The 144,179-nt window shown below is 42.2% G+C and overlaps 1 protein-coding gene and 1 pseudogene across 3 annotated transcripts; one reads left to right on the top strand and one right to left on the bottom strand.

Moving 5' to 3' along the window:
* The first annotated feature begins 33,469 nt into the window (after positions 1-33,469).
* Positions 33,470-92,513, top strand: LOC147609980 (DNA-directed RNA polymerase 2B, chloroplastic/mitochondrial-like). 3 transcript variants are annotated; one of them, XM_086787360.1, is made up of 20 exons: positions 33,470-34,757; positions 47,702-47,896; positions 47,987-48,126; positions 48,825-48,888; positions 48,984-49,042; positions 49,948-50,065; positions 50,214-50,327; positions 68,172-68,303; positions 68,466-68,882; positions 69,049-69,099; positions 69,266-69,336; positions 69,667-69,751; positions 69,853-70,005; positions 81,005-81,079; positions 81,219-81,308; positions 90,387-90,437; positions 90,705-90,819; positions 90,908-91,011; positions 92,010-92,090; positions 92,223-92,513. In XM_086787360.1, exons 1-20 carry the CDS (start codon positions 33,504-33,506, stop codon positions 92,463-92,465), a joined length of 3,612 nt encoding a protein of 1,203 aa, XP_086643486.1. In that variant the 5' UTR covers positions 33,470-33,503; the 3' UTR covers positions 92,466-92,513. The 3 variants fall into 3 exon arrangements, with proteins under 3 accessions (XP_086643486.1, XP_086643487.1, XP_086643488.1); XM_086787361.1 differs by having other exon boundaries at positions 92,010-92,104; positions 92,223-92,463; XM_086787362.1 differs by lacking the exons at positions 92,010-92,090; positions 92,223-92,513 and adding an exon at positions 91,123-91,239.
* Positions 75,079-76,500, bottom strand: LOC147609981 (uncharacterized; annotated as a pseudogene).
* Positions 92,514-144,179: the final 51,666 nt, after the last annotated feature.

Here is a 144,179-nt window from a genome sequence, read left to right as displayed (position 1 = left end):
TTGGCCACTATTGCTTCAAACAAGAGTAGAACCCTCAATCCCTCAAGCCAAAGGAGAGCTTACAAGCTCCATGTAAGCTAATTGTCTTACTTTGTTTATACAAATTTTAATGAAAAAAATCTATGGTTTTCTTGATTTTTATGTTTTATAAATGATTGAATTAAATTCAAATGCTATGCCTTTGATGAAAAGGCCACCCCCTTCTCTTCTTTACATTCCAACCTTTCTTAATCCTGGAAAGATTAACTAAGTGATTAATTATACTCTTATTATTGTTTACTCTCTTGAATATAAAAAAATGTGTAGATTAGAGTTCTATAATTCTAAATTGGATTAATTAAGTTAAGTGAAGAAAGATAAAAATGAGAAATGGTCAGCCATACAAAGGAGGTTATGGCAAAATTTTCCAGAATTTTGTGAAAAAGAAAGTTTATTTTTATGTTGATCCAAAAGAGTAATTCCCACCCTTTTTGAATCTAAAAAAAATAAATTAAATTTGATTTAGAGTTATTCTTATTAAATTTGATTTCTATGCATAAAAAGATGCATAAAGAAATTTTTTTATATAAAAGTGTTATTCTTATTAAAATTGATTTCTATGCATAGAAAGATGCATAATTGAATTTTTTTTATTACAAAAGTGTTATTCTTATTAAATTTGATTTCTATGCATAGAAAGATTTATAAAGGAAATTATTTTTATTATAAAAGTGTTATTCTTATTAAATTTGATTTCTATGCATAAAAGATGCATAAAGGAATTTTTTTATTATAAAAGTGTTACTCTTATTACATTTGATTTCTTTGCATAGAAAGATGCATAAAGAAAATTTCTTTATTATAAAAGTGTTATTCTTATTAAATTTGATTTCTATGCATAGAAAGAGGCATACAGGAAAATTTTTTATTATAAAAGTGTTATTATTGTTAAATTTTATTTCTATGCATAGAAAGATGCATAAAGGAATTTTTTTATTATAAAAATGTTATTCTTATTAAATTTGATTTCTATGCATAAAAAGATGCATAAAGGAATTTTTTTATTACAAAAGTGTTCTTCTTATTAAATTTGATTTTTATGGATAGAAATATGCATAAAGGTGTTATTCTTATAAAAATTGATTTTTATGCATAAATAGATGTAATTATTTTTATTTTAAAAGTGTTATTCCTATTAAATTTGATTTTATGCATAAATACATGTATAAAAGGATTTTCTTTTATATAAAAGTGTTATTCCCATTGAAGTTGATTTTTATGCATAAATAGATGCATAAAGAATTTTTATATCAAAATTAGAGTTCTCTTAAATTCTACGTTTAAATTCTATGAGTATTTGATAAATGACTAATTAAATACTCTAAGAGAGAAATTTCAATTGTTTTATATTCACACGGATTGTAAAAAGAAAATTCAAGAAATCTATCGAGATCAAAATATTCAGATAAATGATTAATTTATTCCTCATTGGAATTCATAACTAATTTAGAAACCAGTTAAGTGAATATTCAAAGAAAGAAATTCAGTAAAATAGTAACTGATTTATCAAACCTTTTCGAGAAAGATAGTTCAAGAAAAATCTTATCCGACTCAAACCTTGAATCAGACTATGACCAAGACCAAACTCTTTCCTCAGTTTCGAGGAAAGAAGGTGTGACGAGTTTAGAAAAATACACTCAAAATTCTTGCCAAATCTGAAACTAAGTTTGAGACCCTTCGAATTGATATGTGGATCAAGGTTATAGAATTCGAGGAATTCTAGTATAAAATTCAGAATTCCGATTAAGAAGTTTTGGGGATATTGATTCAAGAAATACTCCTTGTATTCAAAAGAAAATCAAACTGAAAACTTGCATAGAAACCCTGTTTTCTTAAAGGACTGTCTTACGCCAGAATGCTGGGAGGGAGCATTTGGTATATGTTTTTCTAAGGAAAGTTTAGTTACAACAGCTGACGGGGAGTGTTCAAATGACGGCTCACGTGGCAAAGCATGCCCAAGTCTTGACCAGCCTCGGTATGGTTGAAAAATGGTGCGCTTCCGCCGGTACGATGGGCGAGGGCCGACGAAGCGGTCCCTGAGTGAAGTGCCAAGACACCTAAGGAGGATCCTGGAGGGTTCTGACCAAGAGATGCACGGGCTCGTGGTGCCTATGACACCCATGCGTATGTCGTGGAAGATATGTATGATGGACGAAATGATTATTGTAATCTGTTACTAGATCTCCTTTTGTTGATGACCAATTGGTCTCAACGGAGAATCCAGAGTGACACTGGTTTTTGAGAAATAAGGGTCTGGATGGAATTTTTGAGTTATGACATCTGTAACCAATAACTGTTTGTCAATGGATTATTTTATATGTTAAAGTTTTAAAGAGGAGTGTGTGCGTATCTGTATTCAAAAGCAAAAGTAAAGAAAGGCATTCAATTATGGGTGGGTGAGTAATTGTCTAGTTCTATCGATTCCAGTGGTTTGGTGGTGGCTAACCCATGGGCCGGATGGGGTTAGGCTGGAATCAGTAGAGTTTTAATAATTAAATTGAAATAATAGAAATACGCTTAGAATTCGCGTAGTTAAATAAAAACTTGAAGAATTTCTCAAATGAGTAGATCAAGGTTGTGCCTGATTTCGATTAGGAAAAAAGGCATTGATTTCTTCAAATTAAGTCAGTGATAGTTTTCCTTCTATTTGATTCAGTCAGGTGAAGGATAGTTTAGTCTCTTGACCCCGTTAGAAAATTCGTTTAAAAAATCAAAAAGGTGGAATCGTCCCCGTTTTCTAGGCAAGGAAAATTTTCCCGGTTTCGGTTTCGGAATGACCACCAGATTAGTCTCGTGTCCGGACATTCAAGGGCGAGGCCCCGAGTGGGAAACCTTGCCCCGTGCAGGAGGAAGCTACTTCCGCCTGCTAGCAACCGGGAATCCGCCGGTGCGTGGAGGGGGCAGAGGGGTCTCACAGCTGGTATTAGAGCGCTATTGTAAACTTACGAAACAGCAGCAGAAATTGCCTAAAAATTTAAAGTAAATCTGGAAAATAATGTTTTCACTTGTTAAGATTATGTTTAAAATGAACTTCATAAATTAAAAACTCATAAATTGAACTGGATTTTTAGATGGATACCCCAAATCTGTCTAGCATTCTTGGACTCTCCCAGAGTCAGGATATGATCACCTTTGCCTTCGAAAATCTCATCAACTCTGCTACATCAACTCTGCTACAACCCGAGAAAGCAGAGTGAGACTCGCTCATCACTTTGAGGATCTATACTTTCCTGATTCAATAGAGCGACGTCAGCATATGTGGTTCTCTGGAGGGTGAAGTATTCGCGTCAATACCAATCAACAACAAAGACTCAGACAGAATATCTCACTAGCCATGATCTTGATAAGGCTAGGAGTTGTTCATTATGTACAACCCTATAATCACTCACCCCGGATTTTTAGAATTTCTTATTGTATTTTTAGATTTCTTAGTCGCTTTATTCGTAGGAGAAGAATTACAGCACCATTATCAGTGATGAATCGTGTATATCATAGCATGTCTCCATCGTAGTATCGCCTTTTTATGCGTACGCAATGAGGTGGTGACTTTTGGAGCCGAGCCGCTCTATGTATATATCAAAAACTTTTGAGAGAATAAATGATGTTTTACAAAAGATTCCAAATTGTTTTTGTAGTTGTGAATATTGGTTAATAAAATTATCAGAGTGAATCTTGTTTTCAAGAATTATGATGGAATATTAATTTATTTAAGAAATAAATCTCAAAAATTAAATTGTCATAAATCTGATGACAAAGTTAAGTTGACAAAAATATCATTTTGTCAGAATCATGAGGCGCGCGGCCCGTAGGTAGGCAGCCGGATCCTACTGATGATGAAGAGTTAGATCCGGCGGATGTTCGTAAAGCCCTGCACCGATCCCAACCTGGTCCCTTCAAGGGTGAAGGGGAACATTTAGGAGAAGTAGTGGAAAAATGGATTGAGGCAATGGAAGAGTATTTTGATGTAGCCGGTTAACAAGAAGAGCAAGATGGCTCTCTCACCATATTGAAAATTATGGAAACGGCTAGGATCGCATGGAGGAACCATTGCGAGACAAACTATCTCGACCAAAATACCCAGACCTGGTCAGATCTTAAAGCTTACCTCAGGAAGAGGTTCTATCCTCCGGGCTTCTTGGAAACCAAAATGAATGAGTTTATGGAATTGAAGCAGGATAGCTGGACGATTGAAGAATACCATCAGGTATTTTCCCTTCTCCTCAAATATTCTCCACTTTTGGATGAAGAGCAGCTGATGGCCAGATTCATTCGAGGGATGAATGAGCCATTGGACACTTTAGTAAAAAATACCAAACCAATCTCAATGGCAGAAGCTGTCAGAATGGCAAAGGACTTTGCCAAAGCATTTGTTGTTAAGGTCCCGCCGAAGCCTACGCACCCTCAAACTTTAAAAGGTTCCAAACCCCGAGAAGTGCTTCAAACTTTCCACCCCCAAAGAGGCAGCAAGGCCCTATTCAGAATCAAGATGCTGGGAAATTCAAAAGTGAAGGAAGACCCTTCCCTTCTTAGAACACTTTCTCAGGAGCCCCACCTCTTTCAAGGATTCAGAGGGATGGGCTTAGAAGTGAGAACAGGTGTTTTGGGTGTCAGGGTTTCGGTCACCAGCTTAAAGACTACCCGACTCCTGCCATGTCAAGAGGACAGGGAAGTCAAGGACCCAGAGTGCAGAGACCAGCCCCTTCGTATCAGCAGTCAAATCAGGGTCCGTCTCGCCAAAATCAGGGCAATCCCAGGAGGACTCCAGCTCAACCATCTGCCTCTGTTCAGAGTAATCTCAGAACTCCCTCCCAGAACTGGGGTAACCAAAGAGAAAGAGTTCCGCCCCAATCTGCAGTAGCCAGAGCAGTTACGATAGCAGAAGTAGTGGAAGAAGAAAGAGGTCAGATTTATGCCGCAATTGAAAACCAAGGGCCAAATCGTCAATTCTCTGTCATCCATGCTCCAGCTGAGTATAAGGGTAAGCAATTTAAGCTTTTGATTGATTCAGGCAGTACTCATTTCCCAAGGATGCTTGCGTAAACTAGTCTTAGAACAGAAATCAGGAAAACCTATGCAAGTTGAATTGGCTAGTGGGAAGATTCTTTTCACTCACCAATCATGAGACACATCGGATTCAGGTGGCTCCACCAAAATCAAGCTGACATTCACTATCACAATAAAACCATTTCCTTCCGTGAACTTCACGGGAACAAAGTTCAAGGAACTGGAATTTTTGGATCCCCAGATCTGCAAATTAGTAAAAGCTTCTAGGTTACTGAAAGGACTTAGAAAGAAGCAGCTCATTTATGTTGTCAAAATGAATCCGGTAGACACAAAGTTAAAGGCTAAAGAACCAGAACGGTTAAGTGAGTATGATGATTTATTCCCAGCAAAGCTAACTGAGATGCCTCCGATTTGGGAAGTAGATCATGAGATAAAATTGACCCCCAAAGCTCAGCCAGTAGCCCAGCGCACGTACAAAATGCCAGTCCCTGAAGCCATTGAACTCAAGGAATAGCTTAGGTAGCTATTAGAACAAGGGTTTGTAAGACCCAGTGTTTCACCTTGGGGAGTGCTAGTTCTCTTTTCAGAAAAAGAAGGATGGAACGTTAAGACTCTGTGTGGATTACAGAGGTTAAATGGAGCCCAGATCTTCACAAAGATAGATCTCAAATCAGGGTATTACCAGATCAAGATATCCTGAAGACAGCCATCAATACTCGCTATGGGCACTATGCGTTTACTGTCATGCTGTTTGGATTAACAAATGTCCTAGCTACATTCAATCGCCTAATGCAGGACATTCTCAGAGAATACTTGGATGATTTTGTTCTTGTTTTCTTTGATGGTATTCTAATTTCTCAAAGAATACAACTCATGTCCGTAAAGTTCTTGAGATTCTAAGGAAGCACCAACTCTTTGCAAAAAAGAGCAAATGCCCTTTCTCTGTCGACCATGTTGAATACTTGGGCTTTCTGGTATCCAAAGACAGAATTTCTCCAAATTTCGCACAAGTCCAAGCAGTCATAGATTGGCCCGAACCAAAGACAGTGAGAAAGAAGTTAGGGGATTCTTGGGATTAACTAGTTAGTATAGAATTTTTATACCTAAGTATGCTCTCATAGCTTCCCCTCTAACTAATCTTCTCAAGAAGAATACCCCGTTTCAATGGTCTGCCAGGTGTCAAAGCGCTTTTGATAAGCTGAAGACCGCCTTGGTAACCAATCCCGTTCTGAATTTGCTAAATTTCTCTCTACCCTTTGAGGTAGTAAAACTGATGCCAGTGGTTTTGCCTTGGTAGGTGCGCTCATGCAGGAAGGTCATGCAGTGGCCTATGAATCTCAAAAACTCAGAACGCATGAGAGAAATTATGATGTCCACGACCGGGAGCTACTTTCAGTAGTTTATGCCCTGAAGTTGTGGAGACATTACCTACTGGTGGGTTAAAGATTTACTCTGATGACAGATCATCAGAGCTTAAAGTGGATCTTCACTCAGAAGGATCTCAACATGCACCAAAGAAGGTGGATGCAGACCCTGCAGGAATTTGATTTTGAAATCAAGTACCGCCCAGGCAAAGAAAATGTGGTAGTAGCAGATGCCCTCAGCAGAAAAGCCTCCTTGCTTGCAATCACAGTGGTAGCAAATCCATTGATTAATGAAGCAAGAGAGAAGATCATGCAGGATAGATTCTTTGGCCCTATTGCTACCCTACTTATGCAGGAAAGCAAAACTCCTCAGGAGTTGAACCGAGTTCAAGAGTACAGCCTGGATAAAGGAATTATGTATTATAATAGCAGGCTATGCATTCCCAATGATGAGGGAACTAAGGGTCAAATTCTGAAAAGCCCATGATAGCCTTATAGCAGGACATCCAGGTTTCATCAAGACCTACATGTCTGTAAAGAAAAGCTTAATTTGGCCTGGACTAAAAAATGATGTACTTAATCATGTACGTCAATGCCTAATATGTCAGAAAGTCAAAGCCGAGAGAGTAAAAATGCCTGGGAAGTTACATCCATTAGACATCCCCCAGATGAAGTGGGAATGTATCAGTATGGATTTTATTATTGGACTACCTTCAGTGCAATCAGATTACAACTCCATCTTCGTGGTATTTGACAGACTAACCAAAGTTGCCCATCTGATTCCAGTAAAAGAAACCTACACTGCAGAGTGGATGTGGCCAAAGTTTTCCTCAAGGAAATCTTCAGATTGCATGGCCTACCCAGGAGAATAGTAAGTGATCGAGATCCCAAATTCATGAAGATTCTGGACTGCATTCTTCGAAGCAGTAGGAACTTTCTTGGATCTCAGCACAGCTTACCACCCCGAGACTGATGGTCAAACAGAAAGGGTGAACCAAGTAATCGAAGATATACTTCGGTCATGCTCTGGTAGGAAACCCAAGAAGTGGCTAAGCTATCTGCACCTAGTCGAATTCACCTACAATGCTTCTTATCACCGAAGTATCGGGATGAGCCCTTTCAAAGTTCTGTATGGACAAGACTGCCTAACACCATTAACTTGGTCCGACCCATTGATTAGGGTCGAGATGTCTAGACACATGCTTGACGACATGGAGCAGCAGATGCAGTCAATCCGCAAGGATATAAAAGCTACCCAGGATAGACAAAAGCAATATGCAGATAAGAAGAGGTCCGGCAAAAAATTCGAAGAAGCAGATATGGTCTTCATTCAAGTACGCCCCAAAAGAAGTTCTCTATCTCTTGGGAAGTAGAAGAAGTTATCTCCCAGATACTGTGGGCCATATCTAATTACAAAGAAAGTAGGTGACTTAGCCTATAAACTTCTTCTGCCTCCTCATCTCAAAGTACATAATGTATTTCATGTCAACCTACTTAAGAGGTATGTACCGAGCCCGAATCATGTGCTTAATGATGAACTCTTAACTTCTTCGACCCAAGGGGGGCAGATGGAACTCCAACCTGAAGAAATCCTTAATGTTCTAGAGAAGGTTCTCAGGAACAGAATTCTAAGAGAATTGTTAGTCAAATGGAAGTTCTATCCTTTTGAAGACGCCACCTGGGAGAGAAAGAAGCCGAACTGATGTGAGATTACTGTGAGGTGAAAAAAGGAAAAAAGACTATGCCTCTATAGCCCTTCACCTCACAAACTTTGATACAACAACACGACAACGGGGCACCAACAACCAAAACAAAACACCACACAGAGATACCTCAAAACTCTGTACTCCACAAGATTCAAATCCCGCACACTTATCCACAATAATGCAAAAAAAATCCCTCTTTCACAATTCAACCGGCTCCACTCGGCTTCCTTCACTCCCTTTATCTGCCCATGGCTCTCCTTTTGCATCCCAGAGGTGGCCCTCCTTTCTAATCACTGCAAGCTTCCATGCTTCAGCGGCTGCAGCCAACCTTCGCTCCTTGACTGTGAGGCCTTCCTCTCTTTTGTACAGACATCCCGTCTCTCTCTCTCTGTCCCCTGTCTCAGCTCTCCCTTCACCCAGTAATCGCCAGCACCACAGCAACACCTTCAAAATCCAAAGCTTCTAAAAGAAAACCTTCAAACTCTCCCCTTCGCTACCAGTTCTAAAAGAACATCTTCGTTGATTGGCATTGGATCGAAGAGGTAGCTCATCTATGTGTGGAGATTAAGGGGGTGCATAGATATCTTCACAAAGACTCTTAGAGACCGAAGAGGTCGCTCATCTATGGGTGTGGACATTGAGGGGGTGCATGGATATCTTCACAAAGACTCTTAGAGAGAGGCTATAAAACATTTTCATTGACTCACCATTGGACTGAAGAGGCAGCTCATCTATGGGTGGAAATGTTGCTGCAAATTAATGCTTCCCTCTCTTGTAGGTATTGGCAGCTAGCTCTAGTTTGTAAGGCCTCCATTATGGGAGAATCCTTGGTTGAGCAGCCCAAACGCTTGTGCTAGTGTGGTGGCTTTTTTCCTTCTCTTTTGCGCTCCAGCCCACAACAAAATCCAACGCAACCTTCCCTTCCTGCCAGCAGCTCTCGCCTCAGCTCTCCTTGCGCCTACGGCTTGTGTTAGTCACACCACCACGACCTTCAACCCGTTTTCACTCAGCGACTGCCTCTTCACGTCCAGCTGCTCTTGCTTGGTGCAGTCGACGCAGCTCCTTCCCTAGCCGTTAGCTCTCCCAGTCGGCGTCAACATCTGCAGCCGGCCCCAGCAAGACACAAGGCCACTCCTCTGGCTCCTCCTTGCTTGCTCCCCCAGGCGGCTCCCTTGCCTAGTCGACGCCAACACCTTCGCTCCCTGAGGTCTTCGACACCAGCATCCCCTTTTCAGTCAGCCACACCGCCAAACAAGCGACTCCCCTCCGTCAGCCTTGCATGCTCACCAAAGAAACATACCTCTTCCACAAGGCGGAAACCCACTTCAAGTCCCCCGACTCACCCCTCACTTCTTCGCTTCTTCTCTGCCTGCGTCCGTGGTTGTGCCAACCACACCAAAAGAAAGACGGCCACTCTCTCTGGTCGCTAACCACCGGCGACCCCGAACAACACAACCCCTGCTCTCTCCAGCCACCGTCTCCCACCAGTGGTGCTAGCTAACCCAAGGCGGCCCTCCTCTTCTCCGCTAGCAGTCGCCACCAGCGCCACAAAACAGCAACCCTCCAAGAAACTCTTTTATCAGAAGCGGCAGAGCCCTTCACTCTCTGCACCACCAGTCATCAGACAGCAAGCAAAACTACCCGTTTTCCCCAAAGCTGGCATCGCAGCAGCCGCTTCTCTTCTACCAACTTCCAGCCTCCAAAAAAACACGAGAACTCACTCGAACAGCCAAACCTCCATGTGCCATCCTTCAACCATGTGCTTACTAATATTAGCCCAAAAATCCTTTTTTATACCAAAGTTATCCACCAAGGGTACCGCATTCCGCGTATATGATCCCTAAAGCATATGAGCACTTTCCAAACATCCCCTTGGCACAATATCATTGTGTATGCTAGTGCCTCTTGCAAGACCTTTGCTTCGGGTACGCCATCCTCCTGCTTTTCCAAATATCCTGCCAAGATTTCACTTATACCACATGCATCCCGGGGAAATCCAGACCATAAATAAGCCCCTGGAGCCATACAGGGCAATGTCCACAAATAGAGCTTCTGGGCATCCTTTCAAAGCAACCTTTGCCAGCTTAAAAAAACAGAGAAATCAACAACTATTTACCCTGTACACATCGGTGGGCAAAAAGCTCGCACTTCATGTGCCAAAGAATCTCCATCCATTCTATGCTAGGAGGGTTTCCTTTTGGCGAAAAATGCCCAACATACTTTGCCAACCACCTTGCCTACAGGACATTCATGTCCTAGCAGTTAGTATCCATAAACTGTCAGCCTCCAAGGTCAAAAGGCCACTGTTGCATGTCTTTTCCAATTATACACACCTGCCCTTCTAGTTCATCTAGGTGATATATCAATTGGGAGTTCCTTTCATTCAAAACTAATGGCATCTCACCATTCTGACTATCCTCTTCATGCACACTCTTAGCATCACCAAAAACTGGGTCTGCATAACCCTCATCCACATCTTCTTCTTCTTGGGTCAATTCCAAACATACTTGGGCCCCACTTGCCCACTGCACAGCCACAGTTAAAAGCATATGCATTAACATTTTGCAACCCAAATCCTTAGGCCTTTGATTACCTGGCTCATAAGCATTCACTATTGTGGAAAAATTTCCGTCTTTTTCTAGCATAGCATTCCCAGACCTCATAACCCCAAATTCAACTAACTCTGGCTCCCACATGCCGGGTTTCTCAAGCATTAGTTCTTCTTCAACCGGTTCAATAAGAAAATTCCCAGAATCCAACACATAAACATTGCTCTCACTCACAGGATCATTCGTGACCAGCTTTCCACTTCCACTATCCTCTTCGGAAGAGAGACTCATTTCCGAAGGTGCTTCAAGCATCTTGTCCTCTATTTCCTCATTGCCAACCACCTTGGGATCTTCTTCAGGCTCAGGATTCTCCCTTGTCTCACCCCTCGTGTCAAATCCTGCTAGATCCTCCATTTGCAATCCATCTCCTTCAATCTCTTCGTCTACTTGCTCTTCCACTCCATCCTCTTCTTGTAGACCATCTTCTGTCTCTCCCCTGTCCACCTTAGGTTCCTGAACTGGCTCTTTAAGCCAAGAGAAGCATCTGTCGACATCTAAATCCCTGCCTATGATTGGCAAAACCTTATTCTCTGCAAGAACTTTAGAAGCATAAATAACATCACTTAACACACCCTGACTAGATCGATAATTCTCATAACCATAAGCTGGCATAACATCCACCGCTATAGACTTCACAGTGCTCTCATTAAACTGCCAAAAATCCTTGGCGACTACCTTAGGATTTACCTGGTACATTCCCTTGCCAATTTGTTGGTACATAGTAGGTGTTTGTTGCACAAAATCAACCTGGACCATAGTCACATCAAGACAACCATTCTTGCCCACTTCATCTTCCTTGATCATCCCATAATCCACCATTTTCTTCAGCTTCCATTCTTTCTCTTTCGCAATCCTCACCGCCTCTTCATAAGTAGAAGGTTGCTTCAAGTCTACTTTTACCAACAAACTTTGCTTCAAACCTGCTATGAATCGCTTCTTCTTCACAAACATGGGGGGAACTTCTGTTTCAAGAGCTAAACACCATCTTGTCCATAGCTGACTGAAAATTGTAACATAACTTGCCACACTCTGGCTTTCACCTTGCTTCAGCTGCTGCTGGAGCTCCTGCCAAACGTCATTGGGATCTTCTCTTCCCTGAAACTCCTTTGTAAGGGCTTCTCTCAGGTTTTCCACCATCATCATTCGAGATGGGCTACCAATCGTTCTTTTTGCTTCAAACCCTCGAAGCCATGTACCCGCTGTGCCCTTCAAAACGATCTGGAAGAGCCTTAAAATTTGATCCGGATTATCCACATGGTTGGTAATACATGCCACCTCCATTTGCTCCAAGAAATCCTCTATATCCTCATTCTTATCACCGTGAAATTCAGGATAAGCCAACGCCATGGCTCTCCTTTTGCATCCCAGAGGTGGCCCTCCTTTCTAATCACTGCAAGCTTTCATGCTTCAGCGGCGGCAGCCAACCTTCGCTCCTTGACTCTGAGGCCTTCCTCTCTTTTGTACCAAACAGCCCGTCTCTCTCTCTCTGTCCCCTGTCTCAGCTCTCCCTTCACCCAGTAATCGCCAGCACCACAGCAACACCTTCAAAATCCAAAGCTTCTAAAAGAAAACCTTCAAACTCTCCCCTTCGCTACCAGCTTCAAGATTTTTTCCTTCTCTTTTACACTCCAGCCCACCATAAAAACCATCGCAACCTTCCCTTCCTGCCAGCAGCTCTCGCCTCAGCTCTCCTTGCGCCTGCGGCTTGTGTCAGTCACCACCATGACCTTCAACCCGTTTTCACTCAGCGGCTACCTCTTCACATCCAGCTGCTCTTGCTTGGTGCAGTCGACGCGGCTCCTTCCCTAGCCGTCAGCTCTCCCAGTCAGCGTCAACATCTACAGCAGCCGGCCCCAGCAAGACACAAGGCCACTCCTCTGACTCCTCCTTGCTTGCTCCCCCAGGCGGCTCCCTTGCCTAGTCGACGCCAACACCTTCGCTCCCTGAGGTCTTCGACACCAGCATCCCCTTTTCAGTTAGCCACACCGCCAAGCGACTCCCCTCCGTCAGCCTCGCATGCTCACCAAAAGAAACATACCTCTTCCACAAGGCGGAAACCCACTTCAAGTCCCCCGACTCACCCCTCACTTCTTCGCTTCTTCTCTGCCTGCGTCCGTGGTTGTGCCAACCACACCAAAAGAAAGACGGCCACTCTCTCTAGTCGCTAAACACTGGTGACCCCGAACAACACGACCCCTGCTCTCTCCAGCCACCGTCTCCCACCAGTGGTGCTAGCTAACCCAAGGCGGCCCTCCTCTTCTCCGCTACTAGCAGTCGCCACCAACGCCACAAAACAGCAACCCTCCAAGAAACTCTTTTATCAGAAGCGGCAGCCCTTCACTCTCTGCACCACCAGTCATCGGACAGCAAGCAAAACTACCCGTTTTCCCCAAAGCTGGCATCGCAGCAGCCGCTTCTCTTCTACCAGCTTCCAGCTTCCAAAAAAACACGAGAACTCACTCGAACAGCCAAACCTCCATGCGCCATCCTTCAACCATGTGCTTACTAATATTAGCCCAAAAATCCTTTTTTATACCAAAGTTATCCACCAAGGGTACCGCATTCCGCGTATATGATCCCTAAAGCATATGAGCACTTTCCAAACATCTCCTTGGCACAATATCATTGTGTATGCTAGCGCCTCTTGCAAGACCTTTGCTCCGGGTACGCCATCCTCCTGCTTTTCCAAATATCCTGCTAAGATTTCACTTATACCACATGCATCCCGGGGAAATCCAGACCATAAATAAGCCCCGGAGCCATACAGGGCAATGTCCACAAATAGAGCTTCTGGGCATCCTTTCAAAGCAACCTTTGCCAGGTAAAAAAAACAGAGAAATCACCAACTATTTACCCTGTACACATCGGTGGGCAAAAAGCTCGCACTTCATGTGCCAAAGAATCTCCATCCATTCTATGCTAGGAGGGTTTCCTTTTGCGAAAAACATCCAACAATTACCCCCAGTTTGTGAGATGAGGACATCTTGTGTTTTTCAAGTGGGAGGGTGTGTAAGATTCCTCCCCAGCCCCTCAAGATGTCCAATTTCTTCCCTTGTAATCAAATCCCCTTTTCAGAATAATAAAAGATCTTGTTTCTACCTGTTTTGGCCTAGAGAGAGAAAATATTTTAGAGAGAGATAATTCAATTTTTAGATATCTTTGGATGAAAAAATATCCCTTTCTTATTAAAATAAATTTTCTTGAAACACAAGTTTAAAAAGAAATTCCTAAGGTACATTAGAAATAAATTATGATGTGCACAAAAAGACCACAGCCTAAGGGTCCCTGTTTTCAGAAAATTTTGGATTAAGGTCCAGACAAAGGTTTGACAGGCCAATGAGACTAATCCAAATGTAGGGAGGAGATAAATTAAATAATAAAAGAAAAACCCCCCAAAAAATGAGTAAATGTTCACATAAGATGAAGAGTGGACTAAGGACCAAGGAAAAGAATTAAAAAACTGAATTTTGACACCTCAGTGTGGAGATCTCCCCTCATGAAGTAGGCACCTTTTTCTCATCATTACTCCCAATTTTTAATCAATGAAATGAGATATTTTCAGAGATATTTTCATCTCTCTCCTGTTTTAAATCTAGATCCACCAAAAAGGAAGCTGAACTAACCCAAAAATGGTCAAAATTTGACCAAACTGATCTGGAAAATTCTAGAATCAGTTTGCTTGGTTAGAGGCTCAATTTTTCCTATAAATAGAAGCCTCTCCCTTTTTAAAAGCTTAATGGTGTTTATGCACTGTTACTCTACTCCTGTCCTGAGCCATCTACATTGAATTTTTTTATAATTCAATTGTTTTTGGCCTAATCCTCTCGAAAGTGAATTGGTGGCCACTATTGTTTCAAACAAGAGTAGAACCCTCAATCCCTCAAGCCAAAGGAGAGCTTACAAGCTCCATGTAAGCTAATTTTCTTACTTTGTTATGAATTTTAATGAAAAAAATCTATGGTTTTCTTGATTTTTATGTTTTGTAAATGATTGAATTAAATTCAAATGCTATGCCTTTGATGAAAAGGCCACCCCCTTCTCTTCTTTACATTCCAACCTTTCTTAATCCTGGAAAGATTAACTAAGTGATTAATTATACTCTTATTATTGTTTACTCTCTTGAATATAGAAAAATGTGTAGATTAGAGTTCTATAATTCTAAATTGGGTTAATTAAGTTAAGTGAAGAAAGATAAAAATGAGAAATGGTCAGCCATACAAAGGAGGTTATGGCAAAATTTTCCAGAATTTTGTGAAAAAGAAAGTTTGTTTTTATGTTATTCGAAAAAAGTAATTCCCACCCTTTTTGCATCTAAAAGAAATATTCTAATTACTCCATGTACATATTCAACTATGAATACGCATGGATATCACTAATATTAATTGTTAAATTTGATTTCTATGCATAGAAAGATGCATAATGGAATTTTTTTATTATAAAAGTGTTATTCTTATTAAATTTGATTTCATGCATAGAAAGATGCATAATGGAAATTTTTTTTATTATAAAAGTGTTATTCTTATTAAATTTGATTTCTATGCATAGAAAGACGCATAAAGGAAATTTTTTTATAAAAGTGTTTTTCTTATTAAAATTTATTTCTATGCATAGAAAGATGCATAATGGAATTTTTTTTATTATAAAAGTGTTATTCTTATTAAATTTGATTTCTATGCATAGAAAGATGCATAAAACAAAAATTTATTATAAAAGTGATATTCTTATTAAATTTGATTTCTATGCATAAAGGATTTTTTTAATTATAAAAGTGTTATTCTTATTAAATTTGATTTCTATGCATAGAAAGATGCATAAAGGAAATTTCTTTATTATAAAAGTGTTATTCTTATTAAACTTGATTTCTATGCATAGAAAGATGCATAAAGGAATTTTTTTTATTACAAAAGTTTTATTCTTATTAAATTTTATTTCTATGCATTGAAAGATGCATAAAGGAATTTTTTTATTACAAAAGTGTTATTCTTATTAAATTCGATTTCTATGCATAGAAAGATGCATAAAGGATTTTTTTTTATTACAAAAGTGTTATTCTTATTAAATTTGATTTCTATGCATAGAAAGATGCATAAAGGAATTTTTTTATTATAAAAGTGTTATTCTTATAAAAATTCATTTTTATGCATAAATAGATGTATAAAGAAATTATTTTTATTTTAAAAGTGTTATTCCTATTAAATTTGATTTTATGCATAAATAGATGCATAAAAAGATTTTCTTTTATATAAAAGTGTTATTCTCGTTGAAGTTGATTTTTATGCATAAATAGATGCATAAAGAATTTTTATATCAAAATTAGAATTCTCTTAAATTCTATGTTTAAATTCTATGAGTATTTGATAAATGAATAATTAAATATTCTAAGAGAGAAATTTCTATCGTTTTATATTCACACAAATTGTAAAAAGAAAATTCAGGGAATCTATCAAGATCGAAATATTTAGATAAGTGATTAATTTATTCCTCATTGAAATTCGTAACTAATTTAGAAACCAGTTAAGTGAATATTCAAAGAAAGAAATTCAATAAAATAGTAACTAAATTATCAAACCTTTTCGAGAAAGATAGTTCAGGAAAAATCTTATCCGACTCGAACCTTGAATCAGACTATGACCAAGACCAAACTCTTTCGTTAGTTTCGAGGAAAGAAGGTGGGACCAGTTTAGAAAAATACCTGCCAAATATGAAACTAAGTTTAAGACCCTTCGAACTGATCTATGGATCAAGGTTATAGAATTCGAGGAATTTTGGTATGAAATTCAGAATTCCAATCAAGAAGTTTTGGGGATATTGATTCAAGAAATACTCCTTGTATTCAAGAAGTTTTGGGGATATTGATTCAAGAAATACTCCTTGTATTCAAAAGAAAATCAAATTGAAAACTTGCATAGAAACCCTGTTTTCTTAAAGGACTGTCTTACGCCAGAATGCTGGAGGGAGCATTTAGTATATGTATTTCTAAGGGAAGTTCGGCCACCAACAACAGGTGGCGGGGAGTGTTCAAAGGACGGCTCACGCGGCAAAGCGTGCCTAGGTCTTGACCAGTCTCGGTATGGTTGAAAAATGGTGCGCTTTCGGTACAATGGGCGAGGGCCGACAAAGCGGTCCCTGAGTGAAGTGCCAAGACACCTAAGGAGGATCCTAGAGGGTTCTGACCAGGAGATGCATGGGCTCGCGGTGCCTATGACACCCATGTGTATGTCGTGGAAGATATGTATGATGGACAAAATAATTTTTGTAATCTTACTGGATCTCGTTGGCTGACCAGTTGGTCTCAAAACGGAGAGTCCAGAGTGATACTGTTTTTTGAGAAACAAGGGACTAGATGGAATTTTTGAGTTATGACATCTGTTGTAACCAATAACTATTTGTCAATGGATTATTTTATATGTTAAAGTTTTAAAGAAGAGTGTGTGCGTATCTGTATTCGAAAGCAAAATTTAAGAAAGGCTTTCAATTATGGGTGGGTGAGTAATTGTCTGGTTCTACCAATTCCAATGGTTGGGTGGTGGCTAACCCATGGGTTGTCGAATGGGGTTAGGCTAGAATCAGTGGAGTTTTAATAATTAAATTGAAATAATAGAAATACGCTTAGAATTCGAGTAGTTAAAAAAACCTGAAGAATTTCTCAAATGAGTAGATCAACGGCTGTGCCTGATTTCGGTTAAGAAAAAAGCGTTGATTTCTTCAAATTATAGTTTTTCTTCTATCTAGTTCAAACAGGTGAAGGATAGTTTAGTCTCTTGACCCCGTTAGAAAATTCGTTAAAAAAATCAAAAAGGTGGAATCGTCCCTATTTTTCGGGCAAGGTAAATTTTTCCGATTTTGGTTTCGGAATGACCACCAGATTAGTCTCGTGTCTGGACATTCAAGGGCGAGGCCCCGAGTGGGAAACCCTGCCCCACGTAAGAGGAAGCTACTTTCGCTGGCAACCGGGAATCCGCCGATGTGCAAAGGGGGCAGAGGGGTCTCACAGGTGGAGTGGAGCAAGCAAACTCTATTCAATTGAGCTAAACCAAATGAAACTATTAGAGACTTTATCCTTCGGATAAAACTCTTGGACTCACGATGTGAGTCATGGGAAAAATTAAATGATTCTCAATTGAAGAGATGTTTCATGATGGGCTTAAAGAAAAACAGCTTACACAAGTTGATCATTGTATCCATTCCAGAAACATTTGATCAATGTTGTAAAGAAGAAATACGTTTAGATGACAACATTATTGAAGACGATCGTGCTACGAGATGTTCCTCAGCTAAACCAAGTGAAGCAATGGCAAAAGAAAGATTGATCTCGGAATTATCATTCACCGAATTCTATGCAGCCTTGCTGCTTTCAATCAACATCTCTAAAGAGAGGATGAGCACCTTCAAAACCAACCATCCTTAATGCCTCTACAAGTGAGGAGTGAAATGCCTTATGTTAAGTGCAATCACTACGACCATCCCAATCCCCATTGTGCATATAAGGCACCTGTCTTTCTGTACTTCATATATTGTAAATCCTTTGGTCATGATACTCCAAAGTGTCCTAATTCATCAACAATTGACTCTCCACCCATCTCCCATGCACCAAACAAAAACAATCCAAAGGGTAGAAATAGCTCTCGAAGTAGTTAAGCAAACACTTTAGTGTTTCTATTGTTGTACACCTCACAAAGTGGCAGAGTTCACATTTTAGAATACTTCCGTGCCCATAGTCACTGACACTTTGCAACCCATGTGTGAATGATGTGGCATTGATCACATGTTCTAAGATTGCCCAAAAGACGAGTCTTGCTCTTGCTAATCCTCTTGTTAATCTCTCTCTAATGCATGCTAGTGAGTGTGTGTGAGTGATGTGAGGTGAGAGGAGGGACGAGTACCCGTAGTGCAACGTGGCGGTGTGATACCGCTCACACGGGAGGCATGATGGAATTGCTTCTCAAGGAGTTGTAGAGCTTGGAGACCTCAAGGGTTATGAGCTCGACCATTGGAAAGATCCTCACAACAATTGCGGTTCACCAGGTAATCTCTTGTTTGATGTGTTTCAAGGGGGGTTAGGGTGAGCCATAACACCATGTCAAATGGGACTCCTATCTTGTATATAGATGTTGTAGGAAGCAGGCTCAAGGTATAGTATCAAAAGCTTTGTGGAAATCCACAAAGCAATAGTAAATCCTTTGATGCCATGCCCTCCTCGTCGAAATCGATGATGGAACGGAGGGTGAAAATGTGGTGAAGGGTAAAGTAGCTCCTCCAAAAGCATGCATGTCTTCAAGCTTTTCATCCCTGTCTCTTCAGAAATAATCTGAGCTCTGCCTCTAGTACGATCCATAGAGTTTTGACAATGTATAGCCAATCATGATCATCCTGTAATTATTAGGATCGAGTGGATCTCTGGCTTTGAGGAGGTGTTATTGGACCAAGATTGTGGAAATCCTTCACAAGGACTCTATTAAACACGTAGACTAGCAAGGGCACCAGGGTATCATCGGCATCTCAGATGTACTCAACAGTGAGTCCCTCGTGATCTTGGGCCCACCCACAATGTAGTCTATGGATGGCCTTGAGGACCATGCCCTTTGTGAAGAAGGTGGTGGTGGTGGGGCGGGGATCTGGTGGTGGAGAGCAAAGGTGGCTGATGGGGGATATAATAAGAGGGAGTGTGCATAGGAGTGCCATGTGTTCGGTCCGATGATAGGTGTGGGGGGGGGCGATGTTCTCAGAGAGAGAAAGAAAGAAAGTTATATTGGACATCTTCAAAAGCAGTAAAAAAGATAGATATTGCAGAGCCGAGTGAAGATCCCCAAACTTGTCTTCATTGTCCCGTGAACTTAACCTCCCAGGAAGAAGCATTGATTACTCTTTTAAAAGAGTTCAAGGATTGCTTTGCTTGGAGCTATAAACACATAAAGGAAGTGCCACCAGAAGTGGTGCAGCACACTATCCCTATCATGGAAGATTTATATATGTCCATTTAATAGATGAAATAATAGATGAAATTATGGTCCTTTTTATAGTGCAAAAATCATCATTTTAATAATTGAGCTATTTCTATTTGGAATCTTAAAATTTTAAGTCCAAATTTGAAATTTGTGCATGATTTTACCATAATATAGGATTTTACATCACTCAAAATGGACACGGGAATAAGCCTCTATGTAAATTTTTAGTTAAATTATACGGTAAACTTCCAACCTTAATAAATGCTTTTCCTTGTGTCCAATTGACGAACGGACTGCACCTTGCAACCAAGAAAACACCCTGGACAATTTCATTGAAAAACATTTTGACAACTGCCCCGGCAGACGCACCGGCATGCATATCGAGACCAGCACCCCAAAAAAGGAGTCCCCACCCCAAAAGATGCCTCCTTGGGAAGCATTCATCAAAGGGCCTTACCTTGGACTAGACTCATACCAAGGCGCCCACACACGGACCCAAAACCGACCGCCCTAGCATACAATCTCTTGGCCGTCGTGTGGACACCCATGTGACCACTGCCTAGGAAGGCCAATGTGTACCCCACCTTTAGCCCGCTTATAAGCACCACCCTTTCTACAGGATCATGCAACCACAAACCGGCATACTTTCATGTACATCGTCCTTTACACCCCTCTTTGCTCTCTTCCTACCCGTACCAAACCCTATACAAACCCCCCAGCCCTAGCACCCCTCTCTATGCCCAACAGCCGGTTCTCTGATGAGTGGAGGCTCTCCCCAATAGTCCTTTGTAGCCAAGCTCCCAGAGCAAGCTCTTTTTCAGCTAAGCTCCCAATAGCATCCCACCCTTGGTTTGTGGAGGGGGCGTCCTCCACCTCTCCCCCCTATGTGTGAATAGACTTAAGGGGAGATCCCGTCTCCTCCCCCCAACCCTCTAGTTCTGTTTCTAGCAAGCCTTGTTCTCAACTTAAGGACACTCTACTTTTTGCCCCCCCCCCTCCCCATTATATAAAGAGACTTAAGCAAACACACTCTAGCTCATAGAGGTGGTTTCCACAGGTGAGTCTTTTGCTCATAAAGTGAGCAAATAGACTCCAAATTATGATCTGGTCTAGATCGTTGAGTTTGTGATTATGCGAGCTACACGAGAGTGGACAATATGGCTCCTCCTCGAAAATGCCAAAATGCAGCCTTGGAAAGTGTGCACGATAATGAAACAAGAGGGAATACTTCGAGTGCGGCCCCAACTCTTCTCTTGGGAGTCCCTCATGGAGACAATGCCCATGTTAGCTTGATAATCATCTAAAAAGAGGTTTCTAGATTAATCGTTTATCTTAGCATTAATTAAGAAAGATAAAGGATGCTACTTTTCCTTGTTTTGAGAATATAAACTTCCATAATTATCTAAACTTAAAATTTCTCGTAGAATTGTTGCTTTATCGAAAAGATAATGTAGTTTTTTGTATCTTATAAGGTTGGATTAATTTATTGTGTTGCTATCTTGCTTAAATTAAAGTACATGTACATCTTCTCCCCGCCTTGATGCTAACCACGTTCCTGTACTTGTGTAGCCGGGCGGTGATGTTAGCGAGGCCCGGAGTCAACCCAAGATATCCCTCATACCATTGGGAAGTTGAGACTCAAGCCCAAGGTATCCGTCATACCATTGGGAAGTTGGGAGTCACTGGTTTGGCGAGTCCCAATGGTATAAGGGATGCTGCCTAGTTCTATGGGCCTAGGCTAGTGCGGTGAATAAGCCCACCTTAGTGCGTGGACATCCCTTCGAGAAGTGGGAGGATTAAGCACCGGAGCCAGAGAGAGCAACATGCCGGCTTGATCCCTCACTGGCTACCAACAATGAGGTGTATGGTCCCGTAGAGATTGCCTAATCTATGGAGACTGGAAAGCCGAATTCTAGATCATCGGCAAAATAAAACATGGAATAAGAGAGCATGGATCTGGCAATAGTTGGATTTGTAACTTTGTAATTATTTTTTTAATTAAGTCCCTTGTTTTCTAATATTGTTGTATCATTGTTTTAAGTTAAGGGGCTGTTTTAATGAACAACGTGTAAGATCCCTAATTAATGAACTTGTTTATATATGTCACACAATAAGGTAAGATTAATTAGAAAACAAAAAATGATCGCGGTGAGTTGGGTGGAAAGTGGGAGGGTGGATTGCCCTAATAAAACGACACCATCCTATGGACGAGTGGACCGGATTAGTCCAAGAGCCTCACATAGGATGCTAGGTAAACAAAACTAATCAATCACACTATGCTAGGTAAACAGATCCCTAGGTTATTCTATTCTAGAGGACTAGGTTAGCGGTCGTGCCTCACATAGATGGAGAAAAAGGCGCTGCTTCTAGGAATCAAGGATAGAGGTTATCCAAGATAGGTTGATCACTCTATGGATGATTTAGTTTTTAGAATCATTTAGGAGACCATGCTCCCCTTGTGAGATAGAGCTAGGTCTTACCTAGTAGTCGTATCCTCATATCTCTACACGGTCAAGGTGTTGATGACTAGGAAATTCTTTCAAAGGCTTAATAAACTATCTTAAGAATTCCCCTTTTTAGGTTGGGGACCTCACAAGATTCAGGGCCAATCAAGCAGCATTCTAACCAAATGAATCCGGATTCCGAAATATTCAACAATTGTAAAGAAGGAAATTGGCAAATTCATTGCTCTACGGATAGTCTATGAGACCAAAAGTGATAAAATAGTGTCCATGTAATCTCATCATGGTACAAAAGAAAACAAAGACTAGAGCTATGAGCTGGGAATGTCAAATCCCAACCATATGATACAAAATGGGACCATCATCATCATATAGCCTATGGAGCTAACCCCCCGTAGGAGGAGGGGGCCATCAAGGATATCAAGCATGGGAGTAGCCTATAGAAGGCTTTGTTTATCCGTTGGGCATGGGAAGGTGGCTTTATGTCTCTCCAAGATCTCCTCAAGCTAGCGCTAATGTCTGTGTTGCTGGTGAGGTCCAAAGAGTCTAGGACGTCGGGGTCGTAGTAATGTCGTGGCCTGATCTAGAGTGTGGGGTATGGCGGGAGGTCAGACACTCGATAATGTATATATATATATATATACATATATAGATATATATATACATACATACATACATACATACATACATACATACATACATACATATATATATATATATATATATATATATATATATATATATGTATGTATATATATGTATATATATATATATATATATATATATATATATATATATATATATATGTATGTATATATATATATATATGTATGTATATATATATATATATATATATATATGTATATATATATGTATATATGTATGTATGTATGTATGTATGTATGTATGTATGTATGTATGTGTGTGTGTATGTATGTGTGCATGAGAGGGTGGATGCTATTAAGAAAAAATAGCAAAGCCCAAAATCGTGTAAAGGAGTGGTCAAGGCTCATGCCCTTTGATTTGGTACACTTAATAGATTGTGTGTCCTTTGATTTGGTACACTTAATAGATTGTGTGTTTTTGTTTTTGTTTTTTGCCTTTGTAAAGGAAAAATCTAAATTAGCCAGTAAAAAAGCTTATATGTCCAGATAAGTGTTGCATTTTTGGTGTGTACATGCATTTTCATCATATGTATAAAATATAGCATTCGCTTGTTGTGTGTGTGACCATGGGCGCTCAAGAAATTATGACAATACTTGTATGAAGACTTTTCCATGACATTATACTCTTAGTGATTATGGATGATGGTATTCGAAGACTTTTTCATTACACTCGAACAAGTGGTATGGTATGAACCCGAACTAATAAAATTTCAATAACACTATACTAAGGTTTTGGGTATAACGTGGAGTAGGCTAGCCAATGTCCGTGTTGTAGTTGTGCGGATATGGTAATATTGATAATGACCATCATACAAGAGATGAGAGAAGAAAGATTATGACACTGGGTAGGCCACATGGCACAATATAGCATGACAACGGTCACAGAACTGCAGGGAGTATGGAACTCCATGCATGATTGATCCACGATAGAAGGCAAGTTGATGGTGTTTAGAAGGAAAGTTGATAAAGGCGACGAGGTGGCTGCTAGCAAAAGTGCTGGGAGAATACATAAAGGAGGAGAAGCACTACTGCAAAGGTTTTTTTAAGAGAACTCACAAGGGAGGAGATGGAGAAGTCGACATACTATTAATTCATCAAGTTGTGCAAGAGAGAGTGAGGGGAGTTGGGGATACTTCTAGTTTAAGAGTAGCACTCATTGTGGAGATTTTATGAAGAAAAAACAGTGATTCTATGAAGACCACTATGGACTTGAAGCTGAAATCTTACTGGAGGGCCATGTTGCAACCAAAAACGAGATTCTTATGGTGTTTCCTCTTCTTAAGATATGAGGGTGAACTCATAATTGGAGAGAGCTTGGCTGTTTTTTTCTTCTTAACTCATCATATTTTGCGCATCCATGATGCTGGATGGATTTCACTTGAACCAGAGTTCGATCTTGAGCTCGAGACTTTGTATGATGCCATCTTGTGATTGCTTTGTTAAGCATAATTCAAACCTTTCATGTGCCTATGACTTGAGCTTGTGAAAATCCCTTGAATACTATTGTGGGTTAGTGTAGGTGTGGGTTTGGTGAGCCCCTTGAGGTTTGAGCTTTACTCCCCTCAAGTTAAGTTGTCGTCAAGTAAACAAGGTGTTAGGTGTGTGTTATTGTGGTGATCTTTGAATTGGTGTGTTGTAACATTCCAAAAGCACTCTTGTGCAAAATTATGGGGTGTTGTAGAGTTATCACTGCCAATTGCATAATCTATCTTCTTACTCCCTCAACTGTGAAGGTGTGGGGGTGTGATTGTGGAAAATGTGAAGACCTATATCATGTACCTCTCTCTTCTATTATAACCCTGGGTGCAACATATAAGGAGTGAAGGATTTCAGATGGACCTAGTAGGTTCATTTCGGACAGAGTTTAAGTGGTTTGTGTTGATCATGCTTCCTTCATAGATGGGAAATGTTACCATTCCCTTGGAGTTACCTAAGGGAATCATAGATGCTCAGTTGTACAATGATGATGAAGTAGATTGAACCATCCATCCAACTTGATGTATTGTATATAAATAAACACTTGCTAATTAGTTCATATACTCAAAGTATCTTTTGCAATTTTAATATATCCTCTTGAAAGCTATTACTTTAGTTAATTTTCCCTATACATGTCTAAAATTTATTGTCCCTCTGGAGGGTGGAAGTGAAAAAGCATTGATTATATATAACTTGTGGGCTGGGAGTTGTGTTATTATCGATATCCCATAGTGTAGGTCAAGTTTGCTATAGAGGGCCTTGGTTTTGTTCTGCTAAACCTAACATTGTGTTTTGGTGCCTCCACTGAGGAGTGAATGCCTTCTAAAGCACAGTGAGGAAGTGGAAATGTAGTAGAAAAGTGTGAAGACTGTCTTTTCAAGTCTAGTAAGAAAACATCATGGCTCAATAATTTCCTGAGTTTATGGGATTACCCAATGAAGATGCTTCCCATTTCTTAGAGAAGTTGAAATTCACAGCCTTGATTAAGGACAACATAGAACCTGATGTTTTGTTAAGGATCTTGGTGTTTTGATTATAGGGGAGTCAAAGACATGGTTGTAAACTTATGTAACTTCTTTTCGTAGAGCTACTACTCCACGACGAGATCCTAAGTATTGAGATGCGAAAGCAGCCTTCCTATTACAATATATAAGGACTAAAAACCCTGAAAAAGCTTGGAGGGAGCTACTAAACTACCAGTAGGAGGAAAATTAGAATGTGGATCATTACCTTACTTTGGAAATATTTGGAGCCAATAGTAAGAGGCTCTGGAGAATGAAATTAATGAAGACCATGAATTTGAACTTGGTAGGTGACGGAAGAGGAAGAAGAAGAGGCTAAGTCAATGGGAGAGGAGCGGTATTAATCCTAGCCAAGGTGGTCCGAGCTGGTGGTATGTAAGAGGAAGAGGAAATGGTGCATATCCCATCAGTGCACACTGTTTCAACTGTGGTGAATGGGGTCACATCAACACTTGTTGTGAGATAAACCTCCTTGTTTGAGCGGGGGACATGTTTCCCTTACCTCAAAACCTCAACAATAAATCCAATGATTATGGAGTAGAAATTTAAGACCCATCAAATCCTGGAAGTAGTGGCCTCACTCTTGAGGAAGAAGGGAAAGCAGTGAGCCTGATTGGGCTTGAAGCAATCCATAATGTTATGCCAATGAGACAAAAGGTCTAGAACTCAGGAGGTAGAAGAAGTAGGCTTAAGTAAAAACAAAGGAAAATGGGTTGTCCAAGAGAACCAGCCGACCATCAAGAAAAAGGCAAAGAGGATTCGAAGGCATTTTCATGCCTCACATTTACCCTTGTTGGGACACAATGAAGAGGATTATAAGATGGCAACTAATTTGACCAATCAAAAAGTGGACATTACTTTTGGGCAATTATTGGCCCTTTGTCCTAAATTGAAGAGAGAATGAAAGAAGTTGGTCAACCCGAAGAAGCTAGAGAAGAGAAGGAACCAAAGCAAGGGAATGTCACAGTCCTTTCACTTGAAGAGCTTTCGAACACCTGTCCAACAATCGAGGCTTGGCATAAAGGGTATAGGATTGGGAAGGCTCACATTGATGGAGATGCTCAAATTTGTGTGCTTACTCAATCTTGTATAGAAAAGTTGGATCTACAACTTGCCGCACATTCTGGGTTTAGAATAAGATTAGCTAATCATACAAAAGTGAAATGTCTGGGGGTAGTTATGGGTATGGAAGTTGATGTATTTAGGGTACATTGTATAGTAGAATGCCATGTTATGCCTGTTGGTTTAGGTGCATTTCCATTGATATGGGGGAGACCATATCAATGGGGTAGTTATGGGTATGGAAGTTGATGTATTTAGGGTACATTGTATAGTAGAATGCCATGTTATGCCTGTTGGTTTAGGTGCATTTCCATTGATATGGGGGAGACCATGGTTAAGGAAAGTAGGGGCAATTCAAAATTGGGGAAGAGGAACTATCACAATGCACAACAGTAATGGGGGATGGAAGAGATATGATATGTCTAGCCGAGAGGAACTCATTACTGGTGAAGATGAGACAAGTGAGGAATAGAGTGATGATGAGAGTGAAGAATAGAGTGAGGAATCTAGTCTTGACGAAGAGGGCACTCACATGTGATGCAGGTTCAAAAGACATATGCAGTCAAAGAAGAGGGCACCGTAGAAACCATGGAAAGTCTAATGCAACCTAAGGCATCTACTACAGTTAAAGAAGAATTGATAAGGGGGATGCTAAGTTCATACTTATTTCCTTTTAAGGCAAAATACCTTAATCTTCTTTCCAAATTCCCAAATCTATTTATCACGTCATATGAGGAGATTAGAGGTTTCACTGGAGAGGCCTTGAGAATTGAATTAAAAAAAGATGCTAAGCCCGTTTTCCAAAGACTAAGAAGGATGGGGAGAGAGAAACTTCGGGTGCTTAAGGAAGAGGTGAATAAATTGTTGAAGACTGGGTTTATTTACCCATTGGAGCACTTAAATTGGGCCAACCTAGTGGTCATAACTTTGAAAAAGGATGGAAGATGGCAAGTGTGCGTGGATTACAAACCCTTGAATGCAACCAAAAGGAACCATTATTCTTTACCCTTGAATGCAACCAAAAGGAACCATTATTCTTTACCCTTCCTTGATGATATTCTAGACTCTATTGTAGGCCATAAGCGGTACAATGTGTGTGATGGCTTCTCAAGATATTTCCAAATTGCCATTGCACCAAAGGACCAAAAGAAGACAACTTTCATAACACCTTGGGGATGTTTTTGCTATAGGGTGATGCCTTTTGGTCTAACAAATGCACCTCCAAAGGGCCAATGACCTATATGCTCCATTTATTATTAATAAGTTTGTTAAGGTTTTGCTTGATGATACCTGCATCCACAGTTCTAGGATGGAGCAGTATGCTCGATTGGAACAAATCTTTTAAAGGCTTAACGAAAGGGGTGGGAAATTGAATCTAAAGAAGTGTTTTTTAGCACAACCTAGAGTTAAACTCCTTGGGCATGCGGTATCTCAAAATGGAATTGAACCTGATCCTGACAAAGTGAAAAACCTCATATTGTTGTATCCTCCTTCTACTACTACGTAGTTACACACTTTTATATAGAAGGTGAAATATATGTCAAGGTTTATTCCTTTAACCTCTCAAATTTTATTTCCTCTGGGCATTTCTACTTCAACAAGGACAAGTCTCATGGTATATGCAACCAATCTATTATGCTAGCAAAGTGAAGACTGAAGTAGAGAGAAGGTATATTGAGGCAGACTTAATTTTTTCTAGCTTGGTGTATGCATGCAGAAGGTTTAGATCTTATTTGCTTCCTAAACCTTTTACTTTATAAAATAGTTACACTTTTCTGCCTCAATTGGTCAACAATGTTAATGTAGCCAAAAGTATGATAAGGTGGATAATTGAACTGCAAGAGTTCAATTTCTCTTTGCTAGTAGAAGAATGTACTCGAGCTTCATTGGCTGATCTTCTCACCTATAAGGAAGGTCCAATATTGGTCAAAGATGTGGAGAAACAGGAGGGTAAGGAGATGGAGCTTGATAATGCATGTACTGTATTTTTTTATGGCTCTTTTAAAAAGAGTCTCAATGAGGCTACAAGAGGATTTATCATCCAACATCCACAAGGACAGATAGTGAAACATAAGAGTCTTCAGTTGAAATCTACAAGTAACAACGAGGCAGAATATAATGCCTTATATCAAGGTTTTCTTGAATGTTTGCGACTAGGAATAAGCAAACTAATGATCAAAGGGGAAGCTTGTGAACTATCAAAAAAGTGCTAGGTGTTTGGCAAACCAAAAATGTCATACTCAAGGCTTTAGTCAATCAAGAAACTTCTGTGTCAAAAAGGTGCTAGGTGTTTGGCAAACCAAAAATGTCAAACTCAAGGCTTTAGTCAATCAAATCAAGAAACGTCCTGGTCACTTTGAAGCACAGAGAATATTTCATATAGAGAGAGCAAAAAACCATCTCGCTCATGAGGTGGCTCAAGAAGCTATCACCAATGCTATGTATGTAATGAAGGTAGAAGGTCCCTTATACCTTGGACAAGAACATCTGGCTTAGGAGGGAAAATTTCTTATGACAAGAACAACTCCTCTAAATCTCCCAAAACCAAAGAACAATTTCTTAGGACAAGAACAATTCCTCCAAAAAGCAAAGAAGTACCGATTTCTAAAGAAAAGCCAACAATACATCCTTCTTAATGATGCTTTGTACATGAAAGGTGCTGACTTGTTATTGAGAAGAGTGCCTTGGCATGAAGAGTTATACCACATATTAGAAGAAAACCATGAAGAAGTTTGTGGAGGGCATTTTGCCTTCAAGATAACTCTTGGAAAATACCACAAGAAGGATATGTGTGGCCCATCGATCCAAAGAGATGTTCAACACTGGTGCAAGTCTTGTCACCATCAATGTCAACGAATGAGCAAAAGAATCCTCATATATGAACCTAGGAACATGATACTTGCACATGATATTTTTGAAAAATGTGGGATCAATGTTGTTGGTCCATTGCCAATCACTATAAGGCAAAAATGCTATATCCTTATAGCCATCGATTATTTGTCACGTTGGGCTGAGTCAAAGGTAGTAAAACAAGTGAATGCCAAAGAAGTACCTAGAGGCCTACTGCACCTTCAAGCTTTGTAGCATTCGACATTGTGGGGGGTTTTGCGGGCCCAATTTTTCCACAAGAGCTGCAAGCAACAACTCAACTTAGGGTTGAAGAAACAACTGAAGATGTTGGGTACACTATAATAGAAACCATATATCATGTAGTGGGAGGCTTTAGATTAGGTCTAGCACACCGAGAGGATCCCACACCCCATAGTATGACCCAGCCTTATATGGCTACCCTTTGTAGTACCTCAACTTGCCTCAAGGGCAAGTGCAATATCCTACATATGCCACACCCCATAGTATTCCAAAGTGAATGTGCGAGAAGCTAAATATTAAACATCGGTATGCTACTCCTTATTATCCTCAGTGTAATGGCCTAAATGAGTGGTTCAATGGAGAATTAATTCTAATGATAAGCAAGATGATGAAGAGTCACAGAAAAACCTGTGAACTAGAGATTCCATGTGCATTGTGGGCCTACAAGATAGCAATGAAGGAGGGCACATGTTTCTCACCCTTTCACTTGCTCTATGATAAAGAAGCTTTGCTTCCGATTGAGGTGGAAATTCTCGCTTTGAAGATGCATATGAAACTTCAAGAAGAACCCTTAAGTTATTATTATCAATATGCATGGTTTAGAGAGAGTGAGTGTGATTGGGGATACTTCTAGTTTGAGAGAAGCACTCATTGTGGAGATTCTTTGAAGAAAAAACAATAATTCTGTGAAGACCACTGTGGACTTTAAGCTGAAATCTTATTGTTGCAGGGCCATGTTGCATCCATGAACGAGACTCTTATAGTATTTTCTCTTCTCAAGATACGAGAGTGAACTCATAATTGGAGAGAGCTTGGTTGTTTTTTCTTCTTCTTAACTCATAATCCATAGTCTTTTGCACATCCATTTGCACATCCATGCTGGATGGATTTCACTTGAACTAGAGTCTAATCTTGAGCCCGTGACTTTGTATGTTGCTTGTGTATGACGCCATCTTGTGATAGCATAATTCAAACCTTTCATGTGCCTAAGACTTGAGCTTGTGAAAATCCCTTGAATACTATTGTGGTTAGTGTATGTGTGGGTTTGGTGATCCCCTTGAGGTTTGAGCTTTACTCCCCTCAAGTTAAGTTGTTGTCAAGTAAACAAGGTGTTGGGTGTGTGGTATTGTGGTGATCTTTGAGTTGGTGTGATACAAGATTCCAAAAGCACTCTTGTGCAAAATTACGGGGTGTTGTAGAGTTATCACTGCCAGTTGCATAATCTCTCTTCTTACTGTCTCAATTGTGAAGGTGAAGGTGTGTGATTGTGGAAAACGTGAAGACCTATATCATGTACCTCTCTCTTGTATTGGAACCCTGGGTGTGACGTATAAGGAGTGAAGGTTTTCAGATGAACGTAGTAGGTTCATTCCAGACAAAGTTTGAGTGGTCTATGATGATCATCATGCTTCCTTCATGGGTGGGAAATGCTATCATTCCCTTGGAGTTACCTAAGGGAATCATAGATGCTAAGTTGTACAATGATGATGAAGTAGATTAAACCATCCATCCATCTTGATGTATTGTATATAAATAAACACTTGCTATTAGTTCATATACTCATAGTGCCTTTTGCAGTTTTAATATATCCTCTTGAAAGCTATTACTTCAGTTAATTTTCCCTATACATGTTTAAAATTTATTGTCCCTCTGGAGGGTGGAAGTGAAAAAGTATTGATTGTATATATCTTGTGGTGGCTAGGAGTTGTGGTATTATCAATATCCCATGGTGTGGTTTGCTATAGAGGCCCCTCGTTTTGTTCTGCTCAACCTAAAAACGTGTGGGTGCATACGTGTGTGTGTGTGTGTGTGTGTGTGTGTGTGTGTGTGTGAGAGAGAGAGAGAGAGAGAGAGAGAGAGAGAGAGAGAGAACAAAACATATGCACATTTCACACTATGAGTGAATTCACACATATAGTCACTCACATTGGAATATAAGCTCACAAGTTGGTACATAGTGCAATTGAAATATTATTTCGAGGTGATTGTTGAGTTTTATTTCTATGCATGGGTCCATGACTTACATGCTCTCTCTTCTACCACATGGCCAGAGGAGAGCACGGCCTAGGGGTACCTATGGTAAGAGAGTGGGAGAGCTACCACATGGAAGCATTGTAGATGGCAGCCGCTCGAGCAACAATTTGGCGAGAAACGAATCCTATATCTACCACGTGGCAGTTCTGGGAGCTCCTCTCTAGCCACGTACCACATGGCAGCAATGTAGTACCAAGAAACGGCTGTGCGCACGCCGCACACAGGTTAAGTGCTAGTAGATTTAGTATACAATTACAAAACTAACAAGAATGCCACATGTTCGCACACTAGGTGACCACTCATCTCAATGCACACAGGTTAAGTGCTAGTAGATTTAGTATACAATTACAAAACTAACAAGAATGCCACATGTTCGCACACTAGGTGACCACTCATCTCAATGCACAAGATATGTACACCATGGAAGGTCACTAATCATCAGAGATGTACATAGAAGGCCAGTTCAACTAAGCAATGAGGTAGCTTACCATGAGATCTGCATGGAAGGCAAGATTAAAGGTTAAAAGGTGGGTTTAAAGGTAAGGAGCCATTAGGCAAGGCCTAATTAGTGTTAAACCATATCAGCTTTTGTAGTCATGTTACAACAGAATATGAGGTCATTTTCTCCTCTGGCACACGCCACACACAGAGAGAGAGAGAGAGAGAGAGAGAGAGAGAGAGAGATGTTAATTTATTTATTTTTTTGGGAGAAATCTGTAAATATATATTAAGGAAAAAATAGGGTACAAAAATGACTTCAACTTAAGTCTACCTCCAAAATGATTGTTTAAGTTTGTGTTTTCCTCAAGTCTTTAAGTTGGGCTTTTTAATAGTTGGAAAATAATGATATTGGAACATATACTTTATCTAGGGTAAAAGTAATTTACTAGGGTCATTCTAAGTTTGTACTTGACAAGGATATTCATGTGTAGTATGAAGTTTCAAGTATTTCTAGCTATTATTTATGGTCTCTATGGTATCTTGATAAGGTTTAATCATATTACTAGGATCAACAACATAGACTTTTCTCTTTCACATTAGTGTGATGGTTTCCCTCTTGCTTGGCAAGAGTGGCACCCGTGTCAACCACCCATGTCACTAAGGGCTCACTAAGGTCATTTCCCCTTATGGATCTCACGTCTCATTGTTGACAGTCTCCCTCTTGCTTTGGCAAGGGTGTCATAGTTTGATTTGATATGTTTTAATGTCTCTAAGAGGAGGCTTAGAACCAAGTGCATTGACATGGCTGCATAGCAAGCTGGAAAGGTGTGCTGTTTTGTTGATAGCCACCTTTGTAGGTGATAGGCCCATAGAGTAGAGTGCAACTTATGACTCTACCATCTTGGTGAGAATGGTACTACACAATGTCTTGTTTGTACTTGGCCCTTTGCTTGTGGGTAGTATGGTGTCAACTTTCTATGCACCGCCTTTGAGCAAGAACTCCACCACTTCATTTATGAAATGTGTACCATAATCGCTCTCACTATCTCTAGCGGGTGGCCAAAAACGAGTAAAACTCCACCACTTCATTTATAAAATGTGTACCGTGATTGCTCATCACTATTTATAGCGGGCAACTGAAAACGAGTAATCACATTTTTATAAGTACCAGATCTCACGTTAGCTTTCACTGTAGCTTTGGCCTTGGCCTACTTGGTGAAGTAGTTGGTGGCGACTATAATAAAGCATGCTAGGGTTCCTTTAACGATTGGCTGATGGGACCCACAAAGTGTAAGCCCTGTTTTTCAACTGGTTGTTCCAATATTATGAGGGTTAGGGACACGATCCTTCTCTTGGACCATGGCAAACCTTTGGCATTCGGATTGCAACATTTGATAAATTTTTTTCAGTCTCCAAAGAGTGTTCTTGACAAAGCCCCACCTATGCCCAGAATGGGCTTGCTCTCAAGATTGGCCACATGATGCCATCTTAATCCTTTTATAAAGCATTCCTTATCAAGATTAATAGGGAAGTTAAGTTAAGGAATACAAGTTACACACAAAGCAAGAGTAACCTTAGTGCGAAATGCAAGTTAATGGCGGTGCTGTTTTCGATTCCAAGGGTTGGCGTCTTCACCCTGTCTATGGAAGAGGCGAGCTACAGGGCCTTTGTGTGCACCTGAAGCCTAAGGTGCAGGAGAACGAGGAAATAAACCTAATCGCCATAGCCAGGTTTTCTTCTGCCTCCAAGGCCATGTGGAGAGCCATAGCTCGCAATTCCAACTGCCGCCACCTTCACTTGCATCGCTGTCGATCATCCTCCTCTCTCGCCCTATCTGCAGCTTCCTCTCCAAGAGACTCTTCTGCTCTTTCACAGGGTGCGTCCTGGTTCTGTGAGCATCTCTTTAATGGCGAACAGACCGTGTCTTCTTACCAGGACAGTGTTTTCACCATCGATTCTGTCCTCTGCAGCTTGCCCGTCCTGACAAACCACATGAAACAGTCCGCCCCTGCTACGTTCCTGTCGCATTCTTCCTCACCAAGCCATCGCGCAGCTTGTTTTCAAGACAGTTTCCGTTTCAGCAAGGCCTTCGGCAGCTCGGCGCAGGCAGTGGAAACCCTAGAAGCAGATACTTCAGCTTCCGAAAACCAAGCAGAAGAAATCCTTGCAAGAAAAGCCTTAACTCTAACTTCCGAAACCTTAATTGCCAAAACTCTGGAACCTGAAGCCCTAGCTTCCAAAAATCTAGCAAAAACCTCGGCAGCAGAAACCCTGACAGTAGAAAATCTAGCAGTACAAAATTTAACAACAGCCCTAGAAGCGGAAGCTCCATCTGCAGACATAGAGGACTTTGTTTTCCGGGAGCCTGTGCAAACCGCAGAAAGCGGCGAGCCTGGAGTGAGCGAGAGAGTCACAGAAGAAGCAGCAGCAGCAAAGGAAGCTGCTGCAGCTCTTCGTAGGTATACCCAGAAGATGAGGAGAAGGCAGAGAAAGATGGAAATGGAGGCCTGTTGGAGGGCTACCCTAGAGTACAAGGATATGGTGGTGCGCATGTGCAAAAAGAAGCTTGCCCCCAGTGTACCCTTTGTGAGGGGTCTTCTGTTAAGCTGGTTCGAGCCATACCGTGATGCTATTCTTGCAGAGCAGAGGGCCATTGTCGACAAGGAACCCTTGGTGGACCGGAATATATATGGCCCATACCTGTTACAGCTCCCTCCTGACATCCTAGCGGTGGTTGTCATGCATAAATTGATGGCAGTGCTCATGAAAGAACAGGAACAGGGTTATGCCCGCCTTTTGACTGTCGCTTCTTCCATTGGGGAGGCTGTCGAGCAGGAGGTGGGTAAGCACTTTACCTGGCATTCAATATTATATGTAGGAAACGGCTGCATTTTGTTGTATATACATTGTAGCTGAGATCATGTAGGAAGACGAGTAAGGCATTTTGTCATCATAAGGGTGCTTACACAACATGCAATTTGCTGAGGAGCTGGACGATAATCTGTTCCACAACATGCGACTGACCAGGGAGCTAAAGATTACCGGTCCATATCTGACGCAAGTGGTCCAAACAGGCTCATGGCCGTCAAGAGTGGTTGTCGCAAGCATATAGTGTGCCATTGGACTGCAGGGCCCCCATATTGGAGTATTTTATCACCCAAGGAGAAAAATATCATGTACAAGCTTTGGGGGAGCACATGCTCCAAATTCATCCACATACAATCATGAATAATTTATATACACAGGCTGTTAGCAAAAAGCCCCATGAAAATACCAAGAATGTGTATATTCCAATAGCTTATCCAAATAGCCCACATAGCTTATCCAATGTCACGTGCACGCTTGTGCCATGGCTAATCCTCTGCATGAACATCATTAACCCTTGATTAAGCATCATTTAAGTCAGTCACATCAGTAAAAGCATAAGTGCCATTAGATAGGTATCATTAGCATTAGCATCTACATCATCATCCTCATCATCAATAGCATCAGGGTCACCATCAGCAGCATAGGCATCCGCATGGAGGCTAGAGCTCCTGTCGATGTCGACTTGCTGTAGACACCTTGTTGGTAGCCAGTAGATTCACTTGCAGCAGGTAGGACAGTAGTCAGGCAAAGGGTTAGCAAGGTGGGGCAACAGAAGAATGAAGCGCAACATTTAATAGCATTTTTGCCCATTTTCCTTGTCCAATAAAACTGGCTGACAACTTCTGCTACTGGCCGAATAGCACTCGAGTCTAATATATAAGCAACGATCATTATTCAGTTAGAAGTCAAGTCATTTCATCAAGTTCAGTCATTCATTCATGAGTCTCATAAGTCAGTTAAGCATATGTAGGGCTAGAGGTCAACCCCTTTGGGGCTGACCAAGGGCCCAAGCCATGTACATTCATCAGTAGGGCTGTGGATCAATACAATGATACATCAATGCTTCCACGCATCGAACATTGGTATTAGAGCATTCAGGGCTAAGGAAGCATTAAATGCTATTTTTGCAACATTTTTGTCCAGCATGGAATGATGGAATCAGCTGATAGCTGGCCGATGTGCTCTAGTATGACATATATAAGCAATCACTTCATTCCCTCATTCATCATTCAATATTCAGAAAAGTAATCAGCATTTTTGTCCAACATGGAATTGGCCGACAGCTTCTATTGGCCGACGTGCTCTAGTACGACATATATAAGCAATCACTTCATTCCTTCATTCCTTCATTCATCATTCAATATTCAAAAAAGTAATCAGCAGTTCAAGCATTAGTTCAGCATCCTACTCTCTCTAGGCAATTACTGAAGCATCTCTTCAGTATTTAGCCAACATATGTGTAGTCCTACAGCTATTTGAACTTGCATAAGTGGCTGAAGAGTCTTTTGCACTGCCTCGGATTGGTGGATACTCAGCCGACGTAGGGTCTTTCTCGTCCTTGCGTTGGGTAATCATATCGCTTGTTCTCAAGCATTGTACATCATTCTCCAAAGAAAGAATATAAGCAAATACTCTTGCTTGCAAGTATTGCCTTTTAGTGGGTAATTGGGACCTAATACTGTGTTGTCTTCTTCACTTGTATTCTCTTCTCTCTCTCTACTTTGTGAATTGGATGCTAAAGATCTCACCACATAAAGGTATAAAGAAGGCCCTGTTGTGCGTTACCACGATCAACCTCACTACATGCAACATAGGTATCAGAGCATTCAGGCTGAGCCCACTAAGCATAGTCCCAAGGAAGGTGCATAGTTTGAGCAGAAGAATGCGGTAGGGTAGTAGATGGAGTGGTCGGCAACAAGCGAAGCCAGAGGAAGCATTTCTGGAGGATATGTGCGTAGAACCAGTACATCATTAAGCTCTCAGATCAGCTCCAAAGGCCTAGCAATAGGCATGATCAGTTCCAATAGGTGATCCACCTGTGTTAAGGGTAAGGGAAAAGAAGGAATGGGGATAGCATTGGAACAGATGTTCAGTTCTTCAGCAAGACATGTGGCAAGAAAGTGGACCAAAGTGAGACAAGTGGCCCGACACTTGTTAGAAAGTGGATCAAAGTGAGACAAGTGGCCTCACACTTGTCACTTTAGTTTTCATGTGGCTTTTCACTTGTTATCATAGTCTTCTCTTTCCATTTTCACTCATGGGAGCCCCAAATCTATAAATTGGAGCCCTCTCCTTCATTAAAAGAGGCTCTGTCGCTACACACTAGCCTCTACCACCGTTATAGGCTGCCCTAATGATGGCTACTCTCTTTCTCTCTCTTGAAGGCTGCCCATGAAGAATACCGGCTGTTGGGGACTTTTGGAGGCTTCCATTGCGAAGAAAAACTGAAGGCAAGAGTATTCAATCATTTTATTATGATTTCTAGCCACTATACTTGTTGTACCAGCCCTTGTACTTGCCATACTTGCTGAACCAACCACTCTACCAGTTGTACCAGCAATTGTACGTGCTGTACCAGTCCTTGTGCTTACTGTACGAGCCTTTGTACTTGTTGTACCAGCCATTGAACTTGTCGTACTTGCGATGCCAGCTCTATTGCATGGAGACCTGTGGTTTTTGGGAAAGAATCAATACCCACACGGAGGAATATGGTTTATATTGTTGGCTCGGCATTTCTACAGGTATGTGCTGGCTGAATTTTATGGTTGCCTCGTACTGGGCTGTGTTCTGGCATTTGTATAATGGATAATCCGGCATCTCCTGTTGGGAGAGTAAGGCCCTCAAAGCTTGTACATGATATTATTCTCTTTGGGTAATAAAATACTCCAAGGGGGGGAGGGGGAGGGGGTGTCGGCCCATTCCGACCTCTATGCGGTGTCATATGTGCAAGCTCCACTTTCAGCATTTGTGGATTTTTTGTCCAGCTTTTATGTTTTATGCAAAGCAATGATGGGTATGTGTTAAGGTTGTGGCCATGTTTAAATGTTTTAATATAGATTGATGGTATCAACAAGTGTGTTAAAGGCCTAAGCCCGTGGTGTTTAGGACTAAAAGAAGACTCTCAGAGCTTCCGTGTGTTACATTGGTATCAGAGCATCAGGCTCAGCAAGGCTAAACACTGATTCAGTCCCATTTGATGGTGTAGAGGTCTAAGGTACAAGAAAGTGCACGGGTACGAAGCCCAAGGCAAGGAACACAAGATCGGGAAGAGCTCCCAGGAGGTTTGTTGGTGGTGTTCCACAAAGCGAGAGGGGATGGCAGTCCTGTGAGCCAGATAGGTTTCCGGGCAACGGTCCCAAGGGAGGATTATCCTCCAAGGAGTGATGTGAGAGTGCCAGACTCATTTCTCAAGAATGAAGACCAAGGCAATGTTCAAAGTCAGGGGAGGAACGGATTGGGAGTGGATGGAACAGATGCATAGATCTTATTTAAAGTCAGAGTGGTTTTGGAGACTGGGCCGGGTTTTCAGTGAAAAGGGTTGCCAGAGATGGATGGATGATAGAGGGACTTCGGGAAAAGAATGGGATGATGACAGACATCCAAGAACAGGTTGGAATCCCGTCATGAAGTTTAGCAGAGGGGGATGTCAGGTGCATGTTTGCCCATGGACATATCCTGATGCTAGTCCAGAAGGGGCAGCCAGAAAAAGATGATAATAACCAGAAGTTGGAGCATAAAGTGCTGTTTTGGCTAGTGTGGACTTGGAGGACTTGGATCCTATCGGCTGCAAGGAGGGTACTGTCGGCTGAACTAGATGAGAGGTGGTTGCAAGCGCATTAAGCGATATGATATTTTGTCCAATCGGCTGGCTGACTGCTGGTCGGCCAGTTCTCCTTTGGTCCAAGAGGCCTATAAATAGGCGTATGTGCTCATTGATAGATTCATTCACTCCACTAGCATTAGGACTATTTTGGGGTGTTTCCACCTTTTCATGAAGGCAGTCCATGGCTGTAGATTTAGGGGTACCTTTTTGTACCATATGAATATACTGAATTTCTAGCTATCTCTCTCTCTCTACTCTCCCTTCTGTCTGCGTTTTTGCATCTGCATGTTCTAAGTGGTGTTTAGGGCTAAAAGAAGACTCTTAGAGCTTCTGCGTGTTACAATGTTCTACATCCGTGTGCACGATCAACCGGTCTTCTATTTCTCGGCCTGGTCTTTGCATGTGTAATTATGGAAGCCAGTGGAGAGTAGCATGTCTTTGACGTGACATTGGGGATTGGGGAACGAGTAACTTCTCCTTGGAGTTGGATTCGACTTGGAGCATGGACAAAGGGATATGATTTGTATCATGGGACTGTTTTGTCTCGCCCATTTATTTTGGGACATGATTATGATATTTGGACTTATGGGACTGTTTTGTCTCGTCCATTTATTTGGGACATGGATTCTTTCAGTCATTTTGGATTTTTGAGACTATCTCGTCTCGCTCACTTGATGGGGCATGATTATATCTTTGATATATGGCCTGAAGCTTAAAGTTGCGGACAACTTTTAAGAAGCTGGGGAGGATGTCACCAACCTGACTTCAGGATGTCTATATATTTGGAAAGTACAAGCTTTGGGAATAGGGGATTATCTTGGAATACAAAGGATCACACTCCTAAAATCTAGGAGGGTTACTATTTTTGGCCTGACTCCGATGGAAATTCTGTTCGCGTCATTACGTCTGGAATTGAGCAAAGCAAATACCAAGAGTTGTGAGAGTACCTATGACAAATGGGCTACCAGTTGGGATATTTTTAGAGATAAAGTTTATGGAAGGACCCATCTCTTAGATTGTGACATGTGGCAAGAAAGTGGACCAAAGTGAGACAAGTGGCCTGACACTTGTTAGAAAGTGGATCAAAGTGAGACAAGTGGCCTCACAGTTGTCACTTCAACTTTTGTGTGGCTCTCCACTTGTCATCATAGCCTTCTATTTCCATTTTCACTCATGGAAGCCCCAAATCTATAAATTGGAGCCCTCTCTCTTCATTAAAAGAGGCTCTCTTGCTGCACACTAGCCGCTACTACCGTTACAGGCTGCCCTAATGATGGCTACTCTCTTTCTCTCTCTCTTGAAGGCTGCCCATGAAGAATACTGGCTGTTGAGGACTGTTTTGGAGGCTTCCATTGTGAAGGAAAACTAAAGGCAAGAGTATTTAATCATTTTATTATGATTTCTAGCCATTGTACTTGTTGTACCAGCCCTTGTACTTGCCGTACCTACTATATCGGTTGTACCAACCATTGTATTTCCTGTACCAGCCCTTGTACTTGCTGTACCAGCCACTATACCAGCTGTCCCAGTCCTTGTACTTGTTGCACCAGCCATTGTACTTGTACTACTAACTGTACGAGCTCTATTGCATGAAGACCCGTGGTTTTTGGGGAAGAATGAGTACCACCCCACGGAGGAATATGGTTTATATTGTTCACCTGTGTCAAAGAAAATCAAGGCATTTTGATCTCTCACTCTGCCCCATGCCCTGCACAACTCAGTCTCTTCACCACCTGGTTGTTCCCCAACAAGATCAAGAACTAACCATGTAGAAGGTTTTGGTTTCTTAGACTTGGGCTCCCCTTTAGTGTCAGAGTCCTTTTGGGACTTACGCTTGGGACAGTTAAAGACATATGTCCCTCCTCTGTACAGTAAAAACATTTCTGAGCATCCATCAAAGCCTGTCTCTCCTTAGGAGTTCTCTTGGGCATTGGTAACTTCTTATACCGCTTCTCTGTAGACCCTTTTGCATCACGCGAAGCATGCCCTGACTTTTCAGATTTCTTGCTTGAGCTTTTACTTCCTTCAAATCCAGATGAGACTCCAGTGAGTAACGCGTTTGCCGTCATAGCATTCTCTATCATCTGCGACATGTTTGTTACTCGAGTCTTTATGCAATGGTCACGCACTTCCTTGGGCAGCCCATAACAATACTTCTCCACCTGCTCAGACAAAGGCACTGCACGATAGGAAGTAACTGGGAGTAAAGCTTCCCAAAACTTCTTATTATAATCCTCAAGATTTTCACACTTTGATGCATCCAACTTGTGCCATGTTGTCATTACATCCACCTCAAAAGTAGATGTGAGCCATACGGAAGACAACACCTGTTTAAACTGTATCCAAGTAGATGGTGCTATGCCTTGTAAAAGAAGAGTGGACCACCACTGCAATGCATTGCCCTTGAGAAAAGTCACAGCTTTTCTCACCTTAGAGGATTTTGTGTAATTTCCACCAGAAAAAGCAGCATCAAACTGTTGTAAAAAGGTAAGTGCCTTTAGCTTATCTTTGGCCCCACTGAACGTGTCAAATTTCACTGCAGCTCCCCCTTCCTTGTAATCCTTCGCCTTACCTATAGGCGTTAGATTATTGTAAGGAAGTGACTTCACAAGATTGCTACCCCCGGCATTCATGCCCATCATAGGGTCAACATCGTCAGTTCCTACACCTGGCATTCCATACATTCCAGCCATGTTTCCAAACATACCACTATGCATACCGGGTTGCATGCCCCCATACATGTGTCCTTGCATTCCGGGCTGCATGCCCCCAAACATGTTTCCTTGCATTCCGGATTGCATACCACCATACATATTCCCTTGCATACCAGGCTGAAAACTAGCTTCGAAATTCCCTGGCATACCCATGCCTCCCTGAGGATAACTCCTAGTAATGGTTTGGAACACAGAGCCACCACCAAAATAGCCTGGATGCATAGACTGCTGACTGCTGTGGAATAGATGGCTGTCCGAAAAAGGAACTCTGTGAGTTTGCACCAAAAGTGTTTTGCATGTTCGGAAACTGTCCAAAAGAAGGATCCTGTGGGAAGGCAGCACTATTGCCCTGAGGTGGGTTCTTAGAACGCACTTTCTTCTTCTTCTTTTCAGGCTCAGAATGGGATCTCATAAATTTAGCAAACTTCTCACTTTGAGTGAGCTGCATAAACACATCCATTACCCTTGCCAAATGATTTTTAAACTGAGCATCATCTTCCTTTTTACTAGGCATGTCTTCTGGCTGTGTTACATCCTCATTTTGTGCATCTTTTGCAGCCTATTCTCCTGCAAGAATATCCTCAGATTCGTTTCTCTCAAGAGAGGCCTCTTGCTCTTCCTCTTCATCATGAAAATATTCATCTTCTGTGTCTGACATATTGCTGAATTTTTCAGCAATGGCTTTCCTCGAGACAACCACGAGCTCATCTCCTTAAGAAAGTTGATGATGGGTCCCGGCAACGGAACCTTGAAACTGGCCTCTGGTAGAAACCAAAGTGCGGTAGACTAGCAGTCACCTATCCAATTGTAGTCCAGACAAATAACAAATGAACAGGAGCTAGAATGCTCCAGAACAAAAAGGAAAACGACACCTGTTGGCCCCAAAGCTTGGCGCCCCTTTCGGTATTTCTTTATTCAAATTCAATGGAAAGTTTAACTGAGTACAACAAAGCCAGTCAAGGAAAGTAAACCTGCATGTCCAATCTGGCAGCCCTCAAGACCTCTTAGCATAGAGCATTCACATACAGATCTGTGTCCCACAAAAGCAACACACTGTGGTCTCCTCTAATCAACCAAGACAATACAACAGGGCAGCCTTGAGCACGCATCTGGCTGTTCCATGTTCATGGCTTCAAACTCAGCCCAAGTACAAATCCACTCTCCAACTTTGTTTTCACCCTTCAAACTGCCATACCCCTCCTCTCACAAAGGGCCATAAGAAACACCTCTGTAGCAGACATAAGCCAGTGGAAAGAAAGAGAGAAAGATATGTTCAGAGTTTACCAACTGTTATGCGCAGTTCTGCACCGGAGGGATTGACCGTACCAGTCTGTACTTGCAGCCGCATGTGTCAGCAACTTTGCAGCACACGTGTGTACCTGTCCGTACAGGTTTGTACTTGTAGCACACGTGTGTACCTGTTTGTACTATTCTCCCTACAGCCGCCTCAGAACTGTACGTGCAGCTGCCTACGTTAGCCAGTTAGCAGGCAATCGGACGGAGCCTGTCTATACCCGTATGCACTTGCAGCTGTCTTTATGATGCGTCGCCTGTACCCTTGTGATGCTCCGCCTGTACCAACTGAACAGGACTGAATTGTACCCGCCTGTACTTGCTGGATAGGATTGTCCGTACAGTACTCGCCTGTACCTGTTTGCGTTAGATGACCTGCAGCCACCTGCGTCAAAAAGCCTGCAGTAGCATGTACATGTCGTACCAGTGTGTACCTGCAGCCGCATGTACCAGCCTGTACTAGTCGTTTTGCAGCTGTTGTATTGTACAGCTTCTCTCCACGCAGCTAGCCGACCTGTACCAGTCTCTCTCCACGCAGCCAGCCGACCTGTTCTCTCCACGCAGCCAACCCACTTCTCGTTTTCAAAAAGCAAGAGAGAGAGATGGAGAGGGAGGCGTGTACTCTAAAAGTAGAGTAGCCCCCTCCAAAATTATCCTAGTGGCCCTCCCTTAAAGTTTTTAAAAACTAAGGGCCACACAAGGTTTATATACCTTATAAAATTTAATACCTTGGTCCCCCTTCACACTTGGGGTTGTCCACACATATTACTTTTGTCGACACCCCAGTATGCATCTTTAAAAATTTATCTTGCTCACCAACCACCATGCTCACACTTATGCTGTTCCACTTTCACAGGGTCATGACAAGTATTTGCTTACATTTCTTTGGAGAACTTACAATGAGTATGAATGATGACTTAAGGACTGCCAGAAGCAGGGACGATGTACCAAACGTAGGCTGATCCAGATGCTAGATGCTGTCCAAGCTTTGTTGAATTGCTCTTCAATGACCACTATGCAATCCCAAAACTAACGATGCACATATGTTGGCTGAATGTTGAAGATGCTCTTCGTGGAGGACTTGGGAATGCTGGAATTGCTTTGGACTGACGTTGAAGTTTTCTGATGATGGATGCTTTACTTAGGAATGAAGCGCTTACTTTTATATGAGGTTGGTTGCTGCTCGGTTTAGTCAAGGTGTTGTCGGTCAACAGCAAACAGACAAAAATGCCCAAATTATAGCATTAAATGCTGCGTAAAATACTATTGCTACTTTTTATGCCTGCCCGACTCCGTGTTGCTAGTTGACCTGAATTTAACTGGCTGTTAATGGACAGGTAGTGTTGTCGGTTGATGCTATGAAGCATCTAATGCTTGACTGAATCTTGTGGCCATGGGCTGGCGTTTGGTTGCCCATAAGCCTGTTTACTGTGAAACTACATGCACTAATGCCAATCTATTGCTATGGCTTGACTTCGACATGCATGAATTGATGAATTCTCCAAGTCGGTAAGAGGACTGACACATGCAGACTCTCTAAGGCTGTGGAAATTGACCTACATAGCTCATGCTTGACATGTCTTGGACTGGGGCTCACAATGGGGCCACGACATACGACAAAATATTCCTAAAAAGGCACATCCTACTGATGAATGATGCACTGATGTAGAGCCAATGTGTCACATAGCACTCCAATGCAGGGTGCATGTGACATTCCCTCCTGCGTAGCTTGGCAGCAGGTTCATCGCTTCCAAGCAGTCCGCCAGGAGCTAGGAGCTGGGGGTACTCGGGGAAGAACTCTTCGTCGAGCCATACTGCTTCATGGGTACCTTGGTCTCGAAACTTCGTGTAGAATTGTCCGTCTTCGACCGGACCCATGCTTCCACCCATGGAGTGTCCATCAAGAGAGTTCTCTGAAGAGGACTCTTCGAAGGTGGACGAGACACTCTGGGGATCATTCTCGCTAAGTAGGTTGCCATCATCATCAAACAAGGGCTCTCTAGGCAGTGGGGTATCATCATGAGGGGGCAATGGAATATCATCATGAAGGTGGGGATTGGAGCTCGAGGATCCCCGCCTCACATATGTGCGAAGGCCACCCTTTGCAGATGTCGAAGGCGGAGGCCTATGAACTCCAACTGCTCGGCCCCGTCCATGCTGACTCCTGGTGTTGCGAGTATCTGCTGCCACAAGCTCACTATAGAGCTCCATGAAGATTGCCTCCTCCTCCTCATCAGGTTGTTGATTGACACTTGCAGAGTCTGTACAGTGTACACAAAACTTAAAAGTTATGAGTCATGACAAGTTAGAGTCTAGACTTGTCACTTACCTGCTTGGGACTACCCATACTAAGAATGCCCTGCATCATGCGCAAGTTAGTGCGGCAGTAGACCAACTGCTCCAACTGTCGTGTGCTCAGTCGATTGCGTATCCTCATGCGTATGAGAGAATAGGAACTCCAGTTCCTCTCACATGTCATAATCCAAAGATATACCTAGTCCCCTTCTTCAAAGTTGACATCTCTTCTTGATTTGTTGGCTTTGCCCGGCGTATGCTTCTTGTGCTTTGGCAAGGCGCTCTTTGATAGACTCAATGATCTCTGAAAATGTTTCAGTGGTCTTGTTGACCTCTAAGGACGGTGTACCATTCTTGTCATAAGTGGTGAGAAACGACGGGGAAATGCTGTCTCGTATGGAATTTGACCAATGCTAGATGAATGAGTGTCGTTGAGGATTGCCTGAACCGAAGGAAGATAATGCTCCCACTTTGGCTGCCTGTCATGGCAATACGATTAGAGAACATAAAAAGCCAGATGATTGTATATTTCTGTCTGTCTGTGGATGGAATGCAGGACAGATGCAACTTGGTCCCAAAGTTATCGAACAATGCTCTTCAAAATTTGAAGTAAACTTGGGATCCCTGTTGTCTGATGTTATTGTCCTTGGAAAACCTCCAATGGGGTACCAATGTCAAATGAACATGCGAGCAATGTCTTCAGTTGTGGCCATTTGCTTGCATGGGATCAACATCCCATAGCCCTAAGCTTGATTAAGAACATTGATGCTAATTAACATGGTTAAGACAGAGGAGAGAGAGTATTCGGTGTCAGGGTTTTCTGTATTAATATGGTACAAAAAGGTAGATGAATGCTTGTACATGGCTTAGGGCTTTGGTCAGCTCCATAGGGGTGACCTTGGCCCTTCTACATATCTTCTACCGATGCTATGGATGAATGAGATGCTGAATAATGACCTGATGAACTGAATTATGACTTGATGCTTACATATGATTGGGAGATGCTGGTCGGCCAGCAACAAAGGCTGTCGGCCAGGTCTCGGACATGGAAAATAATTAAAATATTCCTTAAATAGCTGCGCTGCCTTTCCTGCTGTCGCATGCGACTGGCCTTCAACTAGGTGCTGCCCTGCCCGTTGCTGTGGCTAATGATTATGATGCCAATGATGGTGCTGATGCTGATGATGATTGTATTGATGATGCTGAAACTGATGATGATGAAGATGATGGTTCTGATGCTGTGATTGTTGATGCCAATGCTTATGCTATCATCCTAACTGCCGCACTGATCAGGGATTAAGATTGTTCATGCCGAAGATTAGCCATGGCATAGGCGTGCACGTGACATCTGAGGAGTATTGTTCTTGGTTCTGCTTTCTTTCTTAAGGGTGCATTGGAGCCAGTGCAAGGAGTTCTTGAGCTCCATCTGAGCCGATGCATTAGTGGTTGGAGTTTGGATAGCGAAGTTTTACTCGGCCATTCTCTAGAATGTTCTTCTTGTGGACTACCAGAGGATACTCAGAGGTTTGCAGTGTTATTTATGGATGGTTGGGAAGACGGAGAGTGTTCGATGAGGTGCGTCACGAGGTGGAAGTTGGTCATCCATAGGTCTTGACTCTTCATGCTGACGTGACGAGGATGGAATGTGAGCCTTTGCAATGGACCTAAAGTGGTCTCGTAGTGTTTGGGATCTTGGGTATCTTGGAGTAGCTTTGCTTGGATCTTTTCCTTATATGGAAGGGCATTTTATATGGACATCGGGCAATTGAGGACAATTGCAATGCAAGAAGGGAGCGTACGAGTATGCAAGGCAGATTTAGACATAAGATAGCAGCCGATGGATAGTGCAGGTGACATGTGGTGTTGGTGACGTGGCAGTTGGGTATAGTTGGCCGACAACAATACTACTGGCCGACTAGGAGAATTGGTGCATGTGTATACGTGGGTAGCCAAATCGTCGTATTCATTTGATTTCGTGAGTGAGCGTTTCTATGTAGGCAAAGTGCTAGCCAGGAGTGTACCGTAGGTCATAGGGCTGTGATTTGACGTCTTCATTCTTAGCCACATGTATTACTCTACTTCTTTCTTGTACATAATACACAGCAACACTTTAGGACTCTTGTGTGTGCTGTGTATATGTGATTCCACCGCACTCTTCTTTCTATCTTTGGAAAACCCTAGCACATAGGTGCAAGTGCTCTACAGATGTTCCCTGGAGTAGAGCTGTCAAGGTTGAAGATTTGCTTGGTATGAGAATATGACCTTAGGTGGTGCAAGGTGCTGAAATCTTCCCTGGAGTAGGGCTGTCAAGCCTGGAGATTTGCTAGCTATCTACTTGCACATGGTCTGGAAGTTTGAGGGATGCTTCAAAGTGGTTATTGGAGGGTGTTCTTGCAAGTCGCTCCATGTGGGTCATGTAGTAAGGGGTTTCTGACAAGTCACTTCATGTGAGCTATGAATTAAGAGTACTGCAACATGTTTGAGACAAGAATCACTTGGAGCTTTTGATCGCATCAACCCTCACAGGGAGAGGGGACAAAACAAACAGAGGTGCAGTAGGTGCAGTGAGGGTCAAACTTGTAGTTCTTTGATACCTTCCCTCCTTGTGCTCACAAGGTTGGGCTATAGACTGACGTGAGTTGATCCAGGTTGGCAAAAACATGGGCTATGTACTGCTGCACCTATGTTGGTTGGTTCTGCTCATTGTGGGTCAAGATGCTATGTTTGGAGTTCTTACACATACTGTTTAATTGAAGGGCTGATAGTAATCTTGTTCATACGACCTGCAGATTGAAATATTTCGGATTATGAACAAGGGGAAGAAGAAAAAGAGGAAACGGGGGGAGGAGGTTCTCTATGCCAATGATGCAGCTCTGCAGATAAATGTTGAGAAGATGATAAAGCGGCAAAATGTCCGGCTCTTAGGCAAGACTCTTAATAGAGAGAGGGTTTCCAAGCCCTGGGGCAGTCCTGTGCAAGTTAAGGTAACCATAGTATCTTGTCTTAGGTCTTCGTTCTCATATATTGTGGTTGGGATTGTCATGTAGCTTTTAACAGTATTTTACTGGTATCAGGTTGGATCCAGACTGATAGACATCTTGATGAACGTTGCCTATATACATCCTCCAGCCAGTCAGTCGCCAACACATGATCCTCCAGAAGTATGCCCGGCCTTAAAGCATGAACAAAGAACACTAAGTGGGAAAAAGAGGAGGTATAGTTTTCTCTTCACTCGACTGCTAATAAATCTTTGCATCTGGTAAGCACTGGTCTTTGTCATGCTACTTTATGATTACATTACTTAAGTGAGTTATTCGGTATGACCGATTTGTTCCATGTTCATGTTAAGGCCTATCTCCGAGTTTCCTTCACCATGTTTGAGAGCCCAAAACCGCTATGGATTCCCTGTACTCTCTTTTTGGCCAACCAGTACCTCCCTTGCTTTGATTTGCGCCACCTGTTTCTACCTGGGTGCTTTAGATTCTGGTGCTTTCACCCTGTTCTTTATCCTATTTTGCCATGTGTCCATAATAGTATGTGCACATATGCTTTATTTTTTTGTAGGAGCAGCAGCCTTTGTCCGTGCATTGTTGTGGATTGGATGTGGATGAAGGGAGATGCATTTTCTTGAGAACAACAATAGTAGAATGGCTATAGAATGTGAAATAGTAGACACCTGCTAAAAAGTGTGAAGACCTGCTTTAATGGCCGAGTGCTTTTCTAGGAGCTTGGAATGGTTGATTGACTGGTCATGGTTAATTGATGGTGGTCCAGTGATGTGAGGGTAGACTAATTGGAAGGATTGCCTTTTGTATGCCAAGATCCATAAAATTAGTTTAAATCACAAGCTTGTTTTGTGTTATTAGAATGGTGTTGGATCTTTCATACCTGGTATCTTACTCTTCTGTGCAGGTTCACTCGACAAATTGGTGTGCTCACTTGTGACCCGCTTGTATGGAGTTCATTAGAGAAGTCAGTAAGTGGGGATTCTTTGCTATTTTTTGTGGACTTAAGGATGGCAACTTGTCCTCAACACCCCAGCAAGGAACTAACTTTCATCTTTTGTAACAGGCAAGGTTTGTGGAGATGCCGTACATGCCAATGCTAGTGGAGCCTGTCAGATGGACATCGTGAGTATTCATTTTAAACTTTTTTGCGATGGTTTTGGGTAAAAGTTGGCCAACTGTGGATGAAAATAGATGGGCATCGCCATGCCCGTCGATCAGATTGCTGCTAGAAAAGATTGCCGTGGGGCCTATAGTTGGTTTCTTCATCACAGTTTGAGTACACTGCTGAAAAGGTGGCTGTTGGGCCTGGGGTCCATGATCTTGCACAACTGTGTGTGTAGTGCCTCAGCCTGGGGGCCTATCCTTCTCGTAGATGCCACTGCCCATGCCCATGCAGTGGGCAGGCAGGGAAGGATGCCTAGGATGTGTGTAATTAGCTTCAATGGAAAGAAAAGGTTGCTGTGGGGCCTACAGTTGGTTTCTTTATCACAGTTTGGGTACACTGCTGAAAGGTGGTGGTTGGGCCTCCAGTCCATGATCTTGAGCGCAGCCATGTGTAAACGCAGTGCCTCAGCCTGGGGGCCTATCCTGCTCGTAGATGCCACTGCCCATGCCCATGCCCATGTCCATGTCCATGTCCAGGAATGGGTAGGTAGGGAAGGGTGCCTAGGCTGTGTATAATTAGCCTTAATGGACACTTAACTCGGTCTTTTCACATTAGCCCCTGTATCTAAAGTGCCCTAAAGCCACTAAGTGTTGGCAGCTACAGCTACACTTAGGCATAAGCCTAACCTTTTGAGGAATGCCAGCCCAGTTTTGAGTCATGACCCAGGAGGACAACATATTTGGTGTCTCAGGTACATGTTCATGCTTCTGGAGTTAGAAAGGGTTTTGTGCCTCATGCATGGGCAGTCAAGCATAGTGTTGTGTAATCTGTTTTTATGCTGACTTCAAAAGAGGAGGGGTAAAGTTATGGCCTTTTTGAACAGATTTATTTGTAGTCTAATACATTGTCTTCTTTTTCCCAGATACAAAAAAGGCGGGTATATGGTCCTAAGAAGCCACTTGATGCGTACACATGGAGCACGAAGCCAGCAGTTTGCCGTGACAAGGACTCCTAAGGCAAAGTTGAGAGGGGTTTTTGAAGTAAGTTTGCTTTGAGGTGTTTTGAGTGTGTGAAATACTGTATGCTGTGTAGCACTCTATGCAATATTTGTGGTTGCAAACAATTTGTTGTTATATATTTCTATAGCAATAGCTGTAACATGAGGCAGGTGCCTGTTTTTTTTTCCAGGCGTTAAACACATTGGGGAGAACACCTTGGAGGATAAATGTACGGGTACACGATGTGGTAGAGAAAATTTGGGCGGACGGAGGGTGCCTAGGAGACCTTGTAGACCGCAACAATGTAAACTCATCTTTTTGTGTATTTATTGATTTTTCTCAAAGCTTGAACATGCAGAAGATTTCTTGTGGTTTGTTTAGAAGGTTTGCTCTATGATGATATGTATGCATTGGGGTTTAACCTTGTAGTACTGTGACATGCTTTGGTTGAAGAGTTATGAGAGAGAGAGAGAAGAGAGCAAATGCAAGCACACATACAAGTAGGCCTAAATCCTACAGAATATTTCATCTACAAGGGTGTTATAACTCAATGTTCTAGTACATATCACATAATGAAACTTCTCCCTGATCGAGCCAACACTGCTAGTGCTCAGCCCAATGCAGCAGATCACTTCCAGCTTCTCCAAATCGGCCTTTTTCTGTGTGCTCCACATTGGTAAGCTCCAGATTTATGTGACGGAAAATAATGGCCCCAAGTGCTCTTCATACATGGGAAAGGGGGGCTGGTCGGTTCCTGCCCAAGAGGCTACGCAACCAGGTGTCCATTCTTCTGCAACGTTGCTCCAAGTCCACCTCCAATGGCATCACACAGTTAAGGGCTTGGTTAATCTGGCAATGGGAGAACAGGAGCAGAAGACATTAGAACCTTGAGCTTATCGAAACAACCTTGCACACCCGGGTCTAGCAAAACACACGATGCTCCTTCGTAGTGTGTGTTAGAAGATTGGTCTTTTTTGAAAAAGAGAAATTTTATGTATTGATACACTGCCCACTGCCATAAGGGCAAACAGATATATACAAGATCCTTCTGGGAGCCGAAGACAAAGTCCAGATAGGAGCAGACTATCCAATCCAACAAAAGTCTAGAAACCCGACCAAACAACTTTCAAATGAGATGAAAATTGATATTTGGGCCAATCTAGACCATGGCTCAAAAATCACCTTAATCTAAGTCTGGCATCTAGGGCCAACTTTTTGCTGAGAAAATTTTCCCCAACGCTGAACTTAGGCAACTGGTCAAAACAACCTCCAAATGAGCTGAGAGTTAACATGTGCTCTAGTCTAGGAGGGTAGAGGAACCTCAAATGGACCCTGAGAAAAGAGTAGCGGAAGTTTGGCATCTAGGAGCAACTATTTATTGAAAAAATGGCCGACGCTAGACTTAGGCAATGGATCCAAAAGGATCTTCCAAGACTGTACATACACACCTGGTCACCACCAGAAGTTGAGCTGCTTGACCCAGGGGGTGAAGAAATCATGCTTTTTTTACACGGGGGGACATTGGAGAATCACTGCAGCACAAGGACCAGGGCAGATTTTCCTTGTTTCTGCTGACCCATTCCTGACCAAAAATTCAAAAGTGCTCAGAATGAGCTGAAAAGCAACCTGCAAGTAGGTATTAGTCCGGGGAAGCAATGGATAAAATTTTGTATTCATCCAAGGCCGAGAGGTATGTCTGCCTAAGGTTGGTGTCTAGGCCCCCATTCTGCTGCAAAAGTGCTTATAAACACCAAACTTAGGTGGGGGCTCTAAGCTCTGTAGCCTCCTGAACACTGCCATTTGGGATGGAACAGATATAAATTTTTTCATCACGGAGCAGTCTGAAGGATTTTTTTGCATCAGAATGGACACATGTTTAGAGGTCCACTTATAACTTACAATCTATCTTTTAAATAACAAAATTAATAATATAACTCTTAGACATGGGTTCATTCTTCTCATGTCATATATAAAATAAAAATACCATTCATAATTTAATGCAATTAGTCAAAGTGCCTTGCTTTCATTGACAACATTGTAAAATGAGGCATCACATCGGCTCTTCTCTCAACAGGCTTTGTTCTCAAAGCATAATTTAGAGAACTCTCAAAATAATTTAATTCAGTCTCTTTTGAGAACTAGTCCCTCTTCCCACTGTGGACTGCTTGTGCTTTGGTGCTAAGTTAGAAAGAGAAGAGAGCAACAAAATAAAAAGCACAAATCATGTTAGAAGTCATCTCCTGTCTAGATTTATACACCAGGGCCTTTGTTGTGGGTGTGCCCGCCCTTATCAGGTGTTTTATCATTTTTCCTCACTCCCCGTATTTTTCCCCTATTTTTTTCCATTTTTCTGAGGCTTGGGAGGGCTGCCAGATGATGCCAGGAGCACCCCAGTGCTGGCCGACTTGATCTTCATCAGTCGTGGGCTTCAGGGCTGCTGGCCGACTGCTTTTTATCAGTCGTGGGCATCAGTATGCTGGCCGACTGCATTTATGCAGTCGTGGGCACTCTTGCTGCTGGCCGACTACCCTCTAGGGAGGTATATATAGGACCCCAGCCCCCATACCTTATTTGTATCATTTCTCAGGATCTTCTTGTGTATATAGAGCAGAGTTACACGCCTACATCTCTCTCTCTCTTGTGCTGTTTTTCTGCCTGCGTTTTTGCTCTTGTGTTCCCAGATTTGGTCATCATCTCCGCTGCGTATTCTGACATGGTATCAGAGCCTAGGCTCTAGATAGGTCTTGGGATTTGTGTGAGCAAGAGGGGGACTGTTTTGTGGCTGATTGGTGGACTGTTTTGGGCTGATCGGGAAGAGGAGAAGCAAGAGGAAGGCGGGCTGAATTTGGACAGCCACTTGCAGGTTTTATTTCTTCTTTGTTTCCACCCACCCACCCTTTTCAGAGTACGTCCCCGCTATGGTAGATCTGTTTGAGATGGCCGAGAGACATGTGAAGATCCTGACACACCCCACGTTCCCGGTGGACCGTCAGTTGGGCGGAAGCAACTACGGCATATGGAAGGTGATGATGGAATCCGTTTTGGAGTCTTACGACCTCGCCGATTTTGTCGTTGTTGGTGTTCCACGGCGGCCGGAAGTAGAGGAAGGGGAGTTACCGTCGATCCGGAAGGACCGGGAGGCCCAGACACAGATGTGGGATCGTGTCAACGCCAGGGTCCGTTCGTTTATTTTCCTCAACTGCACACCACAGGTAATCAATCATGTAAAGCACATGACGCTGGCCAGAGGTATATGGCAGCATTTGGCCTCACTTTACAACAGGGTATCGCCCATGAAGAGGATTTCCTTGGAAGTACAGATGCGGGTTATGAGCCCTGCAAAGTCGTCGACGATGCGGGAGCATATTAACAAGCTGCAGGCTCTTGAGCAGGAAGTTCTTCAGGCTGGGAAGGAGATATCGTCAGACGACATGGCCATCACGTTGCTGTCACATTTGCCCTCTTCGTACTCAGCATTTTACTCGTCGTTGATTACCAGTGGCAGGCTCAGCACCATCACGTGGGAGGAGCTTGTGCCCATGGTCCTGGACCAAGAGGAACGATTCACGAATCCTCCTCAGGGTGGAGGTTCGGAGGCCTTAACTGGCCAACGGTCGAAAGGCCGTAACTCGGGCAAAGGGAAGGCTTCATCGGAGAAGTTTTTTGAGAAGAAGTCCGACGCTGACCGCGAGAAACTGAAGGCAGAGAGGACCTGTAATGATTGTGGCGAGAAAGGCCACTACTGGAGGCAGTGTCCCAAGCAGAAGACCGAGAAGGGTGAAGACTCCTTAGCAGCAATCGTGAAGACTCCGGCTTTTGTGCACCTGGAGGTGATGGACACCGATGCTTCATTTTCTTCAGGCAGGGAGGAGATTGGAGGACTCTCCGCAACAACGGATACTCGGGAGTGGATTCTCGATAGTGGTGCTTCCAGGCACATGACTCCTTCCCGTTCCGGTTTATAGGATCTCTGCAGGCTTTCTGGTCATATTCTTACTGGGGATATGTCCACTATTCCAGTTCACAGTGAGGGCAGGATGGAGATAGTTCCCGATGGCAGAGGGGGGAAGCATTCCTCCCAGGTGTTGTATGTTCCGGCACTTGGTTTTCATCTGTTGTCAGTGCATCAGGTTTGCAAGACTGGCGTACGGGTGGAGTTTGATGAGCATTTTGTTGCTCTCCGGGACAAAGCAACAGGCCAAGTGGTTTGGGAAGGTGGAGTGGAGAATGGAGTTTACAGGCTTTGAGCACTCTCTCTCCAAGGTCCTCAGGTTTGTGATGAGTGGCAGTCTGGTAATGGCCACTTAAGTGTGGATGGGCTGCAGGTGCAGGCTTTTCGAGACCAGGTGGTGGATAGCTTGCCAGTAGATGGCAGCAGTTGGCAGGAACTTTCCAGTACTGATGTTGGTAGTTCTTGTGTTCGTGAGTCAGAGGAAGCTGAACAGGTCACTTATGCTCTGATGTCTCGTAGTGTTCGGGACATAGAACTTCCAGTAGATGAGGATGTTCTTTCCACAGGGACCTTTCGGAAAGCTAGGCAGGTGGCAGGTGCTTACTTGCAGAAGGAGGTGGTTTCTCCGGGCTTTGTGGTTCCGGATTCAGAGGGGGTGGTTGACAGGTTTCATCAGGTTTCCAGGACTTGTTTGTGCACCGTAACAGGTGTTGATCCTTGTGAGCAGTGTGATGTCTCTTTGACTCAGAAGCTGTATGGTTCATTGATCTGGTTGATGGACACCAGATTGGACGGGAGCTTCCTGATGAGGCGGTTGAGCTCATGGTTGTAGATGTCTCTTTGGGAGGCAGGATTGCGCTTCCTGTGGTTTCTGCGGCATGCGAAGGATCATGGACTCTTGTACACAGGAGGGGGATTGTTGGATGGAGTCCGACTCCACCTTTGGAGTGACTCGGTTTGGGGAGGAGATTCGGACACGAGGGGATCTACTTATGGCCCAGGAGCAGTTTTCCGGAGCAGGAGGAGGTTACATTGCAGGTTTGGGCTTCCACTGGAGGAACCCATGGTCATCCCGAGGCACTTTGTTCGTGAACAGATCGTTGCTGATGAGATCTTGCTGGAGTTCTGTTCGACGGAGGACAGTACGGTGGACCTCTTCACGAAGTCGCTCTCTCAGGATTTGCTCAGGCGGCACCCCAGCTCCCAATGGTTGGTTACATAGCCAGGAGCTGAGAGGGGGTGTTAGAAGTCATCTCCTGTCTAGATTTATACACCAGGGCCTTTGTTGTGGGTGTGCCCGCCCTTATCACGTGTTTTATCATTTTTCCTCACTCCCCGTATTTTTCCCCTATTTTTTCCCATTTTTCTGAGGCTTGGGAGGGCTGCTAGATGATGCCAAGAGCACCCCAGTGCTGGCCGACTTGATCTTCATCAGCCGTGGGCTTCAGGGCTGATGGCCGACTGCTTTTTATCAGTCGTGGGCATCAGTATGCTGGCCGACTGCATTTATGCAGTCGTGGGATTCTTTCTCCAGTCGTGGGCACTCTTGCTGCTGGCCGACTACCCTCTAGGGAGGTATATATAGGACCCCAGCCCCCATACCTTATTTGTATCATTTCTCGGGATCTTCTTGTGTATATAGAGCAGAGTTACACGCCTACATCTCTCTCTCTCTTGTGCTGTTTTTCTGCCTGCGTTTTTGCTCTTGTGTTCCCAGATTTGGTCATCTCCTCCGCTGCGTATTCTGACAAATCACACATTCAAGTAGACCTAAATCCTACTGTATATTTCATGTACAAAATGAAACCCAATGTGAATCTCCATGATCTCAAACCCAATGTTGCTAGTAGATTCCAGTGCTTAGCACAATGACGTCTGCAGATCACTTTCAGCTTCTCTCAACCAGCCTTCTGCGGTGCACATCAGATTGGTAACTCCAAATTTAGGCGATGGCAAATAATGGCCCCAAACACCATTTTTATCAGCCGAAACAGGGGCTGGTCAGCCTGCAGGATTGGTCTCCTAACGAGCATGCTAGTGTGTGTGTGTGTGTGAGAGAGAGAGAGAGAAAGAGAGAGAGAGAGAGAGAGAGAGAGAGAGAGAGAGAAAGGGCCTATGAGACTAAAAGTAATACAATGGTACCATGGATATACTGAGCCATGGAAAACTGGAAGAAAAAGTAAAATGAAAACATCTGACAGTACATGTGATCAATAGATGATCCTGTGTAAAGTGAGATATGCTGTGATTAGCTAATGACGATACCCGCCTCGGCCAGAACCGATTTGATGGTAGAGTGAATGTCATGCCTCTGTGATGGTAGCTTGTCATGTCGGCAGAGAACCTCACGAATCTGGCTTTGTGTGGTGGAGGGACCTGATGCTCTAGGTTGGGGACGTCTGGCTCGTAGAATGGATCGAGCTCTCTCGCTAAGAACTCCTATGGGGCATGGAGCCGGAGCGTGGGTACGGGTGGTGGGCTCTGATGTCGTAGTAGAGAAAAAGTAAAATGAAAACATCTGACAGTACATGTGATCAATAGATGATCCTGTGTAAAGTGAGATATGCTGTGATTAGCTAATGACGATACTGTCAAATCCCCACGGATCTTCCCTCGAGATCGATCTTGGTTCGAAACTCGAATCCTGCGAACAAACGAACAACAAACAGCAAAGGGGGTGCAGGCCTGACTCACCTCCCAACCATGACAGCCGTGGGCGAGCCCACAGTCTTGGCTGTCCCCACCGAGCCACGAGCTGAGCTAACTAGGTTGACGTACGACCAATCTCCTCCTCGCGACGTCCCATACCGCCACGAAGCTGCCCTAGCGGGCCTCGAGACTGCTGCCGGCCTCGGCTGCATAAAGCAGGTGCACGTCTGCACTAGATCCAGGCTCCAAGACCATAGAGCTCTCACAAACTCGCGAGACTCTCTATATCCAATAACTAACCTTGGCCACCCTTTTATAGACTCTTGGCCGGTCATCGGGCGTCCACACTTGGCCACCCGCCCGTCCATACTTGGGTGCCCGCCCGTTAGTATATCCCTAACTCAGCTCGTCAATCGCCTGCCTAGTTCCAAGCTTCCCCAAGCCTCGAAACTAGTCTTGCATGCGTATAGCACACGGTAGATACCCACTATGCACATGACATACTCCCCTTCCTCTAAGAGCTCACTCCTGAGCTCACTAAAAAGCCAGGGTAATCTCTCTGAAGAGAAGTCAATGTCTCCCATGTAGCGTCCTCCTCAACACGATCCTTCGACTTGATCTTGTATTCCGTGATAAGCGTATGACGCAATCTTCGTTCACGAAATCCAAGAATCTTTTCAGGTTCGTGCGGAACAAATGTCATGTCTTGGACATCTATAATTTCTTGAGGAGTAACTAACTGATCTGCTCCACCCAGTACTTCCTTAAGTCTACTGACATGAAATACAGGATGAACTTTGACATGAGAAGGCAAATCCAATTCATATGCAACTGAACCAATCCGTCGTGTAACACGAAATGGTCCACAGTATCTAGGGCATTTTTCGTTATCTTCAGGGTACCCTGGATCTTGGTTTGTTCTATCCCAAGGGGGCAGCTTGCAGCTTTATGCATTTAGTGATTCAGATTGGGCTAGTGATTATGATACCAGGCAACCACCAGTGGGAATTGTTTTTTTCTTGGCGGTTCATGCATATCTTGGTTGAGTAAAAAGCAACCCACTATTGCCACATCTACTTGTGAGGCTGAGTACAGCGCAGTCTTCACAGCTACAGTAGATTGTGTATGGTTGAGGAGATTATTGGCAGATCTTCGTGAGTGTTAGCAGACACCCACCACCCTTCTCACTGATAGCCAGAGTGCTATGGCCGTGGCATGAAATCCAGTATTTCATGCATGCACCAAGCACATTGAGATTCATTATCACTATGTCAGAGAGAGGTTACATGCAGGGGAGATCAATTTATCTTACTTCCCTACACAGGATAATGTTGCAGATCTATTCACAAAGGCTTTACCTCGAGAAAAGTTTGAAGCGTTCCGCAAATCTTTGGGCTCTCTCATACAGAGAGTGATTTGCTACCTTGTACAGGTTCACACTTTCACTACAGGGGGGATTTGTAGGCATATGCTCACTTATGGTAGTGCTATGTGTGAACAAGGCTTAACCAAGGGCACTTTTTCCCATGTGGTTTTTCCCCTTGGATATCAAGTGTGAAAGGACACTCTACATATAATATTTTGTATTTCTATATTATATGGATGTGACACACATGCAAGGGTTGACTTGCATTTTGTGGCTACCACACTTTTGGCTCTCTCTCTCTCTCTCTCTCTCTCTCTCTCTCTCTCTCTCATTCTCATTTCTGTGTGAGCTTCTTCTTCCTGCACCTAACCCTAATGTGCAGGTTTCTGTGTTTGTGAGTGTGTGAGTCGAACACCAACAGTCGTGAGAGATCAAGGTAGGCTATACCGAAACGGGGGGAGATAGTCCATGTGTATGCCATGTGCATGAAACCACTCGACTACCTTAGAGTACCATGCATGTGTCGGTAATGGTGGTGGCCGTGTCGCTGAGGAGGAGGGCAGTGCAGCTCGTCTCAATCTCTCCCTCTCCCTCTCGCAGTATAATTGCATAGAGGATTCTAGTGCTAGTTGTGGGAGGCGATCTCTGTGAAGCATGTATACATGCTGAATATAAGTGATAGTCTAAAAAGGCCATCTCTAACTAGTGGGACCACCCCAAACTCTGCATCTACAATGTCATGTGGTAGAGATGGCTTACTCTTGATCATGTGTGTGTGTGTGTGAGAGAGAGAGAGAGAGAGAGAGAGAGAGAGAGAGAGAGAGAAATGAAATGAAATGTTATATTAACGTCTTCAAAAGGCCAAAGTGACCTATGAGACCAAAAGGTTACATCATGTCCATGAAATACATCATCATGGGTACTCTAAAAAATAAAAATGAAAATCAAAGAAAGTAACAAGAGCTGAAAGATCAGATCTGATCCCAAAACAAAAAGTGTCCAGCTCTCATATCACCCTAGGATATCCCGCAAGGATGTTGCAACATGGCACCCAATGTAGTAAAGCTGGGCTAGCGGGACAAAGTCCTGTGGTGGTGGGAGATGATGGCTTTGATCCTCTCGTAGTGATGCGGGCGTGGGCGGGGACCACGGGGTCGGGGGTATCGGGCTCTGCATAGCTCAATGGCTTTGCCTAGTGTCACTCCTCTCGGCCATGCTCCTGCATCAGCTTGTTCTAGTGGGTGAATTTGCCCTCATCGCTCCGGTCTGGAAGAAGTCGGTGAGGGCTCTTTGTAGTACTGGGCCTGTGACGGGTACCACTGGTTTGGGCCCTGAAAGGGACTCCCTGTGTTTGCGAAGCTCCAAGAGGAAAAGCCACAAGCATCTCTGGTGTGGGAAATCCATGATCGTGGAAAGTGGTGCAAATCCATCTCGGAAGAGGCAATGGAACCTCCCCCTAATCTCATAGTATATTGGGCATTTGCATACATAGTGGACCTCTGTCTCAGTGTGTGTGTGTGTGACAAAGCTGACATATCCTGTCCTCTGGTGCAGCTGCCCATGGCCCATATCTTCCTGTCTCCACTCTCAATTTATGGGATGAGGTGCGGATTTGTCCAATCGCCCTTCGCACCCCAAATGACAGATGTGTCCATGTAGCGTGAGCGTGTGATGAAGCCGTCTCGTGTCATGCGAAGAAAATGGTCCTTGTAAAAGGTGATCTTCATCCCAAGGGGTTGGATGGGTAGGCACCAGGTCCTCTGAGTATCTAGTCTCACGATGTCCTTCGTGATGACCGTGTTCAGCATTGTGTGGCTGAGAACAAACGAGGGCGCTTCTATGCTGTACTGGAACGGAGGGAGTGCCTTCATCTGCAGACCATGCATACCAAACCAAGTGCTCACCTGGGCATACCAACACTGCATGTCTCCGTCTAGTGCTAGTTGTCTCGAGGACTCTAGGGCGAGCCTATGGTATCTATCTGGTGGGAGCTCCCATAATCTGTGCCCGTATTTCATTGTTCACAAAATCGCCTCTGTCACAATCGGTGCAGCCCCTATCTCCCCCCGCACAATCTCTTGTGGCACTGATGGCTTTTTTCTAATCATGCGTCGCCTCTCCATTGACTTCCACCCATCATATACATCCTTCGTGTCTGTGTCAACTGGCTCCTTCTATCACGTGCACCCATGCACTGTGGTACATGGTCACAAACTGGCTCATCAACAGTGCAAGAATCATGTACAGAAGTAGTATCTTTTAGGATTTATTTGTCGTATGCGGTGACCCCTTTGTGAGCCTAGTCCAGGACATGGCAGGCACGAGCTACGTAGGTCAGTCTCCCAACCTTAGAGTGTCAGATCAGTCCTCTTAACCCACTGTGGAGAATTTAGCAAGTGTGCATCATATAGGGCATGTAGATGTCAACCATAGTAGTAGATGCATTTAGGGCATATAAGTACATTGCATATAGAATGGGGCCAGCCCCAAGGCAGCCCCAAGAGGTGGCTGGCCTTGCAAGGGGCAGCCAACTCCTTGCCATGCCTACAAGACCATGTCGGCTAGGTCCTTTGACTTGGGGCTCTAGTCGGCTAGGCCCATGTAGACTTGGGCTCAGTCCGCCAGATCCGGTAGGCACCCGACTAGCTACAGGCAGCCAACTAGCATCTTATGCTAGTCGCGATCAATTGCAGCAGACCGACCATGATTCAGCTGACTAGGGATTAATGCCAATCGTGGACACTTTCTGCTAGCCGATAGGCTTTAAGGGGCAGTCGACTGGGCACCCTGAAGCATATAAAAAGGCAAGGCATATTCAGTCCATAGATCATCAGATATAAATCAGAGATTATCATCAGAAGTCAAGCATGTGTGCCTAGGCTTGTGCCTGTGCATACTTACAGCCATATTTGTGCTCTCAGCTCAAGGCAAAGAAGCTCAGTCTCTTCAGGAGTTTTCAGCACACCTTCCCTTAGTCTCGGGCCGGTGTATTTCTCTCGAAGATAGCTTCAAAGTCGTCTAAAGCTTATGCACAGTTCTGCCCAGCGTTTGGTCGCTTTGTCCTTGTGCTTGACGGTCAATCAGTCAGTTTGTCCGCTCAGTCTTGTGGACACAATTCAGCTTGTATACAGCTCTCCAGAAGAAGAAGAAGAAATAAAGCAAATACTCCTGCTTGCAAGGGGGGCCCCTTCAGTGGGTAATTGGGGACCCATTTGGTGTCGTCTCTACAACATCTATTTTCAGATTCATGTATGCTGTTTTAAAGGATTGCTAAAGACTCACTAAACTCAGGTTTAAAGAAATGCTTCGTTGTTTCACACGGTGCTAGCTCGGCGCATGTTACATTGGTATCAGAGCTTGGGATGTGATTCAACCAGGCAACCTAGGGTGAGGACATTTGTTGGATGGTAAAGCTAAGATCAGGAAAAACCACTCGTCCATCCACAATGGCATCAAGCTTTGAAGACATCACTAAAGAAGAAGAACCATTTGAAGAAATGCTTTCGCAAAAAGAAGACAATGACAACCAAAAGTGAAAGGAGCAGATACAACAACTCTAGCTTCAACTCGAAAGAGTGTAGAGTGAAAAAGAACTAGTAGAATTACAAGCAACCCTTGGCCCAGCATGAGACACCTAAAAAACAAAGTTCCTCAATGGAACAATAGTGTTGATGGACGACTGAAAAAGAGGAGCGAGACTATGAAGCAAGACTGGCCGAACAACTGGCAGAGATAGCCAAACGCAAGGCCAAAGAGGAGCGATTGCGGGCGGAGCTTGAAGCGAAGGCGAACCACGAACGACAGGCCTGCGAAGACTAGGGACTAGTTCCAGAGGGACTTCATTGTCTTGCCCCTTCTCGGCTATGACATGATCCTTGGAATTCAGTGGTTCCGCTGGTATGCCTTCATTCTCGATTGAAGGCAGGACACCTTCACAATCATCGAAGGTTTGTTTGAGCCTACTATCATTTGCGGGGATCAGAGTATTTAAGGTATCCCACCTATTTCCCACCTTCGAGCCAGTAGAGCTATCAGAAAGGGAGCTGAGTGTGGCGATGATCTATGTCCGCCCACGGCAGATAGCGACATCCACCGCAACTCCATTAGAACCCTAGATGACCGGCCTCCTCCAGCAGTTTCAGGACATCTTGTTGAGGGATAATCTTCCACCAAGACCCCCACCCTCTCGTCCTGAGGACCATCGTATCGAATTGGTACCTGGAGCTAAGCCACCCAGTAAGTTTTCGTATCGCCTTTCGAAGGCATTGGAAGTTGAGTTGAAGACGCAACTAGCACAGTTGTTGAGGTCTGGTTTCATCAGGCCTTCTTCCTCTCGATTTGCTGCAACAATTCTGTTTGTGTAGAAGAAAGATAAGACCGCGTATCTTTGTGTGGATTACCGAGCCTCGAACAAGTTGACAATCAGGAATAAGTTCCCAATGCCAAGGATAGAGTACATCCTTGAAAGGCTCAACGGTGCTAAGTACTTCACAAAGATCAACCTCAAAAGTGGCTATCATCAAGTCATGATTTTTGAGGCTGATTTCCCAAAGACTGCCTTTTGAACAGAACAAGGGCATTATGAGTTTGTGGTCATGCCTTTCACTTTGACCAATGCACTGGTGACATTCAACAAGATGATGTCACGAGTCTTCGCTATACTGATTGGTATATGTCTTTTCATTTTTTGGATGACATTCTTATTTTTTTTGCCACTGCAGAGCAGCTTGTGAAAGATGTGCAGAAGGTCTTGCAGCTTTTGCGAGACAACGAACTCTACATTAATGCAAAGAAGAGCATATTTGGAGTTCAAGAAGTTCAGTACCCGGGCTATGTGATAGGTTCCAAATGGCATTCGCCTTGATCCTGAAAAGATAAAGGCAATCCTCGATGGGGACGTTCCAAAGATAGCCCAAGCGATATGTTCTTTCGTGGGCTTGTGCCAAGCATATAGCTCGTATATGGATCGGTTTTCTAACCTTGCAGCGCCATTGACAGATTTGCTCAAGGGCGTGAAGACTAGAAGACAGAATGTTTCAGTCACAGGTAAGGCTTTAGAGGCTTTCTTTGCTTTGCAACATGCAGCTTTTGAAGCTCCAGTTCTTAAACTTGCATCATGGGATGACCCTTTTAAGGTAATCACTGATGCCAGTAATCTCGCCATAGGAGCAGTTTTGCAACAAGAAGGCAGACCAGTGGCGTATTACAACAAAAAGTTGAATGATGCAAAAAACAATTATCCTGTATATGACAAAGAGTTGCTAGGGATTATCACAGCCTTGAAACAGGAGAAACCTTTTCTTTATGGAAGGGAATTTAATGTGAAGATAGACCACCAGGCCTTGAAGTGGTTACAAACTATGCCAAGTGCCCAGTAGAGTGATAGACAGCACCGATGGAGTCAGTTGTTCCAATAGTTTGGCGGAATGATTGAGTATGTACCGGGTAAGAACAACCCCGTTGCAGACGCTCTGAGTCGCAAAGGTAGTATTCAGATAGTATAGGAGTCCACTGTGTTTGAGATACAAGGAAAAGATTTAGACAGTATGAAGACACAATATATAGATTGTCCAGAATTTTGAACTCCTTACAGCATGGCCCTTTATTCCGAACTGGGTCATTACACCATTGAGAACGGTTGGCTCTTTTACAAGGGTCAACTATGTGTTCTCATGAAGAAAAGACCGGCACTCCTCCATGATGCCCATGATTCACTTGGTGGTGGTCATCGTGGGATCAACAATACTTGGAGAAGTTGGAAAGAACGTTTTATTGGCCGAAGATGCGCAGGGATATGTACAACTATGTTTCTCAGTGTTCCAATTGTCAAAAAGTGAAAGTACGTGATACCAAAGAGGCAGGGTTTCTTCATCCATTACCCGTTCTCGAGGGTCTGTTTCACGACATTTCGATGGATTTTGTTGGACCCCTTCCCGCATCTACTGGATCTCGGAATACTCAGCGTATGAAGATAGTTGACAAATTTAGTAAATTTTGTATGCTTGTACCATGCAAACAGACGGCAAACAACCGAAGATATAGCCCAGCTCTTTCTCCGACATTGGTATCTAGTTTGTGGTTTGCCATAGACCATTACTTCATATCCGGATCCAAAGTTTACATCTCACTTCTGGCAAAAGCATTGTTCGACAACTTTGGTACCAAATTGCAATTGTCCAGTGCGTTCCATCCCCAGACCGATGGCCAAACCGAGATTTACAATCAGTTGGCTTTCAATGTGCTTAAAGCGTATTGCCATGATCAGCAGTCGAAGTGGGAGCTTTATCTCCCGTTGGTATAGGCGATTCTTAATGACACTCACTCATCCAGTGTTGGGAGAACTCCGTACAAGGCAGCCTTTGGTTGAAGATTTTCATCCCTTCTCACGAGGATGATCTCTCCTTTCTTGGAAACCAACAAGTCGACAAAAACTTTTTTAGCCATCAATGAGTCCGTCAAAGAGCGTCTTACCAAAGCTCATGATGCTTACACGAGACAGGCAAACAAGTCACGGTCTCCCGTTGGTAGAGGTGATTCTCAATGACACTCACTCATCCGGTGTTGGCAGAACTCCATATGAGGTAGCCTTTGGTCGAAGATTTTCATCCCTTCTCACGTGGATGATCTCTCCTTCCTTGTAAGGCAACAAGACGACATAAATTTTTTTAGCCATCATTGAGTCTGTTAAAGAGCGTCTTGCCAAAGCTCATGAGGCTTACACCAGACAGGCAAACAAGTCACGGAGAGACGTCAATTTCAAAGAAGGTGAATGGGTATATTTAAGGATCATGTAACAAAGACTTAAGCAAGTGGGCAAGCGCTGTCCAAAGTTGTCATTCCGAAGTTTTGGTGCTTTTCCCATCGTAAAGAAGATAAGCGACGTCGCCATGCAATTCAGATTGCCAGACAGTTGGACGATGAACAATGTCTTCCACGTCTCTTGGTTAAAGCCTTATATTAGAACTTCATTGCAGAATGTTCCAGAAGAGAGCAACAGCTAGAAATGGTTGATGAAGCAGAGGTGATAGAGCCTGAGCAAATCCTTCTACATCATTGGAAGCATGGTTCTGGACGATGTCTTCGCCAATTTTATCCAAAGTTCAAAGATCAAGGGACCCATGAAGCCGTTTGGCTAGATGAAGAATTCTTCCTCGAGTATCCATAGGTATTGGACGAAACTATGAACCTGCCGCCGAGCTAATCAGGAGGGAATGTCACGTGCATCCATGCCCTGTGGTACACGGTGACAAACTGTCTCATCAACAGTGCAGGAATCATATACAGAAGTAGTACCTTTTAGGATTTATTTGTTGTCTACCGTGACCCCTTTGCGAGCCCAGTCTGGGACATGTCAGGCACGAGCTACGTAGGTCAGTCTCCCATCCTTAGAGTGTTAGTTCAGTCCTCTTAACCCACTTTGGAGAATTTAGTAAGTGTTTATCATATAGGGTATGTAGATGTCAACCATAGCAGTAGATGCATGTAGGGCATATAAGTACATTGCATATAGAATGGGGCTAGCTCTAAGGCTAGCCCCAAGAGGTGGCTAGCCTTGCAAGGGGTAGCCAACTCCTTGCCATGCCTACAAGACCATGTCGGCTAGGTCCTTTGACTTGGGGCTCTAGTCGGCCGGGCCCATGTAGTCTGTAGACTTTGGCTTAGTCGGCTAGATCCGGCAGGCATCCGACTAATCAATCGCAGCAGCCTGACCATGTCCAGATTCAGCCGACTAGGGATTAATGCCAGTCGTGGACGCTTCTTCTGCCAGCCGACAGGCTTTAAGGGGCAGTTGACTGGGCACCTTGAAGCACATAAAAAGGCAAGGCATATTAAGTGCATAATTCATCAGATTTAAATGAGAGATTATCATCAGAAGTGAAGCATGTGTGCTCGGGCTTGTGCCTATGCATACTTGCAGCCATACTTGTGCTCTCAGCCCAAGGCAGAGAAGCTCGGTCTCTGCAGGAGTTTTCAACACACCTTCCCTCAGTCTCGGGCTGGTGTATTTCTCTCGAAGATAGCTTCAAAGTCGCCTAAAGCTTATGCACAGTTCTGCTCGGCGTTTGGTTGCTTTGTCCTTGGGTTTGACGGTCAATCAGTCAGTTTGTCTGCTCAGTCCTGTGGACACAGTTCAGCTTGTGTACAATTCTCTAGAAGAAGAAACAAAGCAAATACTCCTGCTTGCAGGGAGGGCCCTTCAGTGGGTAATTCGGGACCCCATTTGGTGTCGTCTCTACTACATCTATTTTCAGATTCATGTATGCTGTTTTAAAGGATTGCTAAAGACTCACTAAACTCAGGTTTAAAGAAAGGCTTCGTTGTTTCACATGATCCTAGCTCGGCGCATGCTACACCTTCCTGCGTCTCCTTCTGTGGTATAAAGTAGGACCCCAGATGGGAGCTCAGATGGGAGCTCCATATAGTTGTGCGGGTGTGATTAGTGTGTCAAATAGCCAGAGCTTTGTCCTTGGCTCCTGAAACTGTATCTTCGAGCATTGCTTCTCAAGTGAGCCCAAAGCTGTATAGCCGTGCATCAATCTGGTTTCGGCTGGCTGTCTGCGCCAAGAGAAATGAAATGATATATTAACGTCTCTAAGAGGCCATAATGGCCTATGAGACCAAAACTGAGAGTACATATGAAGTTGTTGTCTCGTCAAAGAGAAAAACTAAATGAGACTAAAGAGTAGAATAAACTGATTGTCTTCACTAGAGAGAAAGAAAGAAATAAAGATATATTAAGCGTCTACTAAAGACCCAATGGGCCTATGAGACCAAAGTGATACAATGATGTCCATGGCATATCTCATCATGGAATGGAAAATAAAACAGAAAGAAAACATAAATATAGCTATCTTACTGGGGTGATACAAAACTGTCCATGGAAACTCGTCATGGAATACTAAGAACATAAAAACATGCGAGCAACATCAGCTCCGAGTAGATGGTATACCACTCTCCAAAATTTCAAGCATGGGGCTGACGAGTATGGCCGATGAGGTGATCGTGGCCGACGGGGGGGGTCAAGGGCGTTGGGCAGGCTGGAGATAGGCTCGGTCCTAGGTAACTCCTCTCGGGCGAGGTAGGTTTAGACTAGCTCGTGGAGGGTCCACTAAATCCACTATGTCGGTATCCTCCACCTCCTGGGTCCGGAAGAAACTGGTGATGGTTGGCTGCTGAGGGAGGGGGCGGGGTGGCTGGGGCCTGTGTCTCAAGAAGGTGTCCCTGTGTCTGTGGAGCTCAAGTAGGAAGAGGCCCAAGCAACGCTGGTCCTAGAAGTCAATGATCCTGGAGAGCGGACCGAATCCCTCACGAAATAGACAGTGAAACCTCCTGCGGATCTCATAGTATATTGGGCAGCGGCATATGTAATGCTCCTCCGTCTCAACCTCTGTGTGGCATAGTCGGCAAATCCTCTCCTCTCTGGGTGTCCATACGAGCTTCCTAGCTCTGAAGGTGCACTCAGCTCTACCTGTCTCCACTCTGAGGCGGTGGGGAGAAACCCGTATCTGGCCAATCGCAATCTGCATGGCATGGGACATGTGAACACTCAAGTAGCCCGGCTGCTGGATGAATCCATCCTTAGTGAGTGTGAGGAAGTGGTCTCTGTAAAAGTGCATCTTCGTGGGGAGCTCCGGGGGTGTGATCCATGTGCAATGTGTGTAGAGGCGAAGAAGATCTGACCGGATAACCCGATTGGTATCCTCGTGAGATAGCCGGAAAAAAGGGGAGTCCAAACTGTACTGAAGGGGGGTAAGGTGGTCCATGCAGAGCCCGTACACTGAGAACCAAGTGGAAACTAGTGCATACCATACTCTAGAGTGCCCCTCAAGTGCTAGTTGTCTGGAGGACTCCAAGGCAAGCCTTGGGTACCTGTGGGGATCCACGTGACTGATGCGATGGAGGTATGTGACTGTCTGGAAGAGTGCCTCCACTTCCATCGGTCGGGGCTGCAGCAAACTCTGCCTGGATAATCTGGGGTGGGACTGATGGTTTGCTGTGGATCATACGGGAGAGAGAGAGAGAGAGAGAGAGAGAGAGAGAGAGAGAGTTGCAAAGTATCCACTAGAGAGAGCATTGCGAAAGTATTAGGGGGGGAGAGAGTGCATATTGCATAAGTAAAACATTGAAGATGCATTGCTGATTTATGTTTGCTTAGTAGGTGTTTTTTTTTTTTTTTTCAGGTAGAGTTGCGAACAAAACCAGATACTACGGATGAGCAAGAAATTAAGAAGTGGAAGAGGGAGCTTCACAAAAATAGGCGTATAAATAGTGAGAGGCATGCACAACGTTGTGATGTTGAGCTTAAGCTTTCTGTAAGACATTTTGAAAATTTGTTGTCAGAAATGCTGCTCCTAAGTTTTTTTTAAAAAAGCTGCTAGTGTTATGGTTTAAATCTTTGTGATCTGATCTCTTGTTACTAATTTCATTGCACCAGTGATGGCGAATTAAAGGACATTCGGGTTGTGCATGTGCAGGTTGCACGCAAGTATAGGAAGGAATCGAAGTTTTACTATCCCCACAATCTGGATTTTCGGGGGCGTGCATATCCTATGCATCCACACTTGAATCATCTGGGTTCAGACCTCTGTCGTGGGCTGTTAGAGTTTGGGGAAGGCAGGCCATTGGGACGGACTGGGCTATGCTGGTTGAAAATACATCTTGCAAATGTTTTTGCTGGTGGTGTGGACAAGCTTTCATTTGATGGCCGTGTTGCATTTGTTGATGACAACATTGATGGTATCAAGGACTCAGCAGTACAACCACTAGAGGGGAAGAGATGGTGGCTGAAAGCTGAGGACCCTTTTCAATGCTTGGCAGCGTGCATGAGCTTGTGGGATGCTCTCGAGTCGAATGATGCCGAGAATTTCATCTGCCATACACCTGTGCAACAGGTCCTTTTCTGTACCTTTGTCGAATGATGTGTTTATGTATTGGTGTTTCTATGAATTGGAAACTGTATATCGAAATTGTATGATGTGTTTATGTATTGTTGTTTTTATGAATTGTAAACTGTATATCAAAAAGTTCGGTGTGTTCGACTGTGTCTTTGTTCTACAGGATGGCTCATGCAATGGACTTCAACATTATGCAGCATTAGGGAGGGATACTGTAAGTCTTTGTTGGAACATTATCATGCTTTTTCAGCTTAGTTTTGATCTTTCAGGAGCTCTGTAGCTGCTTTTAAGTCTGTCTCTGTGTGCACGAGCGTGCTTCAACTTTGTTCTATGCTACAGGATTGTATGTTGTCTAATATGGTTGCTTTGATTTTTTGCAGACAGGAGCTGCATCTGTAAACCTTGTCGCTGGAGAAAAGCCTTGTGATGTGTACTCTGGAATTGCTGACAGGTAAATTGTCCTCTCTTGAGACTTAATAAAATTTCACTTAACTCATAGCTATTTGATGGGTTTATGAGGAAGGGAAATGTCGTCTGGGCGGCAGCATATCTGTCAGGAATGTGGGGAACAGCAAAGCTGCGACTTATATTTCAGAGAATGGCAAACCTATGCTTTATCTCTGACTCCATGCATCCAGGGCAGTGGTTGGGCAGTGATGGAGACAGGCCAATGGATGGCTTTGTGACAACTCAGCAAAACTAGAAATTCTGCTCACTTATGAGTGATGTAGATCTCCCTTGTTTTGGGCTAAATTCTAATATCTTGTTGGCTCTGCTGCAGGGTTCGGCAGATCATGGAAAGAGATGCTCTTAAAGACCCTTCAGTGTTTCCAGATGCAGAGTTTGCACGAGCTCTGGTTGGGCAAGTGAGTAGTTTGGTAACATGTACAATTACTGTAAGTACTAGGATATTATGCATATGAAGTTATGGGCGGCGTGTAAGCTGTTTAGATTTTTTTTTTGGTAGGTTGACCGGAAGCTTGTTAAGCAGACTGTCATGACCTCGGTCTATGGTGTAACATTTGTTGGGGCGAGAGCCCAAATCCTTAGTAGGCTTGAAGAAAGAGGCAAGGACAATGATAATAATCAATTGTTTCATGCATCAACATATGCAGCAAAAGTAAGTTCTTTTTTAAAAAAATTGTCTAGTAAGTTTTTTCTATTCTCTCTCTCTCTCTCTCTCTCTCAGACACCATCGTCCCCATCCATAAAGCAGTAGACCCCTTGGACTTAAATAACTACCGAACCATCATGTTTGGTCATACGTTGGCCAAATATATAGCGCAGTGCTGGAGGCTCAGATTATCTAATGGCAAAAGGTCAGAGACAGAGGGCCAAAGGTGGGACAGTATTAAGGAGGAATTTCTTGACCCTAGTTCATATCTTCATCCTCAGGTCGATTGTTGAGGAGTGACAACACAAAAGCATTGCTGCTTTGTGCGCCTTTGACTCAATACTGAGATCATGGCTTTTTGATTTCTTGCAAGGAATCCAATTTTTACCAAAGGTGACATGGGGTAATAGACTCTGTGAGTGGTGGGATTCAGGCATTGGGAGGTATGTTCAGTGACATTCACAACACTGTTGGAATCAAACAGGGCTGTCTGGTAACTCCCACACTTTTTGGTTCGCATACTGATGAGATTTCGGTTTTTATTGATTGATTAGGGGGCACAGGATCACGCCAGGCACAAAGAGTAGTGCCTATCCGTTTATATGCTGATGACATGGTTCTTATTTCAAACTTTGCAAAGGGGGTACAGAGCCACCTTGAGCCACTTCAGACCTTCTGTGTTGAGAGAGAGATCATAGTGGATCTTGGTAAAACCAAGATCATGTGAAGCATAGTTGTTGAAAGACTATCAAGTGACTTTTGGATTTGTCACCTGTGGTGTGCACTAGTCAAGACAAGTTACAACAATTTAAATGAAATCAGTTACCATGCATGATTCAGGAACGATGATGCCCTCAAACAATCTCTGAAGTGTCAAAGTTGAAAGACCAATACATCAAATGATATATGCCATATGGCATATCATATGCTGCATGCGCTGAAGCCTGCTACTGTGATCCAGCCCTAAGCTTGATTATGGAACACGTGTAGATGCTTAATGAAATGATTACACAGAGAAGAGAGAGAGAGATGGCTTTTGGTATTCAGTATATTACTATGGTACAAAAAGGTGTATGTCTTTACAACTTCATGAGTTCTTGAGCTTGGCCAAAAGCTGTCTGCTGACTAAATGATGACCTAATCCGAAAGGAGGGAAGAGATGAATTATGAGCTAAGATGATGTGGTCTTATACATGCTTCTAGAATGCTGGTCGGCCATATGAAAGGCTGTCGGCCTGCTTTTGTGTCCACAACTGATGGAAAATCAGCACTAAATGCTGTTGCTTTTCACACGTGTGGCCCTTGATGCTGTTCTAATGCTGCTGACTGTGCCCATGCTGCAGCTGACTAGGCTGAATGCTCATAAGACCAAGCAAGAGCCTCGCTAATGCCTTGCTAATGCCCTAGACTACTCTAAGATGCTGTCCTAAACTAGGGAATATGCTGAGATTATGCCATGGCACGGGTGTGCCCTCCTGCCAAACTTGATGACGGGGTGGATACTCTGTCATCCTTCTGTCCTCCTTGGACTACTAACTTTGACTTACTGCTTTGATTGCTAGACTTTGACACTTTGATTGAACACCGTCCACTTCTGAACTCCACTTCAAGTCTTGATGAAGAATTGAGCATCTGTTCCACTGCTGTCCTCATGCCTGCCATCCCTTTCCCTTAACACGGTGGTGGTTCACCTACCTGGAACTGATCATGCCTGTTGCTAGGCCTTTTGAACTGATCTGAGAGCTAACTGATGTACTGGTTCCGAGTACATACTCCTAGAGAGTGCTTTCCTCCAGCTTTGCTTGTTGCAGACCACTCCATTTGCTACCATGGCTGTATTCTTTTGATGGATCTGTACAGCTTCATGGGACTATGTGCTTAGTAGCTGAGCCTGAATGCTCTGATACCGATGTTGCATGCGCGGAGGCCTTCTACTGTGATCTAGCCCTAAGCTTGATTATGATTAGACAGAGAAGAGAGAGAGAGATGGCTGTTGGTATTCGATGTATTACTATGGTACAAAAAGATGTATGTCTTTACTACTTCATGAGGTCTTTGGCCTGCCCAAAAGGTGTCTGATGCACTTCTATTGATTGAATGATGACCTAATCCCAAAGGAGGGAAGAGATAAATTATGAGCTAAGATACTATGTTCTTATATATGCTCCTAGAATGCTGGTTTGGCCATATGAAAGGCTTTCGGCCTACTTTTATGTCCACAACTGATGGAAAATCAGCATTAAATGTTGTTGCTTTTCACATGTGTGGCCTTGGATGTTGTTCTAATGCTGCCGATTGTGCCCATGTTGCGGCCAACTAGGCTGAATGCTTATAAGACCAAGCAAGAGCCTTGCTAATGCCCTAGACTACTCTAAGATGCTGTCCTAAACTAGGGAATATGCTGAGATTATGCCATGGCACGGGTGTGCACGTGACATCATATATGCTTTGAAGACTGCAATAAAAAAGAGTCAAATAGCTAGCAATCCTAGAGGCTAGTAGCTACTAGCAATACAAAAGACATAAATGATCACAAGTTCTCAAGATTCAATCATCAATGACTGAGTGATCAAAGAAAATAAAACATGTCTTATATAAAATGAGAGAAATAAATGTCCATGATCCAAGAAGTCATGACTCATGAATCGGGAGTCGGGACCAAGCCTCAAGGATTTGTATCCTCTAGGTCTTCAAGTTCTCAAGATTCAATCATCAAGATTGAGTGATCAAAGAAAATAAAACATGTCTGATACAAAATGATAGAAATAAATGTCCATGATCCAAGAAGTCATGACTCATGAATTGGGAGTCGAGACCAAGCCTCAAGGATCTTCAATATCCTCCATGTCCTCATTGTCTGACTCCTCTAATGTCTCCGACTTAGTGCAAGAAGAGGAGGCCATGACTCTCATGTGGTTCATCGTGAAGCTTTGCAGCCACACTGGTCTTTGCCACTGCATTGATTCTAGCACTGGCTGCTCCCACACGTGATCGAGTCCTCTGAGTCGGTGACATCATCTCCTCATAGAGCATGGAATATATATCATGCTCATCCTGAGGAATCTTAGTAACATCCTTCACCTTCTCGATGTTGATTTTGTCCACGTTCACGTGACGTGGCTCTATGGGGTTTCCTCTTTGCTCAATACACCAACTGTTCCAATTGAGGAGTGCTCAGTTTGTTCCTCTTCTTTGTATGGAAGAGGGCCCAGGTACTCCATTTCCTCTCACAAGGACCCGAGCTGCAATCCTATGAGAGAACTCTAATAGCAAGGCGTTTCTATCATTAAGAAGATAAGAAATGCTATAAGTATTATATATACAGTATGTATCCAAAAATAGCAACTCTCCTCAATTTTAGGAGTGTGGTCCTTTGTATTCTAGGATAATCCCCCATTCACAAAGCTTGTACTTTCCAAATATTTAGACATCCTGGAGTCCACCAGACCCCTTTCATACTGGGAAATGTCCAGGTTGGTTACATCCTCCCTAGCTTTTTGAAAGTTGTCCACAACTTTAAGCTTCAAGCCATATATTCAAGATATAATCATGTCCCATCAAGTGGGCGAGACGAGACAGTCTCAAAAATCCAATATGTCTGAAGAATCCATGTCCCAAAGAAATGGACGAGACTAAATAAGTCTCTTACCAACAAGGCATCGGTCCACATGACCCTTGGCATAGACATAAGTCCCGTGCCAACCGGGTGTCATGTCCACTTTACCACTTGCACTCCGTGTTGGTACCCTGACCACACACCTTGGATGAGAGGTGGGCTCAATTAATAAGCATCACTCGTAGGCATAGATAACCTGGTGTTTCATAAGCATTTCTGCTCAACATAGTTTATAGGCATTTCGGCCACCAACTCACACTACCCTCTCAAGTGCCCATGTTCCCTTCCATCTGCTCTCTACACTCCACCAAAATAATGGCTACCATTGCAAAAAATCAAGAGCTCATCCTTTAGGTGTCTCCAAAGATTAACATCACCTCCTGTCCACCGATTGATGTACTCCTACCATCCCACTTCACTCTCCTTGTTGTATTGGTCCTCATTGCGCCACAAAGGGTGCAACATATGGGCAACTACATGGATTGGTTTGTGGAATCAATCCCGTCGACAGTTCCTTGCCTCTCGAATGTCTTGGACCCTCAAAAACAGATATGGTATGATTCAAAAAAGGGAAAAAACAACCATGGTTGCATATTGTATGTTATCTTCAAAGTCCATAATGTCATTGGTTACCTCTCCTCAGTGTGAGAGAGAGAGAGAGAGAGAGAGAGAGAGAGAGAGAGAGAGAGAGAAAGAAAGAAAGATTTTATTAACGTCTTCCAAAAGACCGAACTCGGCCTATGAGACAAATCGGAGTACCTGTATGGGGTATCCTGTGTCATCCCAACAAAATGAAAAAGTACTGAATAAAAAAGCTGAATCTGGGTGTGCAGGGGATGGAGCTCTATTACTAGGAGAATGCAAAGCTATATGCATGGAGTATACAATCATGATATGCAACCTAGCTAGCTCCATCCTGTACCATACTGGGGGTATAAAATGGTATACATCAGTGAAGGGGGTGTCCACAACTCCCTGAAGAACATGCCTGGGTGTGCTCTGAAGCGAGCTAGTCGCTCCGCACCCTCTCTGTGAAACTGAGCTCTGATCTCTGTCATCTCTCTCTGGTATAGGCGTGGTGTCCGAAATGAGAGAGAGAGAGAGAGAGAGAGAGAGAGAGAGAGAGAGGATCCTTTTGCTTCAATCCATATGATGTGTGAAATGAAATGTTATATTAACGTCTTCAAAAGGCCAAAGTGACCTATGAGACCAAAGTTACAACAATGTGACATCTGATACGCTGTCTGGAAAAGAAAAGAAAGAACTGAAGGTAAGTATCTAGCCCTACAATACATCAGTAGGGAGCATCCGGAAGCAACAACTAGGGAGAGTGGGAAGCTAATGCTACTAGTCAAAATGGGGTACATGAGTACATGGATACATGAATACATGAATATGGGGGAGTACAAAAGTGACAGTGAGTACAACAGTATATGGCTGGAGTGGTAATCATCCTAGGAGCTCTAGCATGGGTCTTTGCCGGATGGCTTGGATATCTGCCATAGTGAGATGCCTGGTTGGATGAGCCCAATGCCTTGCAATGATGCTCTGAATCCTCCAGTGTAGGCACCGTCTCCGATGTGAGGATCCGCGAACCCTCCGGCGTCTGGATCTGCCCAACTGGATAGCTCTCTCAACTAGAGTCCCACGGGGTGCCCACTGTTGGGCTGTCGGCTGGGTGTCCTCTCGGGTATTCCCTCTAAAGAAGTCAGTAATCTGTCTCTGTGTGGACTCCCTGCCAGTCGGGCGTTTGCTCCTGATAATGGACTTTCTGAGCCTGCGGATCTCCAGGAGATAAAAACCCAAGCATTGCTGATCACAATAGTCCATGACTCTAGCCAGTGGTCCAAATCCCTCTCTGAAAAGGCAATGGTAGCGCCCTCGAATCTCATAATATGCTATGCAGCGATAGATGTAGTGCCCCTTTGTCTCTAGCTCTATCCAACAAATCTGACAAATCTTGTCCCGTGGAGGTATGCCTGTAAATCTGCTTGTCTCTATCTCTAATTGATGTGAAGAGGTGCGGATCTGCCCAATGGCGCACCACAATCCATGAGACAGATGGGTATCCATGTAGCTCGGTCTAAGTATAAAGCCATCCTCAGTGGTGCGGAGAAGATGGTCTCTATAGAAAGCCATCTTCGTCCCCAACTCCTGTGAGGGCTCTAGCCATGTCCTCCTAGTGTCCATTTGAATGAGGTCCTGTCTCATGACTCTACTAATCTCAGAATGTGTCAAGGTGAGAGGGGGTGCCTCCAGAGAGTACTGGAAGGGTGGAAGTCTGTCTAAACTGAACCCGTGGAGCTCAAACCACGATGCTATCTGCGCATACCAACATGAACTGTCTCCCTCCATGGCTAGCTGATGAGAGGACTCTAAAGCAAGTCATGCATACGGGTGTCGGGGAAGCTCCCAGGTGCTATGAATGAAGGACACTGATCTGGCAAGAGCCTCGACTACGATTTGTGGTGCTCCCATCTCGGCTCTGATAATCTCATGGGATACCGAGGCCTTAGCCCGAATCATCCTGGAGATCATGGACACAAGTGGTCTCTCCATCGATCTCCATCCATCGTATGTGCGTCCTGATCGACTGTGATGATCTAGGCTAGGCCCCCAGATCTGTACTCCATATAGCATAGCCGATGTGACCAGCGTGTCAAAAAGCCACAGCTTAGTGCGTGGCTCCTGAAACTGTACCTGTGAGCACATCCTCTCTAGACCTCCTAATGCTGCATATCCTCTAGTCAATCTGGCCTCTGCTGCCCCCCTCATGGAAAATGTGGGCCCAGTGAACACCACTCCAAGATATGTGTATGAGTCAACATACTCCATTGTCTCCTGCCCATATGTGAAAATAGGCGCTGATCTCTAGACCCACTGAGCTGTAGTGTTAAACACCATAACCTTGGTCCTGTGCATAAGCATGTAAAGTATCCAAGTGCCTCTGCATACCCTCTGGTGAGTCTGCTATAAGCACAATATCATCAGCATATAAGAGCAGAGGTATCCAAGTGCCAGCCAACTGGGCTCCTCTGTCCCCTCGTGTCCCAATATAATTAGAGATCTCATCAATGTATAGTCCAAATAGAGTCGGAGAGAGCGCTCCCATACTTGCCTTTCCGCAGGTAGGCGTATCTCATAGGTATGATCGCTGGGTGTCATATCAAGACTCAATTTCTGCACAAGTTTGTAGTTAACAAAGTTGTGTGAGCTGCCAGGATCTAGAAGAATGCGAATTTTATGGCCATTCACTTCTCCATAAACTCGGAGAAGATGATGCAAGCCAAATACTTTAGAGTTGAACAGACAATCAGAACAAGTACTAGGGCGAGACAAACACCTGCATGCATGAAGTAAAGAGTGTCCACCTTAGAGCCTCTGGCAACAACCAGTGAGCCCTTACTAATCTTCCACTTTCCACGACCAAATGTGGTAACATAATCAGCATCATCAAGCTGTCGAGTAGAAAGCAGGTTCTTCTTGATCTCAGGCACATGCCTGACATCATGGAGCATAAGCTGTGAGCCATCTGAAAACACAAGCCTCACATCACCTCTGCCAAGAATCTTGCATGCATGGTTGTCACCCAAATAAACTACTCCTTCATTGCCAGCAGTATACCTGACAAACAAGTCTCTGCAACATGTGACATGAAAGGAGGCACCTGAATCAATGATCCATGAGTGCATACCATGACCATCTCCTGCAAGAAGTGAATGGGCATCAAGTGAAGATGTGAATAGGACCTCATCCTCACTGTCACCTACATGTGACACATTGACTTCTTCAATCTTGACTCCACTTTTGCCCTTTGGCTTTACATCTTTGGCTTCATCTTTGTCTTTGTCTTTGCCTTTTCCCTTTTCCTTTTGATCATTTTTCCATTTATAGCATTGCTTTTTGATGTGTCCCTTCTTGCCACAATAATGGCATTCCAAGTCCTTTTTGGAGGGGGACTTGCTCCTTCCCCGTTCTTGGCTTTTACCCCTTTGCTGGGATCTCCTACGTGCATTCATTGCATTGGACTTTCCAATAGAGTTGTTCTTCCTGTTCATCTCCTCTTGAAGAAGAGTACCTTCAACATCTGCATATGACAGCATAGCATTCGAATTACTAGTGGCTGTCCTGAATGTGTCCCAACTCTCTGGCAAAGTGCATAAGAGAAAAGTGGCTTTGAACTCATCGTCCATTGCCAACTTTTGATTAATGACCTGGTTGACAATACCATTAAACTCATTTAGATGGGCTGCCATAGACGCCCCTTCCTTCATCTGAAGACCTATGAGTTTCTTCAACCAATACACTTTGCTTGAGGCACTTTGCTGGGCATACAAGTCCTGCAATCTTTGCCACATTCCCCAAGCTGTCTTCTCTTCACGAATGCTGAAAAGTAAAAGAGTCTGACACAGACAACTTGATAGTAGATCTTGCCAGCTCATCCATATCTTCCCATTCTTCAGTAGTAAGAGAAGCGGGCATTAAAACACCCCTTTCTTTGGTAGGCTTGTGGTGCTGCTTCTGGAGCAACACATTATAGCACTGGGTTTGCCAAATGTCATAGTTATGTGAGCCTTCAAGCTTCTTGATGTGAAGCAATGAAGAGCTCTCACCTGTGGTTGCCATAGCAATATGCAACGTGTCAATGCCTGACTCCCTGTAAAATGTGCAAACACTGCACCAAAAGCACACAAAGTGCTCACAGTTGTTCTCCCAAAGTTTATCTCCCACTGCGGAAGCACAAATGCAACTCTACTCCCACTGTATGTGATAAAATCACCAAAATCTGGTTGCTGCAGATTTAGGACAGCACCTTAAATGTGCTCTGTTGCCCTTCCAAAGTACTGTACAACAGTACCAAGTGCTCACCAATGATGTACCAAACCTGTACCGGCAAGTACAGCAGCTGAAATTGAGCCTTTTCCTCACTCAAATCAATGTGCAGCCATGTCAAAACTTGTACAAAGCTGTACCAAATCTGTACCAGCAGGTACAGTAGCAATAAATGCTCTCCTGGCTGTCCAAAATTCAAATGAGTGAAAATCAGACTTTTATAGTCCCCACCACTGCATACAACAGTCCCGGACTGAAATTGAGCAAAAGCCCCTTGACTGTAAGTGGATTTTTGAGGATTCAAAGCATAAAAGTCTTGCATGTTGCTTTGCCAAGCTCAACAAGCATAAAATCTTGAAAAGCCCCTTGATTTAAGATCAATTTCTGATCATACATGTTACATTAACGCACATGAAGGCATCCAGAGTCTTCACGATGCTTTCCCCTGGCCACATACACATCCAATACATAAAAGCCCCTTGATTTACAGGCACATTGAGTGCTTGACAGGCATCAACACATTGCCCAAAGCATCAAATGCGAGTGCTTGCATGCAAATCAATCCAATCGGCACAAAAGCCCTTTGATTTGCACTGCAATTTCCTGCAATTTTGGCCCGAATGTGAGATTGCTCACATCATACAGCATGTATGAATGCCCAATGGCACAATTACATCAAAAGCCCCAAATTTTAACGGCCAATGTCCTGCCAATTGACCCAGAATGTGACCAATGTCACCAATTTTGCCAATTGTGCTCAAATTTGAGCCATTGCAACCTGTGCGTGCTCAATTGATGATAATTGACAAGGAAAATCCCAAAATTGAAGGCAAATACCTCTTAATTTTCTGATTTTCTACAATTTGCAGGCTGAATTTCTTTGTGTTGATGCTGTTGCAGAAGGGGGGGGGGGGTGGGGCTTCTTGCTGATGATGCTGAATCGGATGCTGCTGCTGCTGAAAAGGGTGCTGCACGATGATGCTGCTGCTGCTCGTTGCTGTGCGTGTGTTGATGCTGATGCGCCTGCTGCTGTGCAGGTACGGATGGCTGGGCAGCCCTTTGCGTTGCCTGGTTGGGCAGCGTGGCTGCTGCTGGGCAGCAGCTGAGCAGCCCACGCTGCTGGCTGGGCAGCCCACGTCTGCTGGCTGCCTACGCCCAGCTGCTGGGCAGCAAAGTACAGTGCGACCAGTGATTGCACATGACAGTATGTACTGATACTGATCACACGGGACAGTATGCTGATCACACGGGACTGAGAGAAGAGAGCTAGCAGAATTGCGACCAGCATAAAAGAGGGATTGTGTGAAGAGCTGGGTGCAGCCATAGAGGGGAAGAGGGAGAGGATCAAGACAACTACCTAAGCTCTGATACCAGTTTGATTGGGAGAATTAGGGTTAGGTTTTCATGTGGGAGACATACACAGAGAGAAGAAGGGAGAGAGAGAGAGAGAGAGAGAGAGAGAGATATGTGGGGATAAATCAACTCATTGGAATGAGTGTGTGACTCCCCTATCACACATGTATATTTGCTCTAGTACACATAGTGCACTTAGTACATTAAAAGTACTAAGTGTACTATGTACTATAACTTATGGGCTAGTACACACTATAAGGGTGGGCATAATGCCTTTACCCCAACAAGTTGAAATTCTCTTGTGATTAAACATGATGTTGGTGGGAGGAAGGACATGAGGCAATTCACATCATTGGAGAGGGAAAGGCATCAACCATAGCCAATAATTGCATTGAGTGGTTCTCGAAAAGGACCTCCCCTTGGGTTGGATGAATGAAACCTGTGACGGGGGTGTTAATCTCTAAATGGGACTTGGGCCAGTGTTAATTGGGGGTTAGGATAACTCGGAGTTTTAGGGATGTGCTAACCGAAGGCTAGGGTTAGGGCTTAGCCTGGCGTAGGACCCACCCAAGGACCAAGGGCTAGCAAGGATGAGGTCGGGACTGGGCCAAGAGTCAATAAAAGCTTACTAGAGGCTAATTATCGTTCTTAGCAAACTTGTTGCCTAGCATTGAGTGGTTCTCGAAAAGGACCTCCCCTTGGGTTGGATGAATGAAACTCGTGATGGGGGTGTTAATCTCTAAATGGGACTTGGGCCAGTGTTAACTGGGGGTTAGGATAACCCGGAGTTAAAGGGATGTGCTAACCGAAGGCTAGGGTTAGGGCTTAGCCTGGCGTAGGACCCAACCAAGGACCAAGGGCTAGCAAGGATGAGGTCGGGACTGGGCCAAGAGTCAATAAAAGCTAACTAGAGGCTAATTATCGTTCTTAGCAAACTTGTTGGCTAGGTCCTTGTTTCCTACACTTCTGATTATGAACAAGAACAATCTGTGTGTTTGGGGAAGATACTTTACATAGCTCACCCCAACAAGTTGGTCACTATCCTTACGAGCAAGGTGGTTTAGGTTCCTGCATGCATGCACAAACACAAGCTTGTCGTGAACCTTTGTTTTGTTTTCTCTCTTTTAGTTCAAAGTGAGGAACTGTTCTAGAAAGTTTTGAGGGTATAAAGCATATCCTGATGGATGCCTGGTCTCAATACAGACAACATTGGAAGCTCTTGGGGAGATGTTCAAAGAGGCCAAGGGTATAATGAATTGGCTTTCAGAGTGTGCAAAGGTACTTGCTAGACTCACGTATATGGACATTGCCATTGAAAGAAAGTGTGACGGTTTTCCCATGCATGTGTTTCTGATAAGATTCTTTGCTCTGTTTTCCCATGCATGTGTTTCTGATAAGATTCTTTGCTCTGTTGCAGCTGGTTGCCAGCGAAAATGAGGCTGTGAAATGGTCTTCCCTCTTGGGGCTACCTATAGTTCAGCCCTATCGAAAGCCTGGATGGAAACAGGTACATTCTATAGTGTTGCGTGCAGTTTCAGCTGATTATTTACCAAAGGTCACTTGTAAGTTACAAGATATGATCGTCATTAGTTACCTAAGGTCACTTGTGAAGTCACAGGATATGATCGTGCTTTAAAAAAATAAAAATTTTATTTGGTGCTGGGATGTTAAGGTCATAGCGTGTATTAACATGAGACATTATACAAGAGTATGTTGTAATTGGATAAGATAGGATTGGAACGCCTTTTAAAGGCCTGCCACGTTATGTAGAGCTTTAGAAATGCGAGCTCATATAAAAAGAAAACCCATTTTCCTTACTAATGTGTAGCCGCCGTTGTGTATCCCCTCCTGGGGTCACTGCATCCTCTAGCTGCAGCCTTCTCTTCCTACTTTCCCTTGAGGCAAGCTGCCGCCTCTTTATTAAAGCTCATTTTTTTGAAGTAAGTTTCATCATAGCATGTGTGCGGGCACGCGCGCATGCACACACACACACACACACACACACACATATGCACCTACAGATAGACATATTCTTACTGTAACTAATTAATTATACATCCTATAACTAACAATATCAATTTGTATTTAAATTTATATACCTACACTAAAAAACTAATTAGATAACTAATGGATCATATGTTTTATTTAAATAATCAACCATATTCAATTAAATAATTATTATAATGTCAACATAATTGGCCAACTTTATTAATTAGCAATATACTAATTGGATAATTTATAAAATAACTAATATAGAATATATTTTTGTGTGTGTGTGTGTGTGTTTACATATATATATTTATATATGCACACACACACACACACATTTTTATATGTGTGTGTGTACACTGTCACACACACATATATGTATGGGTGTGTATAGACATTAGTGGGGATGTCGTAGTATCCAGTCCATACTATGCATGATGGAGTTGATGGTTTATTGTCTTGTGGATGACTACCATGAGGTTATAAATTGCACATTCTTATAAGGTGAATTTGGGCATGTTCTTTGATTCATCTAGGTATATATTATACATGTATATATATAATGTGTGTGTGTGTGACTTTGATTGGTGTGGTGTCTGTGTGTGAGCTGCTTGCGCACCACCACCTACTATCTGCCGCCCTCTGCTGCTTCTGCAGTGCCGGCTGCCCTGTCCCCATTTGTTGCTTTTGCAGCACCGGCCACCCTCTGTCGTTTGCTGCCTCTGCAGCGCTGGCTGCTGGTCGCCCTTCGGTGTCTTTGCAGTGCCGGCCTCTTGTTGCTGCTCTGCAGCACTGCTTGCCTGCAACCTGCCACGTGCTCCGGCTCCAGCTTCACGTCTTCCTTTGTTGTTCATAGCTTCTCCCGTTCTCTCTCGTGTGAAGCGTCTTTTTTTCTTCCGGGTGCAACTGTGTGTGTGCGCATGCCCGCTTTCTGTCTCTCCTCTTTCTTCTGTACTTAATAGTTTGCCTTCTTTTTTCCTTTCTGCTATGCCCCCCTCTCCTCTTGTCGGTGTGTTTGTGTTTCTTGTATCTTTTGCTTGTGTTTCTCCTCTCTCTTCCTTCATGGCCCAATCTGTAACTACTTACCAATAGAAGGGAATTGTCTATTGGTCCCAAACGCAAACAATTGCATTTTGATTCGCAGCCTTTCTGTTGTGAAATTCCTGAACTGCAGCAGTTTTGTGACACTCTTGAGAAGGCTTTGCAGATATCTCACAAGCGTGGGATGCGCCTGTGTCAGATTTCCGTTTGAAAATCCCGAGTCATGTGCTCTTCGACCCTGTAAACGAGACTACCTTAGAAAGTAGTAATTATTTTTTTTCTTGGTAAAATGCCAGCTGCTGCAGCGGATGTTGGTCAATGGATAAAAGCCATGCTTGGTGGATGTTTTGTGGAAGGGGTTGGTCAATGGATAAAAGCCATGCTTGGTGGATGTACTCTGCAGTAAGGGGTTTTTATGAGTTGATTCTCACTGAATCTTAGCATAAACAAATGTTGTTGGAAAAGTTGCCCTTGTTCTTAGGACAACAAATGGTGCATGTTTACCCTTGGTCGCCCTTCAAGGACTATCAAAATTTTAGTAAATACAGGTACACTGTATGGGTGGAAGTGGTGGATCTCCTAGTTTATATGCACCCTGCATTCCCTTTCTTAGCTAAATCACTGGGTAAGGTTGTATGCCCTCCCAGATCTTTCGGCAGTGTAAATAGATTCTATATCCTTTGGGATACAGACAAAAAAACCCCTGATAGGGTAGCAATGGATGTTGAAATGCAAGGGATCCTGACACAAGAAGTTTTCTTTAAGCTTAAATGGGAAAATTTTTCAAGTTCTTGCTTTACTTGTAAAAAGTTAGGACATATGCAATCAAAATGTCCGTCACTTTTATTGCGGCCATGTTCTCTCCTCAAACTGCTCCTATTTTATCAGTTCAAACTCAAAAGAGGAAGAATGTAAATCATTCACAGCATGCAGGTTTGGATAAAAGTCGCCTCGACAGGCTCTCATGCAATGAATGTGAAAGATAAAGACAAACTTGACTTTGCTGCATGGCAGACTCCCAAAAAAACAATAACTCCTAGACAGAGGCCTCTGCTTTCTCGTAACTGGACAAAGGGAGCTTCTACATATTCATCGCCTACCCTCGTGCCTGACAAAGGGAGCAATATTACATGAGTAGGAAGGATGTGGGCAGCAGTAGTGAGAGGTGATTCTTTGTTCGCGCATGATGCAGAAAATTCGATGCCCAAAAATATGGTTGATGTTCAAACTGTAGAGCGTTCTTTGCATGGTGACTTGACCAGTCAGGCTGCCATGCGCATTGTAAATATGTCTATACTAATCAGCTTCTTTACTTACAATATACAAGTCCTTTGTGATGTGAATAAATGGAAGCCGTTTTGATCATATGTAAATACTATGCATCCCCATGTGGTTTGTTTGCAAGAGCATAATGAGCATAGTTTTGCTGGAAGACAAGGGGTCTTCTTTGGATATCAAATCTTCTATGCAAGAACTGGAACTTTTTCTGGTACCTCGTAATGGTTAAGCATGATTTACAGTGTGTATTAGCCCACGATGATCTGAATGGCCGTTGTCTTGTGGTACAATGTATGATTGCAAGAGAGCTATATGAATTTGCGAGTCTTTATGCATCACGAACTTCAGCATATAGAATTGAGATGTGGTGCTCCTTACGTTTTTTCGAGTGCTTTCATCACAGGGGATTTCAATAATTCGCCTGACTTTCATGATAACACCTCTCATTAGATGTCCTTTGAAAGGCAGGATTGGATGCAAACAATGACTTCTTTGGATGCATGCGATTTGTGGACACAGCTTATGCCGCGTTCAAACTTCAAAGGGTTATACTTTTCATCATAATGTTATTTTGCATTATTGGGCATGTTTGGATAGATTGCACCTTCTAAATGCTACTCAATATGATGCATACAAATGTAAGATATGGATTGATTATACATTGCGTCTTTCTGATCATTCGCTAGTATGGCTTGGTCTGTACTTTGGCATGGCTGACAATGACTGTCCCTTACCTCATGAAAGATTACTTATGATTAATAAGAGTTATTTGTTGCATGCTCTTTTTGTTGATTTGGTACGTGCAGTTGTGCATCCTCTTCTCATGCACATGCAAGAGGATATAGATTTCACCTTGTTCAGCTTTGTATAGCGAATGCAAGCTATGAGAAGACAAATTGAAGAAGAAAAACTTGCAATACAATACACTGAAATCAGCCATTCTAGAGAGCTGAATGATGATGAACAGCAGCTGTCAACACAAGCTGAAAATTGTCTTTGCCATGATGATGAAGGTGAAAATGTTGTCCAGAATGCTTCGATCTTGAACAAAGCCGGTCTAAGTGTCATGAATCAAGTCTGGGAGAAAGGGCTGAAGTCTTTGCTGATGGCCTTGGCCAAGATCTTGTAGGCCGTCCCAAGAAGAGTGATGGGTCTCCACTGCCAGATCTCCAATCTGTCACCACCCTCGTTAGGAATCAAGTGTATCAGACCCTATGAGAGCCTCTCTTGCATGGCACCTGTGAAAACAATCTCATTGAAGGCACCGCCTTCCATGAGATCCCAGTGACAAAGAAAGAAAGATACAAGAAGCTCGTCCCCACCACCAGGCATTTGCCCTTGGGTAGTGCGGTCACTGCCTCCGCCAACTCCTCCGCTATGAATGGAGTCAGTAAGAAGGACCTAAGCAAGGGGGGAATCACCTCTCTCGTGTGTCGCTAGACCCTCTTGCGCTCATCCATCGCCTGTGGGGATAATGGGGGACCTGTGAGTGAGAAGAGAGCGGAAGAAATCAGGGAAAATGGCTCTCACATTTGGGGGGGGGGGGGGGGGGGGGGTTCAAAAACAATAGCTCCGTCTTGGCACCTACAGTCTGCAAACACCATCTCTCCTCTTGTGGGGCTGGCTATCTCGAAGAAATCTCCTGTGACTGTGTCCCTAGCCTGGGTCCAGAATGAAGCTCTGGCATGGTATCCATACTTCACCCTCCTCTCCTCAATGGATCTAATCTCCGTGCGGGCAACAGCAAGCAGACTCTCAATCCATGGGCTATCCGTGTAACACTCTTGAAGCCGCTGTAAAGAGGCCAGGCCCCTCCTCAGACTCCGCTTCTGCTCCCAAAATTCCTCCAATTTGTTATGTGTTGCCTCCTGCAAGAAACTGCTAGTCTCCGCTAGACCAACATCCAGTGTGCATGCACCAGAGCCTGAAGTAAAGTCAAGTCCCACCCAAATCTGCTCTATCTTGCTGCAAATCTCAAAGTCCTGAATGAGGCTGTCCAGAATCCTAGAGCTCACATGCCTATCGTGCCTCTAGGGGTCCTCTAGGGACAAAATAATCGGGGCGTGATATGAAAAGGAAGTGCCTGCCAAGATACCAATCAATCCCCCACGGTTGCAAGCCCACTCATCAACGTAAAACCTGTCAAGTCTAGAGAGGTTGGGTCTGGTGCTCCTCCTATCTAATCTTGAGAAGCTGAGGCTCCAAGGCTACGCCCAAACTCTGGAAGATGCCAAGGGTCATGTTCCCTAAGTACCAGTATCAACTCCTCCCATGCAGCGTACTCTGCTCTTGAGACTGTGGCCGTACCTCCTCCAAGTCTGTCCTCTGCTGCCTCTATCATGTTGAAGTCACCACCCATGCACCAAAAGTCAGCTTGAGGAAGGGCCTGCCGAACTGTTCTCCAGAAGAGGGTTCTACTTGCAACGGCGTTCGGGGCATAAACATTGAGGAAGCCAATGCTATCCTCTCCAATCAAAATGGTGAGCCTGTCACGGTTGGCAAAAGTTGCTCAATGATAGAGATGCAAACTCCTCTCTGCGTCCCTGAAGAGCCGAAGGAAGGAGGCCAGAAAGTATTACTCCTGCGTCCCTGTGCACGCCGTGGGACAATGACTCATTAGCCAGTCACAGTTGACGAAAGGTGCTCACTGACAAAGATGCAAACTCCTCTTTGCGTCCCTGAAGGGCCGAAGGAAGGAGGCCAGAAACTATTACTCCTGCCTGGTAAAATCTTCTCGCATCGGTGGCTATGCCCCTTTGAGAGGTGATGCTCCTGAAGGAAAAAAATGTCAATAGGTCCTCCCACTAGGACTCTGTGCAGCTTTCCTCTGAGGACGTGTTGTCTATGAAAGCATTGAGCCCCCCCCTTATGTTTCGTGAGACTATCCTCTTATTAATCTCTGTGTGAGGTGGACCTAGCGGAACTACCCTCCACTCGAAGAGTCTTGGGCAAGGGTTTAGATGGGGAATAATCACAATCCGTCCTAGGGCGAAGGCACGCCAAGTGGGCGCGGATCCTGTCCTCCATGTGACGCCACTCTTTTTGAGCGCGAGAGTACGTACTCTGGACTCCATCGATCACAATGGAGGTACCTGTAAGAGGGGGGGAGAGGAACTGCGATAGAAGTATGGATCTCTCCCGGTAGCGCCGCTCTCCGGCCTCTACGCCGCCTCCACTGCCTCCCTGCCTCCACCGCCTCTACGCCGCCTCCTCGCCTCCACGCGGCGCAGAGGCCGGAGAGCGGCGCTACCGGGAGAGATCCAAAAGAGGGGAAGGCTACTGGGAGGTCTCATAGAGGGCTCGGTGGGGTCTGCCGACCTCGCTGGGCACTGAGGGCCAGGGGGGCATCACGACGAAGAATCAGCTGCCAAACTAGTGGGGCTGAGGGGGCTCGCTCCGTGACTAGGGGGCCCGCCGCCGATAGGTATGTGCTGAGATAAATTTTCGAAACAATTCTTTGACAGAACCAAATCTTCCTGAGCTCTGCCAGCCTGGCGCGCGTGGCGGCGGCGCTCAGCTCTGGTGGTAGGTTAATGGCTCGGGCGCTGGCCAACCATCCACCACTCTCCAGTAGCAGAGTTGTTTGCAGTCAGGGCCTGATGCTCCGCTGTCTAGGAATGTGCCTCTCTCTTTGGCCCCTGGGGAGGATCAAAATGTGAAAAAGGGGGGGGGGGGGGAGGGGGGACCACCGGAGGCCGTCTCCTGGATTGCCACTGAGGGCAAGCTCTAACTAGATGTCCCATCTGTCTGCAGATAAAGCATTGACCTGGAAGGCTTGAATACTCCAACGAGGCTAGGAATAGATAGACAATGAGGCACTGAATTCGGCGAGGCCTTAGAGATGTGGAGGGATGGAATCCCAGCTGCCCGTCTAAATGGCACCACCTATCACCGGGAGAAGAGGAAGGTATTCCTACCTAGGGCTTGGGAAGCTCGACATGCCAGCCAGAGGATTAGACGTAGTATCGAAGCTGTGCTGCCACCACACAAAGAAGCCTGTGCCGTACGCAATGCAAGGGAGCTCAGCTGCATGACTCGATTTCACGCCGTGGGCGAGTCGAACTCCACCTGGTAGTATCCACGCCCCAGAGGGTGAATGCCTGTGATCTTTGCAGGCTCACCTATGAGGCTTGCCTGGAAAAGATCCCTGAGTTGTCCGTGTGGAGGGCGGATACCAACAATTTTGCAAACCAGTGCGGAAGCCTCTAATGTTGCGATAGTCGTGGGGCAAGAACCTGAAGGTCCGCTTTGGAGAAGGGTATGCAAGCAACGGCTGCCTCGGTTGGAGATGACGGAGCGGCAGTCATGGACTCCTTCTGAGAGTGAAGACCAGAAAATGCCGAGGCTTGCCGAAATGAGAGAATCCTGAAGGGTCAGGAATTAACCTGTGAGGAAAGGGGAACGAGGAATCGGGAAAAAGAGGGGGGGGGGAAGGTGGGGCCCGCTGCAGGTAGAGGCTAGGGAGGGGGGAGGGGGGCGGGGCAGGTGCTGGAGAGAGGAGGGGAAAAAAAAAGAGAAGAAAGGAAAAGAAAAAGAAAGAAAGAAAGAAAGAAAGAAAAAAATGGCTCTGAAAACTTGAAGGGGAGGGTAGCGAAGATGGAAGGCAGGCAGGGTGTCGGAGAGTGAAAAAAGGGGGCGCAATGAAGCAGATAGAGGGGGGGAGGGGGGGGTGTGCAGCGAAAATCCGGGGGGGGGGGGGGGGGGGGATGCGCAAAACCGACGAAGGGGGGGGAGCTCAGGGGGTGCACGATCGTTTTTTTTTTCTGAGTCAGCTTCGTGATTTCTGTTTAGGCACTTTGCCTTTATCAGAGTGTGATGTAGAATTTTGTCCTGCTGTACCACCCTGTTTGCAGCTCGGTACTGGGGAAGAGCTACACTCCATAGACAGCTTTTATGCAGTTCTGCGCAGCACTCTGTTTTGTGGGAAATAGAGAATCTTATAGCCAGCTGCTCCCAACCATCTATATGGTAGTCCTGGAAGGAACAAAGAGCAAACGCCTGCTGGTTCAACCTGGAGAGGAGTAAAATAGTGCTTTGGTTCAGTCTGGTGTAAGAGCAAGAAAGACTTCACTCCTTGTTCAGTCCATGAAACAGAGAGACGACACTCTGTTTCAGCCCCGCATGATAAAAAGAGAGACCAAGCTTTTCGTGAGCACGGTGAAAGAGAGAGAGAGACAAAGTTCTGCTTCAGTCCGCCAGGTGAGAGAAAGAAAGAATACAGGGTCTTCGCTTCAGTCCACCGGATGAGAGGAGGAGAGAGAGTTGACTACTTCTGGCCACTTTGAATGCTTCTGTCTGTCGGTGTACGAACGAGTCAGTCGTTGGCCTTCGAAGATGCCGATATCGTGCCATCACTTCTCTATAAAAAGGTGGGTCAAGGGTCATTTTTAGATGGGGAATAATCACAATCCGTCCTAGGGCGAAGGTGCGCTAAGTGGGCGCGGATCCTATCCTCCATGTAACACCACTCTGTCCGAGCGCGAGAGTACGCGTGCTCCAAACTCCCATGGATCACACAATGGAGGTACCTGTAAGAAGGGGGAAGAGGTACTGCGATAGAAGTATGCATGAACACAAAAAGTAGCACCTCCAGGCTGGAGGTCACCATCTCCCCGTCGTGGTCTCTGTGGCCTGAGCCTCCAAGCTCCATCCTAGCCAATGGCCAAAGATGGGTGAGTACGTCGGTGATGTGGAGGTCGTGAAGATGATGGGCGGAGGTGCCAAGGACGTGGATCAATAGTTGGGACACAAGTCGGGCATAATATGAACGCAAGAAAAGATTTTTTGGATGTCATAAATGCCCTAGCTGACCTGAACCCAACTTGCTATCACTTCTGTATATAAAGGCAGGTCAATTCGGATATAGAGGTTCTCAAGCCAAGACAAAGGGAAAAAACAACCAAGGCATCTGGATCACTAGAGAAGCTGTGAATCAGCAAGAGCAGGCAGCTCTCATGTGCGTTAGAACATGCACAAGTGGAGGACAGCCGGTAATCGTTTGTATGAATCAGTAGGTAGGTATGAATAAGCAGGATTTAAAATCCAACTTTATCATTGGAAATATAGCATGTTTTGCAATATACAGTAGGTTAGGTCTCCCTCTCCTTCTCTTTGTGACTTGCTCAATTTCGATTAGTGTTAATGTCTCGTGTGCTAGCGTTAATCTATGTTTAAGACTTGTGCTGGGTCACTCATATGACAAGAGCCATCCCTTTGGTGGAGAGAGAGAGAGAGAGAGAGAGGGAGAGAGAGTTTACTACCGTCTTTCCTTTTGCAGGTAAAAACTTCCCTCCAAACTTTCTCGTTAAGGAATGACAATGACCAGCCGGTATGCTTTTGTGGTTCTCCCTTCTCCTAAGCTTTGAATATGTGCTTCCATAGTGTAGTAAGAAAGGCACTTGATTATACAATGCAAGGGCCCATACATGTTGAGGTTAATGTGAAAGGGGTATGATTTTGTGGTTCCCTTCTTCTAACCTTTGATTATGTGCTTCCATATTGTACTAAGAAACACACTTGATTTATGCAAGGCAAGGTGTTGAGGTTGATGTGAAAGAACTTGATTCTTATCACCTTTGTGTGACTTTCTTGCCAGGTTTTTGTGCAAAGGCAGAAGACTGCATTCCCCCCAAATTTTGTTCATTCTCTTGATAGCACTCACATGATGATGACTGCATTGGCCTGTGGAGAAGCGGGGTTGTGTTTTGCTGGTACTTTTTCACTCACTTCACTTCTAGGAAGTGTCAATGTTAATTTTTCCTCTTTTATAACTATTTGACATTACAAATGCTTATGCAGGCGTACATGACTCCTTCTGGACACATGCATCTGATGTGGACAGGATGAATCAGATTCTGCGTGCAAAGTTTGTAGAGCTGTATAGCCAGCCTGTTCTTGAAAATGTGAGTCATCTTGTTTTGAATGCTGTTTTTACTTTATCGCATTGCAAACCATGTGTCTAGGGGGGGCTATGCGCAGTCCTAATTCCTTGATATATTCGTTGGCAAAAACAGATCATGTGCGGACAGCTGTTTAAACATTTCCATAGCGTCCAATACAAAGGGCTGGAACTTCATAGTCCTGTAATAATTTTTCATATTGAGGAGCTATAAATGAAGAAACTTGTCCAATTTTCAAGAACTTCATGTTAGGCTTCTAATTGGAGTGTTGTGGACTCACAGCAAGCACAGGTATTCAATAGTTAGGCGGGTAGGGGTTGATCTCTGATTCACCTTCCAACCTGTGGTCCCATATCCCAACCTATAGCCACAGATGCAAACAAAAACCACCCATAGGTTCACGCCCGAGGTATAGAGGAATAGATCACATCTACAATCAACCAGTGAGACAGTAGATCCCACCACCATATCTGGGATGCACAGGTCGCCGTTAGTGGAACGGGTAGAGATCAGCAGTCTCTAGTTCAACCTCCAAACCTAGAGCCATGGAATCCAAATTGGAACCCCTCATGGGCTCACCCTTGGATCTATTGAAGTATAGGTTATGCATCTGTGATCAACCAGTGAGTTGGTAAATCCGGTGTCCCAGACCCCCTTGGGAAGGGTGTTTCTCACACGGGCTTATCCTGGTACAGTCTGGACTGTTGGTCCTCAAGATCAGAGTGACTGGCTTCAGAGAGCCATTTGCCTTAAGAGTCAGGCCTCTTGTGCTTTTAAATCAGCTCAAGCTAATAATAGAAATAACTTTTTTTAAAGGACAGTTGGTCAATATTAAGGTTTTCAGCGTTTTAGGAATCCCATTTCTCTTTCAGACTTGTCAGGTTTCTTTTCCATGTCTCTTTCAGGGATAACCCCCCGGCCATCACGTCCTTCATTTGTCATTAGCTTTTCTGTTGCTTTTTTAGAAACTTTTGATTTTGGGTGTGACTGGATGTTGGCAGCTTTTGAAGAGTTTTCAGAAAAGCTTTCCAGAAGTGGAGTTCCCGCCCCTTCCAGATAGAGGGGACTTTCAACTGGAGGAGGTTTTGAAAGCTCCGTATTTTTTCAACTGATGCCTTTCATGCTTTTGTTCGATGGGCCAGCAAAGCAACTCTGGCTTGGAGGTGTAACATCATATTATTTATGTCTGCCATCACTTGGTGGCTTCATTGCAGGAGGGTGTTCCCGCTTTCTTTACTACCTGCTTCTTGAAATTGGAGCATTCAAGGAGTTTGTATACACGAGAGTTCGGCAGTGGAAGAGTGGATATAAAATTTTGGCATTGGAAAGTATCCAGAGATGTACACACCATTGTTTGGAGGAGCAGCAAAGGCTTGATGATATATTTGACATCGCCTCCCTCCGGTTGTAATATATATCTTGTATCTGTTAAAAGAATGAGATTATTGGACGTGTGAAGTTGTTTGGGTGCAAGTGCGGACATTTGTTAATGCATGCTTTAAGTATGAGTCTTGGGTGGCCATTTTCACTGCCCATCAGTCTTGGGCTGGGTCTTGCCGTCCAAGACCTCCCTTGTGGGTGGGGTGGTATAGGGTGGGGTGGTAAAAGAGCCTTATAAGGAACCAGTGTTTTTTTCTGGTCTAACATAAACTCTAAAGAAAGGAAGACATTGGCTCTTGATGCCCTGGTGTCAGGCAAGGCAACCTTTGAAGAAAAACTAATGGGCGATTTTTGAGAGTTGGTCTCCGTGCGAGTTTGATGAAAGCTTCTTCCAACAGTGAAATGCATAACAAAGGAGCTGATGAGCATCCATAACTGTTGAGCATCAAAGCAATCCCTTAGCTATGTAGGATGAGCAAGAATGAAAGCAATGGTTTCTTCTTAGGTGTGAGGCTCAAGGTAAGGTTTCTTATTGGTATTATGTTATATGGTTCTAGATGGATTTCTTAAGTAAGAATTTTATATTGCAGCCCTGTGTTGCTTATGTGGACCATGTGGAACTTGGCCAACTTTTTGGATGGAGTTGCTTATGTGGACCATGTGGAACTTGTGAGAAAGAAGAGATGAGAGAAGAGACAATGTACTCAAGAACTCATCAAAGAACCACTAGCCAATTTCATTAGAAATGAACTACAATGCCTCATATATATAGGAAAGTTCTTCCATCCTTTCCTCCACCCAAAAATGTGTGTAAATAGGAAAAAATGGAAATGAATGCTATAAATCTCAAAAATGCCTAGATGCTAAAGAGTGTGCCACTAGTGTGACACCATCTGGAGATGACACTTATCCAACACCTCTTCTTCAAGTCCAGATGGGAGGACCAATGCGAACGCGCTGAAGAAGATAATCCAAGGGAGGTCGAGGAAGAGGCTTAGTAAACAAATCAGCAACATTATCTTTGGTAGGACAATACTCAAGCTGAATGCGACCTTCAGAAATCCAATCATCACAAACAAAATGAAAATGAACATCAATGTGTTTGAATCGTCCTCGAATAAGTGGATTTTTGTCTAAAGCAATAGTACTCTGTGAATCTGAGTAGATGAGCGTCGGAGTAGATGAACATCCAAGGTGATTCAGAAATTGAGAAAGAGCATCAAACTTCTTAGGTAAGAAATAAACCCATGATTTGCGAGAGAAGTCATCCACAAGAAGCATATAATACTTGGATCCATCAAGCGATTGTACTTTCATAGGTCCTGCATGATTAGCATGAATAAGTTTAAGTATGCGTGTGGCCCTATGAGTAGCCTCCTCTGGGAAAGAAGCCCGATGTTGCTTTCCTTGAGCACAAGAAGAACAAATATGATGGCGAGGTTTCTGAAGCTTTGGTAGACTTGTAACCATGTCATGTGAGACAAGATGTTGCAAAGTAGCAAGAGGAACATGGCCAAAGTGGAAATGCCATAGGTCACTATCTTCATTAGAAACAAGTGCTTTAGGAGAAGCAAATAATTGATGAAGATGAGACTCATGTGGTGGCAATTGTGCTGTAAAAGAGCTTATATGATAAAGCCTAGTATTTTGATAACCATGTGCCACACAAGAAAGTGATTGTCTATCAATGATTTCAATCACTTCATCATCAACGTAAACCCCAAGATCTTTAGAAGTAGCCTTAGAGATAGAAAATAAGTTGGCAGACATCTTAGGCACATGCAAAACATCATGTAAGATAGTATCTCCAAAAGAAACATCACCAATGCCATCATAGGGAGAGACAAAGCATCACCCATGTGTACTGATGAAGAGATAGACTTATAGTTTTCCAATAAGGAAGAACTATTCGTCATGTGAGAGGTAGCACCACTATCGGTAATCCACTCATCCGTAGTATGCGTATCAAGATCTTTGATTACCACAAGTGATGTGTCACATGAAGAAGTAGAAGACGTAGCGACATATGCAATCTTGGCGTTACTGTCTTCCTTCTTGTCTTTGTTTTTGTCGTGAGAAGATGTTGATGTAGAAGAACTTTTAGATTTGGATTCAAGTTCAGCTTTTACCTTCTTGGATGCCGCCTTCTTAGCAAAACAACGATCCTCCGTATGGCCACTACGACCATAAAAAGTGCACTCCTTGGAAGAATCCTTTGATTTGTCCTTGTCGCCTTTGGTTGAAGAATCTTTAGCATTGGAATTAGAGCCTTTGCGTTGATCATTCCCCTTGCCTTTGCCTTTGCCCTTGCCTTGGCTTACAAAAACCGAGTCCTTTTTGTTTTGCTTGCAACAAGTAAGGCACTTATCATGAAGAAGACCCATAGTCTCTTCAAAGGAAGGGAAAGGAACTCGAAGAAAGATGTTATCTTTGAACGATTCAAAAGAAGAAGGTAATTTATCAAGTAGCTTGTGGACCGGATTGCTTACCAATGTACCAAACTCTTTAAGTTGCCGCTTGATTCGATTGAATTCTCCAAGCTTCTCCACTATGTTGTCGGATTCGGAGATAGAAAGCGTATCCAAATCTTCTTCCAACTTAGCTATCTTAATCGTTGAAAGTCTTCCATATTGCATTTGTATAGCATGCTATAATTGTTGAGCCGTACTCCTTGTAGAGAGAAATTGAGACACAACTGATGTAGACATGCCATGCACAAGTAAAGCTTTGGTCCATGCATCCATATAGGTTTGATATTGAGAAGGCACCATATGAGGAGAAGTGATTATAGACCACATCCTGGCGCTTTCCAAAAGAAGTTGCATAAACAAGGACCAAGTGTGGTAGTTGTTTGGGGTAAGCTTTTGTGAATCAGAAAGACTTGGAAGGCTCAAAGATTGAGTGAATGGGTTAAAAGGCTGATATGATTGAATGGGGAGAGGAGTAGTAGTGGAAGTAGTAGAAGAAGGAATCATAGTAGATGAAGTTATCATAAAAGGCATAGATGATGTAGGGGGATATACCATAGGGGGCATAGAAGTATGTGGATAGGAAGGCATAAAGGACAAAGAAGAAAGAGTGTATGGATCCGTAGAAGGTAATGGATATGACGGAAAAGAGAAAGTAGAGGCACCTACCGAAGAAGGAATTGCACCAACTTTAGTTGTAGTTGTTGCCGGTCCAACCGTCGTAGGAGATATAGGATCCATAGTATCTTCAAGTTTGCCTTTGTCTTTTGGAGTAGAGGACTTCCGAGATCCCATAGGGAGAGGAGGGTGGGAAAACACAAGGGAAGAAGTGTCGTACCTCCAAAAAACGCAGCCAATAGATGGGCTATCCACCAAGGAAGTATCTCCAAAATATGCACAAAGATAGTGCAAAAACGCAGCCACAAAACGCAGCCGATATATGAACCAATAGACTCTGTAGAAACCACCAAAAGAGGGCTGAGAATGTAGCCTTAGGTAGAAGGAGTATGGAGGAGTTGATTGTCCACAAAAACGCAAACACAAAGTGTGTAGCAAAGTGGAATTTTCAGTCGATAGAAAGGTGTAGAAAAGAGGATGAATATGTACCTCAAAACACCATGAAGGGGGCTGAAGTTGATGATGAAAACGCAGCCAAGAAATCTCTCCACAAGAAGCCTCCAAAAAAACGCTACCGCATGTAGGGAAAACTAGTTGGCAATGTTTTCACCGCAAGTAGAGTTGTAGGACTCGGATTGAAGTGCTTTAAAAACACACTTGTAGAGGATGGTAAGGGGCTGGTTTGAAGCCTCTTGCGTCATTGAATGAGTGCAAGGATGATGAGTAAGGGCTTCTGCAAAAAACGCAAGCAGAAATTTTACATGCAGGCAGTCTGCGAAGAATAACTCAAAAACGGTGAGGAATTTGCGAAAACTTTCTTCTGCAAAGTTGTAGACCACGATAATTTCAGTAGGTCTCGCGGGCACAATTCTCAAAAACGCATCCGTTTAGCAGATAATTAAAAAACGCAAGCAGAAATTTTGCATGCAGGCAGTCTGCGAAGAATAACTCAAAAACGGTGAGGAATTTGCGAAAACTTTCTTCTGCAAAGTTGGGATTCCAATAGGTTTCGCAGGCACAATCCTCAAAAACGTATCCGTTTAGCAGATAATCAAGAATGAAAAAACGCAATTGAAAGCGGGGTGGTTGAAGAGGACTAGAGGTAGAGAGGAAGAAGGATAAGGAGGCTCTATGTGCGCCACCACCTTGCTCTTGATACCATGTGAGAAAGAAGAGATGAGAGAAGAGACAATGTACTCAAGAACTCATCAAAGAATCACTAGCCAACTTTATTAGAAATGAACTACAATGCCTCATATATATAGGAAAGTTCCTCCACCTTTTTCTCCACCCAAAAATGTGTGTAAATAGAAAAAAATGGAAATGAATGCTATAAATCCCAAAAATGCCTAGAGGCTAAAGAGTGTGCCACTAGTGTGACACCATCTGCAGATGACACCTATCCAACAGAACTTTAGCCAACTTTTTGGATGGAGTTCTTAAGTTCCAATATATACCATTGTTCAATTTATTTATTTTTGGGATGCCTTGTACATAAACGGCCTTGATGTGGCTAGTATTTATGGGCAGGTCGTTGAGCTAAGATTGTTATAGTCATGATAGTCTCATAATAAACATAGCTAGTGTCCGATAAAATGGATTAATACATAAGAACATAAGCAATGCCCATGAGGACCACAGTTCCAACATATGGGTATCTCTAGTGTGGGAGAGTTGGTGGCCTTCCTCTCTCCAAAGATTATTATTATAAAGTTCAAGAATGGCTCCAGCCTTTTGACACTTGAGTAATGAGTTAAAAGCATTGATCTAGAGCTATGATTTTGAGCACCACTTGAGCGTCTTTTTATGATTCAAGGATTAAAGCTGGCTGGTTTGGAGTACGAGTTAAGACCAACCAATTTGAGCACAAACAATATAGGTATGGCTCATCTAAGTCAATGAGTAAAAGTATTCAAAGAAAAAAATCACCAGTTTCTTTTTTGTCTTTAATAATTCCAATGACAAGAAATGTGGCATCTTCACTTTGTTGAGTTATATTGACATTGTTGTTGTTGAACTAGATTCCAAGTCATAATCTGCATGTATATATTAGACACATATGAACTACTCCATAGGCTAACATGGCTTCTTTTGTTTGACCTATCGTAAGGCATTTTGTTATTTTACCCACTTGAATGTGTACTTCTCTTTTGTAAGATGACCCTGGAACATATAAAGCTACTTTACCTTGAACTTAGTGTTAAATAGGGAAAGTCTAAGCACTTCGTGTACATACTTGTATCATACTAGTAATAGAGACTTGACCATTTTTAAGTTTGGTCGGTCTAGTGTGAAAACTACTCACTTGTGTATAAGTTCACTCTTAATAATACACAATCGTTCCTTTACGATAGAATACTTGTGAGCTCTTCTATTCTCTATCCTAGCTTGCATGTATGTTATTTGATCTTGTTTGAAAGATGCATGTTAGATAGGTTTGTTTTGTAGGTTTTCTTCTTGCATTTGCTTCTTTTTCTTTTCCCATCTTTTGTGAGAGAACCATTGTGAAGGCCATCTCTTTTTGTAAGACTTAGGCGTAGAGGGCTTTACATTCATCCCATTGGCAAAGGAGCATTTCAAGTGAATGGATTGAGGACACGATGAATGAGCTAGCGTATCCATATTATTGGGAAGTTGCAACTGTAGCCCTAAGGTAAAGATCCAATGACACATGCTTTGGCAAGGCCAAGGTAAGCTCTTAACTTGAATATATTTGGTATTGTGGACTGAGACTAGTCTAAGACTTAGCTTATTCATCGGTTTATTCCAAGCTATTGGGATTGCTTAATATTGTTCGAGGTTAATTAGGAGGTCATATAGTTTTAAAAATATATGATTTTCCAAGTCTTTGATATTTTTAGCTTGTTTTTTATTTTGATTTGAACTTTATTTGCATTCAGGCATTTTATTTTCATATCATCTTGGAAGAAAAAAATCTAGGTTTCTTGGTGATCTGCATGATTTTACAACCCAAAAGGCTTAGATTTCATTGCAGCGAGTCAAGGAATAGCTTAGTAATTGTGAATAGAAGTGGAATCCACTTTGAAAACATGAGCATTGAGGTGCATTACGTATGGATTAGATTGAAATAATTAGTTGTTTATATATTTCATAAATTTTCATGCATTGTTTGAATTGGCAGATTAGTGAACAAGAGTTTTGAAATGAAATGAGCTAACTATATCAAACACGAGTGGATGAACCAAGAGTATGTCAAGTTCTCTGAGTCCTAGATTCACTAATTGGCTCTCTAAACACCACTCGGACATGGTTTGACTTCATAAGGAGAAAACCTTGAGGTTCCTGATCGTGCTCCACAAGAGCTTGTGCCCTTTTCATGAACTTAAATGTCTTAGACATTTAGTGTCGATCATGAGCTGGATTTCATTAGAGGAATTGGGAGGCCATTTTTGGGTGGTGTTAAAGTCACTCATCATAGAAGAGAGAATGAAAAAAAAAACACAAACTAATAAAATAGAACTAATATAAAAAGATTAAAAAATAATATAAAAATAAAAGTATCTTTTTGGTAATCTTTTAAAAAATCATTGCAATCAAATATTATTATATACTAGTTTTCAAGATAATGTATATGCAACAAATAGTTATTAATATATTTCTTTTTGTATCGATAATTTAACTCTCTAAAGTCGTTTATTTTTTGTACATTGATTTACGTCAACTTTTCTTTCTTTTTCATTCACTTTTTAAGCTCTTTGTTTCTTATCTACTTCTTAAGCTCTTCTTATATAATACACATAACATAGAAACTATGTTGAGCAATAGAAGAAGCATATATGATTATCATGTTCAGATATAGTATAAACCACATAAAATGAAATAAGGTGAATACCTTAACTTCAACTGAAGCATGCAATATGAGAATGCAAGGAAGAAAGAAAATTGATCTCTGGACAGATGGGAGAATTTATCCAAAGGATCCTCTCACAAACTCTACATCTCCATTTTTAAATATCAGGTCTCTTGTTTAATTTACAAGTGATGGCATAAATGTTCTTTATGGATACACATTCTATTTACAAGCAAAAAATGAAGTTCTCAAATTAGAAAAACATCTCAGTACAATTGAATGTGGAAGACTCAAGAGGAGAATCAAAGGATTTTGCAATTTCAACTCAAAGATAATTTTTACATTTATAGAAACAACTCAAAGATATAAAATACAGTGTGTGGTACCCGTTTAAGCAAGAAGCTAAACAATATAGAGTGTAAGATTTTTCTCCAGTCCTTCAAGATGTTCAGTTTCTTTCCTTGTAATCAATCCTCTTTTCATAATAATAACAGATTTTGTTCCTATCTATTTTGGCTTGGAGAGAGGAAATGTCTAGAGGAAGGTAATTTAAAATTGAGATATTTTTGGATATAAAAATCCTCTTAGTGTCTAAAATGATTTTCTTTGAAACAGAAATTCAAAAAGAACTTTTCAATATGCAATTGAAATTAATTAAAAATAGATATAAAGGATCTTAGCTTAAGGGTCCAGATTTTTAAAATTTTTTAAATTATGTTTTAATTAAGATTCTTATGGACCAATAAGATTAATCCAAATATAGGGAGGAGATAAATTGAAGAATAAAATAAAAACTCTCAAAAAATGAGTAAATGCTCACATAAGATGAAGAGTTGAATGAGTATAATGTTTATTAGTTAAAAATTAAGAGATTTGAAAGAAATGATGCATTTTTGACATCTCAGTGTTGTGGGGATCTTTCCTTATGAAGGAGGTACCTATTTCATATGTGTGGAAGAGTTTTAAACTAAAAAATAATGAGATATTTTTCTCTCTCCTCTCTCATGTTTCAACTAGATCCAAAAAGTAAGCTAAACAGACCTAAAAGTTATCAAATTGATCTGTAAAATTCTAGAATCAATTTGCTTGGTTAGAGGCTCACTTTTTTTTATAAATAGAAGCCTCCTCCTTTGTAAAAGCTTAATGGTGTTGTATGCACTGTTACTTTACTCTTATATCTAGAGCCATTTACATTGAATTTTCTTGATAATTCAATTGTTTTTGGCTTAATCCTCTCTAAAGCAATTGGTGGCCACTCTTGCTTCAAACAAGAGTAGAACCCTCAATCCCTCAAGCCAAAGGAAAGCATACAACTCTATGTAAGCTAAAACTTTCTTACTTTTTAATTTTAAATCTATGATTTTTTTATTTTCTTGTTTTATAATTGATTGAAGTAAATTCTAATGTTGTCTTAATGAAAAGGTCATCCTCTTTCTCTTCTTTACAATTCAGTCTTTTTTTATCTTAGAATGATTAATAAAAAGATTAATTAAATTTTTTTAATTGTTTACTTTCTTGATTTTTAAAAATTGAGTAGATTAGAGTCCTATACATCTAGATTGGGTAAATTTAAGTTGAAATTAGAATGATAAAAATGAGAAATGGTCAGCTATACAAAGGAGGTTATGATAAATTTTTTTTAAAGATTTTATAGAAAAGTTTATTTTTATGTTATTTCAAAAGAGTAATTCCCACCGTTTGTGTATTCTAAAAGAAATATTCTAAATTACTCCATGTACATATTCACCTATGAATATGCATGGATATCATTGATATTAATTATTAAAATTAAATTTTATACATAAAAAGATGCATAATAAAATTATTTTATTTTAAAAGTGTTATTTTTATTGAATTTAATATCTATGTGTGAAAGATGCATAATGAAAAAAATATTATAAAAGTGTTATTTTTTTAAAATTAATTTTATATATAGAAAGATGCATAAAATTTTATTTTTATTTCAAAAGTGTTATTTTTATTAAAATTAATTTTATGCATAGAAAGATGCATAAAAGATTTATTTTTATTTCAAAAGTGTTATTTTCATTAAAATTTATTTTATGCATAGAAAGATGCATAAAGGATTTTTTAATTTCAAAAGTGTTATTTTTATTAAATTGATTTTATGCATAGAAAGATGCATAAAAGATTTATTTTTATTTCATAAGTATTATTTTCATTAAAATTGATTTTATGCATAAAAAGATGCATAAAGAATTTATTTTTATTTCAAAAGTGTTATTTTTACTAAAATTAGTTTTATGCATAAAAGACTTATTTTTATTTCAAAAGTGTTATTTTTATTAAAATTAATTTTATGTATAGAAAGATGCATAAAGTATTTATTTTTATTTCAAAAGTGTTATTTTTCTTAAATTCAAATTTATGCATAAATAGATGCATATTTTTTAATAAAAGTGTTATTCTTATTGAAGTTGATTTTTATGCATAAATAGATGCATAAAGAATCTTTATATTAAAATTAGAATTCTTTTAAATTTTATGTTTAAATTCTGTGAATTAAGATTTAAATGAATGATATGGGATGTAAGTGGATGTATGTAAAAGAATGTGATGTGGATGTGTGCGAAAGAATGTGATGTGATGAAAAGAGGTGATGTGACATGAATATATGTGGATATGAGTGATAGATATGAATGTATGAATAGATGTGGGTAGTCGTACGACGGGACCGAAAACGGTGGAAAAGCGGCAGATCGACGGATCGACAAGCCATGCCGTGCCAACGGATCGAGATGCGACCGGGGCCGGCAGATCATGGATGGAAGGCAAGACCCGAGACGAGGTCGAGGGAGCCGAGCTGGGTATGAACACAAGTGATCGGTGAGACCCGCAAGGAAAACGCGTGAGACGGACCGATGGAACCGTGTTATGAAGCATGGACTGTGGAAGGCTGCGTCGTGCGGCAAAGGCGTCGCGGGACAGTTTTCATTGGTCTCATGTACAGGTGAACGATTGGATGGATGTGTATGAATGAGATATGATGTGGATAGAAGTGATGTGAGATAATAAGGATAGAATGTATGTGATGGGATGGCTATGAGAATGTATATGGTGGATATGAATGAACGAATGTGATGGATATGAATGAATGTGATGTAATGGATGTGATGTAAATGAATGTGATGGAAGTGAATTGATGTGGTGTGATGTGAATGAAGGAGATGTGATGTCATGTGAATCAAGATGTGAATGAATGAGATGTGATGTCATGTGAGTGAATGTCATGTGAATGAATGAGATGTGATGTCGTGTGAATCGGGATGTGAATGAATTGAGATGTGACGTAAATTGGGATAAATGTGATATGTGATGTGAATGATTATGATGTGATGAGAATGGGAATATAGATGAAATAAATGAGGATTGATGTGGAACAATGTGGAAAGACGAGAGTTCGCTATAAAAATTGTATTTATGACCTGTTTTTAAAATGACTATTTTATGTCAAGAATGTTGGGGAAGCATTTTTACCGTCTTGTGAATGAGGTCGTGGAGACCTAATATGATAAGTTGCAACACAGCTGATGGAGAGTCAATGGAGAACGTCTCGCGCTAGATCACCTGCTGCGAAGGATCTTAGAGGGTGCTGACTATATGGTGCTACTCGGGCTCTGGGTCGCCGAAGATACCCACACGTGCGTCGTGGAAGATATTGAAACAAGGAGTAAGAGTTGTTTTCTGAATTCGGGCATGGATCTGGTTGATTGACCTTGCTGGTTCTCAACGGAGTAGTCCATGGTTCTTTTATATGGATCTGTTGGTTGATCTTGTTGATCTTCAACGGAGATTCTATTTTGATATGTGAATATATTGCCGAGTACTATGAGCTAGGAACCATCGAAAAGGCCCCTGAGTTGATAGGTGGTGAGCATTCTGGTTGCCAATGATGTCATAGGTACATTGATGAGAAGGAATGATTGAAAATAAGGATTCAACCGGAGATTTTGAGGATTATGATCAGTGACACTATGATTTCATTAAATGATTGTTTTAAAGACAGCTGAATCTGTGAAAAAGGTAATTTCATATTAGGTGTGTAAGTGGTGTGACTAGTTTTAAGTTTGCATGAATATCCGGCTAGGGGACTTGGGAACTCTTTTCCTTGGTACCCAAGACAAAACCTAACCAAATTCTTAATTAGATCCCATCACTACAGTGGTTGGGCGGTTGGCTAACCCACGGGACTAGATGGGGTTAGGTTAGATTGATGGATCCCTAAAATAAGACTTAATTCTGTTATGGTACGATAGATGAAGTAAATCCCAGATAAAAATTGTTCTATGAAAAAGAATCAACAGCTGTGCCTCTCAATGAGGAAAAAAGCATTAGTCTCTATGATCCAAGTGTAATCTTTTTCTTGATCTGACTATGGGACTTATAGGCTCGATCAGATCAGTTCAGTTAGTTAAGACTTTTGACTACGTTAGAAGAAAAATATCTTGGAGGAATCGCTCGTGCTTTTCGAACGAGGAAAGTTTTTTTTTAGTTTGATTTTAGAAGAACCGAGGGAGTAGTCTCTTGTCCAGATATCCGTAGACGAGGCCCCGAGTGAGGGATCCTGTTCTATGCATGAAGTGTTACTTTCGCTGCTAGTATCCCTGAATCCATTGCGCGAAGGAGACAGGGATCTTTCAGCTGGTATCAGAGCGAATTGGCTAAAGTGGATCAACTGAGAAATCAAAAATGTCAAAAATTTATGAAGTAACAGTAAAAAGTTAGAAATGTGATGAAATTCATATAAATTGATATTCAGACTGAAATTCATAAATTAGTAATTGGGTCTTCAGATGGAAGTACCGTAATTATACGGAATCCTTGACTTGCTTGAGACCTAGACATGATGGTATTTATCTTATAGTTCTAAGGACCGTGACTATCCATATATACCGAGAGTATAACTGCGGCTCTTTACTGGCAGTATATACGAGAAAATCTAAGATCTTGAAATTATAAGTAAAAATGCTATTCAGATGATGAATTCGAATGTGGTTGATATGATTTTAAAATTTTGGTTGAGAATTGATGAGTTGATTTGGATTTTGATTGAAAAATGATGATTCTTGAATTTTGGTTAAAAAGCGATAAGCTGAGCAAAACCACAATGAGGATGAATTGTTGGAATTAGGGTTGCAGGAAAGCACACAATGCTTGGAGAAGAAGAAGCAAGAATGCACACAACACAAAGTGTATTAGATTATGTCAATGTACAAAAGATAAGTTAGCCCTAGAATGATGGGCGTATATACAAGCCGGGGGAAAAAACCTCCTAAAGAGGGAAAAAGTGCCCCGGCGGTCCTAAGTGTGTTCACACACATCACTGCCTATGTATATGGCAACAAATCCCCCCTGGGAGTGATGGTGTGAACGAGAGCTGGCACTCATGTATAGGGGAGTGCCATGCCCGAAGTAGATCAATCCACAAAGGGAAGCAAACCCAAAGCTTTGCGGAAAGCTTCGAACTTCTCACGAGGAGGTGCCTTTGTGAAAAGATCGGCGAGGTTGTCCTGTGTTGGCACATAGGCCAAGCTGATCTCTCTTGCTGAGAGTCTCTCCCTGACATAGTGATAATGCACCTCAATGTGCTTTGTGCGAGCATGAAAAACTGGGTTTTTCGCAACTGCCAATGCGCTCTGACTGTCAGTGAAGATAGAGGTGGCAGACTCCTGTCCAACACCCAAGTCAGCCATAAGCCGTCTGAGCCACACACACTCAACCGTAGCTGTGAAAGCTGCCCTGTACTCAGCTTCACAACTAGAAGTGGCCACAGTAGGTTGCTTCTTGCTCAACCAAGATATGCATGAGCTACCGAGCATGAAACAAAAACCACTTGTGGACACTCTTGTGTCATAGCAATCAGCCCAATCTGAGTCCGAAAAAGCATGTAAATCTGGCGGCAACGATCCCCCCTTGGGATAAAACAACCCAAGATGTATGGTGCCACTCAAGTAGCGAAAGATGCGTTTAACTGCCTTCCAATGCTGCGACCCTGGGCTATGCATAAACCTGCTCACCTGTGAGACTGCAAACTGAATGTCCGGCCTCATAATGCATACATAAATGAGGCAACCAACAGCTGTCTGATAGAGTGTGACATCAAAGTGATCTCCAGCATCATGAAGACTCAACTTCAAACCTGTCTCCATTGGAGTAGCAATAGGCTTGCAGTCTTCAAGGCCAAATCTCCGCAACAATGTCTCAATATACTTTGTCTGACACAAAGCAATACCTCCATCACACTGCTTAAATTGTATCCCCAAATAATGATGCAAATGCCCTAAATCTGACATCTCAAAAGAGGCATTCAAGTCAGCCTTAAAATCAGAAATATGACTCTCATTTGGTCCTGTGAGCAGCATGTCATCGACATAGAGAGCAATGATTAGATGTACACCATCCACATGTTTAACATACAAAGTGCTTTCTGTTGGACTATTCTGAAAACCATGTGCAGTCAAATATGCATGTATCTTTTCATACCATGCTCGTGGAGCTTGCTATGCAAATCTCCATTCAAGAATGCAGTCTTAATGTCCAACTGATGTACATTCCAACCATTATGAGCTGCCAATGCACAAATGCTACGAATGGTAGTCATACGACAAGTGGGAGCAAAGGTCTCATCAAAATCAATGCCCTTTTCTTGAGCATAACCCTTTGCAACAAGTCTAGCCTTATAGCGATCAATACTGCCATCTGGCTTTCGTTTCAACTTAAAAACCCACTTACATCCAATGGCCTTTTTACCAATAGGCAAATCACACAAAGACCATGTACCATTCTTCATTATAGCATCATATTCACTTTGCATTGCAGCCAACCAATTTTCTGAATTTTGTGCCTCATCAAATGAAAGAGGTTCTTCCTCTTCACACATACTAGACACAGCCAAAGCATAACAATCTGATGCATAAGAGGCATGCTGAAAACCTGAACGAGTACGACTAGATATAGGTGCATCAATTTTACTATCACGCAAGGTTTGCACCAGCCATTTAGGCATATTTCTAGCCTGCTCATTTTCAGCCCTATCCTCATGAATTATATCCTGTATATCTGCATCAGAAATAGGCTGATCTATGATGTCGTTTGAAATCTGCATAGGTTGAATATTTGCCTCATTAGGACTTACATTTGAATTCCCACCTGTAAATAGAGGCAACAATGTATCAAATACATCCCGTGAGCTCACACCTGTCTCTTTGGTACATGCTAACAAAGGCTGCACAGCATCTTCCACAAAAACAACATCTCGACTAATCAAGATACGCTTTGACTGCGGATGATACAATCTGTAACCCTTGCTCTCAGCACTGTAACCAACAAAAATGCATTTGATAGCCTTATCATCCAATTTTCTGCGTTGTTGCACAGGCACTAAAGCATAGGCCAAGCAACCAAAGACACGCAAGTGACCAATAGAAGGCTTCCTGCCATGCCAAGCTTCATATGGAGTAATAGACTGCAAGGCCTTAGTGGGACACCTGTTGAGTACATATGCAGCACACATGACAGCCTCAAGCCAAAACGCATATGGCAAAGCTTGGCTCTTGACCATACATCGTGCCATCTCCATAAGTGACCTGTTTTTCCTCTCAGCAACACCATTTTGCGGGGTATATGGCACTGTACATTGGTGTTTTATCCCACGACTAGCCAGAAATGCATCAAACTCTTTAGACAAGTACTCCCCCCCTTGATCAGAACGGAGGGTGCCCACAGTACAATTGGATACATTTTCAACCATAAGAAAAAACTGTTTGAAGCACAAAAACACTTCGGACTTTGCCTTCAGTGGATATACCCATGTATGCCTTGAGTAATCATCAATGAAAGTCACGAAGTACAAGTGTTTACCAAATGACGGAGTTTGCATAGGCCCACATACATCACTATGTACAAGTTGCAATTTGCGAGTGGCCCGCACAGAACCATCCTTTGGAAACGTAGAACGCTGCATTTTGCCCAAAATACAGCCTTCACAAACATGTTTCAATGGTGCCTCAAGAGGGGGCAATGAAGCAACCATATCAAATTTCTGCAAACGTAGCAAACTAGCAAAGTTCAGATGACCAAAACGAGCATGCCATAGTTTTGCATCTGAAACTGCCTTTTCATCAGAAACTGCATTTGTTGAATCTTCCACACATTTGTCATAAGAATTGAGCCTATACAGCCCACGAAACAAGGTGCCAGATACAATAATCGTATCACCAGAAGTCAAATCATGAACAGTACATCTGTCATCCACAAATTTGACTACAAGTCCAAGTCTAGCAAGCGCAGAGACAGACAATAGATTCTTCTTTATCCCTGGCACATACAAAGCATCTGAAAGTGTGAAAGCGCTGCCATTTGCAGCAGTAAGCATAATTTTACCAATGCCCTTCACTGGGTAAGAAGCATTATTGGCACATGTGACAGTATTCCCATTAGGGACAGCTTCAAGAGAAGTGAACATATCACGATGCGAGGTAATGTGCTTTGTAGCACCACTGTCAAAATACCATACATGAGAGTCAACAGAAACTGCCAAACATGCATCATGTACAGATGGGTCATACTGGCAATACACGCTAAACGCCCATTCTGTATCCTGCACAACATTTGCAGAATCTGCATTTGTAGAAGCATCCGCTATTGTGGCTGCATTTGACTCTTTCTTCTTTGCCTCTTTAGCCTTTAGCTTAGGGCAATTCTTAATGACATGATCATTTGCCTTACAATAGTTGCACCTGGTCTTTTTCTTGCCTTTATCAAGAGCCTTCTCAGACTTATTGTTGCTACCTGTGGAAGGAGAAGAAGTTGCAGACCTACTAATAGGAGAAGAAACAGTGGAAGGGGCTGCCTTACCACTTCTTCTCTGCTGCTGGGCAGCAATAAATGCTTGATGAACTGCACGCTGCCTGGCCCTGTTTTGCCTGGACTGCGCTTCTTGCAAGAGCTTGTTGACTAAAGTATCATACTTGACAGCATCAGGTCTGTCCTCATTAAGAAGTCTCCATGTGGAAGCAAAAGTCTGATATGTCTCAGGTAAAGCATCAAGAACAGTCTGCACAAGAGAATGATCAGGAATAATCTCACCTGCTGCTGTAGAAATCAACTGTTCTTTGAGATCTTTAATCTCAGCAAGAAAAACATTCATGTCATCATCTTCTTGCATAATCTTCAATTCTAGCTCTTTACGCAGGTAAGCGATTTTTGCCTCGTTACGACCTGCATACAAACCAGCTAGAATATCCCAAGCCTGTTTTGCTGTTTTAGCTGAACGAATATGTGGGGTGATGTTACGTTTGACAGAAAGTGCAATCAAGGCATGAGCCTGCGCATCTTTACCATCCCAACGAGCTTGTTCAGCAGTGGGTAAAACAGCACCAACAGTAGAGCTGCTAGAACCTGCAACATCCTCAATAGATCCTACATCCACAGAACCTGGACGTACATCCATACCCTGCACAATGTTCCACACTCCTTTTGCAACCAAAACATGCTGCATCATGTATGCCCAAAGTGGGTAGTTGCTGTCTCCATCCAGTTTGTCTTCAGCAGACAACATGCGAAATACATCATTGCTGTTATCAGCCATGGCCACTGACTGAAACTGATGCAAAAGCTGCCTGTAATGAAGCAAAGACTGAATAGAAAACAACTCGTGCTATGTAGCACGGTCCACAATAGAGTACGTATGCCTGTTTTGCAGAAAACTGCACTGTCAAAATTTCTGCAAAAAATGACGAAAACACCTGTGCAGAACTTGAAATGCAAAAACGGAGCCCGAAACGACCTCAAATGCAAATTCTGAGAACGCACAGCCCTACGAGCTAGTTTGCAGAGTATAGGGACCTGCAAGCACTCGTGAAAACTCACCTCAATCGGAGAACGTGAGTCGGAGGGTGCTGGCAGCGTAGCCCTGGGAGCCGATGCCTGCTCTGATACCAATTGTTGGAATTAGGGTTGCAGGAAAGCACACAAGGCTTGGAGAAGAAGAAGCAAGAATGCACACAACACAAAGTGTATTAGATTGTGTCAATGTACAAAAGATAAGTTAGCCCTAGAATGATGGGCGTATATACAAGCCGGGGGGAAAAACCTCCTAAAGAGGGAAAAAGTGCCCCGGCGGTCCTAAGTGTGTTCACACACATCACTGCCTATGTATATGGCAACATGAATGGGATGAGTCCCTGTGTGATCATGTTCGTAAACTGGAATGACAATAATGATTTCAGCAAATCACTATGAGATTAGTGGATTATTGTGCTGACAAATTGCTACTGTTAACACTGGACCCAGTGGATCAAGTTAAGGGATGACAAATTAAAAATCTGTATAATTGAAATTTCTATGGAGGATTGTTCAGATGGAAATTTCAGCCTAATGGACCATTATTGTGTTAAAGATATGAATGATATGTTCTGAATGAATTATTATTTGATAATGAGTTCTATATGAATATCTTTATTCCATGATTCTGTGCTGAGCTGACCAACCTAAAGAATCCCAGAATCAGTTGAATCTAAAATCGGATTTGAATCATAAATAAAGGGACTTAACAAGAATTTTCGTATTGATAGGAACATGGATCGAGGTCATCGTGGTAGAGATGATAACCCCCAACTCGATGAGGAAGAGCTCGACTTGGATGTTCGTAAAACTCTTCATAGATCACAGCCTGGACCTTTCAAGGGTGAAGGGAAAAACTTGGGCGAGGCTATGAAGAAGTGGATCAAAGCAATGGAAGAGTACTTCGATGTCACTGGGTACACTGAGAAGATCAAAATGGCTCTTGCAAGGCTGAAGATAGTAGAAACGGCCAGAGTGGCATGGAGATACCACTGCGAGACAAACCATCTGGATCGGAATACCTATACATGGAATGATCTTAAAATTTACCTAAGGGACGAGGTTCTGTCCTCCCAGCTTTTTAGAAACAAAGATGAATGAATTCTTAGAGTTAACCCAGGGGAGCAAAACTATTGAAATATATCAACAAGCGTTCGCTCTCCTCCTCAAATACTCGCCACCGCTGGATGAAGGTGGTCAGGTTCATTCGGGGACTGTACGAACCTTTGAATATCCTGGTGAAGAATACCAAGCCAGTTTTCCATGGCTGAAGTAGTGCGGATGGCGAAGGATCTCGCCAAGGCCTTTGATGTCAAAGTCTTGCTACAGTCAGCACCAACCTTTCAAAAGGTGATTCTAACCTTCCGTCACCTAAACGATATTAGGATCAAGTCCAGGATATGGGAAGTTCCATAATGGAAGAAATGTCCTTTTCTCGAAAATCCCTAGAATTCAACTTCAAAAGTTTCACCCTTGAATAAGGGAGTGAAATGCTATAACTGTCAAGGATTTAGACATCACAGTATGGATTGCCCAACTCCTTTTGGATCAAGGTTTTTGGGGCAGGGAAACCAGAGATCAAGATTCCAGACTCCAGCTCCTTCCTCCCAAAGTAATCAGGTTTCTTTCCGTCAAAATCAAGGAAATCCTAGAGGTAGACCCTCTAACCAACCCGCAGTTTCAATCCAAAGTAATGTAAGACCTCCGTCTCAGAATAGGGAAGTCAAAGATATGTTCCTAAATCGACTGTCCACTTTCAAGGTAGTAACACTGGAAGTGATTGAAGAAGAAGAAGAAAATGAAAGAGATCATACTCCACTTGCGAGATGAGGACATCTTATATTTTTTAAGTGGGGTAGGACGTAAGATTCCTCCCCAGTCCCCCTTCTCTTCTTTATAATTTCGCCTTTCTTTATCTTAGAATGATTAACAAAAAAGATTAATTAAACTTTTCTTATTATTTACTCTCTTGATTTTTAAAAATTGAGTAGATTAGAGTCTTATACATCTAGATAGGGTTAACTTAAGTTGAAATTAGAATGATAAAAATGAGATGGTTAGCCATACAAAGGAGGTTATGGTAAATTTTTTGAATTTTATAGAAAAGAGTTTATTTTTATGTTATTCCAAAAGAGTAATTCCTATCGTTTGTGTATTCTAAAAGAAATATTCTAAATTATTCCATGTACATATTCACCTATGAATATGCATGGATATCACTGATATTAATTATTAAAATTAATTTCTATGCATAGAAAGATGCATAATGAAAATTATTTAGTGTTATTTTCATTGAATTTAATTTCTATGCATAAAAAGATATATAATGAAAATTATTTTTATTATTAAAGTGTTATTTTTCTTAAAATTGATTTTATGCATAGAAAGATGCATAAAGGATTTATTTTTATTTCAAAAGTGTCATTTTTATTAAAATTGATTTTATACATAGAAAGATGCATAAAGGATTTATTTTTGTTTCAAAAGTGGTATTTTCATTAAAATTGATTTTATGCATAAAAAGATGCATAAAGGATTTATTTTTGTTTCAAAAGTATTATTTTCATTAAAATTGGTTTTATGCATAGAAAGATACATAAAGGATTTATTTTTATTTCAAAAGTGTTATTTTCTTTAAATTTGAATAGATGCATAAAAGGATTTTTATAAAAGTGTTGTTCCCACTGAAGTTGATTTTTATGCATAAATAGATACGTAAAGAATCTTTATATCAAAATTAGAATTCTCTTAAATTCTATATATCAGGATGTAAATGAATGTTATGGGATGTGAGTGGATGTATGTGAAAGAATGTGATGTGGATGTGTATGCGAAAGAATGTGATGTGATGAAAAGAGATGTGATGTGACATGAATATATGTGGATGTGAAGTGATAGATATGAATGTATGAATAGATGTGGGTAGTCATACAGGTGAACGAATGGATGGATGTGTATGAATGAGATATGATGTGGATAGAAGTGATATGAGATAATATGGATAGAATGTATGTGATGGGATGGTTATGAGAATGTATGTGGTGGATATGAATGAACGAATGTGATGGATATGAATGAATGTGATGTGATGGATGTAATGTAAATGAATGTGATGGACATGAATTGATGTGATGTGAATGAAGGAGATGTCATGTCATGTGAATCCAGATGTGAATGAATGAGATGTGATGTCATGTGAATCGGGACGTGAATGAATGAGATGTGATGTAAATTGGGATAGATGTGATATGTGATGTGAATGATTATAATGTGATGAGAATGGGAATACAGATTAAATAAATGAGGATTGATGTGGAACAATGTGGAAAGAAGGAAGCGGCCTATGAGTGAAGCGTTAGGTCACCTGCGAAGGATAAGAGAGGGTGCTGACCATACGGTGCTCGGGCTCTGGGTCACCGTAGATACCCACATATGCATTGTGGAAGATATTGGAACAAGGAGTAAGAGTTGTTTTCTAAATTCGGGCATGAATCTGGTTGATTGTTCTTGTTGGTCCTCAACGGAGGATTGGTCTATGGTTCTTTTATATGGATCTGTTGGTTGATCTTGTTGATCTTCAACAGAGATTCCATTTTGATATGTGAATATATTATCGAGTACTATGAGCTAAGAACCATCGAAAAGGTCCCTGAGTGGACAGGTGGTAAGCGTTCTGGTTGCCAATGATGCTATAGGTACATCGATGAAGGTCCTCGAGTGAACAGGTGGTGAGCGTTCTGGTTGCCAACAATGATGCTATAGGTACACCGATGATAAAAGAATGATTGAAAATAAGGATTCAATCGGAGATTTTGAGGATTATGATCAGTGACACTATGATTTTATTAAATGATTGTTTTAAAGACAGTTAAATCTGTAAAAAAGGTAATTTCATATTGGGTGTATAACTGGTGTGACTAGTTTTAAGTTTGCATGAATATCCGGCTAGGGAGCCTGGGAACTCTTTTCCCTGGTACCCGGAACAAAACCTAACCAAATTCCTAATTGGATCCCATCACTACAGTGGTTGGGCAGTTGGCTAACCCACGGGACTGCTGGGTTAGGCTGGACTGATGGATCCCTAAAATGAGACTCAATTCTGTTATGATACGATAGATGAAGTAAATCCCGGATAAAAATTATTCTATGGAAAAGAATCAACGGCTGTGCCTCTTAATGAGGAAAAAAACGTTAGTCTCTATGATCCAAGTATAACTTTTTCCTTAATTTGACTATGGGACTTACGGATTTGGTCAGATCAGTTCAGTTAGTTAAGGCTTTTGACTACGTTAGAGTAAAAATATCCTAGAGGAATCACTCGTGCTTTTCGGACGAGGTAAGTTTTTTTCGGATTTGGTGTTGGAAGAACCGAGGGATTGGTCTCTTGTCTAGATATCCGTAGGCGAGGCCTCGAGTGAGGGGCCCTACCCCGCGCACAAGAAGTGCTACTTCCGTTGCTAGTACCCCGCGTGAAGGGGACAGGGAGCTTTCATAGAGATTCTTAAAGGTAATGGTGGTAGCCTTAAGAAGAGAGTTCAAAAGGCTAGGTGTTTCTCAGTAATAATCATATTTATATTTATATTTAATATATTTTAATATATTGTAATTATACTTTACATGTAAATACTTTATCCAAATAAAGAAAATATTGATCCTCTTAAAGCTAATCATGGATACAATCAGCTTATTAGAGCATTGGTTGCATAAACTATGTTAAAAAAGAAACAATATAAAAAAGTGAAGAACAAATTTATTGAGGATTTCTTAGAGAGAAATACACCATTGACACAGATGTGATTCAAGCAAATTTCGACAATGTAGGAATAAGTTGAGATGGTTATTTTTAAATATATAAAACATACAAGAAAAGCTAAAGAAAAGTAACATCAAAGCAAATATTTTGCATAAGCCTACATTTATCAGGCAAGAAAGAAAAAAAATGAATAGTAAGGTGACAAGATTTTTAGGAGATCCAAACTATATAGAAGATTATATCATCGAAAGAAAGAGGATCTTATTTTTAATAAATCTAATGATATTGTATTTGATCTTTTGGAACTCTAAGTTTCTATGGTGAGATATTTTGAAGTTACACAGGATGAGGTTGATGATGGTGTACTAAAATTTGTAATTAAACTTGATAAGTGTGAAATATTCAAGGGTGAAATGCAAGAGCATGTCTCATTAATACTTATGAATAGGGTCCTTGATCCATCTATAATAAATACAGACCCTTGTTGCGATTTTAGTGTGTAATTAGAGAATAATATTTGGTGGTTAGTTTCATTTGAGGTATGTAACGTTACTTTATAAATTTAAGTTATGCATTTGTCAATATAGTTTAATGTATACATATTGATATTTGATTCTAAAATATATATTTGTTCTTTGGACAATAAAGAATTTGACATTTTATATTTGGATTCTTCATCACCCCCCCATTTCATCTATAATATCAACTCAAGCAAAAGGTAAAAAATTGCACATAGAGGGAATATGAGAATTTACTGTGCAGTGGCATATGGCAGGGGATTTGAAAACCCTTAAAAATGTATGTATAATGTATTTAATGGAGGTAATGAAAAATGTCCTTGCTTGTATTGTATGGAAGCATCTAAAGTTATAGACTCAAAGTATTGGAATAGGGCTCCAAATAGACAACCTCTTACTAGAGTCCACATCTGCACCCTACATGCTCTTCACAGAATTACAGAGAATCTTGTATATTTGTATATAGAATTTTCATGGAAGTTGCAACCAAAGACAGAAGGAGACAAAGCTATCAAATCAATAGGGAAGGTGCTATTTGATATGGGACTACATGATGGAGGCAATGTACATATAGAGACATATATATAAAAAGTCTATTAATGGAAAATATGTTCTAACCAGACACTAAATTGGTGGAATAAAAACTCAAATGTTTCTATTCTTTCATGGAGGGGAACAAAAGACAAATACATAAAAGATAGGGTTTCCAAAGGAAGCAAGGCTTAAGTTTACAATCAAATAAGAATCTACACAATGCAATGAGATGGAAAAGCCATAAATGGAAAACCCGATGTTTGGAAAGCAGTAGACAAGTTATTTGAATATTGTGACATAAGGAAATGGAAGAAGGAGAACCATGAAGAATTTAAGACGCTGCTTAATATGTTTAAGTCTTCTATGAAGGATGCATAGACAAATTAACAATTTACACACTACATGGTAATAACAGTATGTGTTTATATGTAACCTCATTTCAATTATAATTATTTTTGTTCCTCATCTTTTATGATTATATTTGTATCTTATTTTTTGAAATAGAAAAGCCAATGTTTGGAAAGAAATAGACAAGCTATTTAAATATTGTGACATAAGGAAATGGAAGGAGAACTATGAACAATTTAAGAAGTTTCTTAATATATTTAAGTTTTTTATGGACACATGGACAAATCAACAATTTACGTACTACATGGTAATAACAATGTGTGTTTATATGTAACTTCATTTATTTTTATTCCTCATTGCTTATGAGAGTATATTTGTTTATTCTTTTTGTAGCATATTATCTGCAACCGCCTACTATATTTTATTAGTGAATATGGAAATCCATCCATTTGGTCAACACATGGCATGAAGAAATCACACTACTAAGCATATAGTGATTTTTTCAGACATACTGGCCACGGAGGAGGTAAAAGCAGAGCAAACTATTTACTTGAAGTTAATAGTTCTATAGAAGAATTATCTCCAAATTAAAAAGAAACAACAATACAAAGAATCACATGTTACAAGAGCAATTTTCCTTGTTCGTAAACAAAGAAGACAAGTAGTATGGAGGAATTTAGTAGCATATCAAAACATGGTAAAATGAAGACAAGGAAAACAACGTTAGGAAGAAAGTGGATACCACTAGGTCAAATTCATACTCAGTCATCTGTGTAAAAACTTTTTTATACAATGCTTGTGTTTCCTAAGTGTCCCTTTTCTCTTATCGCTAAACAATGTCATTTCAATAGTATTTACTTCTATGCCACACTTCTCCATAATTCTCTCTAGAAGGTTGTCCCTATTTCTAATAAATTCATGTTTTCTATATCCTAATAATGCATTTGGATCATTTCTTCCTACAAACAGAGCATAGGCATACCAAAAAGTATCCAGCTCCACAAGTCTGAATACCTAGAGCATATCTAAAGACTTGGATTGCAAGTTGCTTCTCTAAAAGCATAACTTTATCCATACTGAGTAAAAGTGCATAATACCCTAAATATCTAGTTAGAACCTTGAATGAAAATATAACCAACTCAGGACTCTGAGAGCATTTGCTCTATGAAATACACTAAATTGATCAGGATTGATTTTGCCTATATAATGGTTAAGTGCAAAATCTTTTTCAAGTCCACTAAGACGCTTTCCTTTCCCTCTTCCTAGAAAATCATCATTGGCATCAATCTCAAGCTGAAATTTAACGAATACTAGGTTAGCTAAATATTAGATTAGTAAACTATTTTTCATACAAAAGTCACAGATCTTTGGATTCTCATAATCCTCAAGTAGTTTGCCACTCCATAAATTTATAGAGCCAATTGTAGTTTGTGAAATTTGTTTCTCCTCTCCTTTGATTTTTTTTTAATCCTCTCCTCGTGTAGAAATTTCATCCTTGAGTTTTTTTTAAATTTCTAAAAATTCTTCCTCTCAATAGGGTGCACTTTTGCCATGTGTTTCTTTGCTTTATTTAATCAAGGAATCCTTGACTTGGTAGATTACATCTAACTCCACATTGAGCCGACACCGTTCTATAATAATAGCTACAAAAATATTAAGACCCACTACCATTACTATTGAGAAATCAAGCACGATTAGGCTCAAGGTGGGCAATGTTTATTGGCGACTAGCACACGGCTATGCCTTGTGCTCCTCCAAAAACATGGCCGTGGGAGGCCGTGCCGATGCGGCCTCCCATGGCCATGTTTTTGGACATTAGTAATGTTGATTGGTTTGATTACTACTATGCTTAATACATGCATGTGTACGTGGAAAAAAGAAGAAAGAGACCATACACACTTTCTCATATTCTTGTACCTCATTAGAAGCAAGAGATAGTGGCCCTTGAAAGTACTAGAAATGTATGAGGGGTGACAATCATGTGCTACAAATTTATCATTATTGTAGTTAAAAAAAATTATCTTCATCCTCAGGTGTTTGAGCAATCAAAGATAGCAATCATCTTCTCTCAAGTGAAATAGCCAACACTGGATGTTAATCACCAAAAGATACTCTTTATTTCTGAAAGTAAACATCAAGAGGCATTGAACTATCAATGAAAAATTATCCAACTCTTCTTCACAAGTATTGAAACACTTGAATAAATACCCTTACTTTCATCGTCTATAGGTTGACCCACTATAATCGATTGCAAGATGAATACATGAAGAAAAGTTATATTTACCTAAATAAAAAAGTTAAACTATGATCAAAAGTCTGTATTCTTAAGACTAGTTCATCATACATAAGAGATAATGAACACAAACATAAAATTTTTCCTAAAATGTGATGTGAACAATCACATTAGGCAAAACATTCAATTCCATACGTAGTATATACCCTTAGACAAGAGGGAATACCTATTAAAAATAGATTCAATATATGCTTAGTGCCTGAGTAATGATTGGCAGACATCCATGCATGGAGAAGCAAATTCATTAACTAGACATACATGTACAGAGAAGGAAATTCATTTGCAAGACATACATGCACGGAGGAGGAAATTCATTTACAAGATCTACATGCATGGAGGAGTAATTTGGTTTCCAGACATACAAACAAAAGCATCCAAAAATATAAGAATATTGTAAATATGCTTATACAATAAAAACAGCTTGTGAAATATGTGATACAAGTCATTCACACGTTTTACAACTTTCCAAATCATGTTTCAAGGGTTGTTTAAGTCTTGAACTTTTATGTACAAATCTGGTTTCTCTACAAGTACATCAAAAACACGTGTGAAACACAAATGTAAAGCTTCTAATTCTTACACCCTTTACAAAATTGTATTTTACATGATGAGATAAAGTTAACCCATGAAACATGAATGAGGGGCATTTTGGGCTTTTTGGAGTAACATAATTGCTTTTTTTCATAGGAATTCTCTTAGAGCACATGTTAGAAGTGCATTGGTCAATATTTACTTACAAATTAAATATAGCAAAACTTGTGTTGACTATTATAAGTCTAGTTACATAGAGAAAAGTGAGTTTGACTTCGGATCCAATCGGTACAAAAGATGCCAAGTACCACCTCGCCGATGCGTCTAGGCACAAAAAAGAAAAAGTGAGAAAAAGAGATTAATAAAGGTCTGAAATAATATCATGGATGCTTTCTTGATTACACATCCATATGTATGAATATATGTATAAATCTCAAAATGTGAGCTGAATGGTGATCGACACATAATATGATCCCTGCATTGACAAACGTACAATTTTTAAAATGCATACCCAATGGTTGGTTGACACGTGGTAAAACTGTTGCATCAAAGTAGGAAACAAATGATGACACGAGACCTATCAAAGATCAAGCATGTGACGTGCCATAATCTTTGTACAGACCAATCTACTAATGCGCCAAGTGGCACCTCAATAACGTGCAAGCATGGCACATATGCGAGTTACTTGATGCAGTAATACTTTTTTGGGTATGTTTGAAGCTCTTTTCACCAAGTTTGGATTATTATTTTTTTGCTTTGCGATAGATTTAAAGGATTTGGAAAGCGGTTTATGCATCCATTCAGTTTGAATCAAATCCCATCGTGTTTGCATGTTTGGTCCTCCATTCATTTTTAACATTTTCTATATAGATTTGTCTGTTTCCTTTAGGACAACAAAATCCCATGATGTATGCTAGATTTACTTCACCTCTGAAATGTGGTTAACTTCAAATCTAATAAGGATGATTATACTTTCTCATGTTTCAGAGGAAGTATGTCCTTTTAGATTACACATGGATATATGGGCACAACTATCTCGTGTTTTAAAGGCCACTTGCATATCCTATCCTTCTTTCATATTTCTCTAATTGACTGAAGCTTAGCAGGCTACCATATAGATTAGGAGGGCCTACAACCTTGATGCTATTGTTTTTTACTTTTTAAAATCCAAAGTAAGGGATGATGAAGTAAGTTTGTTTGCCAATGGAGACACAGCCTAGTGGTAAGGTGTTGAAGTCCCATGCATGAGGTGCTGGGTTTAAAACATGTTGTTGAAAGTAGCATGAAAAAGCACACACGCACATGAGCACAAAGATCCTTTAAAAAAAAAAAGAAATAAGAAATAAGTTTGTTTGATTCTCATTTGGCCTTTAAAACACAATAACTCTAAGTATATAAGTGTGCTTCATGAGATAAGGAAGGCATAGAAGGTAGGGAGTGTTGCTATCCCAAAGCCACCATTTCAAAGGATAGTTAGAAGCATATGTAGTGATTATTATTCTCTTGCAATGAGGTGGCAAAGGTAAGCACTGGATTGCTTAAATGTAGCCATAGAGGATTTTTTGATAGAATTTTTTCAAGATAGTTTTATTATGGATGCCCATGCATTTAGTCTTACAATAATGGACAAGGACATGCTCTCTTTATGAAGAATGAGATATAGATTTGACAAATTTTTTACACCTCTATATTTAAAGGACAAGAAAATGAGACAAATTATCATGGTTCCTCTAGTAATGATTTTAAAGGAAGACAAGGTCAAAATTAAAGATGTGATGAATGTGACACATGTTCCATGGTAGAAAAGGAGGAGGAAGAGACGGAAATAATGCTTAAAATAAAAAGGCTCAAAGATAAAGACCGCCTTGAGAATTTGATGCAAAGACAAGAGCAAATTTAAGGGCCTTAGATTCATTGGGCATGGATTTTAAAGTCGTTATTCGTGATGTTTTTTTGGATATGTATATATATATACACACACATATATTATGAAATACAACAATGTTACTATACTCAAAAATATAATGAGTGAAGTATCAAACACTATTATATATTGTGTCTTAAGGTAGATAAACACTAAAGCTTGTTATGTTTTATTGTGTTTTAAATCTTTATGTTGCTTTGTGTAGTTGATTGGTAGTTTGAACTTTTTTTTAGATTAATGAGAGAAGTGAAGCCATTCAAAAGGCTATATTCATTGTGGATTCCTCTATTTATACATATCTTAGATCCTTCAACAAGCCTCTCTTATGATAAAATTTCATAAACTGAAAGACTTTTTTCTTTTACTTGTTTGTATAGTGGGGACGAGAAGCTTATGAGATTATGAGTGGATGCTTTTTTGTGCAAAATAAATAGAGGGATTTGTAAGTCAAGCGATTCCTATTTACAAGTGATGCTAAAGAAGAACGTAAACAACATAGAAGAAAGTTTAAGATCTCTTTGAAAACCTTATTGTGTCAAAGCAAACATCATCTACTATAAATATTGAAAGAGAGCTTGAAGAAGAAATAATAGAACCTTCTTTATTCGAGAAAACATTGCTGGCACAAAGGATTTTCATACAAAAAGCATGAAAGATGTTCCTTTTGATGAAGTAGTTAGTGCAACAAGATTGATTAGTTGAAATAATTTTGTACACACTATGTAAAGATATTCTTACATATTTTATAATAAGAAAAAAAGAAATTTATACTTTTTACAAGTAACTTTTTTTGTGCTCAGTTTGTTGTAACTAGAATAATGTGCACAGTTACATTATCAATACCCTTGCATTGTAAGATTCTTTCTTGTCTTTTAGGTATTTGTTATAGAAAAAAATAATGGGTCACACAAGTACACATTCTTTTTTATTTACATGTAGTATTTAATAATAATTTGTTGTATACCTTTCAATTATTTACACGAAAGAAAAAGTTATGGGAACCTCTATGTCTTCTTCATTCTGCAAGTCAGTTCTAAGTTATGCTAAAGAACATTTCTGGCTACAGTAGTGAGATTCTCGTCTCATTGATTAGAATATCTATATCCACCAATGGATTTTCAAAAAATTCATTTAAGTTTTGATCCAAAGGAACCAATTATCCAGTCACATTATGCCAATCAAGAGTAGTAGAAGGAAAATAAGAAATTTTGACTCCCTATCACATGATAGTAGCGAATCTGAGTGGACTTAACATTCTACACCACTTTCTATTCTTGTTTTCCATCCCTCGTCTAAGAAATCTAAATTCAGTGTCTTACAAATGAACATTGTCTTTGTTATTCAAACTTTTAAATCTAAGAAGAAACCCACAAAGATATTCACGGGCATGCATATTTTCATTTTGATTTGACTAGTCACTATTTGTGCTCTCATTTTTTGTACTTCTTGAAAAATCTTGGATCTAAAGCTTTCACTAGTGTAAGAGTTTGGAAGTAGCCATTGTTCACTCTTAAAAGCTCAGTAAAGTTAAGCTTTGCAATGTTTTAAATCTTTTAATATTGTGTGGTGCATTTAAAAGAGTCATAGAAGAAAATACCATTTAAAAGAGTCATAGAAGAAAATACCACTTTGTGAAAGTGAACTTGTACTTCTTCCTTTATATTGTTGACATCTAATAAATCCATGAAGCACATCAAAGACTCCTAATAGACTCCACAGCTTGCCAATCCATAAGCGTTGAAGGATACACATCTACATGAAACATAAACAAATTTATTATATATAATAATGTTATGTTAACTAGTTTTTAAAAATATAAAAGATATTCTTACAATTTGGTCAATGGAGAGGCATCCCTATATGTCTTTCTTGTAACCATAGTTCTTTGTGCATGAACACATGATGTATAAGCCCTTCTTTAATCAATTGTTTATTCTTCCCGAGCTTAAAATCCTTTATTCTTCCTTTCCATGATGAGACGAACTCATAGCTTTTACCATGCTTACACTTTTGTAAAAGAACCCAACTTTCCTACTCACCAATATTTGTATGGATCTAGTTGTTTATTTTTATCTAGGGTACTTGGTATAGAAATAGATGTAATTAAAGATGAGGGGCAACGAGAGTGTAACATTACTAGTAATATAGAATTTAAACTTGAATGTAGAGAATGAGAAGGTGCAATGATAAATATAGAGGCTAATGGAAATAAGAAATAGGTATAGTAAAGATGAAAGAAGAAGACAATGATATTAAATAAACAAGTTTTTATAGTTTATCATTGTCTCACAGAGATATTAAAGAAAATAATACATTTTTAGTGATGAGGATTACGCGTTGCTTTCCATAGAGATTTTAAGTACAACTAGTGTCTTAGATCTCTATACTCTAAAGTATTTTTGGGATATATTTGGCACCATTTATGTAATAATAATAATTTATTATATTTTGTATTATTTGATTTCAGAAAAATAGTATAGAGAATGGGTTTAAAATAGAAAACTTTTGTTAAGAGATGCTTTATCCTATTGATCTAAGACCCTTCTCTTTCTAAAATAAAACTGCCCAAAAATGATATCCCAAAGCTTCTGTGAGATGATCCTAAGTGGACCACAGCCAACAAACAACACAACAACCAGAATTATGGCAATCGAGACATGTCTCCTTTGATATATTATTAGGAAGAAGTGTTCCAAAAAAACTCAACAACAAACTCAGATATTGCAAGCAAGAGTTCCATCTTCTCGAGCCAGCTATATAAGCTTCTTCACCATGGAATCAAGTTCTAACTCTCCTCGATTTGGATAAGGAATAGAAAAACAAGGGGGAAGGGGTAAATAGTTAATGTTTGAGATTACCTCAATCTAAAGGGATCCATAAGGGCATTCACATAATGTGTCCTCACAGCCACAACAAACCTATAACCTCAAAGCCACATCGGCATAAGACAAGTGCCATTGGAAACCACATAGCCCAACCCCATGGGGCAAGAAATCCCAAAATTATTTTGTGCAGCCACTCCCTCACACATTCCACTGCCACACATGAATATGCAAAAAATGACATGCTTAGGATATGGGGGGTTGCCACAAACATAGCACCTAGATGCTTACAGTTGAGAAAAACAATCCACATCTCAAGGATGATGATGAAATTTGTTGGAAGTGGAGATCCCATTCAATATCTAGAGAAGTTTGATCAAATTTACAAGGCCATGGGAAAATTAAGGATCCCACCAAGATCTCTTCATTCAAACTTTCCCTTAAAGGCATAGCAGGGGCCAATGGTTAAGGTCACTAAACCCACATGAAAAGGCTAACGAGGAGGTCTTGAGACATATGTATATTGTGGGATTCTCGCCCAATGGATCTGGATGAAGGTCCCTTGTGCATATCTCTAACTTCCAAGCAAGAGGAGAGAGAAACAAAATACCATGCTATATTGCTATGAGAACTCGGGAAGATTGGCCTTCCATAGGTTAGCATAATTGCCACACTATTTTCTCTGATATGATAAGTGACGATATTATTTTGACCCTATCAGAGGCACTACCTACCAGCAAAGAATTAATGCACATCCTCTACACATTGGTGTTGAGAAAGACAACACATCAAGCTATGGCTATGCAAGCTTGTGGGCTACAAAGATGATACAAAACCCTAAATTAAGATGGATGTTTCTTAAGTACACACATAATGATGAGAAACTAAACTAATTAAGATTTAGACTCAAGTTCAATTAGGTTACAAGATTGAAACTTATACTCAGAAAGACTTGAGAGCTTGCTTGATTTGAAAGAGATCCCTTTCATATAAGGTGGGTACATCTTGGTTTTGTTAGCTCATTTGGGATAATTCTAGCTTGCCATGTGGCAGCTTGCTCTTACATCACTCCCTACCTTGTGCTCCATGGCACCATATTTCTTAACATCCCCACCCTTGGTGCTATTTTCTTAGGCCACTGTAAGGTGGTTGGATGTAAAGTGTTACATCTTGTCAGCACCCCCTCTTAGTGTTGACACAGCTACTTAAGATGGTAAGGTGTGATTGGAAATAACATAATGAAATAAGATGGGTGCGTACTCATATGATGACCCCTTTTACAACATGTAAGCTAAAATGTAGGCTTGAGTAGTGAGGTTTGCTGATGTAGCTCTTAGAAGAGTCTATCATTGAAAATATCCTCTTTGATTGATGAAGACTTCATGAAGTTGGCTTATTGGTTCTGGAATATGAATTCCTCTTCTTTGTGTCGTCCCAGCTTCTTACAATGGTCACACTTTGGCTTGTGATTAAGTCTGCATTCTCTTTTGATAATGTCCCATCGTTCCATAGTAGTGAAAGCATTACTTTGCTGTTTTGTTGAATAATTCATGCTGCATAGTTGTGATTCCTTGCTTTCGCTCTTTTTCTTCTTTAACAAGAGAGGAGACACATTCTTCAAAGATTGGTTCTGGTAAAATTTTTAGTGTAGTAACCAATGCATTGTACTCCTTTGGCATACTTTTTTAAGAGAATGGATAATGCATATTTGTTGAGAAATGTGGTGCCAAAGAGTACAAGGAAGAGGTAGGGAGTGAGTTGAGTAAGCCAAGAAAGTGCAAAGCCTAGCATGAAGCCACATGAGCAAAGGGATTTATCCCACATAGATGTATAAGCCCAAAGGTGTACCTCCTCATATAAAAGGGAGACATTTTAAGTAATGAATTCTATCACTTGAACAAATCTCAAGCCTCTTTATGAGTATAAGTCTTAATCTTGTAACATAATTATGCTTGAGTCTATTACACATACTCATCATCATGAGTTCACTTAGGTATCATCTACCTTAGATTAGTCATGTTAATTATGTTGTCATTAGAGTAAGATTCGATAGAATTAGATAGATGTCTTTTTCTTTAGGAGAGTTCGATCCATCCATACTTTCAACATGGTATAAGATCTTAGGTCTACCTCTCCTGCTTTAGGTTTAGTTTATTTGAGGAAGAGATTAGAGATTTCATTAGCAAGTAATTAGTAGTCTTATTAATATTAGGGTTTCCTTGGGTGTTTTCCTTTTGATAGGGTTGCTCTTTCCTTCTCATCATAGTGGGGAGCATTTTAGAGAGAGAGAGACAGAGACAGAGAGAGAAACATATCTTCCAAAATTGACTCCATTTATGGGCACAATAACTCAAAAAATTGCTTCCTTGACATCACTCATCAGTAGCTCTGCTACCACAATGACAAGTGGTGTAGCAATAGCAAGCGCAAGCTAACATGAGCTTCACACAGAGGAAGCTGCTAGTGTGGTAAAGAACGTGAGCAAGAGAAATCTACATTCATATAAAAATCACTCCAACAGCTCAGCAGACTGTAGAGTAGAGGAGAGGAGAGAGAGCGCTGCACATCATTAACAAATAAAAGGAGAGCATCGACCATCGCCCACAACAAAGAAGAAGCAATCGGCAAAAACAGTCTACAAAAAGATAAGTGCATAGCAACTAGGCAGTTGGCCGATGAGCATAGCTTTTAAAAAAGAAAAAAAGAAAAAAAGAAAAAAAGGAGAAGATTATCTTCTAGTCCTATTCACATGGTCATTAAAAGGTCGTCCAAAGAAGAGCTAGTTTGCATGCTCTTCGCATGACCAACATCTCCATTTACAAACATGCTTCTGCAAAACAAACTTCAAGTATAGTGGCATCGGTTTTTTATTGACATCAAGGTCGTTACCAACAAAAGCATCCTCGATAAATTTTTTCACAAAAAAAAATTGCAACCAGTGTATGTGCCACCAATATAAGTAGGAAAAATTCTCTCGAGTGTGAAAAAGATTGTAAAAGCGACCAAATGAGCATGCTAATGATTGTGAAAATGAAGAGTAAATTTCTTGTAAAAACACTGCAACCAAATGAGTATGCAAGCATAGGTGTGCATAAGCAAAGACCAAAGAGTCAACAAGAAGAAGAAGACGTCATCGACAAGACGAAAAAAAGTGGAGTCAAGATCATAGCAACCAAGAGGCTATGACATCGACATCAACATGAAGCAAGCTCCAAAAATATCCTCTAAAATATTGTATATCCTACCCTCTAACATCGATAATGTAGCCAAGGTAGAAGAAGAAACATCCAAAATTTATAACCCTACTCTTAGAAGAGACCTCTAGACCTCAAAGATAGGTCAAGTCTCTATTAAGGGGGGGACCTCACTCTTAGACATGACCTCAAGTCTCTATTAAGGGGGGGGGGGACCTCACTCTTAGACATGACCTCTAGGCCTTAAAGATAAGTCACCATCAAGGAGAGGGGTAAAAATATCTTATAAAACCTCGCATCCGACCACCTTGAGTAGCCTAAAGATTTGGCACCAAGGGGGGGTGTTAAGAAATGTGGTGCCAAAGAGTACAAGGAAGAGGTAGGGAGTGAGTTAAGTAAGCCAAGAATGCCCAAATCCTTTCATGAAGCCACATGAGCAAGGGTTTGGCCAATGGTAAAGAGGATGGGGAGAATGGACATCAACAATTTTGGACCATAAGAGGGATAAGAAGATAAGGTTAGATTAAGTTGAGATTAGTGACCTTAATGAGGTAGTTACTACTAATGAAATTAAAGAAATACCGTAATGAGATAGTTACTACATGAAATGGAATAAAGATGATGTAAGATTAAAATGGAGAAGCTCGTGATGATGAGGGGAGGGGAGGCCGTAATGAGGTAGTTACTACTAATGAAATTAAAGAAATACCGTAATGAGATAGTTACTACATGAAATGGAATAAAGATGATGTAAGATTAAAATGGAGAAGCTCGTGATGATGAGGGGAGGGGAGGCTCTGACACCATATTAAGAAACACAGCACATCAAGCTATGGCTATGCAAGCTTGTGGCTTAAAGAGAGGATGCAAAACCCTAAATTAAGGTGGATGCTTCCTAAGTACACACATAATGATGAGAAACTAAAATAATTAAGCTTTAAACGCAACTTCAATTAGGTTATAAGATTCAAACTCAACTTCAATTAGGTTACAAGATTGAAACTTGTACTCATAGAAAGACTTGAGAGCTTGCTTAATTTGATTGCTTGAAAGTGACCCCTTTTATATGAGGTGGGTATATCTTGGCTTTGTTAGCTCATGTGGGATGATTCCAGCTTGCTAATGTGGCAACTTGCTCTTACACTCACTCCCTACCTTCCTTGTGCTCCATGGCACCATATTTCTCAATAATTTCTAACCTCTAAGTGAGTTCGGGCCAAGTGAGCATGAATATCACATGACATACATAGTAGGCCTCACGACCTTCTTATCCTCAAAAGCCCAAGTCTTGAGATAAGCTCCCTTTTACAAGGAAATTTTCAACTTTAGAGAGACATGTCTGGTTGGATAATTGGGAACCTACAAGCCCACATACTTGAACCTCAAGAGGGGGAGGATGAGCCGTGAGAGCTCTTCTTCCATAGCCAAAACAAAAGGATAGTCAAAAGTGCCAATGAACAAGATGGGAAACTACTTCAAAAGCGATGAAATAAATGTTGTGCTACCTATCGTGGTGTTGATCTCCATAATCTTCAAGGGTGGTGTTGGTGTTGGTGTTGGTGTTGGTGTTAGTGTAATCTTGGATGGTGGTGTTGGTGTTAGCATAATCACAGCATTTATGGACACATGGATGGCACAAGGGTGCACATAATCACAAGATGGGAAACTACTTCAAAAGCGATGAAATAAATGTTGTGCTACCTATCGTGGTGTCGATCTCTATAATCTTCGAGGGTGGTGTTGGTGTTGGTGTTGGTGCTGGTGTTGGTGTTAGTGTAATCTTGGATGGTGGTGTTGGTGTTAGCATAATCACAGCATTTATGGAGACATGGATGGCACAAGGGTGCACAAATCTTGTGACATGGAGCTCCATGAAAGCTATAAAAGGATACACTTGGATTAACTCTAATGAGGATTTGCTCCTTATTGTTGTCATTATCTTGATATTAGCTTAATCTTATTTCGTGTATTATCTTAATCAATATGGTTAATCATGTTTCTCATATGTTTTAATCCACCATGAGCTCAGTCATGCATGATTTTTTAACATGGTATCAGAGCTATGCCTCTTCATTCATCCCATCTCAAGCTAGTAGTTGAAATAGGCATCATTAACCTTGTATTAATCAACCACTAATCCCTCTTTTCTATCTCACTCATTGAGTGAAGAGCATCATCAAATCAGCTCATTTGAAGTTCATTAGAGCTATGTGGAGCTAAGGAAACATCAAGGCACGGCTTATCATCACCAAAGGGACCTCCAACATCAAGCCACAAAGCCCTAGAATTAAACAGCCAGCAAGCGGTGGTGAAAATTCTAATATAAAAAGGTGAAAATTTAAGCTCACAGTCATCATTGGTATAAATTGAGCTTGCCCCATTAGGTAATTAAGCTCATGTGGAGTATGCCTAGAGTTTTTTTATGTCATTTAGTGAGCTATCTAAGCTACAAGCTCGACTTCAACCTTGCTCTTTGCACTTCAAAAATTACCTTTGATTAAGCACCTTAATTAATGCATTACTTTTTTTTCCGAGAAAAGATCCTTTCATTAGTTATATAAAAACGTCCATAGGGCTACAAAAGATCTCTCCTGCTCATAAGAGAATCAGAGCAGAGAATACAGCAAGGTAGCCCGGGAGACTCTCCCTAGGAGCTACAAAATATAAGCATCAGTACTAAGGACTGAGGGGCTAAATCATACAATAGGGGGGGGAATAGCCAAACAAGTGCCCTTAATGCCAACGGGGGGATCTCGTGTGTAAGGTGTAGAAAGGGCCACTGCGCCAGGTGGTGTGAAAGGCCTAGCGCCGCAAGATCGCCTCATCCGAGTCGCCCCGGATGCGGTCATACTGTCCTCGCAGGGTGTAGATCAACTTCTGCCAGATCCCCCGAACCGTCTCTACTGGTGGCTCCAGTCTCCCCTCAAAGGCCATGAAACACCGGGCCCTCCAGGTGAACCAGATGGTCAGGTTGCTGAGGAGCTCCCATCGTAAATCCCTCTCCTGTGTCCAGCTGGCGGACGAGAAATTTGGTGCCGAAACCAGGCGAGGCTGGCCCCTAATGAATCTGATGGCTTGACTGTCCTGCTCCATCTCATAGCCCATAGCAGGCCCTGTTGAAGTCGACCAAGCAGCGGCACCCCACGTAAACATACCCTCGGGAGAGAGGGGGGCCAGAATATGCAGCATCCACAGCCAAATCTGCTGCGCCGCCTGAGGGCAATCCCAAAGGCAATGTCTCTGTGTCTCCATAGGGTGGCCGCATCGGACGCAGGCCGTCGGAAGACCGCTGTAAACAAGCCAGGTGCCAACTGCTGAGCCCCTGTGGGCGACCAGCCCCACTGGAAAGTCGAGATCCCACGGGCCTGTCGACTAGCCCAGAGCCGAGCCCAAAAATCCTCCAGGAACTCCTGTGAGAGTCCCTGTAGCCGCCAATGCCCCGCTGCAGCTGGAGAGACCATCCTCCTCGCCGTCAAAATATGCCTCCCTAGCCGAATAGTATACTGGAGGGACCATCCTCCTCGCCGTCAAAATATGCCTCCCCAGCCGAATAGTATACTGGAAAAAGGTGATCTCTGTGGCCTCAAGTGATGCATAAGGATCATGCCACTCGTACTCCCCTGGGTCCCACTGTAACCGGGCCAAGGGGCGCGCTGCATATGCCCATATACGCCAATCCGGGAGCACATCATCAGGGTCGGGGTCAATATGCCACTTCCGAGAAGCGGCGGCCACTACCCGTATCCTTTGAAAGGTGCACTCTGCAACCAAAGGCGACCACCTCCACTCTCTGAAGTCTGCCCTCATCCTGTATCTCATAGTAGAGGCATTTGCCATCCTCAGTGCAAGCTCTGACAGCAATCAGGATCTCCAACTGAGTAAAGGCTCCCATCCACTGTGGGACCACTGGCTCGAAAGGCGTGAACCACTCCTCTATGAATATCATCCCTCATAATCATCCCCCCTCTGAAGTGACTCAGCCTCTCCACCTGGATGGGCCTGCCGCTAAAGGTCCCCAGGCTAGACGAGGCCGAGAACCTAGCATATGACCCTGCTCTATGCGAACCGCTGGGCTCTAGATGAGCGGCTGTCTAGCCCGCTCCTCAACACAAGAAGGAGGTCGCTGAGAGAGCCCCAGTCTCAGCAGCTCCCAAGCTCTCAGGATACTCAAAACAAATCTGTCCTCCCATCCCCTACTGAGGCCTGTCCTCCTCATCTCTTTGAAGATCCAGTGAATCTCTGGTGCCCAAGTGCCCCCTGCTGGGGGAGCCCGAGCCTGCAGCAGCCGCTGCAAGAGAAGCTCTTTCCAAGGCTTAGCGCCTGGAAGCAGCCCCCGAACAATAAGCTTCCCCAATAAGGCTCTACTCTGATCGACTAGATCTATAATGCCTAAGCCTCCCTGAGCCAGCAGAAGTGTAATAACTGCCCATGCAACCTTTGCCCGGACTGACTGACCGTCCCGCCCAGACCACAAAAAGTTCCTAATCAGCCTCTGTACCTGGCTGATGCAAGAGCTCGAGAAGATCCAGCAAGACGTAATGTACCACATGGTCGCTACTAGCAGCACCTGATTTGCCACCACCACCCTCCCAGCCAAGGATAGTCGAGCTGAACTCCAATACAAAAGCTTCTTCCGAATGCTTAGAAGAAGCGGGGCAATCTGCTGCTCAGGTGACAAATCCAGTCCAATCTGGCATCCCAAATACCGCACTGCAGTGCTAGGAGGAATCCATCTAAAACTGGGGTCCGGGCTCCATGCCAGAGTGGGAGCACTGCTAATCCAAAAGGCCACTATCTTGCGCCAATTGATCAATGATCCCAAAGCTGCACTAAAAACCTGGAGCGACTGCTCTGCCCGAAGAAGATTGGCCTCTTGGCCATGCAAAAATAAGCCCGTGTCGTCTACAAACTCAGCATCAAGCAGGTCCTCCCCCGGACTGGGAGCTGGAGTCCTCTCAAACCAACCTCCTCTACCATCAAATACATGCTCATAGCCTCCGCAAAAAGAAGAGAAAAAGAAAAGGGGCGAGGGGACACCCCTGTCGGACTGATCTGGTCAGCTCAAAACTCGACCCCCATCCTCTTGCAATCAACACCTGGCTACGAGCTGTGGAGTACAGAGCCGCCACCCCTCTGATCCATCCTGGCTCAAAGCCCACGCAAAGCATAGTGCCCTCTAAGGACCCCCAATCAACTCTATCGTATGCCTTCTCAAAATCGAGAAGCATCACGACCAAGTCCTCGCCAAGAAATCTAGCTCGGGCCGTCGCCTCCCAGAAAGTAAAGATGTTGTCAAGGATACTATGCTCCTTGACAAATCTTGTCTGGGTAGCATCAATCAACTCCCCCAAAAAGGGCTGGATCCTCAAACTCAAGGCCTTTGCCAAGACCTTGTAGACAGTGTTGAGAATCGTAATAGGCCTCCAATGCCGAATATCATCTGATACTCCCTCCCCCTTGGGGATAAGAAAGATCAAGCCCTCCGAAAAGCTCTGTGGCATCACCCCAGTGTCCAAAACATACTGAAAGCCCCTGCGGAGGCCTGGCCCCAAAAGGTCCCAATAGCGCATAAAAAAGGCTGACGTCAGTCCGTCCTCACCTGGGCAACTATGTTGCGGCAGGACCCTCAAGGCCTCGGCAAGCTCAATCTCTGAAAGAGGCGCACCAAGAACTGTACGCATACGATCTGTGACCCTCCTCTGCACATGGGCCCACACGGTCTGTCTGCAAGCATCTCTGTCCTCAGCGGCTAGCTCCGCTGAAAGCAGGTCTCTATAAAATGCAGTGGCAATGGCTCTGATCTCCCCGGGCTCAGTAGCTACCAAACCATCCGGTCTACCAAGCTGACGGACTCCTGCCCGAGCATGGCGGGGTCCAGTGATCTCAAAAAACTCCCCAATCACTCTATCACCAAGCTGCGTCCACTGAGAGGCCTGACGACGATAGTAAAACTCATGTCTCTACTCCTCTGCCTCTCTAACCTCCTGGCGTGCCTGGCACAGCTGTGACGCCAACCACTCACATGCAGGCTGCTGCTCCTGGACGCGCTGTAGCAAGGCAAGGATGCGTCTCAGTCGATGCTCCCGCTCGCGAATCTCTCCCAGCCGTGTCAAAGCTGCAGGGTGCAGAAACAAGCTAAGCTCGATGAGTCCCTGGGCACACTGGCGTGCTGCATCCTGGTCAGCGCACTGACTATCATGCCAGATCCTCTCAATGTCCTCAGCGAGACTGGGATCTGTAAGTACCCTCTCTGGGATCCTCAACTGCAAGCTGGGCTCCCGTGTCCTCTCCTCCAATGTCAGGATAACTGGCGCATGATCTGAAAATGAGGTGCCAGCGAGAATGCCGACGGAGCCCCCTCGCTCCCCTAACCAGTTGCCCACATAAAAGCGATCAATCCGTGATAGATTAGTCCCTCCCTGTCGGCGATCCGACCGAGACAAACTAAGACTATCCTGAGAGCGGGAGAAGGCCCCATGCTGCCATGCATCAATGATCCTCAGTGACATGCAAAACCGGTCCCAAGCTGCAAGCTCTGTGCCGTGCACTGTAACATGACTGCCTCCCACCCTATCGGCCGGGTCCTCAAGCATGTTGAAGTCTCCCCCGACACACCAATGTGCGGCCTCTGGCAATGCATCCGTAACTTGGGTCCAGAACTCTGCTCTGGCACTAACATGATTAGGCGAATAGACGTTGAGCACGCCCAATAGCTCATCATGCATCCTCAGAATGACATACTGTGCTCTACTAGGCACAATGATCCCTCGAACCACAATGGCCTGCCGCCATACATCTGCAATGACCATGCATACTCCTCCCTGTCCACCCAAAGGACCAAACCCTGTAGACTAAAAAGTATCCCATCTACCAAGCATCACCAAACCATATCTTCCGATCCTGCTCTCACCCAAGTGGTGCTCCTGCATCATCAAAATATCAATGCTGTCACCAACCAGGCATCTCTGAAGCTCCTGCCTCAAGCAACCTCAATAGCGTATAAAATGTGCTCCGTCCAGGCCCTATACATTCCATGAGATGATCCTCATGGATGAGCTGGTGAGGTGGATGCTGTCTCAACCGTGCGGCGGGCCTTCGCAAGCGCCTTGGATGGAGAGTAGTCCCCATCTGAGCGGCTGCAAATCTACCCACTCGGTGTACTGCAAGAATCACGGATCAGGCGCCAGTGGCTGTGGCCCATGGCGAATGCCTCCTGCTCTAACAGAGCAACCTCGTGTATACATACATATCCAGGGTCGCGTGCTAAGTCTGCCACTATACGCACAACCAAATGACGAATCCCTGAGGCATCCACACTCCCGAGATCCAAGAAAAAATGAGCCAACTCCCAGAGCCGGCCTATCACATCTGTCACCTCCAGATCGCGCACATGATGAGAAAACTCAACCTCCTGAGTCTTCAAAGTGCTAGAGCGAGCTCTAGAGTCCACTCCCAATCGCAAGGGCCACATAGAGGGAACGAGAAGGCCACCGCTGAATCTAGTGCCTCCTCCCCGCCCGCGGGCCGGAGGTATCACTACATGAACTCGGATGGGTGCTGGCTCATGGGGGGCCTCTACTCCAAAAAGCCGAGTGAAGGCGTAATCGAAAGCCTCCGATCGCTGTCTAACACCGAGGCGACTCAGCCGACTGCGGATAGATGATATCCGTGAAGCCCGAATCGGCATGGTAGGTCTCCTCTGTGGTGCTCGAGCGAGGTCAGTGCTCAGCGCCCTCCGGATTGCGGGCGAATGCCAGGGGACTGCCAGGGTCTCCCAGGAAGGCGAGGCGGGTGGGGGGGAGGAGGGGGGCGAGGGGGGTGGAGAGGGAGCCATTGCCGAAATAATTGTCTCTCCCAAATCCATTCCCCTCACAATGAGAGAACCCTAAGGTTTTAAGTGCATTTAATTTCATAGCATTGTGAATAATCATGAGGTTATTTCCCGTCTCAAGGCTTCTCCTTTACATTTTCCCATGCTTAAAACCATTAATTTTTCCTAATTGATTCAATTTATTAGACCATCATTAGAGTGCCTTTAATGTTACCTTTGACTGTGAGTTAAGGATGGAAAGAGAAAGATGTACAAAGGGTGTGTGTGTGTTCTTCATGGTATGCTTGAAAATCCAAATATGACCTTATGTCACAACAATAGTGTGTCTATGTGTGTACATGCATATGCACATGCATGTGTGTGTCTGTGTGTGTGTTCTTCATGGTATGCTTGAATCTAGAGGTGAACTTGTGTCATCATAATAAAGCTTATGTGTGTGCATGAATGCATGTGTGTGTGTGTTCTCATGGTATGCTTGAGGCAGAGGTGACCTTGTGTCGTGATACATTGTGTGTGAGTGTTTTTTATGGTATGCTTTTGGGACTAATATATGACCAAAATAAAACTCCAAATTTTGGGACTAATATATATATGACAAAAAATGTATTATGACATTATGTCACAATACATTGTGTGTGAGTGTTTTTCATGGTATGATTTTGGGACTAATATATGCCCAAAATAAAACTCAAAATTTCTTATCACATCCTTTTGATGAAGACAATAGGGAGGTTTAGCTTAGAATCATTATGTCTTAACCTCAAGTTATCGGTGTAGTTTAAAGCAAAGAAGGCCATTCTTGGGAGTGAAGTTGGCCTCTTGTTTCAACACATCAGCTCGGCTTTGTACAAGTTATCAATATGGTTTAAAGCAAAGGAGACCATTCTTGGGAGTGAAGTTGGCCTCTTGTCCCTACACATTATCTTAGGGCTATTGAAATAGCAATGTGTAAGGGCATAACAAGGGGGAGAGCATGCACATTAAAAAGGGAAGAAGAAAGACTAGGGTTCCTAGCTCAAAGGTTTATTTATATGGTCACTTGTAACAAAAGGTGAAGTTCATTGTCAAAAAGGTAGCACATGGAAAGAACAAGGTGGCACATGTAGTGTGAGCATTTATTGACACATGGATGGCACAAGGGTGCACATATCTTGTGGGATGAAGCTCCATGAGAGCTATATAACAATGTATTTGGATCAACTCAAATATAACTGGTCTTTATGTGTCTATCTCTTACTCTTATGATTAGTACTAAATTTCTTTCTTAATCAAGTTTTAATTAAGTCATTAGTTCTAACATTATGGCTTTAATTACATTTAAAACTCCTTAGTTCATAATTTTTAACGTGGTATCAGAGTAAACCTGGCTCTTATGTGAGGAGGTTATGTGTTTAGAAAATTATTAGGGCCATAGCAAAGTGATTAGCTTTTTTTGGCAAGTAAATCAAAGTGTGATTAGTGATTAAGAGATCATTAAGTTCTTAATTTATGTGCAACGCTAGGGTTGTGTGTATTTTGCTTCTTTTAGTTTGAGTTAGTCTCTCTCATTTCAAGCCAACTTTGAAGAGCATTTCTTACAGCTTGAAGCTGACCTTAAAGAAGAGTCTTAATAGCTTAAGCAAGAAGCTATCCAGTAGTAGAAGAAGCAAGAAGCTATCCAGTAGTAGAAAAAGAGAGAGAGCATTATTGCATCTCAGTATAGAGAGGGGTGCCTCAATATAGAGAGGGTCGTCTCCACTAGGAAACATTTAGTATTACGAGAGAGAGAGAGAGAGAGAGAGAGAAGCAACAATAGAAAAAGCAGTAGTGCTTCTTCATTGACAAACCAGCAAGGCACCCTTCAATAGATCGATAAAAGAATTGAAAGCTAGTTTTTAACGTTTGTAGAGAGAAGCACCTTGGTAGAAAAAGCGGAGAGCTATAACTGTTGAGATATCGAGCTCATCTAGTGAGGCGATGGACATTGACGACCCGCCTGGGGGATAGGCCCCACACTTACACCAGTGGCATGGTTGGTGAGATCATGGGTGATATGCGGCCAGTGGGATGACAGGTTGTGTGACAGCCATTCTGGAGACTGGCATAGTTATAGCGCCAGCTCATTTAGTTGGGTTCACACTATAGAGAACCCTAGTATGTATTTGGTTGAGTACCTTTCATATGGTGTGTACTCTTATCTTTGTATATGGAGTGTTGAGTGTTGAGTGAAGGAGAAGAAGATTTTTAGCCTCTCACCTTGTGCGCTCTCTTTTAGGGTTTTGTGAGTGTGTGTGTGCTTGCAAGAGCTCAAGCTCTCTTCTCCCCTACATCTTTTCAATAACCACCCAGCTAGTCCTAGTAGCCAAAAGAAGTACTGGCAACTAGTCATTAAAAGAAATATAGATTAAGGCAAGTAGAAGAGAGACTGCATTCAAGGCTACAAGCAAGGAGTAGCATGGTTGAAAACGCGTTTCGGGCGCATTAGGACCTCCGTTTTTCAAAAACAAGGTGATTTCGAGCACTGCGGGTAAGTCATCGATTCTTTGCAGAACTGTGTTTTAAGAACTGCAGGAAGACAGATTGGCTGTGCACACACTATGTGTGTTGCAACAAGGAGGTCAACAGTTGCCATTGGGTGTATGTATGCACATTGAGGTCACTGGTTTTGTAACATTTGAGTGTACTACAGTACCGCTACAGAAAATACAGCAGTTTGTGTAGAACAAAACAGGATGCTGTTTCTGGTAAATTTGTGTCGGGCAAGATGTCAAATGATGGCATAAACCAGGTTGTTGCCGCTGAGAAGCTTGATAAAAACAACTTCCATGCTTGGAGGTTTAGGCTAACAAATTTCGTGATGGGAAAGGGCTATTGGGACTATATAGAAGGTGAGCATGAAGAGGCACCGAAGATACCAGACATCAATCCGACTCTGCTGCTGCAGATGTGAAAGAATTCAAGGATTGGAACCAAGGAGCCAAAAAAGTTATGTATTGGCTCTCTATCAGTATACAGGACACTATGATTGGGCACATACAGGATGCCAAGTCCCCCAAGGAGGCGTGGGACACCTTGGTAAAACTTTATGAAACAAATACCAAGGCATGAAAGATACAGTTGAAGAATGAACTTCATACTGTGGAGAAAAAGAGTATGTCTGTGAATGACTATGCATTGAAGATAAAGGGTATTGTGGAATTCCTTGCATCTATTGGTGTTTCAGTAGATGATGTGACGATAAGGTGGAAGTCTGTCTACTTGGTCTCGGGCCACAATATAAGGCGTTCAAGACATCTATTCAGACTCGGGAAAACATTCCCAATTTTACAGATTTGGTGTCTATGTTGATTATAGAAGAGAAGAGCTTGGGTGAAGACCAACAGTCCTCACAAAACAAAACCAGTTCAGAGCAACATGCCTTCTACACAAGTTCAAGAAGAGGACGAGGTAGAGGAGGCCGTGGACGCGGTCAAGGAGGTGGCCGAACAGGTAATCAAAATTATGGCCACAGTAGCAACAACGATAATAGTCCCAGAAATCACAACAACAACAACACGCAGGTGGAAGAGTCTAATTCAGAGGCAGGGGGAGTCAAAGAGGTCGCGAAAATTGGCAAAGGTAGTATAATGATACATGTGGATGCTTTTATTGTATGTGGTAAGCTTGGACATGTGTAGGAAAATTGTTATAAGAAGCAGGCTGACATGCAAAATGGAAAATTGTAGCAAAACAACTATGCATCCTCGAGCAGAAACAATGAGGATAATGAAAGGTTGTTTGTTATGCAGCATGTCGTTAATGCCATGTCTGAAAATGTTGAAGCAGCACATAAAGATGATGTATGGTACGTTGATTCAGGTGCTTCGAACCACATGACATCATGGGGAGTGGTTCAAGGAGATGAAAAACCTTGAAATACCAGGTTTTGTGGAAACAGGGGATGACACTGCTCATCCAATTGCCCATGTTGGAGATGTGCCATTGTCTATGCAGGATGGCAAAGTGAAGTACCTTGTAGATGTACTTCATGTTCCGAACATAACAAAGAATCTGGTTTTAGTTAGCCAGATGATTGAGCAGGGTTTGCAGGCTCGTTTTAACCCTAATGGTTTTTATGTTGAAGACTTTAAAGACAAGTGCAGGTTGGTTGCAAAAGGCAACAGAGTGGGCAGAATGTTTATGTTGAATGTAAACATGCCGGAAGTAAGTGCTGCGATGTTTGCAAATGGTTCAGGAATTGTTGCAGACACAAACATTTGGCATAAAAGAATTGGACATGTGAACGTGCAGAGAATGAAGTCTATGTAGACTAAAGGAATTGTGACAGGGCTGCCAAAGGTTAAAGTTAAAGGTATGCAAAAAATATGTGAAGCATGCCAATTTGGAAAGCAAACAAAGCATGAATTTCCACGTAAGAGATATGTGAGCAGAAATGTACTAGATGTTGTGCATTTAGATGTATGGGGTCCTACAAAGACCATGTCAATGGGAGGCTGCAGGTATTATGTGACATTTACTGATGTGACCACACAAGGAAAGTGTGGGTATACTTCATGAAGGAGAAGGGTGAGGTGTTCACTCACTTTCGGAATTTCAGAGTTATGGTTAAAAAGCAAACAGGGAAATATGTAAAGTGCCTAAGGTCAGATGGAGGGGGAGAGTACTTCTCCAATGAGTTCTCTGAATTTTTGAAGAAAAATGGTATTCGGAGAGAGTTTACATGCAGATACACTCCGCAACAAAATGGAGTTGCTGAGCAGAAAAACATGCACATTGCTGAGATTGCGCGAGCATTGATGGAAGAGAAGAATATGCCGCATAGCTATTGGGCTAAGGCTGTTTCTACAGTAGTTTACATCATGAACAAGGCTCCAACTGCAGCCATACATGATGTAACTCCAGAGGAGAGGTTTACTGGTAGAAAACCTGATTTGTCTTATCTAAAAGTTTTTGGATGCATTGCATATGTGCATGTGCCAGATGAGTTGAGAATTAAGCAGGATCCAAAGCTGAAAAATATGTGTTTATTGGGTATTCCCTTGAGCAAAAGAGATACAGGTGTTATAACCCTGCTACACGTGAGTTGAGGGTAAGCAGGGATGTATTTGAGCAGCAGCAGCAGCTGGTATGCTGCTGAAAAAGAACCTGTTGGGGCTGATGTGAGTGGAAATGTGGTTGCACAGAATGCAAGTCAGTAATCACAGTCTTTGAGTGGACTAGGAGAGTCCTCATCTAGTGGTTCAGTTGATAGACCATGGAGTGGCAGGCTGTGTCATAATACCAGTCCTGCAAATGTGATTAGGACATCACACAAAGGCAAAGAGAAAGTGGTTGAGTCCCTTAGTATGCCTGACATTTTTGCAGGGAATTCTCATGTTGATGGAGAGTCTAGTGGCTCAGAGATGAGCCTTGATGAGGAGCTTGGGATCTCAGCTATAAGAACACCTGGTGTAAAGAAGGCTATGGAAGCCATGAATGCAAAGGTGCGAAGATCTGGAAGAGTGAAGAATCATGTGCAAAGGTTTACCTATGATGGTTATGTGGCACATCACTATGCATACATGGCAAAGGTTGTGCAGGTTGTCGAGCCCACATGCATTGATGAGGCTATTGGAAATGTGTCTTGGGAGAAAGCTATGGATGAGGAGATGGATGCACTATATGGAAATGAGACTTGGGATTTAGTGCAATTGCCTGCTGAAGGCAAGAAAGCCATTGGATGCAAGTAGGTGTACAAAGTAAAACATAACAGTGATGAAAGCATAAGCAAGTACAAGGCTAGATTGGTAGCCAAAGGATATGCACAGCCATATGGCATTGATTATGAGGAAACTTTCAGCCTAGTTGCCAAGATGGCAACAATGAGAGTTGTGATAGCAATGGCTGCGTCAAAGTAATGGTCTTTACATCAGATGGATGTAAAGAATGCATTCTTGCATGGGGATTTGTAGGAAGAGGTGTATATGTTGCAGCCACCTAATTATGAGAATGTGAGTCACCCCGAGCATGTTTGCAAGTTGAAGAAAGCCTTGTATGGCTTAAAACAAGCACCAAGAGCATGGTCTAACAAGATTTATGAATATCTTGTCACTTTTGGCTTTCATGTAGCCAATGCAGATTTCTCGCTGTATGTGAGACACGGTGATAGAGGGGTTGTGCTTGTTGTCATCTACGTAGATGACTTGATCATTACGGGGGACCATGATGTAGAGATCTTTGATGTAAAGATCTTGCTTAGACAGAAGTTTGAGATGAAGCATTTGGGGGAGCTCAGATATTTCTTGGGCATTGAGGTGATTAGGTCACCACATGGTGATGGATTACTGCAGAGACAGTATGGCTTGGACATGTTGTCCAGTATGGTATGACAGGCTGTAAGCCTATCTTAGTGCCATTGGACCAGAATGGCAAGTTGAGTGCAGATTCAGGAGAGATTTTGGCAGATCCTACTATGTATAGGCGCATAGTAGGAATCTTGATCTACATGATGATCACCAAGCCAAATTTGAGCTATGCTGTTGGGTTGGTGAGTCAATTTATGCAGGTTCCTCAAAACCCGCATTTGGATGCATTGAGACGCATACTGAGGTATGTGAGGTCTACTTTGCATTGTGGACTATTTTATGAAACTGGGACAGAGACATGTGTACATGGATACACAGATGCTGATTGGGCTGGTAGTATCTCAGATAGAAGATCTACTAGTGGCTTCATGTTTTCTTTGGGGAGTGCTGCTGTGACTTGGAGCAGCAAGAAGCAGCTTACGGTTGCTCTATCTAGTACACAAAGGCCGAGTATAGAGGTGTTGCTATGGCAGCATGTGAGGTAGCTTAGTTGAGAAATCTACTTGCAGATTTGGGTCTATCAGTGGATAGATAAGTTGTCATTTTCTGTGACAACATTAGTAGTATACAGTTGGCTATACAGTTGGCCAGGAACCCAATTTTTCATGCTCGCACGAAGCATATAGAGGTCCACTACCATTTTGTCAGAGAGAAGGTCTTGGCTGGAGACGTTGACCTTGTTTATGTTAGCACACAGGATCAGGTAGCTGACATCTTCACCAAAGCATTGGGTATAGAGAAGCTTCATAGATTCAGGGCTTCGCTTGGTGTACATGAGATGGAGTTGAGCTCGAGGGAGAGTGTTGAGATATCGAGCTCATCTAGTGAGGCGGTGGACACTGATGACCCGCCTAGGGGATAGGTCCCACACTTACACCACTAGCATGGTTGGTGAGATCATGGGTGATATGCGGCTAGTAGGATGACAGGCTGTGTGACAGCCATTCTGGAGACTGGCATAGTTATAGCGCCAGCTTATTTAGTTGGGTTCATACTACAGAGAACCCTAGTATGTATTTGGTTGAGTACCTTTCATATGGTGTGTACTCTTATCTTTGTATATGGAGTGTTGAGTGTTGAGTGAAGGAGAAGAAGATTTTCAGCCTCTCACCTTGTGTGCTCTCTTTTAGGGTTTTGTGAGTGTGTGTGTGCTTTGCAAGAGCTCAAGCTCTCTTCTCCCCTACATCTTTTCAATAACCACCCAGCTAGTAGTCCTAGTAGCCTAAAGAAGTACTAGCAACTAGTCATTAAAAGAAATATAGATTAAGGCAAGTAGAAGAGAGACTGCATTCAAGGCTACAAGCAAGGAGTAGCATGGTTTTCCAAGCTTGTGCAGCTCAAAACTTTGAGCTAAATAGAGGCTGTCTTCTCCCCGTCCCGACGGTGTTGGTTGGCAAAAGTAAAATTGCAAGAGTAGGGCATAGAACATCAAGAGGTAGGAGATAGCTTCAGCAAATACAACACAAAGAAAGAGTCGCCATTCTCTATAGACAATCTATAATAAGAGGAGGCAACAAGTCTCTCCTTAGAAGAAAAGTAGAGCCTACATAAGCAATTTCAGAGATCATTAATGCATAAGAGCTTGTAGTGAAGTAGATTAGAGAGGAACAACTAGTTAATAGGAGGGGCTTGGGGCAATTCGTAATATAATGTTTAACATACCAGTATTCCATGGATATGAGGAAGAAGACCTAGGGTTTTATCTTTGGGAGTTTAAAAGAGCATACAGATCAACTAATTGTTGGTAATGGTTGGCCCTCTATAAAAATCAGCCTGTAAGAAATAAAACTCAAAATAGATGAAAACTTATGCACGCGACACAAGAATGGGTTAAAGCTCCCCCACCATGAAAACTTATGCACGTGACACAAGAATGGGTTAAAGCTCCCCCACCATGAGAGTGGCTCATGTCCTCTTCATGGTGTATTTAAATATATTTCCACATTGGGCTTGCATAAGCCTAAATACAAAAGTGTAAGAAATCAACCTGTAAAAAATACTCAAACTCAAAATAGATGAAAACTTATGCACGCGACACAAGAATGGGTTAAAGCTCCCCCACCACTGTAAAAAATACTCAAACTCAAAATAGATGAAAACTTATGCACACGACATAAGAATGGGTTAAAGCTCCCTCACCATGAGAGTGGCTCACATCCTCTTCATGGTGTATTTAAATATATTTCCACATTGGGCTTGCATAAGCCCACCATGAGAGTGGCTCACGTCCTCTTCATGGTGTATTTAAATATATTTCCACATTGGACTTACATAAGCCTAAATACAAAAGTGTAAACACTCTAAGGTTCACTCATAAAATAGAACTCATGTATATCAAAATGTTGCACACTAATGTGCACATGAAATATCACTGCCATTGTCGATCATAAATAATGGCCACGCACCATGCGTCAATAGATTTCCATCGAAGCAAGCCCAATGGATCCATGCACATCCTACACACTAATCCCCACTGGTGATGTGCACTGACATTCACAATATAAGTTCAAAATATGTGACAAGCTAGAGGTGATCAGTCTCGCTTGCACATAAAATAAATATCCATCAAATAAATCCATAAATGCCAAATAATTCAAATAATTCCAACATTCCTCCCTAGTGAAAAACAAATGTCCTCAGTTGCTAAACATAAAATACCTCAAAGTCGATGCCTTTGCATATTTAAACAACTACGTGCAATACCTCAATTCGGTGACCTTTACACGAAAGAAAATATCAAGTTCAAAATATCCATCACAAAAATCCACAATATCAAAACCTCGTGCAATACCTCAATTTGGTGACCTTTGCACGGAAAATAACCTTGTGATACCTCAAATCAGTGACCTTCACACATACCAATGTGAAATACCAAAATAAACTACCAATCGTGTGATACCTCAAACCGGTGACCTTCACATGAGTACACCGGTCTCAGTGTATCAAGTGTAAAATTCACTGCAACTCTCTGTGAAAGGAGTCGATCAGGGCAGACTGTGTGGCAAGGGCATGGTCTAGAATCCACTGAGATTCTTCTATAGGCCGATTCTTGTAATTAACCAAATATCTAACATTAACATTGCCATTGCCATTGGCAAGTTGTAGTTTGCTCACGATCAAGAATTGCTTCAAGAACCAAAATTTCTGTAGTATCGGCCTTTAGGAGAGGTTGGTCTAAACGGGGGTAAAAGGTGGTGTACATTTAAAAGGTCTAAGTAGACTAATGTGAAAGGAATTATGAATATTCCAATGGTCAGGAAGGGACAAACGATAAGCATTGTCATTAATCTTAGTAATAATTATAAAACGCCCATAAAATTGTGGAGATAATTTAATGGTTGGATGTTTCTCAAACAAACTTTAATTTGTGCTTTTCTATGCAAAGCCAAACTAAATCATTTTCTTCAAAAGTCTTTGGTCTTCTATGCTTGTTAGCTTGTCTAGTGTAAGCTTGTTGAGCCTTAAGAATAGACTCACGAGCTTCGGCCAAAATACGGTTGAGTCACAGCAAAATCATCAGCTGCTAGAACTTCATGAGAAAGTCTAGTAATCGGAGTTGGAAGTTTCTTACCATAGACAATCTCAAAAGGAGCTTTGTCATCAGTGGTTGTATGGGGTGTGTTATTATATGAAAATTGCAAATAGATACAAATACTGATCCCAATTTGTAAGAGATGAGATAGTGTAAAACCTTAAAAGATCTAAAATAGTGCTGTTTGTGGCCTTAGTTTGTCCATTACTTTCTGGATGATATGCAGAACTAAGATAAATCTTAGTGCCTAAGTTTGAAAACAATGCCATACAAAAATGATTACAAAAACGAGAATTACGATATGAAATAATGACTTTAGGTAAACCATGATTTGTGTGATGAAGACAATTTTGATAAACAATTGTGTAGCATGTGAAGCATTCAATGTTTTACAACATGCAATGAAATAAGATTTCTTACTAAACCT

This window comes from Cibotium barometz, chromosome 50 (genome assembly GCF_041138505.1).
Source record: "Cibotium barometz isolate CiBa-2024 chromosome 50, ASM4113850v1, whole genome shotgun sequence".
Classification (NCBI taxonomy): domain Eukaryota; kingdom Viridiplantae; phylum Streptophyta; class Polypodiopsida; order Cyatheales; family Cibotiaceae; genus Cibotium; species Cibotium barometz.
Note: the sequence above shows the minus strand (reverse complement) of the source record. Positions and strands in the feature narration are given on the sequence as shown.

Coding starts and splice junctions, on each gene's coding strand:
- LOC147609980 (XM_086787360.1), top strand. CDS start 33,504: ATGCAAGTTAATGGCGGTGCTGTTTTCGATTCCAAGGGTTGGCGTCTT. Junction 50,328..68,171: donor ACCTTGTAGACCGCAACAAT/GTAAACTCATCT, acceptor TTTTTTTTTCAG/GTAGAGTTGCGAACAAAACC. Junction 81,080..81,218: donor GGCTTTCAGAGTGTGCAAAG/GTACTTGCTAGA, acceptor GCTCTGTTGCAG/CTGGTTGCCAGCGAAAATGA.